General features: G+C 36.3%; 2 protein-coding genes across 2 annotated transcripts; one reads left to right on the top strand and one right to left on the bottom strand.

Moving 5' to 3' along the window:
- Positions 1–33,060: 33,060 nt before the first annotated feature.
- Positions 33,061–63,112, top strand: LOC124363211 (G1/S-specific cyclin-D2-like). Its single transcript, XM_046818372.1, has 5 exons — positions 33,061–33,436; positions 46,963–47,178; positions 54,467–54,632; positions 60,375–60,520; positions 61,754–63,112. The coding sequence occupies exons 1-5, from the start codon at positions 33,242–33,244 to the stop codon at positions 61,940–61,942; spliced, it is 912 nt and encodes a 303-aa protein (XP_046674328.1). The 5' UTR covers positions 33,061–33,241; the 3' UTR covers positions 61,943–63,112.
- Positions 63,113–78,906: 15,794 nt separating this feature from the next.
- On the bottom strand, positions 78,907–124,286 carry LOC124363210 (protein lava lamp-like). Its single transcript, XM_046818371.1, is given in 15 exon segments — positions 78,907–79,726; positions 82,451–82,505; positions 88,338–88,441; positions 93,259–93,434; positions 95,874–95,903; positions 95,906–99,028; positions 99,030–102,055; positions 104,350–104,478; positions 113,041–113,149; positions 114,542–114,803; positions 115,678–115,895; positions 118,055–118,156; positions 120,638–120,724; positions 121,231–121,301; positions 124,148–124,286. Coding segments are annotated over 14 exon segments (7,488 nt in total). The 5' UTR covers positions 121,273–121,301; positions 124,148–124,286; the 3' UTR covers positions 78,907–79,701.
- Between the last annotated feature and the right edge of the window lie 19,893 nt (positions 124,287–144,179).

The raw sequence follows: 144,179 nt of genomic DNA, 5'->3' as shown, positions 1-144,179 counted from the left end.
ATGTATAGAATTGGTAAATCATAAGTTTACTGAGCTGTACTTAATATTGTAGACCAACATGATATAATAAATTAAATAAAAATACGTTTTGCTCCAAGCATTCAAGTCTACGTTGCCCATTATTTGATCTAATAAGCCTGCACTTCAATTGTGGATCCCGCATGTGATTTAGTTCCGCCACCAGTTGCCGGTACAATCAATCGTTGTGTCGATTGTCTAGGATTACACGATTGTCTAGGACATTACTGTCGTGTAATTGATCGTGTGGAACGATTTGCGTAGTTAAGTTACGGCAATACACGATGAGTTGTTGATGAAATAGGCACGCTGAAGTCACGTGACATTTATAGCCGATTTGAAAAGGTTAGTGCCGTTTAATATAGTGATTTCTAGAGGTGTCCGCTCGAAAGTAGTCCAGTGGTGGTTCATAAGAATACCTGCGCCCAACAGTGTTTCCAGTTTTACGCGAATGGAAAATTACTCATCCGTCTCAACATATGTTGCTACAAAAACGTGAACAAATATAAGCTACGTGCGTTTGATTTCATTCATGTTTTCCAGACGACACGTTAATGAAGTAAACAGTCATTGCTACGCCATAGCGGAAATAGCTTGTGGCCGGTAACGAAATGGCAACACTGCCTATGACGTCATTGGACTATTTCGGTGCGGGATGCTCTAGCCGTTATAATAAAAATAAACTGTGGAGGAAAATCGGTATAATTAAATGTTCACTTCATCCCAAGCAGTTAAGGTTGAAGCCAAGGATGAGTAGATATTTCATAATGAATAAAGTGAACCATAGATAGACAACAATAATTATTATTGTTAATTACTGTTATAAAATACTTCACAAGTAAATAATGTATTTTTCGTTTGATTCAAAGTTAACACATAGTAGGTAATGCAAACCTCGAATTTGTATATTATGCGTAAAGGACAGTGATATATCATCCAGTATTTCAGGCTATTTCTTTTTATATTTATTTCAGGATGTATATTTCAGTAAAATATCAAAATTTTACTTACTAGGTATAGTAAATAGTAGTTATATAATTTTTATTGATTTTACAAAACGTCATGGACTCTTGTGCGACCAAATAAATAGATTTATTTGATAAAGTTTACACCCAATGAACAATACCACTTATATATCACATACTACTAATATCTGAATCACATAATAGGTTGAACAAAAGACAAAGATTTTGTAATTTTTTAACACAGCTGTTTAAAATTGTTCCATGCCAGCCATTTTCTTATACGTATTCTAGACAGACCAGTGTGTTATTGGCTGAGAGTCAGCGAAGCCTCTCCCGAGAGTTGCTGACGATGAAATCCAATGGCTGTCTGTACGCACAATACTGTTGAAAGAGTAAACACTGAGGGTTGAAATGTTGTGTAAAACACCATAGTAAACACTGAGGGTTGAAATGTTGTGTAAAACACCATAGTAAACACTGAGGGTTGAAATCTTGTGTAAAACACCATAGTAAACATAGAGGGTTGAAATGTTGTGTAAAACACCATAGTAAACATAGAGGGTTGAAATGTTGTGTAAAACACCATAGTAAACACTGAGGGTTGAAATGTTGTGTAAAACACCATAGTAAACATAGAGGGTTGAAATGTTGTGTAAAACACCATAGTAAACACTGAGGGTTGAAATCTTGTGTAAAACACCATAGTAAACATAGAGGGTTGAAATGTTGTGTAAAACACCATAGTAAACATAGAGGGTTGAAATGTTGTGTAAAACACCATAGTAAACACTGAGGGTTGAAATCTTGTGTAAAACACCATAGTAAACATAGAGGGTTGAAATGTTGTGTAAAACACCATAGTAAACACTGAGGGTTGAAATGTTGTGTAAAACACCATAGTAAACACTGAGGGTTGAAATGTTGTGTAAAAACACCATAGTAAACATAGAGGGTTGAAATGTTGTGTAAAACACCATAGTAAACACTGAGGGTTGAAAATGTTGTGTAAAACACCATAGTAAACACTGAGGGTTGAAATCTTGTGTAAAACACCATAGTAAACACTGAGGGTTGAAATGTTGTGTAAAACACCATAGTAAACACTGAGGGTTGAAATGTTGTGTAAAACACCATAGTAAACCACTGAGGGTTGAAATGTTGTGTAAAACACCATAGTAAACACTGAGGGTTGAAATGTTGTGTAAAACACCATAGTAAACATGAGGGTTGAAAATGTTGTGTAAAACACCATAGTAAACACTGAGGGTTGAAATGTTGTGTAAAACACCATAGTAAACACTGAGGGTTGAAATGTTGTGTAAAACACCATAGTAAACACTGAGGGTTGAAATGTTGTGTAAAACACCATAGTTAAACATAGAGGGTTGAAATGTTGTGTAAAACACCATAGTAAACACTGAGGGTTGAAATGTTGTGTGTAAAACACCATAGTAAACATAGAGGGTTGAAATGTTGTGTAAAACACCATAGTAAACACTGAGGGTTGAAATGTTGTGTAAAAACACCATAGTAAACACTGAGGGTTGAAATGTTGTGTAAAAACACCATAGTAAACACTGAGGGTTGAAATCTGTGTAAAACACCATAGTAAACATAGAGGGTTGAAATGTTGTGTAAAACACCATAGTAAACATAGAGGGTTGAAATGTTGTGTAAAACACCATAGTAAACATAGAGGGTTGAAATGTTGTGTAAAACACCATAGTAAACATAGAGGGTTGAAATCTTGTGTAAAACACCATAGTAAACATAGAGGGTTGAAATGTTGTGTAAAACACCATAGTAAAACACTGAGGGTTGAAATGTTGTGTAAAACACCATAGTAAACACTGAGGGTTGAAATGTTGTGTAAAACACCATAGTAAACACTGAGGGTTGAAATGTTGTGTAAACACACCATAGTAAACATAGAGGGTTGAAATCTTGTGTAAAACACCATAGTAAAACATAGAGGGTTGAAATGTTGTGTTAAAACACCATAGTAAACATAGAGGGTTGAAATGTTGTGTAAAACACCATAGTAAACACTGAGGGTTGAAATGTTGTGTAAAACACCATAGTAAACACTGAGGGTTGAAATGTTGTGTAAAACACCATAGTAAACACTGAGGGTTGAAATGTTGTGTAAAACACCATAGTAAACACTGAGGGTTGAAATGTTGTGTAAAACACCATAGTAAAACACTGAGGGTTGAAATGTTGTGTAAAAACACCATAGTAAACACTGAGGGTTGAAATCTTGTGTAAAACACCATAGTAAACACTGAGGGTTGAAATGTTGTGTAAAACACCATAGTAAACATAGAGGGTTGAAATGTTGTGTAAAACACCATAGTAAACACTGAGGGTTGAAATGTTGTGTAAAACACCATAGTAAACATAGAGGGTTGAAATGTTGTGTGTAAAACACCATAGTAAACACTGAGGGTTGAAATGTTGTGTAAACACCATAGTAAACACTGAGGGTTGAAATGTTGTGTAAAACACCATAGTAAACACTGAGGGTTGAAATCTTGTGTAAAACACCATAGTAAACATAGAGGGTTGAAATGTTGTGTAAAAACACCATAGTAAACATAGAGGGTTGAAATGTTGTGTAAAACACCATAGTAAACATAGAGGGTTGAAATGTTGTGTAAAACACCATAGTAAACATAGAGGGTTGAAATCTTGTGTAAAACACCATAGTAAACATAGAGGGTTGAAATGTTGTGTAAAACACCATAGTAAACACTGAGGGTTGAAATGTTGTGTAAAACACCATAGTAAACACTGAGGGTTGAAATGTTGTGTAAAACACCATAGTAAACACTGAGGGTTGAAATGTTGTGTAAAACACCATAGTAAACATAGAGGGTTGAAATCTTGTGTAAAACACCATAGTAAACATAGAGGGTTGAAATGTTGTGTAAAACACCATAGTAAACATAGAGGGTTGAAATCTTGTGTAAAACACCATCTCTCCAACTCTAAATTAGTATTGCAAAAGGTACACATTGGTCCATTCGGAATCTCAATTCCTGTTGGTTAGAAAGATATTCTGGTTACATTGGTTGTATGGACAGCCATCCTCGAGGAAAGAAAAATAAAAACTAAACTAAAAAAAAAGATAGCTCATCAACACGTGCGATAAGATTACTCTCTATGATCGGTTGGTTTCATGCAAAGCTTCAACAATTAGCTTGACTCGCAATGCCATTTTAATAACAAACGATAAAAGGCCATTTACAGTGTTATGTTGGCTGGAATTGCTGGTGAACAATGGGGTTTACGGAGCATGGATCCTATGTAGTTCAAAATTATGGAGTTTAATATTAAGTCACTTCCTTAAAACAACAAATTTTGTGAAAACCTAGTGTTTTCAAATTTGAAACGTAGCTCAGAATTGGAAAACAGTCATATAACATTAAATACTAATTTAAATCATTCATACTCGTATATAAGAATATTTGAATATTCCTAGCACAGTGCTCTTAAAACAGAATGAATTCCATCTGGCACTTCAAACTCAATAGGTGATTTGTCACTGGATTTATAGGCTCGAGTAAACTCGGTTTGTGTCTACTTGTACAGAACATGTAAAAGGAAACTTTAAAACAAATTTATTGATTGTGCTCTCAAAACCATATATTAGCATTTACAAAGTTTAACTTGCTGAGTGTTTAGCAAAGTCTCTCCCACTAGTTAATGAAAACTTTCGAATGAATAAACTTAGTGGGTGAAATTCGAGTGAAACACCACCCTCTAATAATTCTACTTCGAAATTAACACATCATTCCATTGGAATATGCTTTCAGCTGCTAGGTGTTATCCCCTTTGAGGTAAATGCGAAGCCTTGCATGCTGAGTCAATGTACAGCGTGCTTATCAACTCTGGCTTTAGACATAAACTATAAAAAAATCTCTTCGGCAAACACTGACTATGTCAAGTTTTGCAAGGAGCCCTTTCTTTAAAAAATCTCTCAGAAAAGTGTTATCAGCATTTTCACTCTAAGAATATACCTCTCTAATCTCCAAGAAGAATCAGTATCAATCCTAGGTTAACACACAAGTCATCCAAGCCAATTTGTTGATATGTTCTGTCCATTATTAAGAGCACCAGACTAGTCATTTAATCTACACCTGATTCCATCCTAAGGTTCACAAAGTCTGGTCATATTTTATTGAAATCTTTTCATTCCCTTGACCTCAACCCATAAAGTGTTATGGCAACGTCGTTACATTATAATTTAAAGTATGGCCAATATCCGATCTGGAATAAAAGGATGTTTTGGGAAATGGACGGATTTCCAACGCTGACAAAATGTAATGCATATACCGCACCTTAAGAAAACCTACAGTAAAGTAAATTTATATCTTGTAGCATATCTGATTATGACAACAAGAATACTTTAAATTTTACAATGTGCCCTCCGGTGTAGCCACAGTTGCACAAAGAAATACAAAGTTTTAAAAATGTGCATAATTTTAAACTTTTAGGTAGTTTTTTGCGTATCGGTATAGCTAATTTTGCTACATCCTCCCAATTGGTCACCTCGTACTTGCGTTGATATTTTCGTTTTTTATAGCAGATTGAAACTTTACATTCGTACTTCGTCTTTCAACATCGTGTGTGTTTGTTCCCTCGAATTCTTCCCAAGAAGAGATCCATCTCTTTGAAGATTTATAATTATCTTTACTGGAGTGGCTAAACCTAGTCTATCCTAAAAGCTTTGCCCCTCTCTAGTAGTAATTGACTGAAGTCGGTCCCTGACTTTGGAATTTCACCATAATACGTTTTGTTAAGGACCCTTTACTAACACAGCAACTGTTGCCTCTGCCAAATCTCTACATCTTGCAAACAATTCTGTTCTGTAAGTCAAGATGTGCCCTGACAAGGAGCCGAGACATACATTAGTATGAGACAAGACGCAGAGATAGCTACCGAACTGAGACACAGAACAGTTGCTTATGAGCACTTGCCTTCACAGGCTGGTGTTCATTTAATCAACAGATTACAAGATTACATAAACATTGCTCCAACACCCAAATTCACGCTTTTTAGTGTCAAAGGCATTTTATAATGTCGGCGAATTTATGGCACACCGATCATTTACAAGAGTGACTTTGACATTGGAAGTGCGTAGAATTGGCGTATGAATGAATGCAAACTTTATGTCACTATGAATGCAGACTGTATGTGTGGATGTGTATTGTGATGTACATGACAAAATTATTTTAAATTTTTATTCCTAGACGTTTTCTATACATTTCAACATGTTTTCAAATTAAACTATATGATTTTAAGTTTGGTTTTGATGGCAATCACTAGTATTTGCCATGTTTGGTTTCCCTTATGTATTTTATGTGTTTATAAGTTTTTGTAAAGCTTTGTTTATAAGCTTCATGCCCAAGGTTGAAAGGTCTCAGTATTACTACGCAGCGGCGCAGAGCAACAGACCTGCGCACTTCTCACGGCCAGTTGCGCAGTATCGGCCGCGACCTGTTAGGCTGTACCCACAGAGACTACACCGCGCCGCGCAGCACTGCGCAGAGCAACAGACCTGCGCACTTTTCACGGCCAGTTGCGCAGTATCGGCCGCGAGCTGTCAGTATGTACCTACAGAGACTGCGCAGAGCAACAGACCTGCGCACTTTTCACGGCCAGTTGCGCAGTATTGGCCGCGAGATGTCAGGTTGTACCTACAGAGACTGCGCAGAGCAACAGACCTGCACACTTTTCACGGCCAGTTGCGCAGTATCAGCTGCGATCTATTAGGCTGTACCCACAGAGACTGCGCAGAGCAACAGACCTGCGCACTTTTCACGGCCAGTTGCGCAGTATTGGCCGCGAGATGTCAGGTTGTACCTACAGAGACTGCGCAGAGCAACAGACCTGCGCACTTTTCACGGCCAGTTGCGCAGTATCAGCTGCGATCTATTAGGCTGTACCCACAGAGACTGCGCAGAGCAACAGACCTGCGCACTTTTCACGGCCAGTTGCGCAGTATCGGCCGCGAGCTGTCAGGATGTACCTACAGAGACTGCGCAGAGCAACAGACCTGCGCACTTTTCACGGCCAGTTGCGCAGTATTGGCCGCGAGATGTCAGGTTGTACCTACAGAGACTGCGCAGAGCAACAGACCTGCGCACTTTTCACGGCCAGTTGCGCAGTATCAGCTACGATCTATTAGGCTGTACCCACAGAGACTACACCGCGCCGCGCAGCACTGCGCAGAGCAACAGACCTGCGCACTTCTCACGGCCAGTTGCGCAGTATCGGCCGCGAGCTGTCAGGATGGACCTACAGAGACTGCGCCGCGCCGCGCAGCACTGCGCAGAGCAGAGAGAGAGGTTGCAAATTAAACTAATTGTAAAAGGCTGGACTCGCGGTTACCTCTGCCTCTGCCGGTATCACCGAGATGGAGGGGGCCAGGGTCGTCTGAAGGCTGCCGCCGGGTCGATGGCAGATCTCTACCACTCATGGCCATACCTTCTAATTATACTCGGGGTCTCGCCGGATTGGATGTATGGAACTCACGTAAGACAAGTATCTCTCCTTGTCTTCCCCCCTACCCCCTCCCATCGTAACGCGCCGCGCCACCAGCTCGCTTCGCTCTGACAGGTTGCACTCTCAAACTGTCAGATTGTTTGGATATTAATTATGAAACAGCTTCGGTGTCTCAATGAATTAAGTGTGTTTTGCTTGTATAAGTAGACTTAAACATTGAATAGGTTTTTTGCGTTCGAAATTTAAGTCACATTTTTTACGTGCCGGACAGATTCTATTTACATCGCTAAATTCGTTTTGAACTCATATTATTACGTTTCGTTTTGAGAAAGGTTGAACAAACATGTAGAAAGTTATTTTTATGTATTAGACAGTTAGCCATTGTTTTAATAATTAAGATATATTTTGTTTTTTTTTTTTTATTTACTCCGGAACGTTGAGAACCAGAGTTCTTATAAATTTGAAGAAGACAAACTATGGCTAACATACAGTATAAAAAATGCTCCACCTTTTTTCTCCTCTTGAAAAGAGGTATATGACGTCCTACCAAACTGATGACGAGGATGATAGTCTTATTAAACCGATAAAAATAACTTAATAGGTCCATTCTACCATTCAAGTGGGACATTTTCATCGAAGGTTGGTCCAGTAATTTAAATTTAAATGATAAAAAAACGTGCTCTAGTGGTATTTAATGTAAATCGAAGTGAGTCGAAAATTGTGCAAAAAAGTTAACCTCCTTTAAGAATGGTTGATATGATACTGAATGAAAATTATGATTTCATAACACCATGTCAACTTTAGAAACTCAATAAATATTGACACAGATAGTGGAACTTGATCCATTTGATGCCAATGCTTCAGATAAAACACTCCTGACAACGCGCGCTTAAGATAAAGATAACTGCCTGGTAATCACACTCAGATCAAGCCAAGATGGGCCTTCCAGCTATAGAGAGCAGATAATAAGGCAGGCTGATATAGTTCTGCCAGATAAGCTCGCGATAATCTGGCCGACAGCATTGTAACATTGGCCGCGACAGTCCCCTTCGACAACGATCGTCATCAGCATTGTAGGCCTAAGTGTACTTGTTGCACATCCCAACCCCTCCCTTTATACCACATAGGTGATTAGATCATTGAAGAGGCTTCCAGTGGGATTACAAAGGATCTGATGATCCCTTCAGGACTCCTCCGCATCCATCTCGTCCAGGAAGGTGGGGAGTGGGGATTTAACTCGTCCAGTTGGCCTTATATCAAGGTGTAAACGAGAAGCTGCATCCTTGCATTTGTGACCTTGGCCTTTGCAGATCTAGGTTGCAGTCTGAAATGATTACCTTAAGTACTGCCCATCTCGGTTGTCATGCGGGTTGTACCTGCTAATCAAATCTCTTCTTTACTTTACGACTTTTACGGTATGTGGCCATCGTTAATTCCAACGACTGTTCAACCACTTTCCTCTCTTCTCTCGTATGGAACAAATCTTATTCCATATTCCTTCTTTTGGTATTTGTTTGACTTGCAGCATTGCGCAACAAGTACCTGACTACTTGGTGAACATCGTGGGGAGTCTGCTGCTGGCCCAGTGGATTACTGAAGTAATTGCCAAGTTATTCCAAGACCACCATGATAAATCTTCTTAGGCCACTAAGTGAAGATGTCGAACTAATTGTGATGACAACGAGAAGCTTGAGAATCACCAAATTGTTTCTTATAGACTGGAATTCCTGTCAGGTTCTTAGAAGATGCATTTGCCCAGAACTACTCCGTACTCGATATTTGCATTACATTTTGGGCTCGGCATGAGAGACTGGAAGCTGTCGGAAAATACTTCTACTTTTGCTGTTATTATTGTCGATACTCGACTAGAAGCACATGAGCCAGCTTAATTCCACCTCATGTGGTTCCGAAGTTGACCATTCTAGACCAACTTCATCATAGACAGGACCTTGAGGTATACTTTCAGCACAATATCGGCATTATTACGACGTTACTTTGTAAAATTTACTAACTATCCGGATAGTACTAAGGGTAGTATAATTCATCTAAAGTATATTGCCAAGTTGTAGGCCTGTAAATAATTACAATGTTTGACATTATTAAAGAATTTCTTTGAACTTACTTAAGAACGCTTCAGAGTCATTTAATTTGCTGCATTTCGAAGGATCTTTGAGTGATTTTCATCACTACACACCAATTTTATACACAAGTGTTGTATTGGGACTTCACAGACTTTATCTATATAACAATCAAAATGCTTATAGTATAAGAAATCATGCAAATCTGCTTTACACCTCATACTACTGAGAATTCCCAAATAAAACTGACGACTGCCTTTTCAGGAACACATTCCTCTAAGGGGCTTTTTGGACAACTGTCTATGACAATATATCTATCTCAGAAAAGAGCGCTATGCAGGGATAAGCAAGTTATTCCTGAACATTTTCAGGAATAACTAGTCACTAGTTGGATTCTTTATATTCCTTTTGTGCTATTCAAGTTATTTTAATATTTTTCGTGATAGTGTTTCGGGCTTAAAAGAATTGCTCACCGTGGAAGGAGTCTTCAGTCATCTTCGCTGATTAGCCACAGTAGTAGTTGACGGAATCAGAATGAAATCAGTAAGAAAGAATCTATATAAAGGACTAAGCTGATTATACAGTCATGCTACACTCCAGAGTATGTGTCAGTATTTCAGTAACATATTTTAGTACTGTCTTAGATGCACTGGAGATACTTCCAGATATACAAGGAGCAATACCTTAACGTAATAACGAGACCATGCTAGAAAATACTGGCACATATTCATAATCGACAATTTATATACAATATACATTTATAGATAAATAAAAACCAATTAACGATGACCTTCCTAACTCTATTAACTGTTATGCTGATATGACACACTTTTATTATTAATCATATTTATTTCTTTGATTTATGTTCACATTATCATATTTATATGTATACACAACATTTGTGATCTTGGGAACTATCAATTTGGCACTGACTTTGTAATTGGGAACATTTTTTTTTGTTTCAAATGTGCATTTCAAAATTTTTGTAAGGGCGTGCCATTTTCTAATAAGGCGGTCAATTTGGTTTTTTCCAATGGAACTCTTTATTTTATCATTATACTCCTAAATATCTTTATATTCTTGGCGCCTTTTTATATTTCCCTTCATAACGGAGATATAAGGGTGGAAATTATTGGGATTCCTTATAGAGTTAGTTTATCATCAAAAAAACACCTTTTAAGACAGGCGTCTATCTAAATATTCTATATTGTAAATATAACACCTAAAATTTTGGGATTTTTCTGTTATTTTTAAAACATTTGTAAATATAAAAGTTCAATTTTTTTATACAACCATTTAGTAGAAAGGTTTAAATGCTTCAAATTCTTAAAAAAGCTTAAATTGGTCAAAGCGTCATACAGACTCTTCGAACGTACGAAAATTCTCTTAACATTGACAAACCGTCTTTCCAGTTTACATATTTGTAAACACAATATAAACAGAGGAAAGATTTAGATATTTTATATATACTGGGAATGTGATACCACTCGTAAAATACCGAAGCATCAGGTAGTCTGGTGTAGAGATAATTCCCCAGACAATTAATTGGCACGTCTGGACTTGGTGTAGTTCACCGCAGGAGTCTGAGAGCTTCTTTCAAAGTATAATTCACTGCCCTATCTTCTGCATAGAAATCTGCTTCATTTCTCCTACTGTGCTTCATTGCGACTAAGGTCAAGCTAGCAGAAAAAAGCATATCGTAAACTTCAATTATAGTCAGGTAGAGGTCTGCGAGTTCTTCACTCCACCTGTATCACGTAAGAAAATACTGGAACTGTCGTTAAAATGTGTCAACAATTCTATTACTCACTAAGTCCAGAGGCACCCTTGTAGCTGTAATAGGACTAACCAAACAGAAATAAGAATTATTAATGGAAATTCCTAGTATATTTTGAGAACGCAAGAAATATATTTCTCATTGTATCCTTCTTCACTGTGAAGGAAAGGAACACCTGAAATTTATAGCTCCAAAGAATAATATACATGTAAAAAAAGAGCTAATATTGTTTCACTTTTGGAATAATATATCTTTTAGAAGATCCCTGATACTTTAGACATTTCACTGTTTCAAAATAATCAGTGAAAAAACAGGGAGATGGCCGAACAAAACCGATGCCGGAATTCTGCAAAGACTCCGGCACATTCCTTGCTGTTCCAGCTGATCGGTCTAAGCTGATGCACACCGAGGGCATGTCAGTGGGGCAATAAGCTCAGAGATGACCAGACTAATATCGGTGTAGGAGGAGACCACCGCCAGGTGTCGACCTTGCAGGATGCATCGACTCCGGCACATTCCTTGCTGTTCCAGCTGATTGGTCTAAGCTGATGCACACAGAGGGCATGTCAGTGGGGCAATAAGCTCGGAGATGACCAGACTAATATCGGCGTAGGAGGAGACCACCGCCAGGTGTCGACCTAGCAGGATGCACCGACTCCGGTACATTCCTTGCTGTTCCAGCTGATTGGTCTAAGCTGATGCACACCGAGGGAATGTCAGTGGGGCAATAAGCTCGGAGATGACCAGACTAATATCGGTGTAGGAGGAGAGCACCGCCAGGTGTCGACCTAGCAGGATGCACCGACTCCGGTACATTCCTTGCTGTTCCAGCTGATTGGTCTAAGCTGATGCACACCGAGGGCATGTCAGTGGGGCAATAAGCTCAGAGATGACCAGACTAATATCGGTGTAGGAGGAGAGCACCGCCAGGTGTCGACCTAGCAGGATGCACCGACTCCGGTACATTCCTTGCTGTTCCAGCTGATTGGTCTAAGCTGATGCACACCGAGGGCATGTCAGTGGGGCAATAAGCTCGGAGATGACCAGACTAATATCGGTGTAGGAGGAGAGCACCGCTCGGTGTCGACCTTGCAGGATGCACCGATTCCGGCACATTCCTTGCTGTTCCAGCTGATTGGTTTAAGCTGGTGCACACCGAGGGCATGTCAGTGGGGCAATAAGCTCAGAGATGACCAGACTAATATCGGTGTAGGAGGAGACCACCGCCAGGTGTCGACCTTGCAGGATGCACCGATTCCGGCACATTCCTTGCTGTTCCAGCTGATTGGTTTAAGCTGGTGCACACCGAGGGCATGTCAGTGGGGCAATAAGCTCGGAGATGACCAGACTAATATCGGTGTAGGAGGAGAGCACCGCTCGGTGTCGACCTTGCAGGATGCACCGACTCCGGCACATTCCTTGCTGTTCCAGCTGATTGGTCTAAGCTGATGCACACAGAGGGCATGTCAGTGGGGCAATAAGCTCGGAGATGACCAGACTAATATCGGTGTAGGAGGAGAGCACCGCTCGGTGTCGACCTTGCAGGATGCACCGACTCCGGCACATTCCTTGCTGTTCCAGCTGATTGGTCTAAGCTGAAGCACACAGAGGGCATGTCAGTGGGGCAATAAGCTCGGAGATGACCAGACTAATATCGGCGTAGGAGGAGACCACCGCCAGGTGTCGACCTAGCAGGATGCACCGACTCCGGTACATTCCTTGCTGTTCCAGCTGATTGATCTAAGCTGATGCACACCGAGGGAATGTCAGTGGGGCAATAAGCTCGGAGATGACCAGACTAATATCGGTGTAGGAGGAGAGCACCGCTCGGTGTCGACCTTGCAGGATGCACCGACTCCGGCACATTCCTTGCTGTTCCAGCTGATTGGTCTAAGCCGAAAGCTCGGAGATGACCAGACTAATATCGGTGTAGGAGGAGAGCACCGCTCGGTGTCGACCTTGCAGGATGCACCGACTCCGGCACATTCCCCACTGCACCAGACGATCGCGGCTACATAAAGATCGTTTTAAAAAACCTAACGTCCTCCTCGTAAACAGGTCTGTGCCATAGAAGGCGCGTGACAACTTTTTTTGCATTCCCAACCTTCCATTGTTGATCTACTTAAGGACACGGCGCTTTTTGTTTTCTGCCTTCTCTTTTCTCGTGTTTTAGTAGATTTTCTCACGGTTCCGGCCGACATAGCTCGTTTCCAAAACGACCTCTTCTAAACAATTATGAGTGCCCATACTCGGACTTCTCGGAGGATTCGATTTCCTCGAAGAGTGTGTTTGACCCATTATTATGTGACGGCCTTGCCTTGTGGGGCAACTACACCTAATCCTTTCTTAATTATCGTATATCAGTATATCAGGGTATTAAAACAAAGTTACAGTTCTAAATTTTCATGAGTATAATTTTGATTTAAAGTGTGTTACTCCAAATCCATTGATTATATAGACTGGCTTATTATTGTACTGATAATCTAAATTTATACTTCCATAGTTATTGTCACAATATATGGACTTCAAATTGAGCTATACATGTAAAATTGGAAGGATAAGTGTACCTTAATCCAAGACGATTTCAAAAATTTTTTTAAATTGTACATCCTTAATATATGTTTTTCGTCGAAAATGTGTCTTCGCGAACAGCATATAATCGTATAGAATGGAATTTTCACATGTACTAAACATAAATTATCATCCATTTATTCGGGATTCTTAATTAAGCACTGCATACTGTTGGTTTTCAAAAATTATAAATTGTGTGGAACTTGTGTTTTAAGTTAAATAAAATTTGTATTGTCATAAACATATTATTGTTGTTTTGTCAAGCTCTATCTTTTAAAAATAGTAGTTATTTATTTATTTAAATACCGTAGTTATTTTGATTATATATAAACGTGATGCTTGAGGTAACTGTTCTACGATCCTCTAAGATAAATCCACATGTAAAGTGGGAGGATGATCTCATACTGTACTACCAAAGCCATGTTATATGTCTCTTTCTTGGGATGTTTACCTTTCTCTTATGTCTTCTTCAGATTTTTCGGTTATTTCAATGTTAATTGTACCATAAGTATTGAACACATTTAACTTGCAGGAATTATCTTTAATATTTTTATACGTACGTCAGCCTACAGTAGTTCTGTTTGCTCTTACATTTACTTTCCACAAACATTTGGGAAATCTGTAAAACTCTCTTTAATGATGATGTGAGTCCCAGCCTTTAGTAATAATCACAGTATTCCTCCCCTTGAGCAAGGGAACCTTGCACATGTAAAATTAATAGAGCGCATTTTATTCTGTGCTTTCTACTTTTACTTCACGATTTTACGCTCTATCAGTATATTTAGTTTTATTTTAATTTTTAAAATTATAAGAGCCTGTTATAAGTTAATTTATTTGGTTGACTAGAGTTGTAGGTTACAAGTTGTTTTTTTTTTTTTTTTTTTTTTTTTTTTTTTTTTTTTATTAAATATAAGAAAGGGCCACATGGCCCTAATTTTACCTCTCTTATGTACAAATAAAGAAATTACTCGTTTATTCATTCAAAAGAAAACAGAGAGGAACACAATTAAAATGAGACAATTGTAGGAAGATCTCTGGTTCTCATGAAACCAGTCTATTTTGACGTGTGAGATTAATGGGCAAAGTACTTGACTAAGCGTAAACTATAAAGCTGTACTTATAATCTTACCCAAACTTCTAGAGTACATATTGCTGCAAAGACAATTGTACTAGTTTCAATACTACTACTAATCAGCCAATATATACGCCCAAATCCTTTAAAGCCCGAGGCAACTTGATCGGTCTTCAACTATCGACCTGGTAGACGGTCGATCAGGTTACACAAATATTGATCCCGTCCGTATGGGTCTTTCAGATTGAAACTATTTCGAGGTTGCTTTAGTTTCCCTGTTTCCACTGGAAATCTCTTGGTGGTCGAGCGACTACTAGATCGCCAGCGACGATTCTCGAGTGCGGTCGGCCTGGCGACTAAGTTGAACAACCTCAGACGATTCGCGCATGCGCACTACTCCTTACAGGCCACCGTCGCCGTCTAAACGTTTTCAGTGTTTCATTGTTTTCTGATTAGTTAGTGTTACTACGATCATAAGACTTTAGCTTATGTCTATAACACTAAGTGTATTCCAATTCCGAAGCCTGTTTTTGGTCAAGAAATGCTTAGTCTACCACAGGGGCAGCAACCACCTCGTCCATTTTTTTACCACTAACCACAATAGAGCAATAACCACAACATTTGAGCATGCCCATTTCATGTTCCCCACCATCAATTGTTTTGGATTCCTTAAGGCACGTTCAATCGGCAACCTCGTTGCCGATTGGTGAGCGATCAAGTTGCCCCAGTTTACACCGTTTAAGAGGCAACCATCCCACGCTAAGCAACAGTACATGGTGTGCAGCGAGAGGAATTTAAAGGCCGATTCTAATGACCTTGAGTTTTCCCCTTAGAAAAGTATCAAACCTCGTGCTCTTTACGCTATTTCGTTTTATTCTTGCGTTATGGAAGATGCCTCTTTTGCCTTTTTTACATTTTTTCTTGTTAATTATATAGTTAACTGATGAATTTCAAACAATTTTGCTGAATAAGCATTCAAAATATCTAAAAACTAAAAAACCGTTTATGTATTATTGTTTTTATCATATGCCATAATTCGACGACTAGAATTAAGGGCACAAAAGTGTGTAAGGTTTAATATTGTTCTTGTTGGGTTAAAAACAAGATGGTCGCCATTACAGCCGCTGCTGGCGCAAGCAGATGGGTAACCAAGTCTGAGGGATGAGTAAGGGTTTCCTAGGAGCCCTCTTCAGCAGTTTTCAAATAACTTTTTTTAATTTTTTCAGGTGTGAAATAAACCAATAATTGTGTTTAGCTCTCAAACTCTAAACCGATGAAAATAGTTTTCGTATCTACTAAAGAGTAAGGTAGGAGGCTCATGTGAATGTTGTCTGTAACTCGTTGGCTTCTTCAATATTTTTGCTCTCGCAGTATGCAAAATATAGGAATCAATATCTGATGAAACACATCTACCACGCCCTGATCGAGTCTCGGACGAGAGAAGGTCTGATAGTCTGGGGCTCAGCGTCTCAGACGCTGTTGATAAGAGTGTTTGTGTTGCAGAAACGTACGGTTCGGTTGATAGCTGCACTCAGGAGAAGTTCATGTAGAAACGTATTTTCGGATTTAAGTATAATGACATTTCCTGCTTTGTACACTTATAAAACCATTGTTTTTTCCAAATTCAAAAGCAAAACTACGTGAACAGGTAATGAAATTCTTGAGCACAACACTAGAGCTGGCATTAATTTACGTCAGATTCCTCATCGTTCAGCTTTAGCTGGCAATTTACCGCACAATGCTGGAGCGAGGTTCTTCTCTTTTTTGTCCCGAAATATAAAAAACGAACCCATAGAAACCATATTTAAAAGTCAACTGAAAGAGTTCTTGATCATGGGGGAGTTTTACTCGGTTGGGGAGTTCTTTGACACTAGTTTAGAGTTTTACGTGTTTTGCTGTTGTCTGGATTATTTTGTTGCTTATTTCATCCTGTTTTAACTGGTCTGTAACTTTGTTGTTATATTTGAGTTAAAAATTTTTTCAAATCTGTTTATTTTAAAATGTTTTATATGTTTTAAGAGTTTTAAAATTTGTTAAGTTTAAGTTTTGTTTTAGTACAATATTAATTGTATTGTAAACGTTTTTGTTGTATGGATTCTTTTGTTGCATTATTTCATCCTGTTTTAACTGGTCTGTAACTTTGTTGTTATATTGAGTTAAAATATTTCAAATCTGTTTATTTTAAAATGTTCGAGATGTTTTAAGAATTTTAAAATTTGTTATGTTTAAGTTTTGTTTTAGTACAATATTGTTGTATGTAAAATAGATTAGTTTATAGATATTTGTACAATTGACTTTGTCATACACAATAATTATGTATCAGTACGACATTAAAATAAAAAAAAGTATTCAATAAACCCCACCACTCAAAATTGCTTTTTCCAAACTTTTGCTATTCTACGCTAACCGCATCACCGCGCATTGTAACACTGGAACATTGTGTTACAGTTGTGTTGCCACCGCTCAGTTGTGACACGTGACCGTGTGCTCTGTGTCTGTCTGCCCAGGGACCGTATCACTATCGCCTGGAGTGCAGAACACTGAGGATACCGCAGATGCTCCCCGGAGTCCCATTTGACCAACCGCCCTCTACTTCGGGTTTTTGCGCGGGTAGACATGTGTTCTCAGATGTTGGAAGGAAAAAGTTCGACACGTACATGATATCGCCAAGCTCTCAGACGTGTTACAGATCAAAGTCGCCATGGCCGTTAATTTGTGTATGCGTGCGTGTCATAGACCAAAGGAAGAAAAAAGTGGACACTCTCCTGAGAGCCATAAAGAAGTCAAGCTGACCCACGCCCCTTGTTTGTGCCGTTATTGCAATCATTTTCTTTACCGGCACTCAGATTTAATTCGCCGTATACAAGAAATTGTACGTTATTTATTTGTATTTTATATAATACATATTTTCGCAACTCTGTTACTCGTTACTGGTTAATATAAGTTACATCCGATGTTCTTGGAACTAAATTCTTGGCGGGTTAATAACCTAATTGGCACGCGTGTTATTTTTTCTCTCGTGAACTTGGTAGCCATGTGAACATCTCGCGAGCCATGTCCGCGAGTTCAACCGAGTCTTTGAATCTGTTTCAACTTCAATTTTCAGACTTCTAGTTTACTAATCTTCACTTTTCCGACTACAGCTGCAAGCCAAGATGCTGACGCCCGCGCTGGTCCCGCGCTGGTGAGTTGACATCAACGTGAATGAAAGTCAATTTTAAAGTTTTGAGTAATTATTAAGTTCGTATGCAAAATTCCCATAGAACATTGAAACCATTAGGCCCACACCCATGATGTCATTTAGTTCATTATCACTCTATTTGGCAGCAACGTGGAAATACATTATTTTATTTTTAACGTCTAGAAGTGGTGCTTTGATGTTTATTTGCCACAATTGGTAGTAAAAGTAGTAAACTTTGAAAATCGACTATTCATTATTACGATCTCAACGGTATCCAACCCTATGTGTTTTGGCAATTCGGTACAAACTGCACAGGGTTGAAATAAATTTGAAATGTTGCACTGGGTGCATATTGCCATGATGGTAACACACTAAACACCCCATCCCAGTCAATGATGGCATGCACAAGATGATGTCGGACTATGGATCTGTAAATCTAGTCTACACCATTGTGCCGAACTGATAAAGCAGTAAGTCATAGTCGCTTTAGTACTTCTCCTTTAACAAATCCCAGAGAACTTCTAGAAAGCCACCTAAGAAAAGAATCTTCTCTGTACATCATCGGTAGCTTTAACCACACTAAATTTGTCCCCATCTCAGTCAACGATGGCATGCACAAGATGGTTACGGACCATGGATTTGTAAATCTAGTCTACACCATTGTGACGAACTGATAGAACAGTAAGTCATAGTCGCTTTAGTACTTCTCCTTTAACAAATCCCAGAGAACTTCTAGAAAGCCACCTAAGAAAAGAATCTTATCATCTCTTCGTTGTTAAAAATCGGGTGATCCACAACACCAGTTCCAAGTTCCTATACGTTGGCAAAACGGACTGTCAACGATTTGTGGCATATCAAGAATCACTCTACCATTAGACTTAACTAGTGTTTTCTTTTTCTTATCTGTCACTCTACCATTAGACTTAACTAGTGTTTCTCCTTCTTGTCTGTCACTCTACCATTAGACTTAACTAGTGTTTCTCCTTCTTCTCTGTCACTCTACCATTAGACTTAACTAGTGTTTCTCCTTCTTCTCTGTCACTCTACCATTAGACTTAACTAGTGTATCTCCTTCTTGTCTGTCACTCTACCATTAGACTTAACTAGTGTTTCTTTTTCTTATCTGTCACTCTACCATTAGACTTAAATAGTGTTTCTTTTTCTTATCTGTCACTCTACCATTAGACTTAACTAGTGTTTCTCCGTCTTGTCTGTCACTCTACCTTTAGGCTTAACTAGTGTTTCTCCTTCTTCTCTGTCACTCTACCATTAGACTTAACTAGTGTTTCTCCTTCTTGTCTGTCACTCTACCATTAGACTTAACTAGTGTTTCTTTTTCTTATCTGTCACTCTACCATTAGACTTAAATAGTGTTTCTTTTTCTTATCTGTCACTCTACCATTAGACTTAACTAGTGTTTCTCCGTCTTGTCTGTCACTCTACCTTTAGGCTTAACTAGTGTTTCTCCTTCTTCTCTGTCACTCTACCATTAGACTTAACTAGTGTTTCTCCTTCTTGTCTGTCACTCTACCATTAGACTTAACTAGTGTTTCTTTTTCTTATCTGTCACTCTACCATTAGACTTAAATAGTGTTTCTTTTTCTTATCTGTCACTCTACCATTAGACTTAACTAGTGTTTCTCCGTCTTGTCTGTCACTCTACCTTTAGGCTTAACTAGTGTTTCTCCTTCTTCTCTGTCACTCTACCATTAGACTTAACTAGTGTTTCTCCTTCTTGTCTGTCACTCTACCATTAGACTTAACTAGTGTTTCTCCTTCTTGTCTGTCACTCTACCATTAGGCTTAACTAGTGTTTCTCCTTCTTGTCTGTCACTCTACCATTAGGCTTAACTAGTGTTTCTCCTTCTTGTCTGTCACTCTACCATTAGACTTAACTAGTGTTCCTTTTTCTTATCTGTCACTCTACCATTAGACTTAACTAGTGTTTCTCCTTCTTGTCTGTCACTCTACCATTAGACTTAACTAGTGTTTCTCCTTCTTCTCTGTCACTCTACCATTAGACTTAACTAGTGTTTCTCCTTCTTCTCTGTCACTCTACCATTAGACTTAACTAGTGTTTCTTTTTCTTATCTGTCACTCTACCATTAGACTTAACTAGTGTTTCTCCTTCTTCTCTGTCACTCTACCATTAGACTTAACTAGTGTTTCTCCTTCTTGTCTGTCACTCTACCATTAGACTTAACTAGTGTTTCTCCTTCTTGTCTGTCACTCTACCATTAGACTTAACTAGTGTTTCTCCTTCTTGTCTGTCACTCTACCATTAGACTTAACTAGTGTTTCTCCTTCTTGTCTGTCACTCTACCATTAGACTTAACTAGTGTTTCTCCTTCTTGTCTGTCACTCTACCATTAGACTTAACTAGTGTTTCTCCTTCTTGTCTGTCACTCTACCATTAGGCTTAACTAGTGTTTCTCCTTCTTGTCTGTCACTCTACCATTAGACTTAACTAGTGTTTCTCCTTTCTATCTGTCACTCTACCATTAGACTTAACTAGTGTTTCTCCTTCTTGTCTGTCACTCTACCATTAGACTTAACTAGTGTTTCTCCTTCTTGTCTGTCACTCTACCATTAGACTTAACTAGTGTTTCTCCTTCTTGTCTGTCACTCTACCATTAGACTTAACTAGTGTTTCTCCTTCTTGTCTGTCACTCTACTCTACCATTAGACTTAACTAGTGTTTCTCCTTCTTGTCTGTCACTCTACCATTAGACTTAACTAGTGTTTCTCCTTCTTGTCTGTCACTCTACCATTAGGCTTAACTAGTGTTTCTCCTTTTTATCTGCTACACTACCATTTCCATTTTGGAGACGTTTTGTCTGTTCATTTGTTGCCTTTTTTTTAATTTGTTACCGGGAGGTTCTACAATTTTCGAGTTTTCTTACCATTGTGGTACATGAAGGAAGTTCACAACCTGATTTCTGGTCCAAATGATTCAGCGAACTTTCTGGTGGTAACGTGTTTTACGGGCAATATTACTGATTACGTGTATCATCTTAAGTCCTAAGCCGGGACACCTTCACGTAACTATCTGAAATTAAAATTCATCTATCCACTATATCAAACCATTTTTAGCCGATTGTATTTGGGCCTGATAAAGAAAGAAAATTAAATTTCATTCTTTACATGCCTTTAATTTCCTGTTGAGTAAAATAAATTCTAATTCTTCGAAAAGGCATCTATTGCAATACTTTACAGTAAACTCTCTAAAAATTTGTAATTCTAAAAAAGTTTAACCATTATTATTTTCACATTTACTGCTTTTATTATATAATTTTTAACAACAGATTGACAGTTATATACTAATGTTAAAATGTTAGTTATATTTATTATGTAGCTTCCCGCAAGGAGGTTTAAATCCTCGGAAGAATGAAAAAGGGCTTTCCCTTTAAAACTACCAAACGTACTACAAATAACAACAAGAAATCCTAAATGCTATAGTGCCAAGGCAACTGTAAAATACATTCCACCACGACTTGACGGCCAGGGGGTTAGTAGCCCCAGGAGTGCCGAACTAGTCAGGACCGAAGTACAAATAATGTTTTGCCCCGACAAGTATTTTTTCGACGCTATGGAAACAATGCAAAAAGATGATGGGTGGTGGGGGCGGTACGTCGGCGCCACAGATGTAAATAAGACGGTCTATGCAGGGGGGACATATGTGGAACACATGGGCCGTTCATTCATCCTCAACTCATCCAGCTCTCCTCCCATTCATACCCAAGCCTCGCTCTTCTGTCTGGCTGTTATCAGCGTCCGATTGTCGCCTACCGGTGCCACAGGTAGAGGCTTCTTTCTTTATTGGGTGGTTTATCAATTCTTCTTCCGTTCATTCATCCTCACCTCGTCCAGCTCTCCTCCAATTCATACCCAAGCCTCGCTCTTCTGTCTGGCTGTTATCAGCGGCTGATTGTCGCCTACCGGTGCCACAGGTAGAGGCTTCTCATTTATTGGGTAGTTTATCAATTTTCCTTCTGTTCATTCATCCTCAACTCATCCAGCTCTCCTCCCATTCATACCCAAGCCTCGCTCTTCTGTCTGGCTGTTAACAGCGACTGATTGTCGCCTACCGGTGCCACAGGTAGAGGCTTCTCATTTATTGGGTAGTTTATCAATTTTCCTTCTGTTCATTCATCCTCAACCTCATCCAGCTCTCCTCCCATTCATACCCAAGCCTCGCTCTTCTGTCTGGCTGTTATCAGCGGCTGATTGTCGCCTACCGGTGCCACAGGTAGAGGCTTCTCATTTACTGGGTAGTTTATCAATGTTCCTTCTGTTCATTCATCCTCATCTCATCCAGCTCTCCTCCCATTCATACCCAGGCCTCGCTCTTCTGTCTGGCTGTTATCAGCGGCTGATTGTCGCCTACCGGTGCCACAGGTAGAGGCTTCTCACTTTACTGGGTGGTTTATCAATTTTCCTTCTGTTCATTCATCCTCATCTCATCCAGCTCTCCTCCCATTCATACCCAAGCCTCGCTCTTCTGTCTGGTTTTCATCAGTGACTGAGTGCTATATACTGGTGCTACTGTTTAAACTAAACCTCAACCTCCTGGTCTGCCAACTCCTTGGTAAAATACACCCCATTGCCACATAATTCTCTCCCAATGTCATCCACGAATCAGATTTATCCTGCCTGATTCAGTTAACCCTCCATTCACTAACGTGGTAAATATGGGTTTTCGTACTATTTATCCCATTCTGATTATTTTGCAACATACCCCACTATTCTGGCAAACATCTCACCTGACAGTGAATGTGAAGCCCCTTCATTGGTACATGTAATTAAATTATAAAACTCTGTGTTAAATATTATTAAATTTTTAGATTTCTTTATCATTATTATCTTTATTAATGAATTGTTTTAATTTATCTGGGATATAATATATGTCGTATGAACTTTTTTATGCAATATTACTTTGACGGCTTTCCCTTGGCATTCGTGTATGCAGATAATTTCCATGACATAGCAAACGTAGCCCTTCTGCGTATCCTTTCCTGTTGGTAGGAAACCGATAGAAACATCGCGATTTCAAAATCATGATACAGAATTTCACAACAACTTGAGTTCAGCCGAACTGTTGTGACTAACATTTACACTTTTCTTGAGTTCAAAACACCAAAAAATGTAATGTGCTCTTATAGCCCAATGGCGTAGTGTAGCTTGTACAACGGTAATCACAAGATAACCGGATCAAGCAACGTCGAGCGTGGCTGCTGCTTGGATGAGTGACCGCTGAGCGATCCTGTCCTTGCAAGCAGCCCGCCTGCCCGGCCATTGGTGATGGTTGGAAAGTCACCTTTAAACCATTGGTCCCCAGGTTAAGTGTTAGAGAGGGCTTCTTAGCCCTAACTTCGCCTGGTAAAATAAAACATCTTTAATTTACTTTATTGTTTTCTTTGCAGTAATAAATGTACAATGTCCATCGGTTCTATTGGAGTATCATACCGAAACAAGCGATTCTCTTTGCAATTCGCTTGAAACAGGAGATAAATCTTCATTTAAACGTTATCGTTGACGATGGATGATTTGAAAAAAATAACATGATGCAGAGTGTTTACTATCGTATAGGTTACAAGAATATAACACAACGTTTCGAATATTTTGGTCCACCCTCTTCTTCAGTTGGCCAAAAAAGCGTTAAGTCTTGCTTTTGAATCGTTCATGGATGCCTATGGACTATCTAAAGTAACTAAGTTTACAAAAGAACATGTAAAAACGTATGGTATTGAAGAATATTACTGAAGTTCACTGATGTGAGAACACAAACCACAAGACACTACATATGACATACTCTACGCACCAGAGACGGTGAGAGAACGACCAGGTAATTGTTGAACGTGCAGCTAGTTCCGTTGTCATTTTTTGGATTTTGGCCTTTCTAACCTTACGGCAAGGGTCCAATATCATATTATCCTTTCATCCTACGTTAAACAGGCAAAGTTTTGAGACTCTTCCAACGATTGAGTGCTAAACCCTCATCATTAACCCGACGCCATTAGTTTGTATACACGCAGTTCAGTCGGTGGCCTTTCACCAAGGAGGTACAACGTATCGAAGTATGTGCGTGTGAGACCACTGCAGCTTCGACCACATGTGTTACCAAGATCTGATCGTGCGCAATATGTATTCCAGTGTTCAGTTCTGGCTATAAATTCCTAGAAGCGGCTAATTTACACAACTGGAGCACTGGAATGCCGTAAATACTCACACAAAGGTTAAAAACAAAGAGATGCTGTTTTATGGAGAGAGACGTGTGCAGACCTTAAACGTTGGCGAGACCTTGGCGTCTCACGGAGCGAGAGCGAGAACCTCTCCCTCCCCCCCCCCCGGCCATCTAGCCCCAACTCCCCCCTCACACTTTCTCTCTCAAAGTTTATTGGACGGATTTAGATCATTCCGAAGAAGCGAGGGGCAACAAAGAAGAAGCGCCGTCCAAGATCGTATCGGCCAAGAGCCCAAGCCCGGGATCATATGGAGATGGAAGAGATTGGTGTATCAGCTGAGAAATACGAATTGAGAACAAACCTGTCCCATTAACAGATCGGAATTCGTTAAATGGCCGAACCGAGCGGTGGCTTTCAACGTTTCGACCCGGTGGAAGTATTCACCTATTCGTTACATGCAAGTCATTGAGTTGTTAGCGTTTAACTACTTTTTGCTTAAAACATACAGTACGAGTTTGCCAATAGCGTTCTAAAAGTAGTTCACCATTAGTTCCGTTTTATGATTGCTTTGACTTTCTTTTTTGAGGAGTTCTGTAGGCGCCAATGGCATTTTTAATTGAGTATACCAAACGAAAAAACGTTTTTAAGGGTCAAAATCCACTTAAAAATTGTTGTTAATCTTCTGAGAATTGAACCCACTAGGCTTCAGTTGAGGTCTTCATATGCAAACATTAACAGTTATGACGTTCGTTTGTTGGCTTCTAGAAAATTGTATCAAATAATGACTTGGAAATCGATACCTACATGGAAATTCATTCAATTCTTTGTCGAAAACCCCCTACAATCAAAAAACAAACTATTCATTTCATCTTGCAACAACAAGAATATGAAATTTACCAGTAGTCAAAGTGAACGATTCTCTTATAGAGAAAGCCGATTCTGCTGCATTCCTAAGAATGCACCTCTGTAGATGGCTGAGTTGGAGTGATCACATCGATGTGCAATGTTCCAGAGTTGCCAATGGTCTTTGCTCTGTGAAACCTAGCAAACTTTTGTTCTGAAAAGGTTATGAAAATGGCCTTTATGGGCTAGTATACTTATATTAATCTTAAGGAATAAAATTGTTGAATGGCTGTTCAAAACACAACTTTTAAAGAGCCTTTCGGCTCCAAAAGAAGGCAATCAGAATCATTGGAAATTTAAAATTTAGAGTTGTGCAGAGATGCCTTCAGGAATTTGGGATTGTTGACTTTGCCTCGCCTCTATATCCTGGAAGTGCTTCTGTATTTTGGTTACAAATGTGATTGGACACAGGGCAGTGACGTCCACGGATATAATACGAGGGGAAGGGACAATTTAACAATTCGGTCTCACAGAACGATGGCTTATGAACAACTTCCATCTCAGGAACAAAACAAGACTCAGAGTATCAAAAGATTGGCAACGAAGACACTTTGCAAAGCACGACTGATAGATCTTTTAATGTCGAAAGCGTTTTACTCCTTTTGGGAGTTCATGACGAATCACTGGGGTCAATAAAACTTTTTTGCTAACTCTATTGCCGAAATTTATGAAATTGTAATACCGACGATTATAAAAAAACAGCTTAGTGTAACATGAGTCGAAATGGATGTTTTATACTAAATGCAAATGTGTATAATTGTATTAATATAAGTTATAAGTCTGACACTTGCAATACAATTGTAAAAATCTGTCAACTGCAATAAAGAAAATTTGAGTTTGAAATTTAAAAACTCCATCTTACCATTGCAATGCCAAATCGTTGATAATTACAGTAACAACTGCAATTATTTTCAAACCCGTTTCTCTGTGTCTATATTGACGAAACTCCAATTAAAGCACGCCAAGCCTGTAAAGACGGTGTAAACCTTGAAACATGTAATTCGCTAAGTACACCGTAATATAAGCGCACATTTCAAACTGGTTTGCTTTCTAACAGTGCAAATGCACAATGAAAATTTCGAAATTTTCATAAAACCTTATAGACATTTAAGTTGTTAAAAAATACACTTTCTACCAAAGTGTGAATTAAGCACTGTGGCGTATAGTGAAGTCTATAAAAACATACAAATTTCAGCTGCATTCTATCGTTCCAGATCGTTTAATGGAGAAATTCTGAGAATTATGTTTTTATCACGTACGTACGTGGAATAGACTCTTCATTCATCTTAAAGGCCGAATGAGTTAGAAGATTTTAATGTTTCTTACTAGATGTGTACGTGGCATTTAATTCATATTAAGATGATATTTTTGTATTATACATTTCACAAAACACTTGTAGATACTTTTGCTACAATTTTATTACCGATCATCTCAAAAATGTCGAATCTTTGGTCGGTTCCAGGGGTTTTTTGGTATTTTTAAAAAATAGGTGGCCTTTTTTAATATTCATTGCACGATTATGCTTGGCCGAATGAAAATACGTGTAGTAATAGGTTCTTGAGGCCTACTACATGTTCTATGGGTCTGTGAGAAATTTGTACTTAGGAATCATTTTTGGACAATTTATTAAACAACTAACCATGTTGGAAACAAGAAATTCGCAGAATAAACAAACTAAGAAAATTTATATGACATTTTAACATATGACGTAGTAGCAGGTGTAACCTAATGAAAAGCGCTATAGACTTGACATTTTGCATACTACCTTAGTGAAGCCTGTTACACTATCGTTTATGACGTAACCTCCTCATCCTTTTAATAAATGTGGATTACACCTCTTTGCTTGATCATAACACTTTCAAATAGTAAAGAACAAATATCTGCTCAGTACTATATCTGTTCAATGAAATATCTGCTCAGTAAAATATCGGTTCAATCAAATATCTGTTCAAACAATAATATCTGTTTAATAAAATATCTGCTCAATAAAATATCGGTCCAATCAAATATCTGTTCAAACAAATATATGTTTAATAAAATATCTGCTCAATAAAATATCAGTTCAATCAAATATCTACTCAATCGAATATCCGTTCAGTCAGATATCTACTCAATCAAATATCTGTTCAACCAAATATCTGCTCAGCCAAATATTGTTAGTTAATTGCTTTCACTTGGTTGTAAAATTAGCTGTACCGTTTGTACATTCAAACTATAAAATAACTAAGTAAAATTGCGATAAATTGGTAGACATATTGCTAAATTAATTGGACACACACCTAAAATTTCTTCGGTTTTATTATTTAAAAGAGACTAGTCGATTTATTTACATTCACAAAACCGATTCTATCAGTGAATGTCCTGGACCACTGAGCACAACTGTATGAAATTATTGTAAATAATAAGTAATAATTTATATAATATATGCAGGGGAACACAATAGGAGAGCGATAATTTTATACATTTAAATAATAAATAGTATAAATAAATAAATTTATTTCTCACAAATTAGTACTTTTTTGTTGTAAGAGAAAACGTGTAACGCTAGACCAGACCTTACGACATAAAATGGAATCCTTACAAGAGCAAACATATCAAAACGTTTTCTATTTATACTATTTCGAAAAATAATTATGCAAAAAAACATTGAATATCCAAGGCAAACAAAGCCTAAATTTGGAGATTTGTTACATAAACACTTATTGGCTAATATTGGTACCTAGTTACATAAAAATAGTTTTAAAAAATAGTTTCATGACATTTCCTAGATAAAAAAAATAATCTCAAGAACACATTTACACTTTTAAGATATAATGAAACAAACAACTAAAAAGTGCTACTAATTATAAAAACTTTTTTAAATTAAATTACAATTTAAATACATACACAATGTCACTTACAAATCCCACTAGCACACATACATTCAGAAATTTATGTCGAGAAATTCAAATTCATACATACATAAAACTATACAAATACGTAACTAACTTAACTGAAATAAATGTTTTATCATTTTTCGAGAAGGTTCAAACATAAATATTGAAGGTAAGTATATGACTTTGTACAGCGAGACATGAAATACTGGAGGAATGCCATTTATAATAATAAAAATTATATTAAAAAGCATGTAATTTTTAAGAAATATTTAATTTCAAAACTATTGTTTTCTCATAAACTATACAAAAAAATTAAAATCACTCCCTGAAGGCCATCTATATACTCTGATCAATTCAAATTTTTAATCTTCACCGAGTTGAAAATCACATAAATTTTCTACCACACTTATTTCCTGGCGGAGTAATAGAAAATATTCGTTCCACTTTATATATAAAAAAACATCCCAACCAAACATGTGGACCTTCGTATCTGGATTTTGGGTTTAGAAAATATGTTTGTTAAATTTATAACTCAATAAGCTAACTTACCTAAAAATATTAAAACTAAAATTGTTGTTCACTCCACGTTTTTGTAGCATGTAGATTAGTTATAGGTTCAGTTAGTGACTGACACTTTTTATTTGAAATCAATTTTAATTTAGTTAAAAAACATTTTACAAACACGGGGTGATCAAAACACGTTATCTAATTCTTCTGTATCATAGAAGTTGTCTTAAAGAGCTATGAAATTTAAACGTTAAAATAATTTTAAAACTCAAAATCGACTGCATTGCTTTAACAGAAGCTTGAGTTTATTTTGTAAAGTCTGCTATTTATTTTATTAAAAGCTGCAAATTTTACCCAAAGATAGGAACGCCGTAAGGAATTTTATTTGTGTCTGGAAAGTTCAAATGCCGACCTTTATTCGGATATTTTTATAACGAGGGGCAATCTTTTCTCCGATTAGTTGTAAAAACGTGTTTGATTATACACCGAGGTCCGCTTTTACATCTAGACTTGGTCGCGACCGTGTAGGAGAACCATTAGATTGCAGTGTAATAACATAGCGGTTACTTTGGTGGCAAAAACACTATACATATTGAACACTGCTACAGGAAACATGTGACTGACGAGGATATAGTGAAAGATGAAATTGGTGTACCTCAAGGACGAAGAGGTCCTCTTGACTTTGTGCCAAGCCAAACCTTGTCCTCGCCCTTGCCGGTCGGGGCAATAACCTACGGTTACTTTGGTGGCAAAATCACTATAAACATTGTACATTCCTGCAGGAATCATGTGACTGAGGAGGATGTAGTCAAGATGAAATCGGTGTACCTCAAGGACGAAGAGGTCCTCTTGACTTTGTGCCAAGCCAAACCTTGTCCTCGCCCTTGTCCGGTCGGGGCAATAAACCTACGGTTACTTTGGTGGCAAAAACACTATAAACATTGTACACTTCCTGTAGGAAATCATGTGACTGAGGAGGATGTAGTGAAGATGAAATTGGTGTACCTCAAGGACGAAGAGGTCCTCTTGACTTTGTGCCAAGCCAAACCCTTTGCCGGTCGGGGCAATAAACCTACGGTTACTTTGGTGGCAAAAACACTATAAACATTGTACACTTCTGCAGGAAACATGTGGCTGGCGAGGATGTAGTGAAGATGAAATTGGTGTACCTCAAGGACGAAGAGGTCCTCTTGACTTTGTGCCAAGCCAAACCCTTGTCCTCGCCCTTGTCGGGGCAATAAACCTACGGTTACTTTGGTGGTGGCAAAATCACTATAAACATTGTACACTTCCTGCAGGAATCATGTGACTGAGGAGGATGTAGTGAAGATGAAATTGGTGTACCTCAAGGACGAAGAGGTCCTCTTGACTTTGTGCCAAGCCAAACCTTGTCCTCGCCCTTGTCGGTCGGGGCAATAAACCTACGGTTACTTTGGTGGCAAAATCACTATAAACATTGTACATTCCTGCAGGAATCATGTGACTGAGGAGGATGTAGTGAAGATGAAATTGGTGTACCTCAAGGACGAAGAAATCCTCTTGACTTTGTGCCAAGCCAAACCCTTGCCGGTCGGGGCAATAAACCTACGGTTACTTTGGTGGCAAAAACACTATAAACATTGTACACTCCTGCAGGAAACATGTGACTGACGAGGATGTAGTGAAGATGAAATTGGTGTACCTAAAGGACGAAGAGGTCCTCTTGACTTTGTGCCAAGCCAAACCCTTGCCGGTCGGGGCAATAAACCTACGGTTACTATGGTGGCAAAAACACTATAAACATTGCACACTTCTGCAGGAAACATGTGACTGACGAGGATGTAGTGAAGATGAAATTGGTGTACCTCAAGGACGAAGAGGTCCTCTTGACTTTGTGCCAAGCCAAACCTTGTCCTTGCCCTGGCCGGTCTTGCAATAAACCGACCAACTATTCTGCCGTTCAATTTAACTTTGTCAATACGGATTCAATTTAACTTTGTCAATACGGATTATATAAAAAAAAGCAACATGTCTTCTGCCAAACAAAATATTTTTAGTTTGGATAAAAAATTTATTTATCAAAACCAAAATGTTCTTTAACGGAATGATCAAGTGAATCACCATCATTGAAACGAAGTACACACCAAATATGTGGTGCAGTAATACCATGGTCCCTCTTGCGAAGAAGGTTTTACCTGAATTTGACTACTTGGACTTTTTGTAACTGACGTCTCTAAAATTTTGCAAGTATCCTAGTTGAAATTAAGTTTAAGATTTGCATATACATTACATGATTTTCTTAAATTGAGGAAATATTTGATTAATTAACAACTGCCATAATTGTATTCTTTATTAAAATAATTTCTAATAAAACACACATTTTATGAATCCTAATTCAGAAAATTATCTAATTTGATCGCCTTTAGAATAAGGTATTGTCTTATATTGTAAAATGGATACAAATCAGATAAATCTCTAAATTTTAATTAGTTTGATAATTTTCCATGAAGTTTTCATCGTCCAAATTTGTAACATTTATTTGGAAAACAATTCTAAATTGATTCCAACTTTTTTCAAAATGTCAAGAACCGAAATTTATAATTTAAATCCTAAGTACTCAGATCTTCTTGAGTACTACATTTTTGTAAGTCTTTCTGAAATAAATTATTAAATAAGTTCTCAAGAGAATGCAAAGTTTTAACGCACACAAAAGCTTATTGGATGGTCAATATTTAGAAGATTTGTTAAATATGAAAGTACACAGCCTAGCCTTTTATTTTTGGGTGCGGTTGGTCAAGATAATTTATACATTTTATATGACAGGATAATAAATATTGCTTTATAGTAATACAGATTTCTAAAGGCAAAACTTAAAATCATTGCAATTGATTCATGAATTATGTCTGCTTCGACATTACTTGAAATTCAAAGTAATACGTACAGTCAGTTAACTTTAAAATGTGCAATGCACAAAATTCTCAGAAATTGAAACGGATTTATTAGGAATCGAAACAGTAAATTTTGGATTATTGCTACATTCTTGATAGGCTCATTTGGATCAAATGAATGATTGGATCACTACTTCAGCACCTTTTGAACATTATCTGCGACTAATAATACCAAGATAAACTTTGTTTAGCTTCTTTTTATTGTGAAACCCCTATCACAGAATACGTACGGAAAAAAAAGAAAAATTTGACCAAATTGTTATCTTTGCTGGGGGCCTGGGTAGTAAAAATGTTAATTTTAATTGTTAAATCCTTTTTCGGCCTTATTTTTTATTACAGAATTACAGAAGGTCATTTTAAAGATGTTAATATGATATTTTGATATAATGTAGATTACCCAAATAAGGCCACATTAACATTTACCAATGTTTTTAAAAGGAGGATTTTGATTGAAAAATATAAAAATAGCTTAAAATGATAGCTATCTTATTGTCAATCAATAAACCCTTCAATTTTACTAATATGTTGTTAAACTGATTTTTAGTGATTTTTTAAACTTTTGTTGCAAATTGGCCTTATTAAGGCCAGGGGTTCTAAATAAGGCCAAATAAAATAATGTAGATTTAGTGTTTCTTTAAGTTAAAAAATAAATAAAACTGACTGCAAATAAAAGTTCAATTTATTTTACATGTATTTTGGAATTCAAACAATATAAATTGAAATAATTTAATACGAAAAACATTTGAAAACTTTGTAACCTTAATAACCTCTTAACTTTGTTGTTTTTATTGATTATTCTAAATTAATTTAAAACTTTATGGACCCTTATTTGGTTCAAAATTATGTTTTAAACCTGTATGGGGAAAAAACTAAAAAAATCGCCTGGATGCATATTTGTCATGCTTTAAAATTAGACCCATATTTCTAGGAATTAACAAAAAAATTGCGTGAAGGCGTTTAGAGGTTTATTGGGGTAAAGTTGCTTCACTAAGGAGTAATGTAATTTTACCTTAGTAACATTAATTACTACGGGGGTTTTATCTTGTTTATAAAATAAAGAAAACACCGGCTCATAGGAGCCGGACAAAAAGGCTCCTATTAGGCTTTTGTTTTGTATAGACAAAAGGGTTGTGAAAATCCGTAACTCAAATTGTACCGTTGGAAATTGTGACTTCAATAAGCAGTGTAAGAATGGAAAATGAAATTTTCTCAGACGACAAGTGTGGAACTACGCCCATCGGACTTGGCGTGTCGGAGCGTAGCCGAACGTAGAGGCCCTCTTGAGAGCGCGTCTCGGCCTTCTTTGTTCCGCCAGGCTCGCTTACGGAGAGCCAACAAAACGAGATCGAGAGCGGCGACGGCAGCGCTGCTGGCGGCCGATATGCGAAGCGCGCCTGCAATGTCTTTCATTCTCGACGGCTCGTGGAGGGGGAGTCTATGGGAAAATATCAGGTGGAGGGGGGCGGCCAGTCGAAGGAATCCACCAGTGTTTAATTTTTACCATTCTTGCCTGGGGAGCCTCCAGGTCAGTGTCGGGCTCCGTGTAGAGTCGTCTCCCGTAACCAAAACACCAAACGTAAAGTTCCTTCCGACCCAGAGTGACGCGGTACTCAGACAGTGTGACGGTACTTTGACACAGGAGTGCGCACCCAACCTTATTTATTTCTAAATATGGATTTACTATGTTGCGAAAGCGAGTGTGAACGTCGCGCATACGGCGATCCGGCGATCCTGGACGATGACCGGGTACTCAGGAACCTGCTGAACGAAGAGGACAGGTTCGCGGCCAACATTTCGTACTTCGAGCGTGTCCAGAGTGAACTCTCCCCGGATATGCGACGCATCGTGGCTGACTGGATGATGGAGGTTCGTCGCAAATATCCATAGACTAGTCTAGAGTAGTGAGTGCACTAAACTTATTGGTCGATAGTTCACAACACCCAGCCTACAACCTACCACAAACTCTTACAGTTAAATTTTAAAATAAACATGTAAATTTGGTGATCCACAAGCATACAACAGTTGTGAATATACCCTTCCAGTACAATCAAAAGAATTTTGACAGCACCATTGACAAATCAGTTTTGAAGAAATAGAACAAAATATACCCTTATTTCCTTCATTTAGTTAAATAATATAGTCTTATTTTTGAACATCCCATCTTATAGCGATATATAAGCGAGGATTGTAAATAAGAAAGTGTTGACTTTGCAATATTTCTGCAGGAATGACATTATTCTGCAACATTCAAGGCCAATTAAAACATCTTGCTGTCATATTTTGCTGTACTGCAGAGAGAATAATATCCTGAGTCGGAAAACCGAGCATGAACGAAATAGTCTTTTTATGTTTAGTTGCATACTTTTGCAAACAGTTTTTTATGTTTAATTTCATACTTAATTCTTTAAGTTCTATTTAACCTAGTTTATATTTTACGCAAATGTACAGTAAAATTAGATTTTATTGAATGCCACGGTGAACGAAAGTTTTATAAGCGTATTTACCTAGAAAAATGTCATTCCTTATAGTATCTTGTGTATAGTTATTTATGTATGTAAAAAATAGTCATATTCTGGTAATAGCGCGTTTAAGAAAAACTAGAGCTAGATTGATTATTACTCTTTGCATATTGTAGATAAATTAACCAAACAGTCCTTGGAGTTTGTATTGGAGTATTAGGCCGAACTGCAAACAGCAGTGAAGGGTTGAAAGAAATTGTTTACCTTTCCGTCTCGTGCGGAGGATTATTGTTACGAGGGCTTTGTAAGGGCAAAGGGCGAGGAAGGGAGGGTGGGGAACAAAGGTCAGATAAGCTGTTTATCTCCAGCGGCCGAAGGAGGCAACGGTCACACCAAGGCGAGGCGCTGGGGTATGTAATCGCCAATATAAACTGTAACAACGGCCGATCATTGGTCGGTGGAATCACGTGATCGGCTCCGACCAATCAGCGTTCACTTGTTATCAGCCCGCGTTTATGTACAAGTGGAGCTGATAAGATTTTTCCAAATGGCGAGAACTTTTCGCTTCCACTTTGGAGTTTTCCGGGTAGCAAAGCTCTCAACAAAATGTTCAGATTCGGCCCTGGAAAAGTAGAAATGACGTAGATGTTTTTTACTTTGTTTCTGGTGTTTTCTCTTCAGATAAGCTAAACTATTTACACGGTTTCTTCTCTTACTTCATAATTTTAAAAAAAAACTACACTGAGTTGAATGGTAAATGAATGACAACGCAGTTTCTTAGGAAATCTCGCGATTTAAAAGAATTATGTTGTCGACGACAGTTTGAAAGTATATAATACTCATATATGATATCTCGAATAAAGTAGACAAATTATAACTTCTAAGTTTATATTATCAGTAAAAGCCGTGATTTATTTAACGAATAAAAATACATTCTCGCCAAATGCATCGCATCACATCGATTAATTTGAGTTGTAAACAAAGTCACGCTCCTAAAATCGATTAATAAATACATTCTCACTAAAAGCATCGCATTACATCGATTAATTTGAGTTGTGAGCAAAGTCACGCTCCTAAAATCGATTAATAAATACATTCTCACTAAAAGCATCGCATTACATCGATTAATTTGAGTTGTGAACAAAGTCACGCTCCTAAAATCGATTAATAAATACATTCTCACTAAAAGCATCGCATTACATCGATTAATTTGAGTTGTGAACAAAGTCACGCTCCTAAAATCGATTAATAAATACATTCTCACTAAAAGCATCGCATTACATCGATTAATTTGAGTTGTGAACAAAGTCACGCTCCTAAAATCGATCAATGAATACATTCTCACCAAAAACATCGCATTATATTTTCAAACGCTTCTTTATATTAACAACAATTAAAAACGTATTAAATTGCTGAAACAATTTAACAAAGAAACAAAGACGTATTTTACTGTCTATTAACCAATGAGGCGTGAACATTAGATCGGCATTTTGAGGTTAGGTTACACATTATCTCTTTGCCGCCATTTTAGAATCATTTGAGGTTAAGTACAAGTTTTGTCTTAAACGTGTTGTATAAAAGTTCTCTTCTTAGTAACTCACAAGTTTAGAATAAATATCAGTGATTAAACAATTGAGTACGTTTAAAGAAACTGGTTTATTCCTAAATTCCAATTCTACAGCAGTTTTATCTTATTTACTGAATCGTTAACTAAAAAAGGCGTGTCGTTGGATTAACACGATTAAGGACGAAATTGAATTTATTGAATTAAAAATTGTTCGTCTATATTCGAACCAGTCCACGCACCAGATCTTTTTTAAATATCTCGAAAATCTAAAAAAAAATGATTTTCATGAAAAAATTATTTTCTAAATTATTACGCGTTCATTAATATTTTCGTAGCAGTTGCAAGGCTTTTTAGTATATATTTTTTATTAAATCGCAACCTAAGTATTTGGTTTCATTATTTTATTCAATATTTTTCATTCTATATTTCAATATTTTATTTAAGATATTGAAATTTCTACGAAATTGAAGAAAGAGGCGGATTAAAAATTACAGAAATATATTTTTGGTTTATTAATCTCCTATTTACTGAATAGGCGCGTAAATCTTGAGTTAAAAATGTAATTTTATGACCTTTTTAGATGACGCTAACCTCAAACCTTTATGAACAAGAATAATTCGTTATTTTAACGACATTTTTACATTTATAAACATGCTTTATTCTATAATTTTAAACTTTTTATGACAAAAAAATATTACTTTCTATAAATGCTCGTTAACTGTTATATAAAATCTCCTGTTACGTATAGTTATGTTCATTAAAGATCCAGTTGTTTCTACCTTTCTACTAATAACCACGCTATTAAAGTCACCGATGTTCTCACATTGCAGAAGTGTGCTTTCTATAGTTCTCTTTGGATTTATGTTGGATGACAAACTGTGAAAGATAAATAAATTTGATTTACATCTATTTAAAAGAATAAATTATTTACATAAATAATTAGTGTCAGTGTATTTCTGAAAGTCTGTGTGAAATTTTAAAAGATTAATCGCGTACATTTTAATAATTAGAACTTGATATTTATTTCATTTAAATTTTTCTCACAGTGTTGTAGTTTTTATTAAATGGGAACATAACTAATTTAATGGTAAATTAAATACTTTATTATTACCATAAAACTGTTGACTACGTTTTAGAAATTTGGTACTAAGTGCATCAGTCTGGGAGCTGAAAATCGATTTATCTTTTATAAGCTCACAAAATTGGTTTGGCTTGGAAATCGGTATAGAAGTTTCCCCGCATAGATTGGTGGAGGTCGGAAAGGGAGGTATCGAAAGGGTTAAAAATATAAACCATAATTATTTTCTTAATCATATTTTTCCTGGAATGACACACAAAACCGATAGCTTGCCGTCAGACAGTTAGACAAAGAGAACGTAAGTTGCCACTTTAACGTCTGTATATGGTTATTTTACGCCGATATAACATTTATTTACATTTCTTACAATTAGTTTTAAATATGTAAACTAGAAAAACTTTTATATGATAACAAAATTATTTTTTTCGCTTGTTAACCCTTTTAAACCGTTCCATTTTGACCACCCACAACAAGTGCGGCTGACAATCTATTTTCGATTAGAAGCAATTCCTCTGTGGATTTCGAGAATAATCTGATTATCTGCTTATTGGATCTCGGCTACTAGACGAAGAATGCTAGAATCTATCAAGCCGAAGAATATGTTACATCTGAATATAAACAGTTATTACTCCAATCCAATTTCATTTACTAAAATCTTAATTAAGTAAACACATAAAAACACTCAAAACGTCAAAACAGTAAGCTGGTTTTGGATGTAAAGTCGCTTATGGAACAGTTACATTGACAATATCCATCGATTTTATTATAAATATCTGTGCTTAAAATCTGCCACCCTGTTACATAAAAAATGTTTTAAACGGTCCATTTGTGATCTTCTTTTTTTACATATTACGGCCCAATGATGCCACAATTACCGCAAAATCAGTATATGCGGGATTTGCGTTCGTGTGAATAAATTACATAAAATTACACAAAGTAGCTGTAAGAATAATTTCAACATTTAAGTATTAAAGAACATACAGAGACGCTTTGGGTTTATTAAAAATGGATAACTAAGGATGTGTTCACAATTTTGTGAAACTTTAAGATTAGAACAAATTGGTCTGAAATAAAAAAATACGAAAACAATATGAATTTAAAAGGTTTGTCAAGGAAATAAAATATTAGGAAATGCACGTTCGATAAATTTAAGAAAAGTAATTGTTACTTTAAATTAAAAGCGGCAACAAATATTTGGGCAACCAAAAAACGATTCATTTTGTAATATAAACAGTTTAAAGCAAGTTTCGCTGTAAGTTAGCGGTAAATAAATGTATTTTGTGTGGCGACAAAATTATTATATCATCCTCTACCTTTTGATTGAAGATAGAAAAGGTTACGAAGCTAATAGGAGGAAAACTTATCACGATTTTACATTGAAGTAAGGTGATTAACAGACAGAGACCTTTATGGTGTTTAGTAAGGCTTCCTGGTATAATTAACATAAATGAATACGATTTCCGGTTAAATCCTCAAGTGACTTCAACGTCAAGCTATTCTCCAACGGTTTGATAAAATTGTCTTTTACTTTGAAATGTTCAATTAGTGTTATTAATACGTGGATTACCAATTCGCACACATTGATCCTTTATTGGAACATAATTAGTTTTAGAGACAACGGATTCGTTTAAATTAAATTACATTTTGAAAGTGTCATGCAATAGATCATTTCGAAAATTCTTCTTACAGAAATAAAAACGAACGCTTTAAATACAGAAATCTTGTGTGATTTACAAAACTACTAGGTGGTATGCTCCACTACCTAATAAGAACTACGTGGCGTAAGAACTGTTTACACGATTCTAAAACGTAATATTTATAATTTTAATTGTTTTTTTTTTTTTATTTAGATACGAATTAAGGCATGGTGGTTTTGAGTTTATTACAAAATGTTGGGCTATATTTGCGTAATTTTGTTTTTCTCAACGTTTCTTATTTTTAGGTGCATAATATAAGAAATATGGTTTATTAAGTAAGAAACATAAATTTTAAATAGTTTTAAATGGGGTTTACATTCAAAATTATTATTATTATTACTTCAGTAGATATTTCGTAAAATTAATCTGTAACACTTTTTTGTCGCATACAAAATGTCGGGTTTAATTTAAGAGCGCTTATAGGGAGGGAGCTTTTGTGTTGAAATGTTTGTATATATTTCATTTACAGTGAACTTTAATTGAAAATATTGCATATTTTATGTCCTTTTGCAATTTATCGCCAATTTTACGACGAGTTTTGAGATAAATTCGTGACGGGCAAAAAAACCAACGACATCAATTAGCGAATTCCAGATAACCTATCGATTTTTGTTTTATAATTCTAAGAAAATCTTAATTATGGAGAGCAATTAAAAACGATTTATTAAATTAAATTTTTAGAAGATAAATTTTGTTGGTACAAGATAAAAGCCCCTTTTAGTGCCTACTTTATTAAAAATTGCAGTAATTTACATTTTGTATAGAATTTGAAGTCGAGGATTAAAACTGATGCCAATTTAAGTAAGGTGGTTAGAAACAATCATTCTTGATGTGTTTAATCATTTATTTTCGGTAGGGTATCATTTACATTCTCGTTTTCCTCAAGTAATCTTTTTCTTGTTTATTTGTCTGTGTTTGGTTTTTATTCGGAAAATAATATCACAAACTTTTTAAGATAATGTTACTTAAAATTCACGTGGTTGATGGCATTTGTTTTATCCCAGCAAGAGCTTTAGATTTACGCGTCACTCGATGTATGTTCCAGTTATAAGATTTTGATTTGGCCTACTTTTCCGTCACTTCAAAATCAGGGAGATATCACATTGACATTACAAAATCAAGAACGATTATAATATCTCGCGACCGAATTGAAAATTAAAATTTGTCCGAAGGTAAAGATCCTTCCGCTCTTTAAGCGACTCAAAACCCTTACAAATTTCAAAAGCTTGTAGTAACAAACATGCAGAAATTGTAAACGAATTGTTTTAAAAAGATGTATATGTAGTTCTTCCACATACATTTCTTAAATATTTGCACCAATTATCATCGTATTTTCATTTCAATTGGAATCGGTTTTTGAAAGCAATCAAGAATCTATTTATAGTCATAATTTCTACTTAGTTCATACTATATCAGCAGCTCGAATTGTACTAAATTCTTCTTTTTTAATAATACGCATGGATAAACTTTAATTTTGTCATTGTTAAAGTTGACGTTGTAAGTTAAAATTCTAAATAGGATTTTAGGACCATCATGCAGTTTTATGTTATACGTATATCATTAGATTGCGGGACGTAGCGTAAAGAAAACACACACATGAGAAGGTAGTAGGTGTCTGTATACCCCACCAAAGTAAGGAAGGCTGTTGGAGTATTAGGAGTTCATGCGAGTTCCAGTTAAATCTATTCTTAATAGGAGATCATGGCAGTTCCAATAAGATCTATTCTTATTAGGAGATCATGGTAGTTCCAATAAGATCTATTCTTATTAGGAGATCATGGCAGTTCCAATAAGATCTATTCTTATTAGGAGATCATGGCAGTTCCAATAAGATCTATTCTTATTAGGAGATCATGGTAGTTCCAATAAGATTTATTCTTATTAGGAGATCGTGGGAGTTCCAATAAGATCTATTCCCTCTTGGTTGCTTTCGTTGCGTGTGCGACTTCTCGCAGGGGCGTAACTAGTTTTGAATTTGGGGGGACGAATCTAACTAATCTTGGGGGGTTAAAAATCTGATAAATTTATAAATAAACTAGATTTGCCTATTTCAAAGTAAAAACCTGAACATTTGCTAATATTAGAACTTTGGAGAAAAGTCTGCCCCCCTTATCGCCCCCTATAGTTACGCCCCTGGTTTCTCGCTAAGTACATTTCTCCTTCATTGCCAAGTCCGCGTGATCTCGGCTGATGTACCTCGTTGCTCCGTGTATAGTTTGTAGTCTTCCAGCCGTTTAAAGTCCAGCAGCCATCGATCACCGTCGTTGTCGTTGTCGTTATCGGCTTCCGGTTGCTCCAGGGTAGATCACGGGGAGTCTCGGATAACTGTACCCACCCCGCCCTTACATGACTCTATCAGTACCACATCCTCTACTAGAGATTGTTCCTTTCTATCAGTTCATTCAAACTGTTGCCAGTCTATCTGAGGGCCAACAATCGATTATTTGTTGGCCTCATGGTATCTTATCAGGCGTGCCAGCTGTAGCTCGGCGCCCACGGGCAAACACCGGGCCCAGGATATAGGAGACTCGTGCCGGGAACCCCCCGGTGCCGCCAAATCCAATCAATCCAATTATATTCAGTTTTGAAATGAATAAGGAACTTGTACATAAAAATGCAACCTAAACATTCATTTATTATCGATTATCCATATTCACTTCGATTTCACTCGTATATCGTCGGAGGTGCAAAATTTCACATAAATTACTACAAGGCAAGTAGTTTTCTGGAAAACAATACAATTAAAAAACATTAGTCAACAAGTAACAGGATTTTGCGGACATTTAAGCATATGTTAAAGCACAGAAAATTATAACAAACGTATAAAAGGTGGGCCGTTGTTTTACTAAATTACTATTATTAAAAACTATTATTACAAATTACTATATATCTGAAATTACTATTGCAGATCTCGAAACATAGTGTTACCGATTTTTTGTATCACTAGTGAACGATGGCAAAGTCAGGAAAATCCCGTTTCTTTCATATTCCTCCCATCGTCAAAAACAAACTCCAAACAAAGAATTACAAGAAATTCAATTAGTTTTCCAACAAAACAACATAAGATATTTTAATCTTATTTTATATGTAAAAATTCCCCTTTGATCGTTGAAAACTATTCAGTATCATGAAATTGATTTGCTTGAGCACAAACAAAAATGAATATGAGATCCTATCAAATTATTTCAAATTTTTAATTTTTTGTTTTCTAGGGTGCAATACGTGTAAGAGATATTACACTTATCGTATCAACAATACATACGCCATTAAAGACTAAGACAGTGCGTTTGTTAAAAAAAAACATACATAGTACCACGACTACTGTTCGAATTATTTATTCGAATTATAAATATTCTCGTCCGATATATCGGACCTAAGCGTGAAAAGAGTGTAAAATTAATATGATCGTCTACTTTTAGAGCCTTATAGGATTATCTTAAAAATTTCGTTCTTAAAAAACACAGGTTATGAATTTATTTATTTGTTATAAACACTAGGCGGTTGGATAACTTCAGGAGAATGGTGTTGTTTTCCCGTTATCGTTTTCTCCGAAAAGTAACTAAGACGTGTTTTCTGAGAAGGGTTTATGTTAAACCGACTTGTGTTTTTAAAGCACACCGATCTTCAAGATTTTTTTAGTAAAACGTATCAATACTTTGTTTGAACTGTAAAACAAAGCCGCATTGCTTATGTGTTTGTTATGTTTTTCTGTACTTTTAACATTTAATTTTACGTTCATTAAGTATTGTTTAGATTTCAGACGAAGAGATATTGAAGACGCCTTAACTTCTCAATGTAATGAGATATTTAATAATCCCAAGAGTGCCTTACGTAAAGCGCCACAGTCGTCGCGGCACTTTCATATTAATAGCTATGCATTTTTGACCTTTGCGGTTTTGCTTGGTAATCGTTTTTCTAATTGAAACACATCAATGCACATTTCTGGGTGACTGAACGCTAAAATTTTATATAGATAAGCGGTGATTGCTTATTACAAAGTTCGTTTCTGGGAGGCGAATCGCTTACGTGGCAACTGTATCTTGTTGCAGATTTATTAACGGTGACATAATTATATGAAATCTTTGTCAGATTTCACGGTATTTTAGTGAAATGGTGAATCAGAGATTATATCGTTAAAGATTGATAGATTTAAACGTGATTTCGTGGAAAGAACGGACGGTAAATCAAAATTTCAAACTAACCAATCGTTTTCAAATATAGCTTCTTTTGCACGGATAAAAAGGTATATTCTAGAATTTAATGTAGAGCAGTGATATTTTCGTAAAATGGTGAAAAAAAATGTGTTAAGTATTAATAGATTTAAACGTGATTTTTAGAAAGATCAGACGTCAAATATATCTATCAATCTAACAAACCATTATCGAATAATAACTCATTTTTACTGATCAAATGTATATTCTAGAATTTAATGCACCTGATATTTTCGTGAAATGTTGAATCAGAAATAATTGTGTTAAGTATTGGTACATTTAATCGTGATTTTTTAAAGAAATAACATACGTTAAATATATTTAACATTACCGAATAAAAGTTCATTTTTTACGAATCAAAAATGTATATTCTAGAATTCAATGTAGAGTAGTGAATAGCACTTGATATCTTCACGAAATAGCGAATCAGGAATAATTTTGTTAAGTAATTATAGATTATATCGTGATTTTTTAAATAAATAACAGTTGTCAAATATAGCTATCAATCTATGTAAAATTATCGAATAATAGTTACTTTTTTTACGAATCAAAAATGTATATTCTAGAATTCAATAGTAGTGAATAGCACGTGATTTTTTCGTGAAATAGCGAATCAGAAATAATTTTGTTCAGTATTACTAGGTTTAAGACTTTTTTTAGAAAGAACAGACGTAAAATATAGAAATCTAACAAACCATTATCGAATAAGCTTATCCTACGGATGAAAAATGTACATTCTAGAATTAAATGTTGAGCAGTGCTTTCTTTGTAAATTATAACTGTATTAATATTTTTACATGTTTAGCAAATAGATGATAACAAGTCAGATAATGAGCCAAGTTAGCCTGTTTTTTTCTTTTCGTCACACGTAACTTATAAATTTGACAGTGTTGTCATTATAGCTTTGGGATCTGAAACGTGTGGAGTAGGCTGAATAGAGTACAATATTAATAGTATTGTTTCAATTGGGAAATTATTACTGGAAGGCAGTTTAGTTCAAGTGTTACAGCTCGTCTTCTTCCGGAAATGGAACGTTTTCAACGCAATATTACAACAACATAATATGTGGATAAGAGATAGTAGCGGCTGTATACGAGCTTACACATATTATACACTGTCGTATTGTAAACGATGACAACCCAGGGGACCCCCGGCGCCGCCCCTCACCAGGGCCCCGCCGTCTGCTCTAGGCCGTCCTTGCCCTTGCCCTCCCCCAGCACTCTTCTCTTACGATGGCACCGACACGTCCGCACCGTACTTGGAGGCAGACCATCGTCTGACCTGACCTGACGATGCGGAGATTACTTGCACATTCCATCTACCTCCAAGAGGTTACGGACATTCCGCTGACTGTCGCTGTAAACTCCCGGACGACGACCATGACCCCACCGGAGTTACGACGTACGACACACAGGAAGCACCGGCAAGTCGTATACTTAGCCTACAATGTAGGAGTTGTAAACAGCACGGGTAGCGACGTGTTACCACGTTTACGATCCGCAGGAACAATGACCTCTAGCTGATCTGCAAGAACAGCAAATCACAACGATGGCGGGAAAAGGTTGGTGATCAATAAAGCCACTTCAATGTGACTTTTACGAAGCCATCAAGGCACGGGCTCCGCCTTTGCGAGCAATCCAGCTACGTATTGCTCGTACTTTGTAGCCACTGTAGCTGCCGGTATTTTCTATTGCGAGTATATCAAATATAGCCAGCGCCGGGATCTTCGCCATTCGAAAATGAATCGGTACAGGTGGTCTTGCCACATTTGACAATTTGTATACGATTTAGAACGGAGATGAAGTCCCTGAATTGCCACCCCAGGATGCTCTTGGTAAAATCGTGTATCCAATACCTTTGTAATTTTGAAAGAACGTATCTTAGGAATCCAATGCGGCATATGGCACTGCACGCATGCATCCATCAGCAGCGCAAATCGTGTATCCAATACCTTTGTAATTTTGAAAGAACGTATCTTAGGAATCCAATGCGGCATATGGCACTGCACGCATGCATCCATCAGCAGCGCAAATCGTGTATCCAATACCTTTGCCATTTTGAAAGAACGTATCTTAGGAATCCAATGCGGCATATGGCACTGCACGCATGCATCCATCAGCAGCGCAAATCGTGTATCCAATACCTTTGCCATTTTGAAAGAACGTATCTTAGGAATCCAATGCGGCATATGGCACTGCACGCATGCATCCATCAGCAGCGCAAATCGTGTATCCAATACCTTTGCAATTTTGAAAGAACGTATCTAGGAATCTAGTGAGGCATATAGCACTGCACGCATGCATCCATCAGCAGCGCAAATCGACATTACTGTCAATGCAGAACGCTAGGAATCTAGTGAGGCATATGGCCGTCGCGATGCATCCATCAACAGCGCAAATCGTGTATCCAAGCAATTTTGAAAGAACGTATCTAGGAATGCAGTGAGGCATATGGTCACTGCACGCATGCATCCATCAGGACAGGACAGTCGTGTACCGGTTATTTGCAATTTTGTCAAGAACGTATCTAGCCCGGAGTTAGTGAGGTCATATGGCACTGCATGCGTGCATCCATCAGCAGCGCGACATTACTGTCAATGCAGCGCAGTAGGAGACCGTCGCGATGTTGCCGTGCGAGACAAGGAGTGAGAGTGAGATGCAGTAACAGGTCACCACGAGATCGAGTGGACAGGACAGTCGGTACCGGTTATTGATGTGTGTCAAGTGACCGCCAGCCCGGAGTTAGCAAGTCATATGGCACTGCATGCATGCATCCATCAGCAGCGCGACATTACTGCCAATGCAGCGCAGTAGGAGACCGTCGCGATGTTGCCGTGCGAGACAAGGAGTGAGAGTGAGATGCAGTAACAGGTCACCACGAGATCGAGTGGACAAGGCAGTCGGTACCGGTTATTGATGTGTGTCAAGTGACCGCCAGTCCGGAGTTAGCAAGTCATATGGCACTGCATGCGTGCATCCATCAGCAGCGCGACATTACTGTCAATGCAGCGCAGTAGGAGACCGTCGCGATGTTGCCGTGCGAGACAAGGAGTGAGAGTGAGATGCAGTAACAGGTCACCACGAGATCGAGTGGACAGGACAGTCGGTACCGGTTATTGATGTGTGTCAAGTGACCGCCAGTCCGGAGTTAGCAAGTCATATGGCACTGCATGCGTGCATCCATCAGCAGCGCGACATTACTGTCAATGCTGTAGTGCACACTGCGCAGCTGGAAGCCGTCACGTTATGGACGTGTTCTTATTGAACTACGAGATAATTCTTGAGACGTGCCTTTTAATGTGGTGTCCATGCGTTGTTTGCCACTTTTACTTTCAACATTATATGCGATACTGTCTAGCAAATCCTTCATATGGGTATCCATGTACCTAAGTTCCTAGTCGTAACATTGTTGTATTAGTATTTGCTGGAAATTATTATTTAGCTCATTTAAGGGAAGATTACTTTATTACCTATCTTCGTGAATTAGTAAATATGCGTAACATTCACTTGTAGAATTTACAAATTATTAACTGCCCTTCGTGTTTATGCTCAATGCATTCCGTCACATGTGTGTGTAAAGCTCATTTCAGGTGATTGAAATGAAAGTAAAATTGGATTATAATCGGATACAATTTTACGAAATATATGACATTTTAATCGTTATTGATGTTTTCCAATGCATAATTTGCAGATTATTAAGTTCTTAAATTTGACTTATAGCTGATTGTTCTTGGTTCGCTTATTAATATTTATGCTTAACCTTATTTCTCAAGTTTTAACACCTGAAAAAGGGCACAGATTGCAGTTCTCGAAACGTAGTGTCCTATTTCTGTATCATATAACCACAGCTAATAAATATCCAAGACCCTATTATTTTCTTAATAATCCATCTTAATAACTTTAAACAAAGGAAAAACAACTCATGGTGTTGATGTTTTTTATACATTTTCGCGTTTTCTTTTTCTGCTTCTTATTATATAACACATATTTTCGACCATTAAATTAATAAAATAATAGCACTAGTACTACTTTATCGGTTTAAAATTTACTTTACAAAAAGAAAAATCGGAACACATGGCTAAACCATGACTAAACTTTTAATTAAAATACGTTATTTTCTTAATATTTTTAATTAAAAAATAACGAGTGCATTTAACAAATTTATATTTACTTTAAAATAACGAATGGGTAAAATCTCATTTGAGTAATTAAAATAAATTCCTTGAACCGTTAAAATTTAGGATCGTAAAATATTTTGCTTAAAGAGACTGGGGTTTAAGTGTTGTTTCGACCAGTGAACTGAATTTGCAGTACAATCGGTGTAGATTCTTCACCAAATTCTTAACTCTTCTTTGGTGACTAACCTTAGTTCTTGTTACAGGTCTGTGAAGAACAAAAGTGCCAAGACGACATCTTCCCTCTGTCAATGAACTACCTGGACAGGTTCCTAAGTATTTGTCCCATCAAGAAGTCCCAGCTTCAACTTCTGGGAACTGCTTGTCTTCTAGTCGCATCCAAACTGCGAGAGCCCAGGCCCGTGAGCGCAGAAACGCTTGTCTTCTACACAGACAACAGCATCACACTACAAGATCTATGGGTAAGTCTACTTTTTACTTTCGCCTGTTTTTTTTAATCAGTTCTTTGAGAGTTGATAACAATTAAATATACAGTTTTTGAGTTTCCACATGCATGTATGTTTAAAACGAAAGCACTCGCCTTAATCCAACATATTACATAGTGTATTTTTGACAATTGATTCAACCTCCCGTTAATCCGAACCTCGTTAATCCGGAAATACTGTTAATCCGACACCTTTTTCATGCGGGAGGTACAAAAAAAACGGTAGAATATCGGTAACTCAAATAAAGATTCCTTTTTTATTCAAGTTGTACAATTCAATCACAAATGTACAAACACAACAGTTTGGAATACTCGTATTTGTTTCAACTCTTTTACATTATTCAGCTATTATCTGATAAATAATGCCTCCCAATGTCCAAAAAATATTAAAAACTATATGTATTATTCTTAAAAAAAAAAAATAATAAATAAAGATCGTCATCTTCTACAGGTTCAGTTCAGTAGGGAGCCAATATTGCTGTAACATTAAGAAAAATATGTTATATTTTTTTAAGAATTATATAATGCTTTATCTCTAGGAATGAGATAGTAACAAGGATTTGAAAGTTGATTAGACGGTCGTCTCAACAAAAGGGGAACTATTATTTTCGATCTCTTATCTTATACTTTCCCGGAATACCATTCTTGAAACATCAGAATTCTTGGTTCCGAGAATGCAATAATACTGATAAGGTTTAGTTGAATCTGTTTGAATTAGGAACGAGTCAAAAATAACACGGTTTTGACTGTAATACAAACATAGAAATTATTTTCTGGACACTACCACAGTAAAGCTCTGATTTTGAATTCCCACGAGCGTTTTTTTCCCAGTGCCACAGTTTTGGCATGAAATATCATTATATAAGTTTATTTGAAACCTGGATGTTTCACTTGGATTCTCTCCAATGAACTTCGGTGTGTGGCCAGAAACTCGGATGGATTTTCGATCTCAGAGTCTCATATTAAAATCAGACACACCATCTGTAGCTGACTGGCAATTGGATCATTAACTTGAAGTGCTCTGTAAACATTTAGATGAGTAGCACTCAAAAGCTGCTCGTCAAACAGTGTAGTCGTAGTCATGTATTCGATCAGCCGGCGTAGCAGTCTAATCTCTCTCTCTCGCGTAGGCAGCTCAGCTGATGTGTTATCTGGTCTTGAGGCATTTTCGTGGTTTGGTTTCCCCTTCTGACACTTCCTTTTCACATACGATTACAGTTCATTTCCTCCAGAATTAGAAAATGGAATATCAATGAAGGCCTCATTCAATGAAGAGTTCATTTGCTCTACAAACCATTTCCTGGTTCTAATTATTGGAGTTTACCCCCTCCAGTATTTGAAGTTCAAAGTATAAATGGACTGAAAATATAATAACACATTAAGTAAAAATATTAATTAAAATAAAATAATTCAACTTACATACATTATTGTACCAGGCGGTTCGTTTTCATCACTGTACACCATGTTATACTGTAACCTTAACCTATTTTTAACTTTGATGAAACCTATGTGTTCTATAGTGCACTGTTCTATGATTATACATCATGATCGAGATCTTGATTGATTACAAGAAATTAAATGGCCATTAAACCTTACAAATTAAAACATAATGGATGTAGATCATCTATCTATAGGTGATAATGGGTCTCGGATATTGCCATAGTTAATTTTACAAAAATTGAGCACTACGTTTCGAGTGTTGAAATCTACTCTCTACCTCAGGTGTCAAAGCCTCTATGACAGTACACCAGTATTCCACCTTCACTGGTGCGTGCGACACGTGTTTTGTAGTGCTCTTGGTTCTGTGCAGTGATACGGTTTGGATTAATTCTCATCACTTCGGATTTTACGGTGTTGTTGCACCAGTCGTGCTCGATGTTTAGACAATAACACATCGTGTTGTCAAATTTAACGAGATTGGCAAGTTCTTCGCCACGCGTTTTAGTTTAAAGTGTTTGACACTTGACGAAGTGGGTATATTTCATTTCTCGAAACGTAGTGTTCCATTTTTGTAACACATAATGATGGCAATATCTAATTTAAGGTTGGTACCTGAAGCACCTGACACCTCATTTTCACACTCTGGAAGAACATCGGTTCTGACGGTTAGGTGCAAATGTCCAACTCCGGGGTGCCTGAGGGTCTGCTATTGTCCCATTCTCCTACTAGGAACTAGATGCAATCTCACCATCAGGACCCCTAGGTGTTCGCATTTGTTAGTGACCGTCCCCTAGAAGTGCGATTAATGAGAGCAGAATTGTGGCAGGCCCACCCAGCGTCGTCACCACGTCTTCCCACACTAGTTTTGGCAAGGCCTGAGGTCAATGTGACCGGAGCCGAGACCTTGAGGTCTCCATTCATTCCGTGCATATCGTTAGTGCCAGTGCCAGAGCCGGCTGGGCCACACGCCTCCGCCTGCCGAGCCTTCAGTCGCTGTAAATCATCCACTTCTCACAAAGACCCCCTCCAGTTGAAGCCATTTAGGAGGACGGCTAGTACTGTTTGTCGGCTCCCAACTCGAGTATCTCTCCAAATAACTTGCCAGAAGGACGCCTCTTCCAGGAACAAAACTGGTCGATACCTCGCCGACCTTTGTCCAAGCCGAAGTTCTTCTGGCTGGACTTGGCCTACTTCAGGGCATGTCTTCTGTTTCCTTCTCTAATTCTTAGATTCTCACGGGTGGTAATATTTAGTTCTAGGGTGATTCTTCGTGTTCTGGAAGAGAATATTAGTTTTTGAAGCATCCGTTCTTCTTGAACCACTATGATCTTTGTCCAATTACGTTCTACTAAGCTGAAGTTCTGGCTGGGCTTGGCCTACTTCAGAGTATGTCTTCTGTTTCATCTACTTCTTAGATTCTCACGGGTGGTCATTTTTAGTTCTAGTGTGATTCTTCGTCTTCTGTTTCATCCTCTACTTCTTATATTCTCACGGGTGGTCATTTTTAGTTCTAGGATGATTCTTCGTATTCTGGAAGAGAATATTAGTTTTTCAAAGCATCCATTCTCCTTCAACCACTATTTGAAAGATTGCCTTGTTGTTTCCAAAAGTACACGGGCATGATCAGTACATATTGCTTTGTAGGGTTTTAATTATGGATTTGTGGGATTTTTATCGATGGAATCGGCTTTACTTGTCACATATTTAAGAATTATCCGAGTATTCCTTCCGCAACCAAAACCACGCGCACCACTTACTTCCGCAAGAATTCCGCGAAACACCATTCATTAACCGAGTAATTGAATGTATGAACGAAACAAAGGAATGTGTGGCGGCCAATCGCGGCCGGTGGGATGATCGTTACCCGAATAACTCGCATCCCTCGCCGACAAAAAACGTAACAAGAAGCGGCAGCCCGGGGTGGAGTCTCGGTTAATAAGACATTATAGATTTCACGGCGGGTCGGTTGATTATTCTACATTCCTGCCGATAGTGCAGACCCTGGCCGGGCAGGACCATCACTCTCGCCCTCAACGGGCTACACTAATCGTCGTCAACTTTTTCTTTTCTGTTTAGATTTCGCTGTCCAGAGCGAGCCGCACCCATTTCACACTTTGGGTTTTCTACGCCCGCATTTATATCTGGGCCCTTGTGAATATTCTGCGAAAGACTTATGGGGGACGCTGATGAGATCGGACTTTTTGGTAGCATTTTTTTTAGAAATGCCGTCTTACAATTTTGTATTTTTAACGAAGATTTATTCAAGATAGTTAAAAATTGAAAAACATGAAATATTACTCAAATGTTTTACTTTATTTACAAAATCAGCCTATTGCGATTGTTCTCATGGCAGCATTTCCAGAACATTTCTGTATAACTTCATCGAGAGTGATGCCCTGGATCCAAAACTACTCCTAGATAAAAAGTTTATCTATGTTTTATAACGCGGCTTCTTTTAGAAACGATAACTGTCCCAAGAAAAGCCCGAGAAACAAAGATTTATCTTGTAAATATCTCAGCAACAATCATTGGCCAACGTGGTACACCACATAGTTTCAGTATTGCAAACCTTCAAACTTTAAATGCTCGTAATTTCGTCATTTACGAAGCTATACAAAATTTTCGAAGTGTCCTGGAATGCTTACAATATTTTCTAAACTTTTTGTTATAAACAGTTTTTTGTACCTTGGACGGTTTTCGAGGCAACTCAAAATTGTCCATGAAAGTAAATGATAATATTTCAATTGTCTAAATCTACCTACTTCTCCTGAGCGGGAATGACTGTTTTCAACTTGTATTTTTTATACTGTTTTGTGTTTTATCAACTTCTTCTAACTACCTGCAGCCAAATCGAGACTTCTCTTGAATCCAGCCGTGTTAGCTGTCTTGTGACAAATCACCTCGAAGAAACCTTACGCAATCCAGTTCCAAATGGAAATCGTCTTGTTACCGGTCCAAATGAAAACATGAATATATTCGTAGGTGTTTAACGCCTAGGGTGGCCGCCCCAGCGCAAACAGATATTCCTCTACCTCCTATTTGTCCAAGTAGTTTCCCACAAGACGTCGGAATGCGTGGCGATAAGACGGTATTATGTAGTCACAGATGACAGCTTTGTTGTTTCCTTCCTCTTGTTTATCTTTACAGCCCCTGGACTCACCGTGACACCCCGAGCGTATGTGTACCCCAGTTACTGATAGCGGGTAGCGGAACCCGCTGTGAGGAATGCCAGCTATTTCCTGCCCCTAACGGATCACCCTCCGTGTTGTGCTTGGGGATTAGTGGCCAGTTTGTGTCTCTCACTATCTCCCTTTGTCTGTTTGGGTTGGAACAGCGGCTTTATAAATCCTACTAATTTTAGTCTAATCTTCTAGCGGTCGTAATTCAAAAATGATATTTGTTCAGCCGATTACAAGGGGTATACCGCCTTATTACCCGCCCAGGCCGGGGGGGGGGAGGGGCTCGGCTAACTTGGACTCATTTCGTCATTAACTTAACAAAACGAAAACCAGTTTTTTCATTACACCGAAGGTCGGTTCGGTCCCGGATGAAAGTGTGGACGTCGGATGACCGATGGCCGCTCGGAGAGTGCCCTCGTTTTTGTTAGGAGCGTGCCTGTTCTGTCCCGTTTTCATTACCTGAAACACCCTTTTCATCCACCACAATGGTGTTAACAAACAACCTTTTAGTGTTAACACGGCGAGGAAACTATAAAATAAGCCACCTAAGTGCTTTAGTGGGTGGTTTATTCTCTTGCACTTCGTGGCATTCATAAACATTCAAAATAGGGAATATACTACATATTTTATATTTATTATATATAATAAATTCAAATAGGATTCACCCAAATAATTGTCCACCAGATGGCGTTAATTCCAGACACTTTGATCAAGCAGAATTTTACTAATTGGGATTTCATTAACACCTATGATTCCAACCATCATAATTTTTGTTGAAAATCTTCTTTCCCCTTTATCATTAACCGATTATTCAAACAATTGGATATCCACAGAATATAAACCTACAGTAAATGCTAAGTCCCCAATCGTTAAATCAAAACAATCCAATCTCTACTTGATTGGGTCTAGTATGAGCTTCATAACTACAACAGACGTGCATTTAGCAATTTATTATGCAATTAATTCGATTAAATTATGCACTAATTGCATTTTACGCAAGATATTGAGTCTAAATTTTAGAAATTTCTTATAGTCTATACGAATAAAAACTAAACTTCACTCGTGACTTCACTTTGCGGATGTGCAAGACAGAGAAAATATGCATTGTAAATCTTGATGCACTTTTCAGAGACTTTAATGCTTGGTAGGACGAGTGGTTTTGAGGGTGTTAAAATGCATAGCGTAAGAGGTTACCGAACTTATTGCTTTCAGTTCTGACTCGAGTTGCACATGTTTTGACGAATATTACACGCATTTTAACGTTTAATATAATTAATAAGCATACATTTATTTTATTTTGTACTTACATAGACTCCTGCACTGTACTAATTCTTTTGAGTGCAGCACCAACTTAATAAAGATTAAGTTACAAATGAAGTAGTCTGATCTTTTCGATTTTGTGTGATTTCTTCCTCAACACACACCAACAACTAAAAATGTATTAAAAAATATCTTATTCAAATAAAAAAAAAAAACAAAATCTGCCTTGTTGTTTTGGCATTTTTGAACATTGCCTCATAGGATAATTACTAAAGAAAATATCTGGTGTATAACATAGTTTATACAGTTTAACATCAAATTTAAATAAAAAATAGTTTTTCTTTTCAAGAATTATCGGCCGCCGACTCACACATTTTCCCGAATTTTGACGGCCTGCACTTAAAACAAGGGTGACGCCGCCGGGTAGTGACATTAATGTCGCTATGTTTTATTCTACTGTGGCATATAACCAATGAGCCTATTTACCATACCAATGAGCTAATATATATTTCATTACATCACAAGATTTCCAGGAAATCTTTCCAGTTGCCATTATTATGACATCATGTCTTAATGTAGTAGGAGTAAATCACGTGCTTGATTATTGTTCCACAAATGTTAGCAATGTCAAGGACATTTCTGTCACCACATCAAAAGATTTTTGTGTCACATACTGTATAAGATTCCTCCAGTTTCCACTCCAGCAGTGTCGCAAATTTGTGTATACCACCAAGCGCCATGTTCAGTTCCAGGAATTGGCCAAACTCCAGAACACCTTTTATCATGTTCAGTTCCAGGAATTGGAATTGGAGTAATAGTACTGGCCAAACTCCAGATCACCTCTTTTATCATGTTCATTTCCAGGAATTGGAATTGGAGTGATAGTACTGGCCAAACTCCAGATCACCTCTTTTATCGTGTTCATTTCCAGGAATTCGAATTGGAGTAATAGTACTGGCCAAACTCCAGATCACCTCTTTTATCATGTTCATTTCCAGGAATTGGAATTGGAGTGATAGTACTGCCCAAACTCCAGATCACCTCTTTTATCGTGTTCATTTCCAGGAATTGGAATTGTAGTAATAGTACTGGCCAAACTCCAGAACACCCCTTTTATCATACAATATTCCTGCGCCACATGCCCCCAGAGACCACCCGACCTCCAATCCAGTGACATCGCATCTCATTATGGTGTGTAAAGGGTGTGTCTTATTGTTGTTCCAGAAATGGGAAGTGCTAGTGCTGATCAAACTCAAGTGGCAGATCTCTGCCGACATTCCTCCAGAGTTCCTATGCCACATCCTACCATAATCCCTCTGGACCTCCATTCCTGCCCTACCACATCTGTTTATGGTGTGTAAAGTAGGTTTATGGTTGGTGTTCCAGAGGTGGGAAGTACTGGTGCTGGCCAAACTCAAGTGGGAGATCTCCGCTGTGACTCCGCAAGACTTCTTGTGCCACATCCTCTCCAGGATTCCTCTCGACCTTCACTCCTGTGAATGCCACATGGTCCGCAGGCACGCCCAAACCTTCATAGCTTTATGTGCAAGAGGTAGGTTCCTTATTCAACTTTTACTTGACACAAGTAATAACCTAATATACTGATTTTCTTCTTATAGTTCCACATATTTTTAGTTAAAAATTAAACTGTTGGTTTATACTAAACGCTAAACAATGGAAATTTATGTTTATTCCAAACAGCTAGCAGATTAATAATATTTTTAAGTTATTTAAAATTAAAAGTACCAGTTTTTATTTATTTCTCTAAAATGTTACACATTTACAGTATATTTTATTATACTTGTCGTTTTCTTTTTACAGACGACGCGACTCATAAATTTTAGAAATGCAATTACCGAAACAATATTATTTAACATTTGAACTTTCAACTACTACAATCAATTCAAAAGTAACATTTGGGCAAAAAGTTCTTATCTTTTATTTGAACTTATTGCTTAACGAACATTACATCACGTTTTACAATAAATTACCCAAGGACATCTCATACAAGATTTTTTATAACGTAGTTGAAAATATACGAGTTGTAGGTTAATGAACTCTAGCCACAAATAGCTCATGAATGAAAAAAGACGGAAGTTGAATATTTAAATTTTCTTCCATCCTTTGTGTAGGCCTATGATAATTAGAACAACATTGTCGCCGGTTTTGGGAGACCGGAAGTGCTAATTAAACTGGTACTAGAATTACTAATGACTGGCAATGACCATCTGACCGTGTGGAGCAAGCAACTCATTCATGGATAAGATAACAGTCTAAAAACAGCTGATTGGGCTAGGCTTCTGTGCGTCAACAGCTGATATACAATTGAGCCATACACTTTTGTTGCACCATGTAGCCTAGCTACTGAATGTATTGTTCGTTTATTCATTCAACTCCTCGTTTAAATTGTATTATTTTGGTACACTCTGTAATGTTAATGTATTGGAGTGATTAATTTATTATTATCGTAAAAGCCGGTTTAAAGACGTCTACTTTTAAATGTGTTTCATTCTTTAACGTGTAATGTCTTTTTCGCCCGGTTTATTAAGCAAACAATACATTAAACATTTTCCTAGTACATATGTGATTAATATTATGTATGGACACCTATGAAATGTCAGTCGGAAATCACATATTTACGAAGTTCCCACAATTTCCAATTCAATACTGAAGTCCAGACATACAGAAGTAGTAATTTATCAAAAGTATTTTTCTGTTGGTCGCACCGTTTTGTTGATGTTTATTTACCGTATTTCTCCCCCCGATAAAGGTTAGTTATCTTATCGTGCTGCCGCTTAAACTACAGATAGAATCGGAGCTCTGAATAGACGATAAATTGACGAGGCGCAGACGTGGGAGAATGAATTTCCTAGTTCGGTTATAAAGTCTAATGACGATACAATCCCAAGGAAAACAAGGTCTGCGTTGAAGTTAGTATGTATGATATGGATCTGGTCGAACATTAATTTCGGCCTCCAGTGAGTGTGACCCTAGGCTTACATTAATGTTTTATTGTTTGGGCCGCTAGTGCTCGAGCCTCAGCCCAAATTGTATACGGTCAGTATATCATAGTTATCTAGTGTGGGGGAGGAGAGACCGGAAACCCCCCCCCCACACCCCACGCCGCCGCCGCCGGCGTTTAGTGAAAGATCAATGTGACCTTGAAATAAGCGTCATAGCAACATCCTATCTCAAAGAATGCTACGTCCATACCCGACTAGTAGCAGTCTTTTCAAAAACATCGGTTCATTCATTCCCCGATTACTACCCATTTGACGAACATCGGCTGAATTATATAATGTGTGTGTTTTGTTTGTTCTTGATTTGAAAAGACTATAAAAGTATTTTATTCGGTTTGTGATTTTTCTAATCGCAAAAACGCAGCCTTAGCAACACATTCGCGCCGACCTCACATCTCTTCGTGTTACGTAGAAGAGATAATTGCTGAACAAGTCTTCATTGCAATCCTCAATTGAATGTTCAGAGTCTATTTAACAAAACGAAATATTGTAAATTATATTTTATTCGCTTATTGGCCTTGTAGTGGTATCCTTACTAATTTAGGTTTTATACATCCGAAACGTGTAGATATGAATTGCAGTTAAAACGTTGTGTGAATACATAATATGTTATTTACTATTGTATTGGAAACGAGAACAAAATGCCCAAACCATGTAGACGGATATAACGAGGAAGTTCTTTTAGATATGTGTAATTCAAACGAAAACAGCCCATTTTTGCGAAATCGAGCATCAGCAAGCGGCATCAGTAATAACGACATGCGATAGCATATCTTCTGAACGTTTCCTTACGATTGTCGTAAATCTATGACCTGATTCACTCGTGCTCCCAGGTTCGGTGAGTCAGCTCTGAACACAGCGTAGTGTGAAGGCGAGGAAATATTTCCGAGCCATCTCCGCTCGGTAGGCGCATGTCGCATACTCCATTTCCAGAACAAACACGGCAATGAGGACTCTGCCACGTGGCAGAGGCAAGGTATTCGTGCCACCGACCAGGCCGGAGCCAGACGCTGCGCTGTCTGTCAATGTCATACTTCCCGGTACACTTGCACTCTGCACCTCGCTGCACATTTCCTCTGTACTCGGCTCAGCTTGTGGCTTTGTCGAATCATTACATCACCCCTTGTCAGTTCCATCATCGGGAGAATTCTGCTGACCGTGGGCATTCGAGTTCGAGACAATCGAGTTGTTTACATCGATCATAACGATGGACTCGATTTAAATTTGGTGTCACAAAGAATTGTTTGGACCCTCGCGCAGATTTAACGATACTAAATCGGCTAAGGGCTTAGTCAGGGGGTCAATTAGGGTGTTCAAACCCCGCTTCCCCGAAATGCAACTATAATGTTGGGGTTCCATGAAACCAAGCCTCTATCCTCCCAGTTTTTGCGGCTACGGCCTTCCATCGCTTACACCTTTGCTGAAATAATCATTCAATCGTAAAAGTTCTACAAAGTATCGAAGCAACCAACAACCGTTGGAGAACCGTGAAGGGCACACCCCGTAAAGAGCGCAGTATCACATCAAATAAACCGTGATAACAGTGTTGAAGTAACAGGTACAGGTAACGGCGTTTTGGCCTCGAGCAAAGTGCATCGCTTGAAGCGACCGATGGCGTATCGGCCGCTACTTATCCCATTGCGTAACAGGGATGGGGATCCACTCGAGACCCGCCTAGGAAGCGAGCAAACACGGGCGATAAAGGTGTGCAAAATGGCGATGGTGTGGCAGAGTGTGGTGTGCTAGAGTGCAATGAAATCAACATATCGCGCCTGGGTGATAAAGCGAGCGTCTAGCGTCTAGCCTATAGTCAGACGTCGGGGGCCACATATGGGGGGCACTACATTGTAGTCTGCAGTACAGCTTCTCTCGACTCTCCCTGTCCCCACGTATCCACGCACTTCCATCTCTCACTACTCATGGTTACTGCCCTAAAAACGCACAAAAACACAAAAATATCCCCATTAATGCACATTAAATACTTTAAAATCCACCCATCGTTTGGACTTCAAACACTGAACGTGTTTCAATGCACGAGCATATTTTATGGGACCGATTTAAAAATCAACCATCGCTTTAAAAATTTTTTAAGCCACGGTCATACTTGAACCTTTGCATTTTATGACTCAATATCACACCTTCTAGATTCCCCAATGGAATTGGAGTATACATTTTAAATATCATTGTAAGAGAAATTCATACAGACCCTCCCTGTGCTGCTATAACCTCAAACCCCCGTTGTTGCTATGTGCTTGTGGAGTGCGGCAGATTGATAAGTTGCGAGCCAGTCCACGTCACATGCTAAGGCTGGCGCCGGCAAGACGACACTGTTCAATTTGTTTGCTCATTGATTAATAACTCCAAGACTTGTTCAAAGTTAACATTCTATCTAAAGAGCCGGCATAAGTTAATTCGTTGCTTCGACAAATGCGGCTTTTGTACACTCTCTCAACGTGGATGGTCAAGAAAAATTACGATTTCAAGTATTGATTTAAATTTTTCTGCCTAAAATGTTACACCCCTAAGGTGTTACTGATTGTTTTTGCACTGAACAATGGCAAATGTCCGGAAAAAATCCTGTTTCCTTCATAATCCTTCCCATCGTCAAAAATTAACTTCAAACAAAGAATAAAACGTTACTATATTCATAAATGGAGATAGTGTATTTTAAATTGTTACGGTCAATTTGAAGGACAAGATGCTATAATTTGCTAGCACATTTGTTTGGAAATAAAGCTTGGCTTAAATTTTGCATTTACAGTGTCAAATGATCGAATTCAGGTTCAACCCTCAGTTTTTCCCTTCATGCTTGCGTTTTTCTCTTCATTCCAAATTCCCTAGTAATAAAACGCCTTTGTTCTGTCTTTTTCAAGATAAACTTAAGAGTAAACCAAATTTTATCCACATGTGCAAAACATTTCCACCTCCAAAAGAAGCTTCAATCGTCCCGTCATCCTTCAACTACTCCTCTTCCGTATACCCGGATTCCGCACAGCGCCCAGCCCCGCCTTCCTTCCAGCCAGCAACCTGTCGTGATTCCTGTCAAAGTATCGACCAAGGACCTTAGTTATCCTTTGTGTCCCGAGGTACGTTCTTTCGGTGGACGAACTATATTTACTTGTTTGAAAAGAGGCCGAGAGGTCTGAGTTGGGTCTGCGTTTCTCACGGTGGGTCCGGACACACGGCGCACCGCACCGCACCAAGGACACCCGCTCGTTCCCCTCCCACAGCGCCCGGCCGCCCGCTTAGACATCGACCGCACACACATTCCCCCGATCCCGGCCCGTTGTCTAATTACGCAGCCCCCTTCAATTAGACCCTCTTCACTTAACATTCTAACTAACTCATTACACTTGTCTTATATCACTTTTTTCGTCCCCCGTTCGCTTTCCAGTATAAATCGTAATGGAAGGTGAGAAAGAATTCGGCCTCGGAATTAATTACAAAGGGGATGATGATTTCTCCTCTCCGTCCTTTAACACAGTGAGATTCCATTGAGGATTCTTCACTCGAGCACGAGAAGTTGCGTGAAAATTTATGAGCGAACGGAGCCCGTTTATAAACATACGACACCGACTTGTAAAACCCTCTACGTAAATGGAAAAATATACCACGTAAATCTATTACTATTAAAGAAATAATAAAAATTGTGTATTCCATGAAATATACATTATGGTGTGTAATAAAAAACACTTTTATTTGGTTTAAAAATATTCTGAACAGTTTTTCCTGTTCTCCTGAATTTTCTTCTGTTTCAGTTATGTTTTAATTTATATAAGCAATCATAGCTTGTACTTCACCGAATTTAAATTTTTTGCTCTAGTAATTGAAATATGAATATTATGAATCCTTTTTGGGATTTCGAAATCACTGGAGTTAATACGATAGGTCTGTAATTGACAGTATCTGTCTGTTGGCACTTCACAATTTATAAACATACTACAACGATTTGTAAAACGCTCTACGTAATTCGAAAAATATACCACATAAAGTATTACAAAATAATAAAAATTATGTATTTCATGAAAAATTGCATTATAGTGTGTAAACAAAATTCGTATTTTAAAATAATAGTAGTTTTTCTACTCTCCTGATTTTTTTCTATTTAAATTAGGCTTAGTTTATGTAAGTAATCACAGCCAACTTGTACTTCAAATTAAAACCTTGTTGCTCTAGTAATTGAAATATTAACATTACGAATGTTTTTTTGGAATTTCGAAATCACTGGAGGGAACACGATAGGTCTGTAATTGACGGTATCTGTCTGTTTGCAGACTACAAGTTCTCGATGTACACTCCCAGTATGATATCGGCAGCGAGTGTGGCAGCGGCGCTTCACGGACTCGCCTGGACCTCCAAGAACAACGTGCCTCTACCAGAACTGCTCGACAGGCTGCAGAGGATACTGTCCATAGAGATGGTGAGTCTGCCGGCTGGCCGGCCTTCAGTTAACCCGAATCAAAGTACTATGCTCGCCGCCACAAAAGAACCCATCACGCCCATTCACTGGCACGGCTCCACATAAAAGAAACTCATTATACTGTTTTCCCCTTCGTGATTCTTGTTACATGATCGCTTTAAATAAATATGCGCTTTGATGATATCACAATTAATTATATTTCTAGCTTTAGATGCGATAAGCCTTTAAAACTCATTGTGTATAAATCAGTTCCTAAATACTCAGACCAACACTTAGTCTCTGAATATGCCAGTTATTTTCAAACATCAAGCATTTATTTTTATGCAACCTAAACATTTCTAGTCTCTTTAATTAGTCATAATAACTTTTAATTCCTCGTCAAAATTATTTGATATTGTGTACAACTTGTTATTAAAACGTATTTAACACATGACAGCCTTCCCATAAACTGATAATTTTAAAATTCCTTTGAGACAAATATTGTTCATCCATTGCAATTGTAAATGTTGTAAAATGTAAATGTTGTACTGTAAATGCAGACATTTGTGGATTTTGCAAATCTCCTATCTCACATTCTTGGGAAATTGATTTGTGGAATGGATCCGGATATCTGATGACATGGTTATGCCCTGATACCATTACCCTATACTAATGATTTTGCCATAGGGTAGCCTCTTTCTGACAGTATATAAATACATTATGTAACCCTATTAAATGGTAATTTTGAAGAAGAAACTAAATTAGTTACCAGTGACTTTAGTTCACAAGAAAAAGTATAACCATAGCAAGGTGCAATTTTTTGTGTTCTTTTAGGACAAGAAGCTTATGAAATGGCATAAATGACAGGATATTCTGGATAGGATAAGTTGGAGTCATGTTCCCTTGGAAGAAGGAAAATTCAGCTCAAAACCAGCCTCTCCAGTCAAAGCACGCAGGGGTTTGCATACCCTTATGTCTAGGCTAGCCCTTTGCATCTTAGGGAATGCCACCAACTCCAACAGTCTCCAACAATCTCCTGCAACTAGACCTATCGAATTACCCTTGCACCCCAAAATCTCGACATTTGTGGTTAGTGATGTGCCACTGCTGAACATCCATAAGGATGCCCCGAATTAAGTGACACATCATTTGTACTTGTACCCAGTCTTCGTTTGACCGGAAGGTTCATTGATATCTTGAACTCTTAAAATAATTTGCTTCAAATGAAATAGTCAGCAATGTTTGCTGTTTCAGGACTATCTGCAGAGCTGCCTGACCCAGATCGAGGAGCTAGTAACTGCTACAATGAGCGGAAACTCGAGGGCGCCCAGCGAGCCCTCTGCGGACCGGACCGTCTCCGTGGATCAGACGGAGAAGCTGATGGAGCAGGGGCAGCACAGCAAGGTCGGCACGCCCACGGATGTGCGGGATATTCACTTCTGACGCCACCAGCCGTAGTTATTGGCAGTCCAAATTGTGATAAATATTAAAGACTAGAACTCTCGGAGGTAAGACTGGTTGAATTTAAGACATTTCCTGTGGTTGTGTGTTAGTGACGGCGCGTTTGTTTGTTGAGCGGGCGTGGATGTGCCCTCTCCGGGGAAGGCAATGAAATACGCTTTGTTACTCTAGTACTCGGAGTTCTTAATACCGTTAAGTTGTAAATTTCGATAAGAGTTGTAGAATTTAACGAATCAATAGCGTAATTTAGTCATTTCAAGTCATATCTGTACATAGAGTAAGTTAGGTTATACATCCTATAAGTAAAACTTAGGTTCCTAGCAGTCCGGGGTCCGCCCCACTAGCAATGCCTTAAATGCATCCCTGTAAGTGGGCTAGTTCATTGTTTCTGTACAGTAGAATGAGTTTACATACGTTTAGTCCGACTCATACTTTTTCGAACCGTTTTGCTCAATCTGTGTTTGTTTGTACTTAACCGGTTCCACGTAATTCGTAATTCGGCGGTGCTTTTGAGACCAAGTACCTCCCTCAGTATACATACCATAGTGCAATAGTCAAGTAATGTGCCATCTACACCCAGTTTTAACTTTACGTTTTAGTCATTATTTTGTACATACAACGAATATTACTTAACAAGCTTTGTACATAGAAATGTAGATAAAACTGTGCTTCTTATGTTATATATAGAGCTTATTATGGTTTATAGTGTTTTATATATTATATATTATTATACATATCAAGAGAAATTGAAAAGCAATTTATTAGATCGTTAAATTAAATTGCATATGTTGTATTTTTAAAGAAATATTTTTTGAGAGTTGGCAGATTTTATTGAAATTTTTAAGTTTTATGGAAATATTTACATATATAGATTTTTAAATGTGTTGTATATCGAGTGTTACAATGACTCCCATATTTATAACGTACCATAGTTAACTTACCATACACTTATTTGTTCGAATCAACTAAACAGCTAAGTCAGATTAAGACATCCTGTAATAGTTACTCGTAGGCAAGATTATACAATTAATGACACATCGGAACAAGTCTACCTGTATCGTAGTGTACTGTAATCGTAGAACAGATATACCTCACACAACAATGCTACTGCTGTACCTTTTCACTTCCAATAAATATACATTTCCATAAAAACTGTCTTATTCTTGTCCTTCCTTTATAGGCTAAGTTATCTTTAAGAACCTTTTTCAACTTTTCAATTCCAATCTTATGAACCTGCACAAAGTTTCCAAATCCAGGTGGGTATCTTTAAGAAAAGTGTGAAAGATTTTCAACTTCTTTTCCCCGGATTGTCAATATCAAATATATATAATGCTGTATTTTTACATGTATTTTGCAATAATTCACATTATGAATAAACGTTCTTTCTTTTAAACACATTTTATACTGCAGAAACGCAGCAAATCAATCTTAAACAATGACAACAACCGAAACCAAAATGGCCGGACATCAATTTTCAAACACAAAATTTATTATTTTTATTTTTTAGTTATTTTCATAAAAATTTGCAGGTATATTGAAAATAAAATGTTCTTGGTTTTAATGAGCATGGGATTTTTTGAGCACTTTCTTCTGGACTATGAAAATTTCCAAACAAGAACCAAGAATACATTTTTATTTTTTGTCATTTTTATCATATGCATTATATATATATATATATATATATATATATATTTGCATAAAACGAGGTAAATCATACAAATTAACAATAAATAACAAAGTTATGATGTTTTCAATCGGTGTGTGCTAATCTCAAAAACAATCACAGTAGTTTTGGATAAAACCTTGAAATTTCCTGTGCACTTCGGACTAGAATATCAAAAAAGGTGGTCTGGCACTGAGAGAGTTAAAAGATTACAACCTCAATGTCATTGATGGTGTGATAATTTGAAATCCTGTGTCAAATAATTTTTATGTAACAAGACATTCCAAACACATGTCATTGAGATGGTTCTGTCAAGCCAATGACGCTGTCTTTTCTTGTGCATAATCAATTTGCATAAGATTTCGTCGCTTCAGACAGTTCTTAATGCTATCTACCAGGGTGTTCCTTTTCTTCCTAACATGGAGACATCAAAAACCCACAATTGGGATATTTCGTGCCCATAGGGTGTTTTATTAACCACTGAGAGATTCAGCTGAAGTACCCAGTGCTACCAAATTGCAGAAACAATATGGTTAACTGATGTTGATTTACGTGTCTAACGATTCATTTTTGTTTGTCAACACTCAAAAGGATATGAACCTGCACTATCGCTAAGTCTGATACCTTAGACTCTGGGGTCACCAACTCCTCAACTTACACGTGTACTAAAAGCATTATTTCTTTATAAATAATATTTGATCCAATATTCAAAATGTCTACATACTTATGTATGCATTTGGAAATTAATGTTAATGAAGGATGAGAATGAAGAAGCAAGTGATAGAGCTTTGTTACTAGCTGACATTGGCTGTTTATTAATCAAATACAATTAAGAACCCAAAGACCAAAATATGTTACATGAGGATAAAATGGTTAATTAATATAATTAGTGAAGGAGTCCTACAATTTTACTTGGAGGCTGAGGCCCAAGCATTGCTGCCTTAACTGTGTTCGCTGATAGCTGTAATAGAATTTCCAAAGTTGCATTCCAACACTTGCATCATCCAAGGGAGATTTGATATGCTTTACAAAGGTATATGTCATCCAGGGGGTTAATGCAGGTGAAGACAGATTCCAAAATAAACTCAGCCCCAAAGTTTGCTTTGGTATAGATGTAAAGAGTAGAGTAAATATTTATTTTCATGGATAGCTGCAGTCAAGGATGATAGGCCTGAAATAGTCTTGAATTGCCACCTTCTTCACTCTGGGGCGGGATAAATATTACAGGGAATGGATTGTCAAATGCTTAATCAAACTTTCATCAATCATTCTGTGGAATTTCAAAATTGTGACCATGGAGAGACTTCAAAAGCTGTATGCAATTTGATCATCCAATGAGTTGGAGTAAACTGCAAGATGAGCAAAGCGTTCTCTCACCAATCATCTCAAAAAGTTTTATCATTTGTCTTCAGTAGAGAAGATGCACCTCTTTGGTAGTGGGTCTAATTACAGAATTATGTGGTCAGCTGTATAAAAACTTCCAACAAGGTAAGTACTGTTAAAGAAACTTTTATCTCCAGAAGGAAAAAACTTCAAAGCACTTGTATATTTACTGCACAGTTCTGGAAATAATTATTTTGGCATCTTAGTAGTATGAAGAAGGAATACAAAATTACTCAGGTGGCCTTCTGCAGTTACTAGCAATTTTTGTGACAGCTAAAATGATCTATCACATAAGTTTCCTACTCTTAACTTAGCTCTATAATCACCAAGCGAAGAGATTACTCACAGAGTAAGGAAGTATGAAAAATAACTGAGGAAGGTGTAAAAAATAAACAATACAAGGGATTAAAATGTGACATTTGAATCACAATAGAATTGTAGATGTAAAATTTTAGTATTTCCCCATTGAAACTAAAATAATCTTGAGTCAAAACTAAAATTATACCTGGAAAACAATAATCAAATTTCAAGAAAATCACTTCAAAAATATAGATTTTAAATTGATTGCAGTGTGATAATATATAAACAAGGAAATACACTTTATCTGACTTAAGTCAGATTGCGAAACTTTTGCATTTGTCTCATAGACTACAGATTTCTGTATGGTACTCATATTCGAGGTTACTCTAAGTGCTGTACAATGTTATAATTAACAAAGATCAAAGCTTGTCTCCACAAAGCCAGTCAATATAATTATTGTTTACAGTTGGGGGGAACTGTCTGCTTTTTCTGTTCTTTCTTACCCATTACTATTACATCCTTTTTATAGTCCTTCTGGTGCAGTCAGGGTCGTACTCAGCTTTGGCGGACCATGGAAAAAATATTCAGGCGGACCCTCATGTCCCACCACCACAACCCTGTCACAACGCTTTGCCACCCCACCGTTATCCCACATATTATTTTGTAAATGATAGTAAGAATTACAGTTATTAGATTGAGCTATCTAGTCCTTCGACACAGTCCCTTCACATAGACGTGTGGCTGGGCATCGTTAAAATTGTCTGAAAAATACGCTCTGAGTATGGACTTGGGCACTGTGCCGAAATAGTGTGATGGTACTTAACCAGTCTGGTACACACTCTTCCTCATGAGTCTATCTGCACATTAACATGAAAGTGAGCTTCTCACTCAACAGTAATTAGTCCAAATGACCTCTATAAGTATGAAATTATTCACCCCAGTTCTATTAAACCCCTGGTCAAATTTAAGCCCCAGGTGGCGATGTATTTTGACACCACCTCATTTACTGGACTGTAATGTAAACATTGCGTGAATTCAAAAAAATTAATTTTGAACATTTAACATAAAATGAAATTCGTGAAGATCTTTAACATGTCTCAAAAACATGGTTGACTTACTTCCAGTTTGTTTGCTAGGGACAATTTTATTTTAAAATAACAAATATAATATACAGGATGTTTCATACTGCCCCTCTATAATGTCTTGAAACCCATAATATAGTTTATTTGCCGCAGTTTTGTAATGGGTAGAGAGAAAAGAACTTTAAATGTGAAAGTTAATCTATTTCGTATGGCCTTTAATTTAACGTAGCGGAAGTTTCCCTTACCACTTAAAATTTTGTATTATGGGCATTTCTATATTTTAAAAAAGTTCACTGTTAATTAAGTTTTTAAAATGCAGCTGTGCATCGTATTATTTGAAAGCTTGTGTCATTGCAAATCGAAAACATTTTTTATTTTGGTGTGTGTGGGTTTATATCACAGGAATCTCAATAAAAAACAAAAACTGTTTTCTGTACACTTTAGACCGTGATTTTATACAAATAAAGATCCTTACATTTTTTCTTCGCTAAAGTGTTTAAGATGCAAAGACATTTAAAATGATGTACAACATGAGTGTCTTTGTATTTGAGGGTTTTGAGATTAGAACATGTGACTCTTTGTTTGTGGAACACACTATATTTTGACAGAGTTGAAATTACTTAAAACAAATTCTGTAGGGTCGATTTAATGGAGAATTCGCCAAACTAAATTTCTGTTCTAAGGTGGAAGTTTGACCACTATATATGTGACACAGATGGTCTAAAACACTTGTACATCCAAAACGCAATGATTTTTTTTGGCCCATGAATTTTGTTCTTTGCTATAAACTAGTTGTAATTACTTGTAGAAGCTAAGCAGAGTTAAGTGAAGCCTTTACTTTAGGGTGAGAATTTCCAGATTCAAAAGTGATACCAAACTTATTGAAAGTAACAAAATTCAGTAGCAAAGTGGTTGTTATTCAAACATTCACAGTACTTAAAGACTTAAGGTGGTTAGTGTGTTAATGATTATTTAAACTTCCTTCCTCTATGAACAAGGAAGTTAGTTCCTCCTTGGATGTTTGGTTTTAACTCACCCTTTCTATTGAATAGATACAGATAAGGATATTATCAAAGTCTGGGAGGAATAAGACCATATCACCCATTTGCACTAATTGTAGATAAGATATTAGATTGTGATATGAACATGAATGTTCAAAATAAGGCAAAAGTACTAATTAAAGCCTGGAAGGAATGTGGTCAAAATAATTGCAGACAAGAATAAATTTTAATAGCCTGGAATGAATACGAACCTCAGTAAAAGTTTGAACTTACACTCAATGTTAAAATTCAAAATTGTGATAAGAATGTAAACATTCTGAACAATGACAAATTGTAATTAAAGTCTGGAAAGAGTGAATTACAAAGTACGTGAGTATGTTTTCAGGTGTAAATAAATCTTACTTTTTAAGGCAGTTATGGAGTAAGATTCTTTTAAAACAATGTAAGTTGGAAAGAACCGTTACAAGCCTTTGCCAATAAAACTCATTGAATTTATTTCTATTATTTTATAATAGTCGTACAAATTCTCCATGCTGCGTTTGGAAATTACTGAAATTTTCATTCCATACTCATACCCTCCTATAAGTCTTGGCCCTTTGTACTCCTAGATTGGTCTCCTAGAGACACAAACGTTGGGCCTCTCACACTCTAACCCTAATTCCCAAAACGACTCGAAAACACAGTGTGTTTTCAAGTATAATTATACTCAAAGACTTAATGAAGATTGTAGCTCTGATTAGTTCAGCCTTGCTCACTCTATATACCTGCTGAAAAGTGTAGTTTGACTGACTTCCTTGTACCTCCCTGAACAAAACACTTTTTTTGGGTGTGGCTTAACCACTGCGTCGCTGAATATTGCAAATCAAAATTCTAAACTTTACTAACTGGTTCTGCTTATAATACTGTTATGCATTAAAATGTGAATGATGTCAAATCTTGATTTTTTTTAAAGTGAATCAACTGCTTTATCCCTTCTACATAATTAACAATGTTGTTACAGCACTTTTCATTGTAGGCTAAGAACTGAGAGACAATTTGTATTTTCTAAATGCACAACTTAGTTTTTTGAAATCAAGAGAGGAATTTCTGCTGAGAAATAAATCGATCATCAGCCATGCTAGTTTTGGTAGAGGTCAAATATAAGGGTATCAAAAGGGTTAAAAATATTAAACAGTAACCGTTTTCTGAATTTATGTATTTTTAGCTTGACAGAATCAAAAACAACTATCAGATATGTAAATAGCGAGAAAAAGAGGCTGAAAGTTGCCGTTTTCAGCCAAATAGTCAATCTTCATATAGTTCGCTGACTCTTTTAAATTTTTGATGGAAGGTTTTAGTTACGTTTGTCAAAATAAAAATATATAACCCTATACAAAAAATATTGTTTTTATTCTGTCCCATTTTGCCCATCACCAAAACTAAAGTTGCTAAATTACTGACGTCATTCAAATTTTAGCTCATCCAAACAGTTGTCGACTTTCTTCATGAACTATGCATAAAGTGGCTGATGACTGAATTTTTAAGGAGAAATTCTTTTATCAATTTTCATGGAAAACTAGGTGTGCTTATTATGCAAAGAAAATTGGCTCTCCGCTCCTGGACCATACATTTCTCAGTTATACTAATCTTGCTGCCTATGACTGAAGCATTGATATGTTATTGCTTGCTTCAACGCTTCATTACTTCGAATTTCTCCCACAAACATTTTCTGTTCTCTCTCGACACCAGGTTGAGATTGTGTGGGGAATGGTCAGCAGTGTTCTACTTGTTTGACCGTCTGCATGGATATTTGTCTTCCTTCATTGAATATTATCTATCATTTTGTAACAGAAAACGTTTTTTACTGCATGGTTATTAGATTCATCTAAAAATTTTGATTTACTTAATGGCTGAGCATTAGTGAAGCCTACCACTCGGCTCGGGCTGGTAAAATTTTCATTTGTGGCGAAAGAATTCCATGCAATTATATAACAATCCCCAAAAATCTTTAAGGGATATTTTTGTGGAGAGGAAGGTTGTTTTTGGGAAATTTGTAATTGTAAAGGTGGGGTGTATGTGGTACCAAACAAACTTTTGTGAAGTGAACTTTCTTAGTTGTTTTTAGGGGAAGGGTAGGTCCTCAACTAATGTTGTGTAACATTTGGAGTTTTATTGGTTTAATAAAGTAACAATAAAAACCTGTTAAAGCTGTTTTAAAATTTTTTAACTCAGTAAATTTACAGCAGTATAAAGAAAAACCATTTTTTTAATGAACTTTGTCAAGAGATCTTTCAAATAAGGTACCTTATGCCCCACCTTTATATTTAAAACTTTTGTAAAACAATCCCCCATCCTCCTAAAATATCCCTAGCAGATTTTTGGGGGTTCAAAATAATTTTATCCAATTCATTGGCCTGAAAATAGGGAGGGTACAGTTAGAACGGAGAACCTATCTTCACTCATTATACCGCTACAACCAGTGGCCTCGTATAGACTTGAAATTTTCCATGCACCCTCGCAGACCGTGTTACACAACACATGTAACTTCACCAGTGGCATATTATGGTTGATAGGGTCAAATACCTGAGAGTAGTCAAGCATAACCACTGTGCTACACAGGCCCTTGTCTCTTGCACAATCAAATCACAGATTTCTGATTTTACCGAAAGTATTAACCAGAGTAGTACTTATGCTAGGATTTTGTCTGAACCTTGATTGAAGTTTTGGCCAAATTCGTTTGGTACCCATGTAATTAATCATCTAAGGTAAGATTGATATGGGCCGAGGTTGGTTGGATTTTGTTTTTTTTTGGTAATGGGTGGACTATAATCATTTTAAAGTTGGTGGACATTTTCGCATTTAAAGGTTTCATTTAATAAATGAGTTGAAGCTCTGATAGTATATGGACTTACTGATTTGATCTAGTCAATAGAATCTCAGAGATAGATCATGTACCCTTAGAATCTCTCAATATAGAATTTTAAGAGGACTTCACACTGGCCATCTTGGTATTATACATATCAATGTATTAGCAAGAAACCACTACACTTGGGAATCCATGGATTAAATAGAAGAAATAGAAAAACAGTAGAGACACTGTCACATTAAAAAACCAAGCCATCCATGTTAATCACCCTTTCGTTCATGAGAAGGAATACAAATTTAGTTTGCTGACCTCAAAATGGACAATACTTTTTTATTAAATTGACGCTTTTACAAAATTTTCCAGAGACCAAACCAACTAGGCATTTTCAAAAAAACAAATCAGGCATTTTCACAAATTTTCAGTTTTGTGATTATCTACTCACTGTTTTTGAAATAAAAAAGATCTATGAAATAGTAAAATCTACCAATCTCCATCTTCTATATCTTTTATACTTTTTTATATAGATGAATACTGTTGGTCCAAAACAGATTTATCAGTTATTTTCTGAATCAGACTGAACCAACTCCATCACTTAAAATGCCAAAATGGACCAATCAATACTTAATAATATTATGTATCACAAATTGGGTATATTATAAAGTGTCAAATAGATTAATCTGTAATTTTTTTGTTTCTTAGTTGTTTTCTGTTAGGAGAGCTTTGCTGAACCAACCTACAAACCAAAAGTGCAAAGTGGGCCAATTTTATTACTAAAACGGACCAACTCATGTTTTCAAAATGCAAAAACGATTTTTCCTAAATTTGGATGCAATGTTTGCAGTAAAAACTGAAATAACAAAATTTTATCCACGTATATGGTTTCTAAAAGAAGTAATGACTTTTTAACTTTGGCTTTTACTGGTCCACTTTGCATTTCACCTTTCAATATTCTACTGAAGTTTGCTTTGAGAAATTGAGATTTATGATCGCTAATTTTGGGCTTCCCCTGTTAATAGTGTCCATTTATGGTTGTCAATTTAAATCAAATAAATTTAAATGCTTTCTAATGTCTAATAGTCTAGCTGTATCATTCCTTATCAAATTGATAAGTGGGGAGATTTGTGCAGATGATAAGTCTGTTAGAGCAGTGGAAGATGAGTCAGACTTGTTGCAACTTCAATAATTTAAGCTGCAGATGCAATTGAGTGTGACACAAACAAGTGCACACCATACAATGTTTGGGAGATCTGTCGGGTGACACTTGTTTATACTCTGAACATTGAATATCAAAGAACCGAAGCAATTAAGCGGTGAACAAAGAGTGTTCAAGGTCGATGAAAGGAGACACGTGAAATGAATTTGTTTCGAAGTGCAAGTGGAGTTTTGACACAATTGGAAGAGTAAATGAATTAATTTCCGTACTAAAGGGTCAATGGGATCATTTAACACAGACACATAGGTCAAGTGGTCAAAGGTCAAGTTTTACTTCCTGCAATGTGTAGAGAAGTAATAACTCACGAACATACGATTTAATTAATATTAATCAATTTGTATTCTACTGAATCATATTTGAAAATATACTTAGTTTTTTACTTGTGTTTAATATCAAGTAATACAATAAATATTTTATTAGATCAAGTACCTAAAATTGTACAAAGAATCGATAAAAATATAAAGTCTGAGGTTTTATAGCTAAAACCATTTTACCACCTATAGTTATTTTGCACAAAGGGTTGAATCCATTTAAAAAATCAGACTTCACCCATAATTTAGATTTTAAGTGTACATGTAACATTTACAGGTTAGAAGAATTTTTTGGTTTTTGGTTATAGCAGCCAACATGTTTTGTAAATTTATATTTTTTAACAGTAAGTTTTTTACTGAACAGAATCAGTTATTTTACTTGCTTCATAAGGCAAAAAAACTCGTTTACTGGTAATATTTATGCTTAAATGTGTAACGCTTATTGTTCGATAATTCAAAACTTTAAAACATCTTTAAAAAAACCCCTATTTGTAGACATATTAAAACTGTGTTTTAAAATTTTTCAATTGGTCACACGATTTTACTAAACCAATAACAACCAAGTTGTTGCATTTCGTCAAAACCAAATGACTAACACGATTATAATTTAACGTTTCATAACAGTAATTAATTAAACTATATTTTATCACTGGTAATTTGACATGTACTACAATATATATAACAACTTTATCTCTACTGCCCTTGTGCAATTTAACATATCATTCGCATTAGAAATGTTGCATTTTTATTCAGAATTTTGTATAAGCCTTTTTGTATAGACTATAGAACAATGTTCTGTGTTATATTATTTAAGGTTGATTATTTATTTATTAAATTTTAAAATGGTGTAAAATCCGATTACGAAACAACGTTGAGGTATGTACCAATTTTACATGAGCGGATAAAACATATTAGCACCTAAAAAATTATTAAAATTAATTATCGCCTTACTACTTAGCCAATGGCTTCATAAAAAATTCGAAGTCTACAGATGAAATCTTTCGTTGATCTTTTTACATGATACATTCACTTTTTTGTTCATTGAGTTACATTTAATGGAAATGTTTAAAAATAAAAGTTCCAGTGAGGTATGAAGAGTGCTACGACACAGGAGTGCCCTGAAATCATATCTTGTCACAGACCTTTAAAACTGATTTTCCACTCTATTATTTTGATTTTACTGAATGAATAAGATACACGATTTGATATGTCCCACGTTAAGTTCTCATATGATTGCACTCAGCATGTTTACAAATTTATTTATTCCACTATTTTCTCATTGTCATCATAGTTAACCAATGTATAACTGTTAGCTGACAATCATCCAAATGTCATGGAGTGACATACACCATCATTTCATTTTCGATATAATGTGGGTAGAGAGAGACAGACTGAAATGACATTTTTCCACCCCCTCGAGTGAAAGGTTTTGCTAACGCTCAGCCAATTATAAAGATACAATCTTGCCCGTTTCGGGGGCTAATCCCAGTCTTTAAGCTTGCTCATTTTTCACTTCCATTACAAAGCTTTGGCATACTTAGTGACTAGTAGACAATATGTATTTCAAGTGCCAACATGCAAAAGAAAATTACATTTCCATTTATTAATTTCATTTCTCAATTTGTGATAAACTAAAAAAATTCTAAATTCGTCTATATGTCAGTTAGCATCTGAAAAAATCTATATATATATATATATATATATATATATATATATAGATAATAGCCAAACACTATTTGAAGGCACTATGTTTTGATGTATATTTGTCTTTAAAAAAAATGTCTGGTTGAACTTAAAGCTTGAGAGTTAGACCACTTTATATAAAAGTACATGTACGTGTACAATGGCTATAAACTTACACTTTTGAAAGATTTTCTTGATCATGGTAACAAAATAAACTACATCGGCAAATATAATTCTCTTAACCAGAAGTGCTCATACACGGGCAAAGAAAAGTGTGTGAAGGTGTGGGAAACAACTAGTTCTTAATATAATATTGTTATCTGTCCATCTGTGCACTTTTGTTATAAAGGTTTTGGAGATTTTCCAACTTTGTACATAGGTTCCTCCTGTTACCAAGGAAGAATTCCATTAATTTTGGGGTTAAAAGATAAAAAATATAGACAAAAATCTAACATTTTTGCATTGATCTTATGGGTAACCATTATAGCAATAGGAAACTTTGTGGACAAACTAATTACACCATAGATATATTTCAGTGACTTACAAACAAGTGATGAAGTTATTTTGTTGGATTGGTTGATAAGATCCAACCTCCAACATCGCTTTAGTTGGATGTGTTTTTTAGGTCTTACCCACCTGAGGAAGAGATCAGATTGCAGATTTCAAAACTACTATTTCCGATTTCTTATATCACTGATCAATAGCAAATATCAGGCAAATCCTGTTTCCTTCACAATCTTTCCATCATCAAAACAAACTTAAACCAACAAATTCTTTGAAAATGTTCTGAATTTTAGTCATGCAGTTGTTTTCATTAGACAATATTATGAGCCTTCACGTTGTCAGTATATTTACATCTAGACTAGTTTGTCTAGTTCAGTAAAAAATACTAAGTTCAGTAAAATATTTTTTATGAGATTAAATTTCTGTCATAGAATTTCTTAAGGAATCAGGATTCACTGTTGTGCTATGTACATTTTTAATGGTATAATATCTAAAAAATACAAAGTTTTTATTAAAAACGTTAACATGTAAGTTCTCAGCCCATGATCAATTCTAACCCAACTATTATTCCCTTAATGATAGTGCGTCTGCCAATGAAGAAGAGAGAGTGGTCAAGGACTAGAGACCTGCGGCGGAGGGTTAAAGCATTTTTATATGGCCAAAACTCTACCTTCTTCTCAAGGATTAGATCATCTGCCCCACAAACGCAAAGATACCTCCAATGAAGCCTTAGAGACAAACGTCAGAAATTGGTTTACCTTCTTGCTTTCTAATCCCAAATCTTTCAGAGAAAAAATCATGTGTTTTACTGGAAGACATCTTCTTTCCCAGCACAACTTGTGTTGTTTCAAATCACTTTGTCGAACATTTGAACAGAGAGACTCATACTTATTCAGCTTGGACTGTGTTAACTGCTAAGATGAGTGAGAACATATACAATTCTCCTGCACAGACTATCCAATCCCCTGCAGCAGACTTAACGAAATAAAAGTAAAATTAGTTTTAGCGTAAGAAATTATACACTCTTAAGAGCAAATATTTCTTTGTTGTTTATACATGCATTTGTACGCAATTGAATGTCTTTCCATAACTAGAAAAATTTCTTATGTGAAAAGACATCCATAAATGTATGGAGTCCCTATATATATATATCGTATGGGGGACAAAGGCAGCTATCCATAAATAAATAAATTAAAAATTACAATTATTAAAAAGTACGTAAGAACAAAGTTCTTGAGTCATAAATTAAAAATAATATTAAGATCTCCCGTCACAAAGCTAAATCCAAATTACTGAGCCAGTTTAGAGACCCATCCTCTAAACCACTCAGACCAGCCAGACCACCAGAAAACAATCGCAAAGAGCAGTCGTTTACAATGTGCTCCATTATCTGAGAGTTTGCGCCACAATCACACGTCTGGTCGTCAGTAATACTCCACTTAAATTTCCAGTGATTGCTTCTCCCAACCCCAGTTCGAAAACGATTCAATAAAACCCATTCCTTTCGAGGAATTTCCAAGCCACTCGCTGCTTTCGTAGGATCGGATATCAAGAACTTGTTCCGTCCATTGAATAATTCCCAGGATGATGCCCAGTTAGCATTAGGCGTAAAGTTCTCCTCTATCAACTGGGATGCTGTTCGTAGTGATGGCTTGCGTGATTTGAGCCGTGATTTCTATTAACTCCTATTTCATCTATTAACTCAAGAACTAGTGGCTGCCAAAATGTTGCCAATGTCATATTTGCAACAGTTAGTTTCTTGTTCTGTCGGACCCTAAAAGTCTATAATGAAAAATATGTATAGTCATCCAGTCACCATAAAGATAAAAAGAAAATACTTTCATCTGTTATCTAGCTTTAATTTCCATGATTCTTCAAGTGTTTTGATAACGTTTATTAGGATCTTCTCCAACTGCAATAGTTGTCTGGAAATAATTTTTATACGAATGATAATTAAACATATAATTTATTAATAACAAAACAGAATTCAAAATTAATCCCTCTTTCCTTTTTCATACATAGTGCATTACACAATGTACTCAAAAGCAAGTGCTGACTTCTACATTTGACTACCCTGTTGTTGGAATAAATTGTAAACTTTTCTGAAGTGAAGTGTTCTGTTTCTTCTCCAAGACCACACATGGGTGAGCCACCAGATAGCAAAAAAAGATTTCTTCATTATTAATTCAATCTTAACCCTTTCAACCCATCATATATTCACCAGTGTCATAAAACTGTCAAAGTATTTTTTTTATAATACCAAGTAATTTTTACTCAAAATTTTCAGTTTTTAAAAACTGTTGGTAATTACGTAGAGAAAAGAAAATTAAAATAATTAAAACTGCATTTTTAATACCAATTAGTTTTCAATTTTAAAATTGGTTCTAGCAAGAACAGAAAAATAAATTTACTTCATTTTGGTCCTGCTCCATGGTGGCTTAGTTTGGTACTACTCTCGGCACACTTCACCTTAAAAATAATTTTTTTAAACAAACACTTATTTTTACCTATAAAACAATTTATAAAAAATGATACACATATAAAAAATATGTAATTATTAAAACACATAACCAAATAACTTAATTTTTTTATGATTTGCATAACGTACCCATGTAAAACCAAAATGGTCTGCCAATAGAGATAATCTAATTGTCAGTTTTTAGTTAAATTTATATACAAAAACATCAACTTTTATCTAGCTCCTACAAATCAAAGTTTGCTATTGTGATAAACAGATTAAATTGTGAACAATTATTACGTTATATTTTTCTCGTAATCAGTCGATAGTTTGACCTATAGTCGAAACAAGAATGAAATAGCTATATCCCTAGGTTTATTATTTTAACAAAGTTATCACAAATTTATGTTTTTGTTCTAAAGGTATATTTAGTCATAATTATTATTAAGTAGTATTATGATAAAATTAGTTACATCATACTTAAGAATATACAGATAGGCTTGATGAGGTTTTGGAAATCCTCTCCACAGTACTTGAGACAACAAAGGCTAATGATACTCACGGACAGTCATAATTGGTGATATAAATATTAACAACCGCAAATCGGGAAGACCAGAAAGCTCATGGAAACATTTTCTAGACAAAATATGGAAAGATAAAATGTATGCCACCTGTAAAGAAGAAACTACGAAAGGGAAAGAAAAAGAGAAAAAGACTCTTGTGATGAGCAAACAGACAGAAATTTGAGTATCTTAAAAGCCTACATAAGTACCAGGCATCTGGAAATACTCACGATAAGATGGAGACTAAAATAATTTTTTTTTTAACATGACGAAAGACCGAAAATAAATCAAAGGTAGTGTGGCCGGAAAACGAACAATGAAAAGAAAAATTTATCATATGACAAAGCACAAATAAAACTTGAAATAAATGGGACGCAAAACTGACAACCCATTGGAAATTACCAAACATCTAAACCAATTCTTCACCAGTATTGCTGGTAGAACACTCCTCCAACACAACAGTCATCCTAAAAGAACTGCAACTTTCACAAGAGATATCAAATCCTGCACTTCTCAATTTTGTGTATAGAGATGAAAAGAAAATTGGAGACATAATAATAAATCTAAAGTCCATAAAATCTGCAGGAATTGATGACAAATCAACTCACCTTTTAAGGCATTGCAGTGATTCACTTACAGCCCCTTAACCGGTATCACTAAGTCCCTACAAACTGGACTGTTTCCATCACCCCTTAAAGCCAAAGTCTATCTGAAATTCAGAAGTGGCTACATAACAACCAACCTTCTCTGCGGTAATTAAGAGAGTAATGCTTAAAAGGCTGATAGACTATTGTTAACCAAATATCCTACCGACAGATAGACAACTTGGATTCCTAAAAGGGTAATTAACGGCTACTGCAATGTTAGAACTAGCTGGATATATCATTGACAACCTTGAAAAAGACAAAACTTGTGACTAACATATTGCTTAATTTCAGTAAAGCATTTGATTCCTTGAAATACAACTGTATCCTCAATAAACTAAAACACCTTGGGACAGGAGACATTGCTTACAAGTAGTTTGAGAGCTATTTATTAACTGGAAGGAGTCAACTAGTAGAAATATCTCATGTAGAAGCTGGTATAGCACTAACCATTAGATCCAGCCTCCTGCCAGTAGAAAATGGAGTACATCAAGGATCTGTTCTAGGACCTGTGCTATTCATAAATGACATGCCAGAATATCTTGACCAGTACTGTTCAATTTTAATGTATGCAGACGACACAACACTCCTTCTATCAGATAGCTCATCTGACAACCTAGCCATTAAATCATTTATAACAATGAACATGGTCTATCAATACTACCATGAAAATGACTTAGTTCTCAATATTTCAGAAAAAAAACCAACTGGATTTTTGGAAAAGGAAAAATGAAATTCCCAGTCTACCTCATTTTGAAATGACACATGAAGCAAATTTTTTTGGAAACTCTCCAAAGAATCTTGACTATACAAAAAAAGCTATAAGAATGCTTGGACACCTTGGCATTAAACTTAAAAAACTGAGAATCCTAACAATTGTATCACTATAAATCCGAGAAATTGTCCTATATGCTGATAGTAAAGAATTGCCTCGCCATGTTTTGCACAGCTATAACATCCGGCAAAGATCTCAATACACACTTCCTGCACACTACACTTTGCTGTAGGAAAAGAAGCCATCCTACATAATTTTAAATCATTTACCAGCTGAAATAAGAAACCCCACAGAGAAGATGCTCAAGAGAAAGGTTGACGACTGTCTGTCATGGAGACCTTTCTACTCAATGCAATAGAATCTACATCATGAAGATAACTAAAATGGACATGACTTCAATATAAATATTGTTATGTATTATGACCCCATCAGAACTATTGATGTTTCATGAAGAAAGAATACTTTAAACTTGTTTTAAATAACTTTAGGCATGTACAAAAAGGTTTTAGAACGAGACAAAATATTTTAAACAATTTTATTGATCAAAAATACACAGTTTCATACAATATAGTTAATACTTCTACATCTATACAATGTATATTTTATATTTATATATATTTTGGTAAACTTTTAAATTATGTATATATATTTTTTACTTTTTCTAGAAATTTTACGTTGAGTTTCTGCACAAGACAAAGTTGAGAGAGGCTGAGGTTCAGCCAAATAATTACAACAAACAGTCCTTTATAAAAAAAACTATTATAAAGCCGAATACAAACATCACGTACTTTGTAAAAACCTGCTACATCCAATTGAGACATAGATTTAAAACCGTGACTGAACAGTCACGTCCAATAAATTAGACAACAATAACAACAAAAGTGTATTTAGTCCGAAAGCACCCTATTTTATTGCACTATAAGTTGTGTTTACATTAAATATTACAAACTGTACAATCGTGTGTTGTTGACACCGGTTTTGTTATCATGTATAGGCTAATACACTGATATGCTACTATCATAGTCATAATATTATTGTGAGATTATTTTAGAGTTTCTAATGACCACACCTCCACAGCAGGAATGTATAAGAACAAAATACTGTACCTCTGACAATGGAACCCACTCTGCTATACATGCAGTGGAGTGCATTAGATTTTAAAATTAGGAAGTTACCAGTGAACTACATTTCCTTCTGAAGAATAACAATAAAACAAATCAACAATCTCACACAAAACGTTAATTCCAAAAACTATAAAACTATATATCTGACGGCAAATTCACCGTTTATGTGTTGATGCTTCTAGGCATGTGCATTTAGACATCTTGTGAACCAGATGAACTGAAACAAAGAAACACATTGGGTAAAATAAAACTTATATCTGAGATCTAAAACATTGATATACACTTTTTGATTCTCTCAAAGGCGAATTATCCCTGACGAGTGCAGTAGAAGTCCGATTAACCGAGCTAAATGGGGCCGTGATTACCTCGGATACTGAACTCAGCAAATGTGGAGATTGCACTAAAATATCATAATTTACAAAAACTCAGTATTGATTATCAAGCCTTTGAGTGCCGCAAAATTGCTTATTTTGACTCTAAAAAACGTGCTAGCATCACCAATTTTCACATTTAGATTTTGATAATCCATATATATATATATATACAGATATAAATGAATGTTTGTCTATATGTCCTTTATAGACTCGTAAACTAGTTGACCGATCATTATGAAAATTTGTATGTATATGTATTTTACCACGGAAAAGGTTTATTTGTCATGGCCATTGATGTAACTTACCACCAGGTGGCGCTGCAAAAGATAAAAGTTTTCAAAGCACCTGCACATTATAAACTGCAATTACAAGACAGTTATGTATATTACGTAGCCAAACATTTGAAGGCGCTAAGTTATGATATATATGACTTTAAAATAAACACCAGTTTGAACTTAAAGTTTGAGTGTTACACCACCTTGTAATAAAGTACATGTACATGTACAATGGCAATAAACATACACTTTTAACAAATTTTTTCTTGATTGTGGCAACAAAGCAAACTCTACATCGGCGTTGGAAATATAATTCACTTGAACCAGAAACCCTTATACACGGGCAAAGCTTATGAAAAGCGTGTGAAGCCACGGGAAACAGCTAGTATTTTATATACGACAACGTTATTTGAGGCATCTATCTGAATAGCAGTATTCAATCAGTTCCAATCTAATGATAAATATAAGTTGTGTAATTTTTCTTTCTCCTTGGTCTGTAAACAGTCTTAATTACAATGGACTTGTTCTCTGCCAGCTGATGTAGTGGTTGAACAAAGCATAGTCCATGCTGTCTTTGTTCGTTTCTTTACCCAGGATATTGTTTATTTTGGTAAAATATAGTACCAACAACAGTTTACTCTTATTGATGTTATTCTATTTGTTCGTTACAATACTGTAGCTTAGTTTTACGATGATAAAATAGTGTTGTTAATCAGTCTAACTGTTTCCAAGTAACTAACCGTGAAAACGAATGTTTGTTAGAACATTATGTACTGCAATGTTCTTCTAAATAGTTGTTTCTACAACGTTGGAACGATAAATATGAAAATAGATAAAATAGTTATTTTACAATAACTTTTACCTTGAACTCATACAATTTCAAGAAAAATTTACTTCAGCTTACACAACATAAATGTTCACTTTCCGTGCAAATAGCAATACTATGAAGCTTGCTCAAAAATATATAAAAAATACTTATATAGCACACAATTTTTGTAAAACTTAAAATTTTAAAAACGTAAAAAACATTAGCTCTGTTTTTATTTATTTTTCAAATAAACATAAAAGGTTATGTATTAATATGTTGCTAATTCTATCATAATAAAACACACAAAAAACCATAAATCGGTTAGATACATTTTTCTTCTCCCAAAAGTTTGCAAATGTACAAATAGGTTTTATGCATTTAGTCGTGTAACAAAAGAAATGGTCAGGTCACTTAAAGGGCTAAAACGGTTTATTGATGCAATAAATTACGTAACTTACTACCCAGATGTAACCAATAAGCGTGTTCGGACACTGTACCGTTTTTGCTCTGACTATTGTCATTATCCGACTATCCAACAGTGTACCGCGCCATCATAGTGTTCCACACTCCCGCACATACAACACAGATCTGGTGTTTTCAGTGTAATTGTGTCCATGCTTCCTACAAGGTTATTAATTTTAATAAAGAACTCAATTAACCCGGTGGCTCGGATATTGAACTTCTATGATATTATAAAATTATTAAAAGTAACTTAGTGACTTTCATCTTATATTTTAAAATTAAATTTAAACTTGAACTTTTCTTTAATTTATATTAAAGCCAGAGTATTGTTAGCTCTTGATAAAAACATATGGCTCGCTATAAATAAATTTCAAAAAGCCACAGAAAATTATCATTATTATTTGAAATTATTATTCATAAAATAATATTATAAACTCACTTAAAGATGAAGTACTTTTATAACTGGTTTATGACAACTCTTGCTAGGAAAAAATATTTTGAATTAAAGAAAAGGTCCAAAAATAAAAATGTAGTTACTTTAGTTATGTTAGTTAAATGTTATAATTTTAATAACAAGACAGTTATTATTTAATGGTTAAATTTAGAGATAATGACTGCAGAAAATGTGTTTATGATTTCGATTTGAACAAGTGTCTGGTTTTGACTGATTGAATTGCTTGAAAACAAACCGCTGCAAAGATGTTAAATGCATTTTAACCAAATATTTTTAAGAACAGAAGTAATTAAAAAGTTGTGATATTATAACTTATGTTATAATAATATAATAATTTACATACATAGTAATTATTTTAATTTATAAAAGGATAAGGAAATATTTAGATGACAACAAAATGAATTGTGTAGTATTTTTCATTCAAAAATTGGCTGATAAAATAAAAAAGTTTTATTTGTTTATAAAATACAAATCAATTAAAATTTAGTCACACTTAAGTTACTTATATATGTATATATCCTTTCTAGGAGCTACAATGTAATAAATAAAATGACAAAATAAAGCTTACCTTGAACCAAAAATCCAATTGAAAAACCCTGATGAATGCTGAGACTCATCTTGTGCTGGAAAATGGACACACATAAAATTAACGCATGTATTTATATACCTATATATTTATACTGTATATATATACATTACAAACCAACTGATAAGGGTCTCTTTGAGACCAAAATGTACATGATGGAGCCTGTAGGTAATTTACCCGTGAATCATTAAAGCTTAGTTTCTAAACATTTCTTTTACAACAATTATCTCATCTCAAAATAACCATAACCATTACGCGTTATTATAACGTTTTTATTGCTTAAATATAGATTAGACATTTACATCTACAGAAAAAATTTAAAATGAAAACTTACTAGACATAGTGTACAGTCAAAAGAGCTAAGGAATGAGTTGAACAATCTGACCTTTCACTATAAGGCAATGTGACCAAATTAATTTTGAATAGAATTTTACAGTACTCATCAGCTGTTCCATTGATAACCATGTGCTACTCTGACATTGGCTATTGCTAATGGTCTTCTTTAGTGCCACTTGATATAGAGTGTAACAGCCTCAATTTTTAATAAGGGCCTGTCATATTCATCAGTTGTACAAATCACTGAATATGTTTAGGATTAAGTTTTTTTTATAAATGTTAATTAATTATTGCTATTGTTTTTCTTGAGAAATTTTGGTATGTTAATTTGAAATTTGTATTTATTATTTTTTATATTGTAACTGCATTATTGGTGAGGTGTTTACTCTTGAAATAAAACTGCATGGACTTGACCACAAATTAATTTAAAGCATAAAATTAGTAATTAGTATATTTAGTGAAATGCAGACAAACCAAATAGGGTTTTTGCATTTATCAATAAAATGATTTGTAATTGTTGTCATTTCAAAGAACAAATAAAAACAAATGTTTACTCTGAACTATCATTGTCCAGGGAATGATGTATTTTTGAAACCATGCAGAAGTAACTAATGCTCATCCAAATCTTCATGAAGAATATAATATTTATATAATACTGTGAATACCTCATTTCAATATATCTATGATTATATTAACCACTTTTGATCAACATATTTTATACCTTTAATGACTAAAAGTTCCTTGTTTTCATTATCGTTACACAAGTTTGGTTGTTGAGCAAAGTGAAGATATTGAAAATTTATATTTAGCTCTTCAATAAAAACATTTTCTTCCTACTTAATAAATGTAAGTTTTTTTAACTGAAAAATTTTCTAATTAATACGAATTATTTTAATGGTATACAGTAATTTCATATTTTTGCAATTAAATTTGTTTGTATTTTTATACTGTTATTGTAAAACTTGGGCTTATTACTAAGTTTTTAATTAGGAAGCTGACGATCACTTCCACCCAATTGCAAGATTCTTTTTCTTTTTGGGTCGATATATGTATATTTCTCTATAAGCTGTATATTGTTGCATACTGTGTCTGCATGTATTTGAATGAGGAAAATAAACACATTTATTTATTTACACTCCGAAAGGCAATCCGTACATGGGATGGTATAAAGTAAAATTCTTTCAGGAACCATCAGAAAACGATTTTAACAGAGGAGTAAAATTTTATGATGAGGTGTGTGCAGGAAACAAATATTTTAGCAAATTTTACGTTCTCAGACAACCAAATCTGCCAACAGCCAAGAGCCATCTCCTGATAAGTTATCACCTGATATGGTGTTACTGGTTTTTACCACAGGATGGGGGTGCTATCAAGAGATAATAAAACTAGGACAGCATTTCAAACACTTATCATAATAAATTGTAAATACCTAACTTCAATACAATATTTAATGTCGTCTGCTACTAATTACTAATACAGATAGGCTATAGCTATCTATCTATGAGTTAATAGATCACAGTGGATACCCTGCCTTAGTCTAAATAGGAATGCTCAAATGGACTTAATGATTTTATGGCCCTTAAAATTTATTGTTTACTTTAAAAATTTTGGAGATTACTAGTGTTAAATACAATACTTTTGGGAAAAACTGCATTTTCAATGTTTTATTAAGTGCAATGATTTTTACCAAAAGCGTTGTAAAAGCTTAAGACTTGCAAATGAACCATGTAGAGAAGAATTTAATTCTGACCAAATATGATAAATGTCCGAAAAACCCATTCAACTACTTATAAACAAAATTAAAGTCTATTGTGGTAAAGAAAGAATGACACGGTTTAACACAGCAAATTAGTTGATAGTTATAAAATTTTTACTATCATGTCTTACAAGTTGGCACCACTGATTAATATCCCATTGTTGTTTTACACAATACTGTACTTATACGTCCTTAGCCAAGAGATAATGTTATGTGACTGCTATAGCGTGAGTGTCTGAGGGCCAAACTCTTTATACTCTCAGAAATACTGTTAACAGACAAAGCCACTTTTATCCCTAGCGGTATGACCGCTATGATGAATGGGGAATTCAAATCCTGTCTGTGACTGTCGCACTTTTTATCAGTACCTACAACCTTGTACTGTATCGACTCCCCCCTTATTCTGTTTGATAAAACCCTCGCACAGGCCAGTCGCCCAAGAGGACAGGCAGAATAAGGCTTAAAACAGAATCGGCCACTCCTTTTGAAAAAAAAATTTCTCGTTATTGCTGGGAAGAGAATTTCTGTGCCACCATGGATGCTAATTTTCTCTGTAGATTTAAAGTTGATGTTTTGCGCCGTGTGATAGATAACCAGTTAATAAGCCTTGTCATGTTACACTGTCATCTTACAGCCTTGGGCCTTTTGCACAACAATCCCGTTACTAGATGAAGGTCAACTGCATACATTTTTCAGTATGACAGCTTCTACACACTGAATCCATGCAGTATCTGCATCTTTAAACGAACAGTGAGATTTAAATACACGGGATGAGCTAGAGAGTTGAATTTTAATTTCTGCTAATCTCACAAAAATATATAAATATTTCATACGATAAGCAACACAAGATATTAACAGACACGTTAAAAAGATCAATAGAGTAGTTTACATGTCTGATAAAAGTCACACACTATTGTTTTTTTAAATATATTTTTATTTTTACAATTATGTTTGTACCTGAGAAATCCGTCAATTTAGTTTGTAGAACGATTAATTTTATGTCGACATTACAAATTATGTATGATTTTATTTCTGTTTCACACTGTATTTATGAGATCCCATTAACCACAATCTGGTTTTAATAATCGTTTAACTCTAAACTGGTTTCTGGTTCATGTTGACTTATTTTAGACAACTTTGTTCAGAATTCAATTCTCTCCATGGCATATTCACGTTTTGCTGATTTTAAAGAAAGTGACTGCACTAAAAACATTGTTTCTAACACACACTTTGAGTGTTAGGTTAGTTATCTCACAAATAAACAAAATTTGGCATATTTTAATTTTAAAAAATGTTTCAGCTAGGAAACGATAATTTATTGCAAATTTATTCCAAAATATTTCCTATTGTATATTTCTATTTAGATTCATTTTAATATTGAAGCAAAGCTTTCTCTACCTGTAACTGCAGTATGGAGAGCCTTTTTACACATATGTTTATTTAATTTTCTTATTCTTGGTGTGAACACGTTCGCTATCAACATGTGAAGAAATTCGTATACCCATAGACCAGCTGGCTCAAATATGAGCCGCACGGTTTCTACCCATGCACCAGCGTCCCAAATATGCACCGCCCGGGGCACCTCAAATAGACTGACGTCCCATATTTGCGCCGCCGTTTGCATGCCACTATTATTGCCTTGAAAATTCACTGGTCTATTTTAGAGGCTTGATACTTTTGTATTGGTCTATGGGGATGTCTGGCTCACATGTGGGATGCTTGGTCTCTGGATATCTTAAAAATTACGTCCCGCAAAGTTGATAAACTTGTTCATTGCAGCCTACACTGTTCTTGTTGTAAACCTCACACCACGGGCTTCTTTCTTCTGAACTAGGGTTGAGGTTAAGTTTTGTTAATTTTTTTCCACCTGCTAGACGTCTCCCTTTCGAACGGTGTCTACATTTTCTCAAGGCTTGCCACCAAAACAACCTACCTGAAGTTCAGGGACATCGTAATAAAAAATTACATTCAGATAGAGCCCATGCCAAGGAATCCTCGCTCCAGCCACTCTTCACAGTCTGCCCATACTCCCGTGAAGCTGTACAAGCGTCTGAGATGCCATGTTTGCAGAGAGAGAAACCAGAAGAGGAAGCAAACATTTTATACATGCTCCGTCTGCAGAGACTCAAATAACAAACCGTTTGGCCTATGCATGGCAACTTGTTATAACCAGTGGCACAATAATTAGAATATGAATGTGTGAGCACTTAAATATAATGTAACGTGGTACATTCTGAATATTTTTGTGTAAATTTAATAACTTATATAATTGTTCACATATTTTGTAAGATAGTTATAAGATATGGGTTAACAGTCGGGTATTATGTCTTGTAGAGTAAAAAGAATCCCATTTGTGTTTTGGTACCACAAAATAAAATAAACTTTATTTCTACTTTATTTTCTTATATTCTACTTTTTTTATTTCAAAAATTAAAATTCTTGTAGGCCTATAGCCGAATAAGATATGTATAATAATACATTAAATGAACCTATATTTATATGACTCTGTTGTTTGAGCTTTTGTACCATGAAATAAAATACTCTCATAATAAGATATGCATCTTTGATTGAAACTTACCCTAAAACCTACAGTAACTGAGCAAATAAATAGTGGCTCATATATGGGACGCTTGGTCTATGTTAAGATTTTGATGCTATACACCGAGCGTCCCACATATGCACCGCCGTAAAAATTACGCAAATCAGCAATATATCAAATAAGAACAGTACAGACGTACATTTTAGGTTATTTTGTTGAATTATAGCTCAATTCATCAATATTTTATCCTTGGTCTGTGGTTAGTCTCATACCAATTATTCTCGGTCTGTGTAGAACAACCACATTTTGTAACGTTGGTCTGTTACGGTGACCCGAGCGGCGCAAATATGCGCCACCTGGTAGCGAACGTGTTAAAAAACCATAACATTTTCTGATTGAACATCATATGTATATATATTTTTTATTATTAAATTTGTACTATCATGACTATATTAGATTTGTGTTATACAAATTTAATAATAAAAATGTAAACAAGTCATTTGACTGGTATTATTTGGTCTTCCGATCATATGTTAGTTTGGTTATTTAAATGCATATGTGACAGGTACGGCCAAATTCAATATAATTGAATCGTAAAAAGTAAGGGCTTTGTGGTGTAATGGTAGCACATTCACCTGGCAAGTGAGAGATCCGGGTTCGAGTCCCGGCGGAGCAAGTACTTTTTGTGATTCAATATTTATTGAAATTATATATATATATATATATATATATATATATATATATATATATATATATATATATATATATACATACACATATATACACATATTAATAACATAACAATTTTGGAACGTAAAACATATGTTCAAACTGTGGTTGTAAAGATGTGATGAGTGAACAGATGATTTAAATAAATTATAGAAGATTGAACCCATAAGGAAATTTAGATTTTGTGACAATTTGAAATGCTTGTTCTAAATTTCCTAATTTTGATGTATTTGAATTGTTATTGATTGGTCGTATTGGTTTTACTTTATATACATTTTCAAAAGATTCTTTGTGTATTTTGCTTTTTGCTATGAATGACTAATGGTTTTGTTTCATCATTATGCTTTAAGTCATAATGGTGAACTGTCATTCATATTGTTAGATTATTGGTTGTAGAGTCAATATAGTCTTTAGGGCATTTTTTACACTGGATTTGATAAACTACGTTTTTTGCATCACATGTCAAATTGCCAATATAAATATATAGGTTGCAATAATATAAAACTAACTTGATTGTTGGGTGAAGAGATGCATCTGCTCGTGATGTCTCTTCTGCTGATCCTGCTGCATTCCTGGGTCCCTGCGGTAGCCTACATTGTGCAACTGATCCAATCTATCACAGACATCACACATGTATATGAGACATGTACACTGAACATCAACCAAAAGGACAATAAATAATCTGTTTATTTTTTATGTGTTGGTAAGTTTTGGCCATATGATTCATGGTGATTGGCATGAAACATACATCAATTGATGTAAATAGTTAGATTTTTCAATATTACTTTTGTTTGAAAAATGGACATCATAATTTTCATAACTTGAAATGTGGTTGTTCCCCATTTTCTAATGTATAAAGTTAATATAATAAAACTTAATGTATATCAAATATCAACATGTTATACTGAGTGTTGATACTAATGTAAATTAAATACTGATACTTTTTCCGTTCTACAACGATTTGACTTGTGTAAGGATTATTTTTAATATAATTATATGGATAGCACTTATAGCAATTATATGGAAGTACACAAAATAATATCCCAGACTGACATCACAACAGCGTTGGAAAAACATTAAAATCTAAAAAAACACACTGATTTTCTAAGATATTGTTAGCAACGTTTACAATTTATAGTAGTGGTAGATTTCAAAGTGATAAAGCAAAGTCTCAGATATATTCCTTGATTTACACCACTATAGAGACACTTCAGGCAAATTTCAGACCATCATCTGTTTTGTATTGAAGAGAATATAAACTAATCCACAACAGAGTATCCAAGGACCCGATAGAACATAAAGTCATTACCGAACTGACCTTTTTACTCCAAAATCATAAGAATTCTTCATTGGACAAATAGAAATCTATGTACTAAATTTCACGTTTCCAGGAACTATCTATCAAGAGTTATCTATCACACAGATGGAATGACAGAAGCAGAACAAAACATTTTTAAGAATACTCCGTCAGGTTCTTGGTCAAATGTTTATTCAAGTACAAAGTACTTTCACAAGTAAAGGTGGCAACAAGCGATACAGTAGAGTCCCGATAGTTCGAGTCTCGATAGTCCGAGGTTCCGTTAAATTCGAGCCAACACTTGTAGAAAAATAAAATGTAATATTGAAATATTTGTACAACACACTCGAGCGCATGTCTGTAAACTGAGTGCTAGGCTACTTGGAGAAGCCGACAGCCTGACTCATCAGTGCCACTTCATTTGCACCGCCCCACCCCCACTCTATTGTCAAGGCCACGGAACATCGCGCCCCGTATTGTCTAAAAATAAATCAATCCATTGCTCATCACGTTCGACTGCGGTACGGTTGTTCTAGATTACGATCGCAGTGCACTTACCTGTCTGTTATTTACAACGTACAGTACTTGTTGTCTAAATATTAAGTTTTAGTAAAAAAGTATTTTCTGAAGTGTTTATGTGTTCATTGTACAGTGAAATATGAGTTCAAAAAGTAAAAGAAAGTTTGTACCGATAAAAAACAAAACTAGAAGCTCTTAAAAGACTTGATAAAGGTGAAACGTTAAAAAAATTAGCTGCCGAGTACGGAGTTGGTGAAGTGACAGTTGGTGACTGGCGAAGGAATCGCGATAAAATTGAAAAGTTTGCATCAGAAAAGTGCTCGGAAAAGTATACTAATGAGCGGAAGTTTATGAAGAAAGCAGAGTATGAAAAAACTAGCAAGGCCCTATTTTTATGGTTTTGTCAACAAAGAAACAAAGGTTGTCCTATTTCCGGACCTATTTTACAGGAAAAGGCATTGTACTTTCGCAATGAAATCAATGAAGGTGAGGAAGATTTTACGGCAAGTGTAGGATGGCTTGACCATTGGAAAAAACGTTATGGCGTGAGGCAGTTAGAAATTTGTGGGGAGAAACTCTCAGTGGATTCCGAGGCAGTTGTTCAGTTCTGTGAAAAGTTAAAAAATCTTATTAAAAGTGAAAATTTAACACCTGATCAGATTTACAACTGTGATGAAACTGGTTTGAATTTTAAAACTTTGCCATCAAAAACTCTAGCTTCACGGGAGGAAAAAGCTGCTCCGGGTCACAAAAAAAGCAAAGAGAGACTGACTGTGCTAGCCGTTACAAACGCGTCGGGAAGCCGTAAATTAAAACTAACTGTCATTGGCAAGTCTGCTAAGCCTCATGCGTTTAAAAACATGTCTATTTCAACGCTTCCAGCAACTTATACAAACCAAAACAAAACGCATGGATGGACAAACAAATTTTTAAAAACTGGTTTTTTAGTGAATTTGTTCCTGAAACCAAAAAGTTTTTGAAGAAAAGCAACCTACCCTCTAAAGCCATCTTAACACTTGATAACGCAGGATCACACCCAGATGAAGGGGAACTGCAATGCGATGGCATACGCACGATGTTTTTGCCACCGAACGTGACCAGCCTCATTCAGCCTATGGACCAAGGCGTACTTGAAACTTTGAAAAAAAAGTACAGACGCAGTTTGTTGCAATCAATGTTTCAAACAATTGAAGGAGAGGCAACCATAAAAGATTTCCTGAAAAAAGTCATAATCAAGGATGTGATTTATTGGATTGCTGAAGCTTGGAGCGAAATTAAACCAGAAACAATCCAGAAATCATGGAATAAAATCGGAGTGTGTAAAATTGAAAATGATGATGAAGATGACGATCTACCGTTAATAAATTTAATAAACAGACTTCCTGGTTGCAATGGGACAAATCAAACTGATATTGGAGAGTGGATGAGTAGGGGCGAACAGTTAGAGACAACAGACGACACCATAGTTGAGATGGTCACAGACATGACAGCTGACGGGAGTGAGGAAGAAGAAAGTGTGCAGGAGACAGACCCGGCAATGACTCACAGCGATGGCTACGCGGCACTGGATGCGGCCCTGCGCTACGTAGAGCAGCAAGCAGAGGCGACAGCGGCAGATACGTTATTGCTTCGGCGGTGGAGAGACATGGCTACCCGCAAACGCTGCAGTGTGGTGAAACAAAAAACTCTAGACAGTTTTTGCAAGTAAACATTGCATCTTTGGACCTCTGTAAGTAATTTCTTAATGCTGGTATTTGTAATAAAAGCATATTTCTTTTGTTTGCCTTCAGTTCTAATTATAACCCAATTTTTCTCAAAGTGTTCCGTATAATTTGAGTTCTTCACAATTCGAGGTACATTCTGGTCCCATTCACCTCGGATTACCGGGACTCTACTGTATTGCTTTTTAGTCTGTTCTGTTTTTCTGGTTGACACCGATCTCTTATTTCCTTTCTTTGTGTAAAGTCTCTTACTGATGATGGAAGGTTTGAAAGGACAATAGGATTTTGGACATTTGTCTTCATTATATGTTACAAAATGTATAACACTTTTCAGACTAGCAATGTTGAGCAATTTTAGATTTTTTTGCATTTTCTTTGTTCTTTCATTCTCAAATTTAGTGGTCTTTTCATCTCACCTATGTATTTCCTATTACAAGAACATGTTATACTGTAAACACAGATATTTGAGTCCTGCGTGCCATTTTTTGGTTTGGTTTTTACGAGAATTTGTCTAAGACTGTTTTGTGTTCTAAAAGGAGTTCTGATATTATATTTTCTGTCTACTATTCTAATTTTCTCCAATAATCTTGGTTTATAAGGAATTGAGATGTATGTAAATGTTTTTGTTTTCATTTTCTGACTCATGGTTCATTCTATTGCTTCTTTTGCACGTATTTATGACAGACTGAGGGTACCCGTTTTTTGAAAAATCTGATTTGACAATTCTGATTTCTTCATTTAGCCCATCTTTGTCTGAACACAAGCTCTTTGCTATGTCAAACAAATAGTATGTACGTCTACTCCTTCTTTGAGTGTTATTCCTTTTGTAACTTATAACCATGGTAAATGTCCTAAAACCTATTTTCCTTTCTTATTTCCTACTGCACTATTATTCCAACTGCCCATGTAAACACTTTTGGGCATTCGTTTGCCTTGGGCAGAAAACAATATCTTGTAATCTCCAGAATATAATTAAACAAGTTGTAATAAAAAGAAATATTTACATCAGAAGACGTACTAGCCCTTTAAAACCAATAATTCTTTAACCCTTCTCACGCCACTAATAAATCCATTAATTTTTTATAACATCAAGACAATTACAAATTTTTCTTTCAATTCCAAGCTAATTTTTTTATATATAAATTATAAAAGATAAAACAGGGAATTTTAAATAAAATTAGTGTATTTTTGATAAAAATTTTAAAAATAGATTTATTTACAAAAATGTTTATTTGAAATAAATTTACATTAAATTAAATACGCCTTGTCGTAATACACTATAAAACAAGATAATATTTCAAAATTATCACAACACTACCACACGATGAAGAATAATAACGAAGTAGACGCGCATTCGTGCCAACTGAGAAAGCAGTAATACAAGTCAAGAATATTTTTGGTTTTGGCTCTATAGGAGGTGCAGAACTGACGAGCAGGTGGTCGGAGTTAGACAAAGGGCGCTCCCTTCCCCCTGTTACAGAGTGCAGGTTGTTTATAAATACTCCCATGGCAACCGCGATAAGCACGGAGCATGCACCGGGGATTTCGAAAGTCTTTTGTGAACTAAAAACTCTCCAAAAGACATAATCTATAATATCGGATTTAACAGTATTTGGCGATTTAGTCAAAGTCTACCATTCTAATATGTCCGTCTACGGTATGGGAAGGGTTAATCAATAATTTAAGTAAGCATATTTATCAGATTAACAAGATGGTGGTTTTGAGTCATGCTCACTTTCAGATAACATGCTGCTTCAGAATTTTTGTATTCCCTAAATTCATTAAGTATTTTAATTATTGCAACAGTCCTTTTTTAATTTGGAAAACAAATTAATTAATTATTCAAAGGGTATAATAATATAAATTTTTCCTTTACTTATAAGATTATCTTACTTTTGTTTTAGTTGATCGTTCTTCCCACCATCATCTTCGACAGTGAGACGAGGGCCAGTGTCTCCTTCAATTTGAACAGCTGCCTCATCATGCAATTTCGACTTTTTCCTCAGCTCTTCATTGAATCGAATAGCTGTTGAAAGTCTCAATTGTAACGAATCCCTTTCTTCCAGTAGCTGATCAAACAGAAACAATTACAGCATAGGGGGAAGACAAGATCAGGTGTTGTAAAACTATCTAAAATTACTTTTTCACATATTTAAACTACGTAACTATACCAATCCTAATAATATTATAAATGTAAGAGTGAATTTGTTTTTTTTCCTTTAACAAGTAAACTATTCAACCAATTGTATTGGAAGTTTACATGGACATTCTTAGAGTCTCTGGTTAACATATATGATTTTATTTCGAAAATCTCTCTGGGCTATGCCCCACTGCCCAAAGTGCCCCTAAAGTAGCAAAAATCCCAACTTTTACAGATTAAATAAAGAGCGTAGAACATGTAATCAACTCTTCTGTGTAAATATTTTTTATTATTTTCAATGTGTTTACATTTATAGTGTATAAATTGTCTAAAGAGTAACCATAAGTTTTCAAGCTGGTTTAGATTTCAGCGATTAGGTAAGTACTAATCTGCTTTAGAAAATATCCTAAAACGTAACAAGGTCAAAATTTGACTCAGAAGATTATTTTTGAAGTAGTTTACAAAAACTATGCTAGGATGAAATTTTGCTGGACTGTTTTATTGAACTAATGTACAATCTCCAGCTCTAAATGTTCTAAATAAAAAAACATTTACTATAAATTTAAAGACTGATTATAAAACCCATCTTAGTTCTCTTTTGACAGAAGTAAGCTCCTCTGATCTGTGATATATACTTTATTGATCAGGAAACAAATCAAAATCAACTATGGAATAATACATTCTGCCATATTCACCTCTGATGAGCAAAACATACATTGCTCATATTAACATTGAGTTCCGCAGGTCAGTGAGGAGCATCAAATATTTTTTTTGTTCTCTTAGGACAAGAAGCTTATAAATTGTACTTCGTCCTGTAAGAACCTTTGCGCTGCTTCCAGAGTGACAGGATGGGTAAGGTTAGGGAGTAGGGGGCCGCCTCCTATCGATATCCATGAGGAAGAATAAGGGTACTACGTCTCAAAGTCATGTCTCCCCGGAAGAAGGGGAAGCCAGCTCTGAACCAGCCTCTCCAGTCAAAGCAAAGACATGCCATGGTTTTTCAGGCGGAGGTCATGGCAATAGACTCATGTTCCAGAAGGAACATACAAATGAGGACAAAAGGATTAACAGACCTAATACTTTCTGATAGTCAGGCTGCACTGAAGGCACTTGATACCTGTTCGTTTGATTCAAAAGCGGTCTGGGAATGTAAGAATGCTCTAGCAGAGCTGGCAATAAATGACAGAGTAACACTCGGTTGGGTACCGGGTCATGAAGGTATTCATGGGAATGAAAAAGCAGAAAGGGAGTGGAATCCACAATGGTGGGGCCTGAGCCAGGTTGTGGGATAGCCTTCTCCAACATTAAAGCTCTGGTCAAAAATTGGGAAAAGAGGACAAGACACAATAATTGCAGTAGAGCCTCAGGATTAAGACTATCCAAATTGTTTATCTCTCCTTACGTTAAAGGGTGGACAGCTCTCCTAGACCAAAATAAGGAGGATATAAGACTGATATTAGGAATGTTGACAGGACATGGCCCTCTAAGGAAGCACCTTATGAAGGTAGGCCTTAGCCAGAGTAACGAATGTAGACTCTGTGGAGAGGAGGAGGAGTCAGCAGAGCACATTTGGTTAGATTGTCCTGCCATCGTAGAAACTCGGAAAAGATACCTGGGAGCATATCTCCTCAGCCCCAAGGACATTAGAGAACAGGAGCCCTTAAATCTGATTGGTTTTTGCAAAAGCCTCGGATTTTGAGGGCACAAAATTAAAGGGAGGCGCAAAGATTCTTTTAGGACTAAGTACGGGGACAAACTGTCCTTTTCCCTCAGGAAGGAAAAAAAAAACTCCAACAGTTATCTCCCACAGTAGAAACCTATCGAATTGCCCATGAACCCCAGAATCTCGACATTTGCGGTTAGTGATGTACTCCTCCTGGACATCCATAAGGTGTTTTTGCTGTGCCCAGTGGTGGGTTCAACATACAGGTACATTGCTCATATTCTGCAGTTCAATGAAGAGCATAAAATATATTTGCAAGTATGTGAATAAAAGGAGTGATATGATTGAATTTCGAGTTGAAAATACCGACGGGAATGTTCTTCCAGTGAATAATAACGATGAAAAAACAATCTACCAAATTGGCTGGTACATCAGCTCCAAATAAGCTGTCGGCGTATATTTGGTTTCCTAATTCATGAACGGGATCCAACAGTTACTCATTTAGCTGTCCATCTTGAAAACGGTCAGCACGTATATTTCACGAACGAGACAGCAACTGATCATGGTAAAAGTCCACCACGAATTACATATTATATTAGAAAATCATAGTATATAGAAATAAAAAGATAAATACATTTCTAAAAACAAGAATTTAATAAAATATGTGTGGAAAATTTAATAAATTTACTTAAAAATTTTGGTTACCTGCATCAGTTCCAGAGCCAACTCATCACACACCGTACATCCCTTAAGTGAAGTGTGTACAATGCCTCATCCAATCGGCTCCTCAGATTCTCTTCCTCCGAGTTTAAGAACCTCATTTCCCCCCTTATCAAATTCTCCTGTGCTTCATTGAGTGCTATTGACATTCGTGTGATCTCTGAATCTTTCATGGAGAGCACTTGCTTAAGTGATTGTATCTCCTTCATTAAGACCATCTGTCCTTGGATAGTCTCCATGTGTTTTGAACTGCTATCATCATCACTGGAGCTTTGTTCGGTTGATATTCTGAACGGTTCACTGGCAAAAGTTTTCATCTGAACTGGAGTCAAAGGTTGATCACTTACCACTTTCTCATTGAAACTACAACTGTTTTCTAATTCTTTTACTTTTTCTTTTAAATCAAAAAGCTCTTTATCTTTCTCTTCAATTTTGGACTTAGCTTCTTCAAACTTCAATTTCATATCCACCAAATCGTCTTTCAGTTTTTTAACCTTCTCCGCTAAATTCATTTCTATTTCACAACCAACGTCCTGCGTCAGTAATTGAATGGAATTTTGGACATCTCTTAGGTCATTCAACTCTCTCTGGAGATGGTCATTTTGTGAGTTGCAAGTTTTTAAGTGATTTTCTAAATCATCTAGCTTTGATTGTAAATCTTGACACACACTGTTTGTATTATGTAAATCATTCATAACATTCATAAGTTGTTGATTTTTCAAAGATAACTCATCTTTGACCTGTTTTTCAATATCTTTTACTATCATTTCTTTAAAATTTTCCAGTTCAAACTCCATCTCTTGACTTTTAGATGTATCGTTGTTAGCTTTGTATATTTCACTTTCCTTTTTCCATTCATCAAGTAAATTTTCTTTCTCAAGAGTCAACTCTTCAAGTTGCTGCTTGAGTACCTCAACTTCAGATTCTTTTTCTTGTAATAATTTAGTCAATTCTGAAACTTCCGAGCACAAAGTTCTTACCTCTTCAATATTTTCAGGCTGTTCATGTGTTAAAGGTAGCAATGTCTGTTTGCGCAACTGTGGGATGGAATAAGAACTATTGGCTGCTTCCATTTCACATAGCTTTAGAGATAATTCATCCTGCAAATTTTCTCTAGCCACTTTTGTTTGATCTATCTGTTGGTTCATGATTTCCAGTTCTGTTTCTTTATCTTCTAATAACTGGTGTAGCAAGGTATTTTGATCTGTAAGTTGTTGTTTGTCCGCATTAGAATGATCTGAAGACTGTACATTATATTCCTTAGCTAATGCATAATACATTTCCTTGTATTTCTTCTTTTTATCAATTAAGGTTTCAATTTCACATTCTTTGTCACCAACAGTTTTAATAAGTTGGGTGATTTGTTCGACATAGCTATTTATTTGCCTTTCCTGCGCACTCTCACCTTGTGATAAAAGACCATGGAAACTTTCATCTGCTGTAGAACTTAGCACATCATGATTTTTATTGGTACCAGAAAAATCATTAGATTGGTCACCAAAGTTATCATTTATATTCACTGCAGCTTCTGTTTCATTCAGTTTTGTACTATTGATATCTACTTCTACACCCCACTGAAAGCTGTCTGGAACATATTCTGTAGAAAACATACTAGAAGGACCCCAAGTTAAAGGTTTTTTAACAGTTTGCTTTTCAATTTGCAGCCTTAGGTTATTATTTTCATCTTGTAATCTGAATAAACTATCTTTTAGAGAATTCAACTCGCATTCTTTTTCACCTAATAACATTTCAAACCTCTTGATTTCTGTAAGGTATTTACCTACATCTGACTCTAGTACATGACCCTCTCCAAATATTTCAGTGGTATGTACAGGCATGCTTAATGATTGAGCCTGACTACCTTCTAATGTAACTGATTCCGGTTTAACAATAATTGTGTCAAAGAAATCCACCTGATTTTTCCTTGATTCAGACACAGGCTTATTACAATCCAAAACAGAGACATCTCCACTTTCTTTCGGCCCAAACAGGGGGTTGGTAAATGTATTACTTATATCTTCAAAAACACTGTCTGTAGTGGAAGTAAATCCTCTAAATACCGAAGGACTTTCATCAGAACTTTGTACTTGAACAACATTCTCTATTGTTTCTTTATTTTTAGTTAGTTTGGAATTTTCACCTTCCATTTTCAATCGCTCTATGACTACTACATAATCATTAATCTGAGACAAAGCAGCATCATATTTGATCTGCAGTTCAGCAATGTTGTCATTTAGTCTAGATATGATCGAATTTAAAGAGTCATTTTCTGATTTCAACAGGTTGCATCTTTCATTTAAGGACTGAATGTTTTCTAGACCTGTCTGAACATTCAAACTTCCAATTGTTGTATCAAGAATGTCATTCTCTTTCAGTAAACCAACTTGGTGAGAGGGTTCAATCAGATCATCATCAATTTTTTTTCTGTCACTGTTCAGTTTTTCTTCCAATGCCAAAATTTGAATCCTCAATCTATCATTTTCTTGCTTTAGTTGTAAATAATTATCTGCAGTAGAGTGTTGTTGATTGAAACTATCAATGAATGTAGGAGTTACACTTGTATGAGATGAAGCCTTCTCTCTATCTTTCAAATCGGCAATCAATGACTGTAAATAATCATTCTCAGCTGCCAGTGCGTTAAGTTTTTCCTCCATTTCCAAAGCATTAGAAAGAAATTGTTGCTTTTCTTCATTTGAAAACACACTGTTTCCTTCAAATTCTTTTAATTCTGTCTGTTCATCATGTAACTCTGCTATTGTCCACTCCAATCCCTGAACTTTATTTTGAAGCTCATTGCTTCTTCTTTGCCACATTTCAACTTCAATATCTTGTCTCTCTTTCATTTCCACTAGTCTTTCATTTCCTGAGGTTAATGTATCAATTCTTTTTAAAAACCCTTCTCTTTCTTGTTGCAATGTATTTAAGTTTGTACTGTATTCTTTCAAGCTTTTCTCCAGTTTTTCAATTTGAGATTTCAATTCTTCTTGCATTGTGATGTCAAGATCATCAAAACCAACACTTTTTTCACGAGAATTTCTTTCAAGACTATCACTTTTAATTTTGAACTCTTTAACTTTTTTCAACAGTTTAGAACATTTAGATTGTGATGCTTTGAGCTCTTCAGTAATTCTACTGTTTTCCTTCTTCCAAATCACATAGTTTTCTTTCAAGCTCAGCTACCTTTCCTTCTAAATCAGAGTTAAGTTTTTGCTTCTGAATGTGTTCATGTTCTAACATGGCATCCTTGCTTCCCCAACCCCAACCATCATCTTCATCTTTACTTACAGCAGCCCAGTCTTCATTATCCATTAAACCACCACTGTTTTCAGGAGGATTTTGAGCACAACTTTCAAGCTTTTGTAACCTCAATTTAAGACTGCTATTTTCGGCTGTTAAACTTAATAGTTTATTTTCAAGTTCACTTATTTTATTAACCGGATCTTCTTGATTTTTATTAAACAATAATGGATCTGAACTACTTCCTGCAGCATTTGAATCAAGTTCAAAGAAAAATGATGCTTTACTTTCAGGTTCATTTCCCGATGGACTAGTCATTGTAAAATATGTTTCTTCTGCTTTAGTTATAACACTGTCTACATGGTTAGTTGCTTTTTCTCTCAGAAGTTCATAATGAAGTGCCTCTTTTTCTTTTATTTCCCTGTCAAGTTGTGCCTTTAACTGTACAAGTTCTTCATTGTTTGAAATTGTAGGAGACTCTGTTGAGTTCCTTGTTAATAATAGCAGTTGTGTCTCTAACTCTTGAATCCTTTGAATATGTGATTGCCTTTTTTCTAACTCTATATTTAGTTGTTCAGCTAAACTCTTTTGATTTATTTTTAATTGTTCCAACTCCTCCTTAGTCACATCACTGATAGTTTGGTGTAAATTAGCTATTTCTTCCTCTAGGATTTGTTTTTCAACAAGTAATGAATTATATTTTTCGACAGTCTCTTGTCTTTCTCCTTCTATGACAGAAATTCTATCCAGTAACCTTCGAACTTCACTCTCCATGCTTTGATCTGATTCCTTTAAACGATTTTCCATGTATTTTATTTTGTTATCGTGTGATTCTTGAGTTTCTTTCAGCTGTATTTTCAAAGTTTCGAAATCCTCACCTATCTTTTCATAATTTACTAAACTCAATTGCAGTTCTTGAATTTCCCTTCTCAAAACCTGTACTTTGTTTTGTTCACTATCAAGTTCCTTTGATAGCTGTGTATTACTTTCAGTGGACTCATTGAATAACTTTGAAATTTCAGAGTTTTCTTCTTGAAGTTTTTGTATAATATTACCTAACATTTCTTCAGTATTAAGCAAGTGAGAAATCTTCTGTTCGAGTTCATCCTCATGCTTTTCCAACTGTTCGTTGTTTCTTTCTACTTGACACAAGCGTGCCCCCAACACTTCTGCTTTTTCTTCCAAGGACCGCCTCCGTTCTTCAACAGTGTTTTCAATCTGAAGCAATCTTGACTTTGCCTTTTCTAACTGTTGTTCTAAATCTTCAATGTAAACTTCTTTTTCTTGCAGTTTTGCCCAAGTCTGTTCATACTTACTGGTAACTTCCATCAACTGATTTCCTAATTCTAAAATATCCTTTTTATTTCCCAACATTTCATGTTCAAAACCGCTCAAAACTGATTCATTTTTAAGAGTATCCTGCTTGTAAGTTTCTTGCATTTGTTCCAACTCAGATAATAGAGATTTATTTAATACATTAAGTTCCCTCATGTCGTCTTCCATTTTTCTTAACTGGTCAGATTTTGTCTCTGATACATCACTAAGTTTCTTATTTTGGTTTTCCAATTCTTTTATTTGAAGAAGAGTCTCGTGCCTTCCACCAGAGGTATTAGTCAAACACTCCAACTCATCTGTTGTTGATTTTAAGTTTTCTTTCAAGGAACTATTTTCAATTTCTAAATTTTTACATTTTTCTTCTAAATTGATTGAATCTGCAGGAAGTGCGACTCCATATTGTGAGTTTTCAGCCAATTGTTTCTGAAGATTCAATTTTTCACTTTCCAAGTTGTTAATAATAGTATCTTTTTGTTGAAAAGTATTTTCTAACTCTCCTATTTTGGCTTCAAGATCTTTCACTAGTTTTGTTTTGAGCTTTACACTGGCAGCTAACTTTTTCATTTTGAGTGATTGCTCCTGCATTTTTTTGTCATCTGAGTCTGATCCTTTGATACCATGTTCTTTGATATTCTGAATTTCTATCCTTAAATCTTCTTCATTTTTTCGAGCTACGTTTAACGCAGTTTCTAATTCAGCGACTTTCTGTTGAGATGAAGTAGTTACATTCTCCAATTCTTGTGATATTCTTATTACGTCTTCACTTTTGAGTCTATGGAATTTTTTGTATTCAGATAATTTTCGAGTTCGAACTTCCAATTCGCTCGTTGCTTGTTCTAATTCTTTATCTTTACCGTCCAAAGTAACACTCAACTCTTCAACTCTCTGTCGAGTACGTGTCAGTTCTTCCAATTGTTGTGATAAAATATGCAATTCTTCTGTCGTTGACTGAAGAGCGTGTCTTAGATTATCTACTTCAGACTCCAATGTCCTATTGTGCTCAGTGACATTGGAAATATCGACTTCCTTTTGTGCTAGAGTTTGTTTAAGTAATTCGGTATCAACGTCTGATGTGCCAATTTGTTTTTGTAGAATGTCATTCGCCACCTTTAAGTTTTCACATTCATTTAATAATCTCTCATTTTCAATGTCAACAACTTTTTTCTTGTTTTCTAGCTCTTCACAGTAAGCTAATGTTGTGTTTAATTTACCTTCCAAAAGAGAGTATCGTTCCTGCCATTCTCTCAAGCTAGATGACACTTCCTGCAAATTCTTTGTTTCATTCATTCCTATTCCTTCAAATTCGCATAGTTCATCTCCACTGCCACCCAACATGTTTTCTTTACTTTGTAGTTTCATATTTAGCTCATTAATTGTAGCTTGGTAATCAAGAAGTGCTTGCTTTGCTTTTTCCAATTCAGAATTTAAGACTGTAACATTACTCTCTGTTTTCATATAGCTATCCAATTTTTCTTCTAATTCAAGGCATTTCATTTCTGCTGTTATCTTACTTTCTTCAATTTGCGTTATTTGTGACTGAAGTAATTTTATCAAATTTTCTTTTTCATCCAGAAGAATTTTGTTTTTATTTCCAACTGAAACAGAAATTGTTATCATTATTTAACGATACATACAGTTTGTAAGGATAACATCTACACTCCAATTATTAAATAGGTTTCAAAGAAGCAATTTCATTTTACTGTTTCTCTTTTTGGTAGACAAATATATTCTAACTGAAAAATAACTGTTAATTATATGATAGTTATATTTCGCTATCAGTAATTTTTCAACAACTATATAAATAAATTAGATTTAGCTAGAAAAATATTTGTTATAATGTTTAATATCGTGTAATACGAGGGGTATCCAAAAAGTAAGTTTCCCTGTTCTGTAAAAAGACGCGTACGTAACACAGCGTGCAGCTGTGGGCGGGGATATGTAGTGCGGTTCGGTTGGCAACAGGTGCGCCGGTCACTGGCCCATTGTCACGCTTCTCAGTCAGTTGCTGCCCAAACACCATGGAGACTCCACTGCGTTCTGCCGCCAGTTGCGAAGTCCGTAATGTTATTCGTTTCTTGACCGCCAAAAACGAAACTGCCGTTGAAATTCATCGTCAGTTGTGTCAAGTGTATGGTGAACATGTTATGTCCGTTCAGATGGTCCGTCGTTGGCGTGCAATGTTTTTGGAAGGAAGAGAAAATGTTCATGACGATGAGCGTAGTGGCCGACCGGCCAATTCTCAGCAACCTGACGTCATTAATGCTGTACGAGCAGTTATTGACAATGATAAGCGAGTGACTCTCGATGAAATTATGGATAAACTGCCGTCAAGTGTTGAAGTTAGCCGGTCATCTGTGCACAATATCATGACAGAAGATCTTCAGCTTGCAAAAGTGTGTGCAAGATGGGTGCCTCGCTTATTGAGCAATGCCCATAAACAACAACGAATGGCTGCTGCCCAGTCTTTCTTGCGATTGTTTGACGATGAAGATGAAAACCTTTTCAGTAGAATAGTCACTGGTGATGAAACATGGATTCACCACTCAACTCCAGAGACCAAACGCCAGAGTATGGTGTGGCAAAAAAAAAGGAGAGGCAGCTCCTTAAAAAGCCAAAGTTTTTGAGTCGGCAGGAAAGGTAACGGCTACAGTTTTTTTGGGACTGCCGTGGAGTGTTATTGATTGACTATCTTCCTCGTGGCGAAACCATAAATGCAGAAAGGTATTGTGAAGTTCTCACCAGACTTTGGCGGGCAATACAGAATAAACGGCGCGGACTTTTGTCGCGCACGGTTCTGCTTATTCAAGAAAACGCCCGACCACACGCTGCTCGTGCAACAATGGAACTTTTGAGGAAATTTAAGTGGGATGTTTTTGGTCATCCTCCATACTCACCAGATCTTGCGCCTAGCGATTTTCATCTGTTTCCGGAGCTGAAAAGACACCTTGGCGGTCGGCGATTTGCCAACAGCGATGACCTTCAAAATGAGGTGGATACTTGGCTTAAAAATTTGGCAGGTGAATTTTGTGATGCTGGAATAAAAAAAACTACTTCCTAGATACCAAGAGTGCTTAGAAAGGGATGGTAACTATGTAGAAAAATAAGGTATGATGTAAAAAGTTGAATAAATGTGTTTCAGTTATTTTTTGAGTCTTTTTAACTTTTTCATAGTTAATGGAAACTTACTTTTTGGATACCCCTCGTATATCCCTCTTCGCGGTAATTATAAAATACAGACATTGAAAATAAACATTTTTTGGTCGTGAATGGGGAACTGAGTAGTATATACAAGGTAAATGAAAAGTCAGGACCTTTCCTCTGTTTTTTCTTAAGTTTATACAAGGCAAGTCAAATCAAACGTTCAAATTAAATGCCTCCTATTATTTGGCAGTCAGACAAGCATAGGGTGAGGGTGACCATAGGGATGTAAATGTAGACATCATTAAAATTGTGACGACCAATTATTTTAGATGGGAAAGAGATAACAATCTCTGGTTTTCACCACTCTTTAAGTTTGTTTATGTTCTTCAAAATGTGGGGTTACTTGAGAGCGGTTTACATTTGAAATTTTTGAGTTGCCCCCAAAATCCCGCATTTATTAGGAACACAAACAATTTTTGAAATCATGAAATAAAACTTCCTTTCCATTCCACATTGCACCCCTACCTAAAAGATATCTCCTTATAAAAACTTTAGAGAAAAATAGAGGAGGGGGGTCTTGAATAGAATACAAGATAGAATGTTGTCTCACAACAAAATTTAATTGGTAAGATAAGCCTCAAATACAATTTTACCTGTAATCTGAGAGAATTTATATAATTACATCTAAAATATTAATTATAACATACATAATATAATACTTTAAGAAAATTCAGTGCTGTAAACATACCTTCAATTAAATCTAGTTTCTCTGCTTCCAGCAATGTTATAGCCTTTATATGATTGTCCAGATCACACTCTTGCCTATGCAGTTTTTCCTCCATCTCTGTTATTCTCTCTTTTAATATATGTCCAGCCTCTGAAGAAGTGCAATTGAAACACGCTTAGTGGGTTAAATAATTAGTAATTCTTATAAATTACATTACATCAATTTCTTGTATTTATAATTATTATATAAAACACATCTTGCAACAAATATATTTTATGATAAGGTTTTATGACAGGAGCAATAGAACTGATATTAAAAATAAGATAATGAAAGTTTTATGATGAAAAATACATTAATGATTTTGTGAAAAGCATATTTTTATTGAACCTAATACAAAAATAAAAAAGAAGACGGAAAATATATATACTCAATAAGAATGAAGTAATTATGTATTTTTTCCAAGTAAGAGCATTTTTACAACATAACGAGTATGAAAGTCACAGTCTCTTTGGCACCCGTCATGCATAAAGATGCACCAGTTGGACAGTTGGAGGTCTGTAAGGTCCGTTCCATCCATGGTTTTAAGATACTGAAGAGTATTTAAATGCCTGTCATGTATTAGAATCAGACATTAATTTTGTTTTCTAATTGCAAGATCGATCATGTTGGCTATAGATATCATCAGAAAAGTAATGATTCAAAATGGGTTCAAATACAAGAGTAAAAACATTCATAAGATAAGATAAGATAAGAATCTCTTTATTCATAGTTGTATACATTTTATACATGAATAGTGTCAGCATTGTATATACAATATAGTTGACTAATCTTTACATTAACAAATTAGAATTCTGGGTATATTTTCCAATTTAAAATAGCCATACATAATATATAATGGTTAATCTATAAACATTATATTTCTGCAAGTTCATATTATAAATTAAAGAGAACTTTAAATTCTTAAAAATAAGCTTCAAATTAATGAACTAACTAATGGGCCATCTGATTCATAAAATTCCTCTATTGAGTAAAGTGCCTTTGCTGTCAGGTAACTTGTTAATTTTTTCATGACAAAGCTTGATCAAGCTTACCATCTTCAATTGTATAATGGCTGTGTAGATATGTAAATTCATGTGGACAAAAGATTTGTTTTTGCCTTTTCACGAAATTAATTTATCAAATGTAATTACAAAATACGTACATTACAAGATCGTCTAAACTTTAAGAAATTGTGCTCTCTTGGATCGTCAAATATTCTTTACAGAGAACCAGTAAAAAAATAATATAGACTTTTCTCCTCCGAGTAAAAGACCTGAATTGGAGTATTTTAGCCTGGAAGTTTTAAAGTAGCTGTCATGCATCTCAGATTTCTATCTTTTTTGGCACCTCAAAAGTCATTTTGGTGGGAAGTATGGAATGATGAAGAAGTAAACGTGGCCATATATACAGGTTATGTTAACTGTCTGGGAACACCTAAATATTTTTAAACTTATGCGGATAAAATTTTTAAATTTACATAATTTTATACGGCTATCGTAACTACTTTTTTTTGTAATAGCGACCACACACCCACATTGGGGACACAGCTTTGGGGAATGTCATAGAAATCTTAAATGCAAACCTAGGTCAATATGCATATTATTTTAAAGATATTTATAATGAAAAATAATGCCACAAACCACACTTCATAAGCTTTATTCAATTTGACACCATCAAGAGTTATATTTAACTTGTAGTTCGCCAGTCTGTTATTTAGGTGGAAACATGATACTTCAGTTTTATTAGGATTTGGATTTAGCTTCCAGGCTCTAAAATAATCTGCGAGGACTGAAAGATCATCAGTGAGTGCCTGTTCTGTTTTCTTTATGTCATTATGTTGGTAGGCTAAGGCAATATCATCCGCATAAATAAACTTTCTGGATAACGTTGTTGGGATGTCGGCAGAGTACACGTTGAACAACAAAGGAGCAAGTACTGAGCCCTGTGGAAGGCCGTTTTTAAGTTGCCTGAAAGAACTTTCCTCACGGCCAAGGCATACTTTTATAAGCCTGTCGCTAATCATTGAATTAAGAAGCCGCAGAAGGAAAGGGCAAGGAATTAGATTATAGAGCTTTACTAAAAGGCCTTTTCTCCAGTACAGCATCTTGCTGGATCAACTTGGGGAGCCAACGCTAAAGTACTGCGTACCACTTCTTTGTCCCTTGTGTACTCTGCTGCTGAATATTGTGCTCCTGTGTGGCTTAATAGTGCACATGTGCGAGAGGTCGATGTCGTTCTTAATAGGGCCATGAGGACAATTACTGGAACTCTCATGGCAACACCAACACCTTGGCTCCCAGTGCTGAGCAATATAGCACCACCTGAGATTAGACGCAAAGAGGCTCTTCTGAGAGAGTTCAATAAGATCGTGTCCAATCCCGAATTGCCCATTACGCGCGACCTTCCTCAGCAAGATAGCCGGCTCAAATCACGCAAGCCATCACTACGAACAGCATCCCAGTTGATAGAGGAGAACTTTACGCCTAATGCTAACTGGGCGTCATCCTGGGAATCATTCGATGGACGGAACAAGTTCTTGATATCCGATCCTACGAAAGCAGCGGGTGGCTTGGAAATTCCTCGAAAGGAATGGGTTTTATTGAATCGTTTTCGAACTGGGGTTGGGAGAAGCAATCACTGGAAATTCAAGTGGGGTATTACTGATGACCAGACGTGTGATTGTGGCGCAAACTCTCAGACAATTGAGCACATTGTAAACGACTGCCCTTTGCGATTGTTTTCTGGTGGTCTGGCTGGTCTGAGTGGTTTAGAGGATGGGTCTCTAAACTGGCTCAGTAATTTGGATTTAGCTTTGTGACGGGAGATTTTAATATTATTTTTAATTTATGACTCAAGAATTATGAATTTATGACTTTGTTCTTACGTACTTTTTAATAATTGTAATTTTTAATTTATTTATTTATGGATAGCTGCCTTTGTCCCCCATACGATATATATATATATATATATATATATATATATAAGCTTTATTCATAACAAAATGGTGGCTGTTAAAATATATCAATATTGATCCTTTAAACAGCCGCCATTCAGTGTATAATGAAATTTTCAGGAATCACTCTATCATAAAATAGAGCTCTTTGAGTGAAGAAAGTATTAAATTTCGTAAAAGTGTTGAAATTTTAGGTATTCAATTTTTGTTAGTAACAAGAATATTTTAGTGTATCCAGACATTTTACATGCCCTGTATATGTATACTCATGGTTATTGCAATAGGTGGGGGGTTTTTGAAAAAGGTTTTCAGAACTTAATTTAAAAAAAAACTTCATTGTTACGTCCTGCTAAACGTAAACATTATTTTTTCAACATTAAAGATAAGTAGTCAATTGTTTAATAAAACAATATAATAGCCTCACCAACTATTTATATACAGTACAGACACAAAACACTACAATTTTATTTTAAAAAACTCAGGAGGCGGATGATTTAACACTTTCTTTCCAAAATACACATAATATTGAGTATTGGTTTGTGTAGCATAGTCAGCTATTGCAAGCATATGTGTTAATTTGGAATAATTAATGTTCCATTCTAAATTATTTATAATATAACATAGATTTTAAATTTAATATAGTACTTCAACCATTACAATCTTTAGACTCAATTTTAGATTGCTATATAGCGATAAAACAAATCTTATCAAGAAAATGAAATAAAAGTTGTAGAGAATTAAATTTAAATGTCTACCAACACCATTTAAAACAAGAAATATTTACAGAAGCAATACTGTACACAAACTTTTAAGTACTAGTTTCCAACTTACGCACTCACAACCAAACTGGTAGCAGAGTATATGTATATTTTTATGTTATATAACATTATGAAGTGGTGACTATGTTGTATTATACACATATAATTGTAAGAATTGGTTAATTTATTTCTATGTTTTTAAAAATAGTATGCAGTAAATTGTCTATCTTGTTTATTTACTAATCCTAAATGCATCTTGAATACAAGATTTTCCAGTCCTTATTTATTATTACATTATTCCAAACAATTAAGAAGAGTTAACTATACCCTGATTTGTACTGCAATCATCAATTCTGATTATATACAAGGCACGTTTTTAAAGGAAGTACCGTTTCATAAAAAAATACGTAAACTTTTTGAAACAATTTTATTTTTCACAAAAAGCCGTCTCTTTGCTCTCTTTTTTATACAATTGCCACCAATATAAAGGTACTTATCACATCAAACAACCTTTTTTATATAGATGTCATAGAAGTTTGCCACCTGATATAACACCAACTGCAATACAATCATTTCGATACTACCCTCATCATGGTAGCACTGACCTCCAACAGTTTGAATCATCTTATCCTACAGTCATCAAAACATATGGTAGTCACTGGGTGTTAGAACCGGGCTGTAAGAGGATGACAAAACTGCTTACAGCCAACTGATATCTTGATCTGATATCTTGTTCGTTTTGTAGCATATGAAAGGGCATTGTCACGCTTCAAAACAATTTTTTGACTAGTAGAAATGTCACAGAGGGCACTAATTCTTGAAAATTTAGGGAGCTCTTTACGAATAACAAAAAAATCTTGATGTGTCAAATCATTTTCACTCTCTTTCTACATCAAATCCAAGTGATCACTGAATCCACTCTGTTCTTTATTTAAGGCACCAACCGAAGTAATGCAGTGATGGAGTCTATGGCATGCAAAAGATAGATGTAGGTACAGAGCGCACATGAACAAGGCACCAACCGAAGTATTGTTTGAGTTTGTGGCTTGCAACAGATATATGTAGGTGCACAGAGAACGTGGGCAAGGCACAAATCCAAATATTGCAAAAGGTGAGTTTTTTGGCTTGTAAAAGATAGATGTAGGTACAGAGCGCACATGAACAAGGCACCAACCGAAGTATTATTTGAGTTTGTGGCTTGTAACAGATAGATGTAGGTACACAGAGCAAATGAGTAAGGCACCAACAGAAGTATTGCAGAGGTGGAGTTTGTGGCTTGTAACAGATAGATGTAGGTACACAGAACAAATGAGCAAGGCACGAACCCAAGTATTGCAGAGGTGGAGTTTGTGGCTTGTAACAGATAGATGTAGGTACACAGAGCAAATGAGTAAGGCACCAACTGAAGTATTGCAGAGGTGGAGTTTGTGGCTTGTAACAGATAGATGTAGGTACACAGAGCAAATGAGCAAGGCACAAACCCAAGTATTGCAGAGGTGGAGTTTGTGACTTGTAACAGATAGATGTAGGTACACAGAGCAAATGAGTAAGGCACCAACTGAAGTATTGCAGAGGTGGAGTTTGTGGCTTGTAACAGATAGATGTAGGTACACAGAACAAATGAGCAAGGCACGAACCCAAGTATTGCAGAGGTGGAGTTTGTGGCTTGTAACAGATAGATGTAGGTACACAGAACAAATGAGCAAGGCACGAACCCAAGTATTGCAGAGGTGGAGTTTGTGGCTTGTAACAGATAGATGTAGGTACACAGAGCAAATGAGCAAGGCACGAACCCAAGTATTGCAGAGGTGGAGTTTGTGGCTTGTAACAGATAGATGTAGGTACACAGAGCAATTGAGTAAGGCACGAACCTAAGTATTGCAGAGGTGGAGTTTGTGGCTTGTAACAGATAGATGTAGGTACACAGAGCAATTGAGTAAGGCACAAACCCAAGTATTGCAGTGGTGGAGTTTGTGGCTTGTAACAGATAGATGTAGGTACACAGAGCAAATGAGCAAGGCACGAACCCAAGTATTGCAGAGGTGGAGTTTGTGGCTTGTAAAAGATAGATGTAGGTACACAGAGCAATTGAGTAAGGCACCAACTGAAGTATTGCAGAGGTGGAGTTTGTGGCTTGTAACAGATAGATGTAGGTACACAGAACAAATGAGCAAGGCACGAACCCAAGTATTGCAGAGGTGGAGTTTGTGGCTTGTAACAGATAGATGTAGGTACACAGAACAAATGAGCAAGGCACGAACCCAAGTATTGCAGAGGTGGAGTTTGTGGCTTGTAACAGATAGATGTAGGTACACAGAGCAAATGAGCAAGGCACGAACCCAAGTATTGCAGAGGTGGAGTTTGTGACTTGTAACAGATAGATGAAGGTACACAGAGCAATTGAGCAAGGCACGAACCCAAGTATTGCAGAGGTGGAGTTTGTGACTTGTAACAGATAGATGTAGGTACACAGAGTAAATGAGCAAGGCACAAACCCAAGTATTGCAGAGGTGGAGTTTGTGACTTGTAACAGATAGATGTAGGTACACAGAGCAAATGAGCAAGGCACGAACCCAAGTATTGCAGTGGTGGTGTTTGTGGCTTGTAAAAGATAGATGTAGGTACACAGGGCAAATGAGTAAGTCACCAACTGAAGTATTGCAGAGGTAGAGTTTGTGGCTTGTAACTGATAGATGTAGGTACACAGAACAAATGAGCAAGGCACGAACCCAAGTATTGCAGAGGTGGAGTTTGTGGCTTGTAACAGATAGATGTAGGTACACAGAACAAATGAGCAAGGCACGAACCCAAGTATTGCAGAGGTGGAGTTTGTGGCTTGTAACAGATAGATGTAGGTACACAGAGCAAATGAGCAAGGCACGAACCCAAGTATTGCAGAGGTGGAGTTTGTGACTTGTAACAGATAGATGTAGGTACACAGAGCAATTGAGTAAGGCACGAACCTAAGTATTGCAGAGGTGGAGTTTGTGACTTGTAACAGATAGATGTAGGTACACAGAGTAAATGAGCAAGGCACAAACCCAAGTATTGCAGAGGTGGAGTTTGTGACTTGTAACAGATAGATGTAGGTACACAGAACAAATGAGCAAGGCACGAACCCAAGTATTGCAGAGGTGGAGTTTGTGGCTTGTAAAAGATAGATGTAGGTACACAGAGCAATTGAGTAAGGCACCAACTGAAGTATTGCAGAGGTGGAGTTTGTGACTTGTAACAGATAGATGTAGGTACACAGAGCAAATGAGCAAGGCACGAACCCAAGTATTGCAGAGGTGGAGTTTGTGGCTTGTAAAAGATAGATGTAGGTACACAGAGCAATTGAGTAAGGCACCAACTGAAGTATTGCAGAGGTGGAGTTTGTGACTTGTAACAGATAGATGTAGGTACACAGAGCAAATGAGCAAGGCACGAACCCAAGTATTGCAGAGGTGGAGTTTGTGGCTTGTAACAGATAGATGTAGGTACACAGAGCAAATGAGCAAGGCACGAACCCAAGTATTGCAGAGGTGGAGTTTGTGGCTTGTAACAGATAGATGTAGGTACACAGAGCAAATGAGCAAGGCACCAACTGAAGTATTGCAGAGGTGGAGTTTGTGGCTTGTAACAGATAGATGTAGGTACACAGAGCAATTGAGTAAGGCACCAACTGAAGTATTGCAGAGGTGGAGTTTGTGGCTTGTAACAGATAGATGTAGGTACACAGAGCAAATGAGCAAGGCACGAACCAAGTATTGCAGAGGTGGAGTTTGTGGCTTGTAACAGATAGATGTAGGTACACAGAACAAATGAGCAAGGCACGAACCCAAGTATTGCAGAGGTGGAGTTTGTGGCTTGTAACAGATAGATGTAGGTACACAGAGCAATTGAGTAAGGCACCAACTGAAGTATTGCAGAGGTGGAGTTTGTGGCTTGTAACAGATAGATGTAGGTACACAGAGCAATTGAGCAAGGCCCCAACTGAAGTATTGCAGAGGTGGAGTTTGTGGCTTGTAACAGATAGATGTAGGTACACAGAACAAATGAGCAAGGCACGAACCCAAGTATTGCAGAGGTGGAGTTTGTGGCTTGTAACAGATAGATGTAGGTACACAGAGCAATTGAGTAAGGCACCAACTGAAGTATTGCAGAGGTGGAGTTTGTGGCTTGTAACAGATAGATGTAGGTACACAGAGCAATTGAGTAAGGCCCCAACTGAAGTATTGCAGAGGTGGAGTTTGTGGCTTGTAAAAGATAGATGTAGGTACACAGAGCAATTGAGCAAGGCATGACCGGAAGTATTGCAGAGGTGGAGTTTGTGGCTTGTAACAGATAGATGTAAGGTACACAGAGCAAATTGAGCAAGGCACCAACCCAAGTATTGCAGAGGTGGAGTTTGTGGCTTGTAAAAGATAGATGTAGGTACACAGAACAATTGAGTAAGGCACTAACACTGAAGTATTGCAGAGGTGGAGTTATGTGCTTGTAACAGATAGATGTAGGTACACAGAGCAATTGAGTAAGGCACTAACTGAAGTATTGCAGAGGTGGAGTTTGTGGCTTGTAATAGATAAAGATATAGGTCACATAGCACACGAACAAGGCACGAATCTGAAGTATTGCAGTGGTGATTTCAAACTGTACTGACTTAAAAAAACTTGCTATTTATATACATATTTATCCGCAGATATCCTTTCATGGGGGAACTACTTTGACAAATCGTGTCACAAAGCTAAAGTTAATCCCTTCTATTTTAATAATATTTATCCAGCTCTTTTTGAATGTATACCGAGTGTGTGTGTTTGTGTGCACGCATGTGCGTATTTGTTATACATATGTAAGATCAGCTATGTCCACCTTGGTAGCTCAACAATGATAGAGCTTGTCAAAGTATGAGACCCGTTGCCACACCACCAAGCCACCATTGTGTTAATGAGGACAGTTTACAATCAATCTCATTACGCCTACCTTGGATTTCATCAAAGTCTACGAGATGCAACTGAAGGTTACCTTTCTCATCCTCCAAGTCAGCGATACGCTCACGCAATCGGTTCAATTCTTCGTTCGTTCTTTCTTCCTACAAAAATAACAAAGTTAACCGTTAAAAACTATTTGCTAAATCATTTTTATTTACTTGCTATATTTAACATCATTTTTATTTACTTGCTATATTTAACAAAAACTCAAAAATATATGACTTACTGATTAATAAACTAACGATCAAGCCAGAAATTAAAAGAGCTATCAATATTTAAGACACATCTAAAATCTGCTTTAATTTATGTGACCAAGTGTTAACTTAGTTTATTGTACCTGAACTATATTACTATGAGTTTTAACTCGTTGGAGTCTGACCTATTATAAATTGAAATATTGGTCAAAACTGCACAATTCTAATTTTTTTAAATATATTCATTGAAAATATTATTTTAAATTTAAGTCCCTTCCTTTCCTCTTGAAAATTATGTGAGATAAAAAATGCCTTTTTGTTACTACTACGTTTAAAAGATTTTTTTAATTGCCGTTATTGAAAGAAAAAAGTTCTCCCTCATTGTATATTTATTTCATTCCCGTGAAACTATATAAAATCCGTAAAACTTGATAATTCTTTAATGTTTTGATAATAGGCCATGCATTTAATTTTCCGGATAGTTACATAAACTTATAACCCAATTCACTGTACATATATCATTATTACTAAAGCAGGGTCATTGAAAAATCTAAATATAAATAGCTAACCTTCTAAGAAAAAATGTAGACTTACTACAACTCTATGAGTAAAATCACTAAACATTACATCAAAGTCCATTTTTACGTTTTTAAAAGATTATATACAGTCTTTATCCACAAAGTTCCAACACAAAAACATATTCCTACAAACTTCAAAATTAGATAAAAAGTACCTTGAAAAATTATGTAAAGAGCAAAATCATTTATAAAATAATAAAAGTCAAATATTATTTTTTTATAAATAAAGTATTATGTTTTTATTCTACTTGGCAATGCACAGTCCATCTTGAAAAGTATCCTAATTTCCCAAAACATATTTTCAAAACAAACAATTAAAAACAGATAACAACAAAAAGTAACCTCCAAACATCAGAATTTTCACAGCTCATAACATAATTTTTTTTTAAGTAATCATAGGTCTTCTATATTATAAAAATCATACAGCATTTGAAAACCACTCAAGATAATCAAGAAACAGATCGCTAAAGCTGATCTTGTCATGCTTCAAAACGCTGAAAGCCTAATAGAACGACAGTGCTTGAAATGATTTGAGCATAGTTTTGAACATGTTAAAGTTTTAAAACATGTTACAAATTCTCGAAAAGTGACAATGATTAGTTAGTTTTAGGATGACTTACTTCTAAAACTAACTCATAAATTTACATTATTGTATGTTGCAATTTTATCTATGTAAATGATATAAAAGTACAAAATATTGAAACTTTTCTATTGAATTTACCTTCCTAAGCATATCTCTTTCTTCTTCAACTGCTCTCAATTTTGCTTTAAATTGAGCTTTCATTTTTATCATTTGTTTATTACTATTTTCCAAAGCTTCATTTAACTCCTTCGATTTACTACTGAATTCAGCAACCTCTTCTTCTAAAGCTATGTTTTTGGTTTGCAGCGAAACCACTTTCTCTTGTAGTTCAGCAACTCTTGTTGAGAGATCGAACCTTGCCGATTCTGCAGCACGGTAATTCTTCTCAAGCTGTTGCAATCTGTAAAAGCAGTAGTTGTGTATGAGTTAAATTTATTTTTATTTATTAATTGCAAATATTAGGAGTAAAGATCAGATGATTTACTCTCACCAAAGATATTTCTCAACAAATTTGCTGCGGTAGGTTGCTTGCCGTACAGCTGCGCCTATTATGAAAGCAGACTATTACCAACCTATGCTTCACCCTGACTAATAGCCTCAGGTAAGCCCAACAGGCATGGAAGGTTGTGTTTGTAATCGTACAAAAACCGTTCTTGGATTGCCATCTTGGTTTATTTTCCCCGGTGTGTGTTTTATTTGTTGTTGAGTTTATTGTAGTGACGTGTATATGAAACTGAAGTCCAATGGAGGAGCGTATTGAACTCATTAAACACCTGTTTTTTGTATAATCTGATTCAAGTTCAGACATTTCTGATGACGAGAGTTTTTAATATTGTGTGGGAATGGATATTGTTGTAGGTGACCGGGGGAGGGGGAGGTGGCGGGGAGGAGAAACTGTAAATTGATTTGTTTAATAAATACTTTTTTAAAATTAATTTTTGGGTGCCAGTGTAGGTGGGGGGCTGAAAAACAAGCAAAGTATTGAGCACGGACTGGACAAGGACCGGCATCAGTGGTAGCTGCTCTTCCAGCCCTAGAAATGACGTCATCAAGGGTTCCTCGATACCTTGAATAGACTTTTTGGACATCCAGACTAATTTTTGAGTGATTATCACAATTACAAATTTTTAGCATTTTGCAGTCACAATTCATGTGCGAAACATTTCATTTCCCACAGCAAACATGAGACATCACTGTGAGGTAAAAAATGCATTAATACTGAATTCATCTATTTGTTTTAATTATTCCTATCAATGTAACATGGCAAAACGCACTTGACTTTCTTGGCGTCCAATTCCTCTCTCAGGCGAGACCTCTCCTCATTCATCCTAACTTCCAGTGCCACAAAGTTGGCTTGCATGGTCTTCATCTGCGTCCGGGTCTCCTCTAGTGTGTCCAGAGTGTTCTTGCCCTTGCGCGCCATATCCTCCGACAGCAACGTGATCGCCTGGGTCCTCGCCGATATTACGCTGTCTTTTTCCCGAAGATTTTCCTAATAAATCCAAAAATTGTTGTTACAAACATATTATATTACACTGAGCTATGAATATTTATGTTTGATTATTTTCTAAAATAATACCTGGAGACCTTGGATAACTTAATTTAAGAAAATCATTAATAGACCAACTAATTTCACATAAAGTTGTGTTATGTGTACACTCCATTTAGAATTTTACATAAAAACTTTTTATGTTATGTAACAAATTAGTGTTTTGGTCCGTGAGTTTTGAATTTTTAATGATAAAACATGAAGTTTTAGTGTCAATACAAGTCCACTGTATACACAAGTATGCTGTACTTTTCTAATTATGTTATTTAACATTCTTGTACAAATATACTTTAAAATAAACTAAAAAGAACCTGAGTACATGATATTAAATTGCAAAATAATAAAAATCAATTAAAATTTGCAAACAACATATAAAGAAAAAATCCTAAATGGTTATTACAATAGAGAGTAAAAGTACAGTAAATGTATATATTTGATTAATATACCCCCAAATCACTTATACTAATAAAATTCATAATTAGGACCCATTATGTCTATAAAATCTGAAACAGACCATATCACAAATCCCTTCTGAAGAATTATTTGATACAAGTCACTCAAAAGTAATCTTGGATCCGGATTTCAAGTGTTATACGTGAAGTGTGCCAAATTAACTGTAAATTTGCGTATGGATTTACCTCGGAATTTAATGTAGTGATAATGATCTCTTGTAATTATTACAATCTCCAACGTAAAATACTGTAAAATATATTTTATAAAAAAATATTACTTTTTTGTTTCTTTTTTCTCAAACTCTCTTTTTTTTTTTTTTTTTTTTGACCTCTTAGGACAAGAAGAAGAACCCCACCAACTCCAACAGCCATCCTCCACAGTAGGCTAGACCTATCGAATTGCCCATGAATCCCAGAATCTCAACATTTGCGGTTAGTGATGTGCTGCTACTGGACATCCATAAGGTTGCCCAGATTGAAGTGGCACTGCTGGGTGGTCTTCTCAAACTCTTAGGAGCAGAAGCTAAGAAATATCTCATTGCGCTCGGTCCTAAAAGGACCTTTGTGCTTGCTTCCAAATGGGTAAGTTTGGGGATAGGAGTTCCCACTGCCTTCTGTCGAGATCTATGCGGAGGGACAGCAGGTATTACACTTTCAATCATGTCACCTTGGAAACAGGGGAGCACAGCTCTGCTTCAGCCTCTCCAGTCAAAGCGGGCAGGGGTAGCACACTCTTGTGTCTAGACTAGCAACTGCCTTTAACACTTAGGGAGTCCCACTAACTTAACAATCACCCGCCGTGCAGCAGACTTAGACCTATTGATGTACCCCAGAATTAAATAACAAAATGGTTTTGCAGTACCCAGTGTAGGTTCAACTGGAAGGTATAAACCAGTCAGAAGTGAAACCTCCTAGAATAAAATTTATTTTGTACCATCTTGTTTTTAGGATAAAAATTGTAAAATCACATGAGACAATGAGGTAAATCCCTTAATTCATATGTGCCAATTACTCCAATCATGGGTAGGCAGGAACAACCCAAATGGAGCTTATATTTTAAAATTCCCCAGTTTTTAGGTATAAAGGGAAGCAGAATAAAGTTTTTTAGAAATGTAATCACAATGAAGACGAGTGTTTTGAAGTATTTTTCTTGGGTCTTTGGTAAAGAAACTTTGCTACCGGTAGAAATTCATTGTGAATTGTTTTCTGTGTATGGAGAAGACATTATGAGCTACATTGCAGTTAAAAATTCTTATTGAATACCATGAAGGTGAAAAAAATAGTTTTAAATACTGTAAACCATTTAGTTGCTGGTATGACACGTAGGTTTTGTTTATATCAATATCGAAAAAACAGACAACCAATGGGGTGGGGTCACATCTCGTTGCCGCGAAAACTGACGTGATTGATTACATGTGTGTATAGGCAGCAGAATTTTATTTGATCGATATTCAAAAGCTTGTACCCAGATAGATAAGTGCTTAAATGTAAATTCTATACATATAAATAAATAGTTCGAGCTGTTCCACCAAAATTATATATTGAAAAAGCCTTAAAAGTTACGTGTAATGTTATATTTGTTAAAGCAACTTACTTTACGTACGACCCTCATATTTTATGATGATAAATCTGTCATCAGCGATAACTCACCTGAAGGTCTAGTATCTTCATTTCAAGATCTGCTATCTTCAGTTCCTGGTCTGCTATCTTCTGCTTCACTTCCGGTGGGATATCAAGCTCTGCAGGCGTCACCTGAAAATGATTTTGAATTCTAAAACCACAAAATAATAATTGAGAATACCATACATTTTGGTACTTTTGACAATTCTTTATCCACTACTCCCGTCAAAGACTTGGATTGTGGTGCGTAAAACCCCAATTTTTGGAAATCTGTGCTAACAGAAACGGCTTGAGAAGTAGTGAGAACAGTTTTATTAGCCTCAAATCGAGGAGCTACAGAAAGAAAAAATAATTTAGGCAAGTAGCAACCCTAATATTGTATTGACAGCACTCAAAATATTTATTGAGGAGGCTTTCAATGGAGGATGACAAATCAACAAACTCATCACCGGCCAATGTTCACAAAAAGACCAGTAAAAATCTTTCCTCTGCAATACCGTCCGAGCTTTCACGAGTTGTGCACCCAGTCATACTGTACCGTCGGTAGATGAGACACCATCATTCCATCCTTACATGCCTCCCCCACACTGCCACTACCTCCCCTTCCACATCTTATCAGAGCCGCACTCACTGACCCTGCTGGCAGTGACAAAACCTAGTTTCCCCATTATCACTCAGTGCTGTCTTGCAGTTCTACTCTTTGTTCAGTGTCCTTTATTTTTCTCAAGACCAAATATGTTTATATTCAGTTCATTGTAAATGCTCTGTAAAATATTACTCCTTGTTCAGTACATATTATAAAGTAATACAGTAATGTCACAATGTGAGTATACCTATGTAGATTTCCGGGAAGTTCTTTGTATTAATTATCATAACTTCGTATTATCAAGAATTTTGTTGCCCAAAATATGTGCAAAAATCTCCGATAATCGAGGTTTGACTGTAATTTTTATTTTTATTTCAAAGCGATTTAGGAATTCAACACCAGGACTTCAGGGAGGACTTGGAAAAAACTGAGAAGTGACTAATACTACAGTATATGTCGTTATCAGCCATTTATGACGTCTTAGAATAGTACGAGATATTGTATATTCTATGTACAGAGAATACTTAAAGAAACTCTTAACTGCACCCTCACAATTAACTTAATGTATATTTCTTTACAAATAGTTTTCTATGAGTTTGCCATCTGATTTGACCAAACATTTTGGACTATAATGTGTATCTTATTTTTTCATTCAAAGTGTTTATTTCATTTATTTCCAAACAAAATTATTTATAATCTTAACATTTTTATAAGCATTGATTGGTTACCTTATGGTCACTGCCATAAAAACTTGAGTGTGTTGATTTTATTCATAACAATTCCATATTATAAATTGTGATTATCAAACAATTTTGTTAACCTCTTGACGAGTGCGCACAGCATTTGCCGTGCCGCTATGACGGTCCATACTGAGTGCCTCATTGACCAGTGACAGACTTTTAGGGAGTAAAATAAAAAAAAACTTTTAAATGTAAAAAAAACTTGTTTATTATAGTTTAAATGTATATAACAATATATTGTAGATTGTTAAAAGCAATAATATCGTTTTAAAGCTTTGCTAGTGTGTGATACTGTTCAAAACAAGGATATATACAAAGAGCGACCTCGCATGTTGAACATTCATAGCTGGTTTCTTTTCTTCTTTGTCCAGTTCTAGTGGTGTGTTTGCACACATAGCACTGCCTGAGTAGTTTACGCTTCTTTGTGTCATTCTGGGGGAGTGGCCTTATAAAATGGCGACCTTGGAGGCGTAGCGGATCTTGTGTCCCGCCTTCGTAAAATAGTTTTAAAAGTTATCACCAGGTGCCATCACGATACAGGACTAGCAACACTGTACAGAGACACTATTAGGAACAACTGAAAAGTTCCAAAAATCTCCGCTAGACGTCACAATAAGTCAGTGAGAACGAACTGACAGTCATTAGTCTGCAAAGGAAAATGCTGTGCTCCCTCATATGGGACCAAACGGCAAATGCCGTGCGCACTCATTTGGGTGTGTTTTGCGGCACTCGTCAACAGGTTAAAACATGGAAATCTGTTTCTTTAGTATTTCATGCAACCACTAAGCTTAGTTACTCTAAACAACTGAAATACCTTCCTGGCAATGAACACTGTTTAATAAAATAATACTGATTTGTAACAAATAATCTGATGTGTTCACTTTACATTTATAAATTCATTTTTTACGTTTTCATGTTCATGTTTTTTATTTTTACGGCACAATAATACCACAAAGTTGTAGTCCCATAACTAAAACATGATTTTGGGCAGTTGAACGAAGTATGCTCAGCTTCCATCGTGGTCTTCTCAACCATAACAGTCATTATGAAGCTTCATCAACCATGACGGTACAAATTTGGCCTACTACTAATCAAAAACATACCCAAACTTGATGATATCAAATGGAGGAAGAACACATTATATTCTCAAAAAAAGACGATATTGTGGGGCCGGACCTCTACTATATTACAACTACTTAATCTACTTCATACACTGTTCACTTCTGTTCCTTATGCTCATTTCTACTAAAAGCCCATCGCTAACCTGACACAACATAGAGCACTTGCCTCTTGCTCAGGAGGTGGGACTCTCGTGGAAGCAGCAAAGTTGCTGTGCATCTGTTGGATGGTCTTGTCCTGATCTTCCAGCTGCACCTTAATATGTTAAACGATCTGGCAATATAGAGCACATACCTCTGGCACAGGTGGTGGGACTCTCGTGGAAGCAGCAAAGTTGCTGTGCATCTGTTGGATGGTCTTATCCTGATCTTCCAGCTGTACCTTAAGATGTTAAATGATCTGGCAATATAGAGCACATACCTCTTGCACAGGTGGTGGGACTCTCGTGGAAGCAGCAAAGTTGCTGTGCATCTGTTGGATGGTCTTGTCCTGATCTTCCAGCTGCACCTTTAATATATTAAACGATCTGGCAAATATAGAGCACATACCTCTTGCACAGGTGGTGGGACTCTCGTGGAAGCAGCAAAGTTACTGTGCATCTGTTGGATGGTCTTGTCCTGATCTTCCAGCTGTACCTTAAGATGTTAAACGATCTGGCAATATAGAGCACATACCTCTTGCACAGGTGGTGGGACTCTCGTGGAAGCAGCAAAGTTACTGTGCATCTGTTGGATGGTCTTGTCCTGATCTTCCAGCTGCACCTTGATATGTTCAACGAATCTGGCTAACCTGACACAAATCATCTTGTTCCCTCTTACTTTTAAACTTGGCTCTGTAACATAACAGTTAATGCGGTAAATAAAATTTACAACAAATTGAAACAAAGAACTTTAATCTTATAATTTAAAGTACTGAATTAATCTTTTAAACGATTTATAACTAAGAGGGTTATCCAGAAAGTAGACTACATTTTGATGTAAACAAAATAAAGTACAAGAGAAAAATTGTATTATATACATTTGAAAGTGACACTTAAATATTACTTTTCAACATAGTCATCATACAAATTTAGGCACTTATCATAGCGGTGAATCTAGTTTTGATATTCGAGCATTATACAATTCTGCTACCTGAGACTTCAACCAGGTAATCATACCTTCCTGCAGTTCCATGTAGCCATCATAACGCTGTGTCCCAAGCCAAGTCTTGATTGCAGGAAACTGGTGGTAGTCGCTGGGTACAAGGTTCAGACTGTACGATAGATGTGGAAACACCTCTCACTTAAAAGCATCCAGAACTTCTCAAGTCCGATTTGCTGTGTGTGGTCAGGTTGTCGTACCCATCTTGCACACAATTTACGGTAACCTAACTTCTGCGTAACAATTTCCTTGAGATTTGAGGAAAACTAAGTGAGAGTTCTGTTATTGTGAATCGGCAGTCTTCTTTAATCTTCTCATCGACTTTAGAGACAATTTCATTCGTCATAATGCTTGGCCATCCACTTCGTTCGTCATCAAGCACATTAGTTCTACCACTTCTAAACCTAATTTACCACTGACGCACGCCACCTTCAGTAATCACATCGTTCCCATAAACTTCAAGACTTGGCAATAAATTTCAATTGGTTTATTGTGCTTAGCTTACAAAACCGTATTACCGTTTTTTTCTGTTTTTTTTTTTTTTTTTTTTTTTTTTTTTATTACTGACTGCATTTCACACCTTGCGTGATTTTTAATTGCGACAGTTACCTCTAACTAGCATGACTGGATAGCCACTGAATGAGAAACACCCTGACATCAAAATGATCACAATAGTCCTGTCCCTGGCGGCTACAGAGCGAAACGTAATCTACTTTCTGTACCCAGCGGGATCACTTCTGGCTGGTTTATACCTTCCAGTTGAATCCACCACTGAGCACAGCAAAAACCGATGTGTCACTTAAATCTGGGTAACCTTATGGATGTCCAGGAGCGGCACATCACTAACCGCAAATGTCGAGATTCTGGGGTTCATAGGCAATTCAATAGGTCTAGTCTACTGTGGGAGATGACTGTTGGAGTTGGTGGGGTTTGTTCCCTAACCTCAGAGGTTCTTGCTAGCCTCAACAAGGGTGTGCCACCCCCTGCCTACTTTGACTAGAGAGGCTGGTTCAGAGCTGGCCTCCCCTTCTTCCAGGAAGACATGACTTTGAGATTTAGTGCCCTAATTCTTCCTCATGGATCTCAATAGGAGGCAGCCCCTACTCCCTAACCTTACCCATCCTGAATATCCTGTCACTGCTGAAGCAGCGCAAAGGTTCTTACAGGACTAAGTGCAATTCAAGCTTCTTGTCATAAGAGAACAAAGAACATCTACTTTCTGGATAGCCCTCATTTTTTTAAATAACTGTATATACATGAATTAATATTGTAAAAGGAATCTCCATATATATTTTAATTCTGCATGTACAACATTTAACCCTTTGACAGTGTACTGTCAGTAAGTTATTAGAAAAGTCTATTACAGTTGTAGTAGTAAAATAGTATGACACACCTCATCAATAATATTTTAATATCAACCCTAATGATGCCAAACAAAATGTAGTAAGCCAGTCTGTGATCTGTCCAGGGCTAAAGACATTTGCCAAAAGCTCATAAATCAATTACTCATGCAACAAATAACGATTAATAACTGTTTACAAACAAAGAACCATCACAGTCTGTTACTAAAATTCCAAATCTAAAATGATAACTAGAGAAAAAATTCAAAAAATATATTAACAAACTCGATAATGTCACTAATTGCTAAGTAACCTCTCCTTTGGATATGACTGTACTGGCAGCAAAATGGAATCGAGAAGATGGGAATGCTTATCACTCACAGAAATGTTCTGCTCATATTTTACTCACCATTTATGACCAATGAGTGAAGTGAAACTGACATTAAATATTAACTTTTGGAATGCAGAGGAAGATTATTTTACCCCAGATGATCATTTGTATGTATTTAACTCAAAAGAAACTACATTGTATCTATGTATAACTTACTTTCTGTTGGCTTTACCAACGAAATATGCTGAAAGCATGATGATTTAAACCCACCGGCCACCACCTTGACTTATCATGGTTCCAACAGGTGTTTTGCTTAACAGTAACCGTACCATGGTCTCAATGTTTGTTTTATTTTGTACTTCTCCCATTGTTTGTTTTGAGGTCACCTCACAGAACCTCATCTGAGTGGACAGATCTCATTCCTTCCGATGGATCAACTTCACAATATTTACACATTTTTTTATTTCGTTTTAATGTTCTGATTAGGAAATGATCCTTACCTCAGGGTCAGGAAATGTCCATGATGAGACAATGAGCTTATTCGCACAAAATGATCCAAAAGAACGTTGACTTCAAAAAAAGAACCACACGGAAAAACTTCAGAACTAGATGTTGAAAGTTGGGAAAATAAAAAAAAATATGTTTGCAATGCTTTCTCACAAACAAAGAGTAAAACATTCAAATCTAGATAATTAAGCTAAAGATATTTGAAAACAATTGTTCAGTTTTTAGAAAATAAGTTTAGAAAAATGTAAAATAGTTCAGTTTTATTACAACCAGTAGTACCTCACTCCATTTATCCTCTCCTTCCTCTAGCTAATTTAATGCATAAAGAGACAAGCCCTAAGAGATTTTAAATAAATTGTACCTGTCTTCTTCAAGCTTCTTCTTCAGTAAATTAGTTCTTTCTTTCAAGGCATTAGAGGAATTAGTCCCACTTCTTTTAGCTGGTTGAGGAGAAATAGAATCATCAATCTTCTTATCTCCAGCAGTTTTTGGTGACCGTCTCGTTGCTTTCTCCTTGGCTTTGATTCGAGACAGTGTACTCACCAGTTGCTGCAAAAAAAATATATAATTAATTATTTCTTCCACCAGCTGGTATAGTTCTGTATGATTTATACAACATTTCTATTGTTACTCACAAACTTTGTATTGTTACTTTCTCTCAACCATTGTATGTTTTGGTGAAAATATGAGATGGAAGATTATTATCACAATTTTTATGCCAGCCTCTATTTGTGAGTGAAACACTGACTGAGTTTCTTCTAAGCAAAAACACATTATTCATTAGTCAAATGAAGAACAAACGTTTAAAAAAATGCTATTTACATTCTTTTTAGTGCATTTATTAGTGTTTTAGTGAACTTTAATTTGGAGTAATAATTATAGAAATGAATATAGAAAGATTTCAAATGATAACTGTAAACTTTTACAAATTTATATCAGACGTAAGTATTAAATCTTTCATTAACAGCAGGTCAAACAGTAAGATTAGTAGGTGATTCTTATTTATATTAATGTGCCATGTTTGTTTTTACTGTAGGAACTTTATCATTTAGGTTTACATGTTCTCTCATATGGTTATACCTACATAAAAATCTTAAAAAAATATTTTATGTAACAAAACTTAGTTAATATTTTATGAACATATTTTAAATAAAATTTTGCTTTTGATTAATTAGTAAATGAAATTTATTTACCACTAGCTGAAACCCGCAACTTTGTATGCAATTTCGAAAATTGAAATGAAATTCTGTAGCCTTCTTAGTAAAACCACTTTAAATGTAATACAATGGAGCTTTATATTTTTCAAACTTAAGCAGGTACGCATACATATTATCTCATTGTTCATGACCAAGAGGATCAGAGGGTAAGTGAAACTGCTACTGAAGTAAAAAATTAACATTTCTTTGTAAACAAGTTTGTTTACTTCGTAAGAAGGAGACCATTACCTGGGATAGAGTGGGTTGTAAATTATTCTAATGTACTTGAATTTAACCTAATCCTATATTACCTTGTTTTTACTTGCTAACTTTGTACGGTACTGAAAGGACTTAAAAAGTTGTTGTTATAGAAATATTGCTATGGTGTATGAATCTATGGATGAGGATTACAAGGTATATTATTTTTTCAGTACTTAACCATACACTGCAAGCTTACCACCACGTTTTAAATGACAAATAATAAATTATTAAAATGTGTAAATACAGTGTCTAAGATTTTTGTATAGTTGATCAAAAATTTACATTAAGCCCACTCCTAACATTAATTTACATTGCTTTAGAGCAATAAAGACGATTGGCCTATGTACTAATAATACATTTAATTATTGCTTTTATCATGAGTAATATATTAAGCTACATTAAAATGTCTGCATGTTAAAAAATTTTTGTTAGTGTTGAACTTAACCTTTTAATCTTTATTAACTAAAATTATTACTTGTTTCATTAGGCTTTAGTTTGATTACAATTTCCCATTGCATAATACAGATTTTGTATTTTAAAAACATTTTTACACGGTGAAGCACAAAAAATTCTATGAATTTTATTTTTTATATGATTTTATCCTTTTTTTGATATTACATTACAAAAAAACTTATAGTTTTTAGTATTTTTTTTAATAGGAACCAGTATTTTTTAATAGGAACCAGTATACGTTTTCCAAATTCTGTGCAATCAACGCTTAAATCCAACCCTAAACGTTACAATGCCACAGCTGATTTTCTCTTGTTGATCTGATCAAACAATATATATACCTATGTAGGTCTCAGAAACCTATTTCGGACAAAAAGCGTCTATTTCAGGCCCTTTCTACTTCTGACCTGAGATATTCCCTGTATCATACATGATTTTGCCTTGTTGTCCTTGATAAAATTTTTTTACATTCATAGGATTGAGAAGCCCATTTGTTAAAAAGCGTTTACTTCCAGCCATTTAAATAAAAAGTTTGTCTTATTCTCCCAATCTAGATAATATACACAAATGTAGGTCTCTGAAATCTAATTTGGCCATATATATATATATATGTGTGTGTGTGTGTGTGTGTGTGTGTGTGTATGTAATAATCGTTTATATTAATTTTTTCATTATAGAAGTCTTGTTGGTTTTGAACTACAGTCTGGGAAAGAATGACTCGTTCAGGCATGTTATTGTTTATTCCTCTAGTTTTCCGTAAGCCACTGTAAAAATGTCACATTACAATGTCAAGGAAGCCAGTCAGTTTTAAGCGGGTAAGTTTGAGGGTTCATTCAATTACAGTTTTCTTTAATGATTTGTCACTGGTGTAATCTGTAGGAAAAGTAAAATAAAAACTTTGCGTTGGATATTTGCATTGTAGTACTGATCGAGCACTTAATATTCTTAACATTTAAATGTAAACAAATTTGTCACTGTCTTTGGCAAACATCAGCCGGTGTCAACAGCTGTTTAGAGTCACTATTAACTTTGTATTGTTTCATATATACTATCATTATTTAAAAAAATTCAAAATAGCCTATTCTTGGAAACTTTCAACACCTTTTCTTTCCATCAAAACCTTCTTCAGACCTTAATGAACATTAGGAAAAAGAATCAGTGAAATTGGTCCAGCCATTCTCAAGTTTAACGCTTAGCAACACATTTAGCGATTCATTTGTATTTATAGACCTTTATGATCTTCCACACAGTAAATCCAACTAAATTTTAAAAAAACTTTTACATAAAGGGTTTTAAGAGCAACTATAAAATTTGAATTTCAATGTACCTTAACTGTTTGGTATATAATAAGCCCACAATACCAATAAATTTATATTTTTGTGTAACACCTTCCTAAATCAAAAATTTCATCTCATATGACTTTACCAGAATGTAGGCTTATAATACCAATACAAACACAATAGGAAATTGGAAATTTCTGGAAAGCCTTTTATATGCTCTCTCCTCTGTACAGCAATGCCCAACCACTTCTATAAAGAGATAAAATACATTCTCACTAAAATAATCTCCAACATTCCTTCATTTGCAACAGCTAAACATGACATATTTGCTCCTCCCACATTACATTTTTCCCGTGACAATTTTATATGGCTTACTGGGATTTTTGGTAGCAATTCACTAGTATCAAGCCAGAAGAAACATAATATCACCTTTAACAGCTTTAACAAAAACTAACTGTTAAAAATTAACTGTTTATCATCAATTGATAATATATAGGTTTAATTAAGGGTACACTTTAATAAGCGGCCTACACTCGTTACTTGGTTGTTTTTATCGAATGGTTATATGTTTTTATCCAAAGGAATAATTCGATATTACAATTTATTTAACTTTGCATGATTTAAAGGTACTTTGGGATTATACCGACCACACCCAGACATGAATCGTTATTTGACATTTTGCTTCTACTGATTACTAGATTAGCGTAGAGCAATATTTCGTCAAAATAAAACAGGAATTGTCTTATCGCAAACCCCTCCCCATCCTCAGACAGAGGTCAAAGTCGAGCGGTCTACTAGATAACGTGATTGCAGAGTCTCGCCGCCCGTTCAGCTGGTGCGTCGCTTTGTTGTACTTCCGTGTTTTACCCCTACATTTCTCCAACACAAACATTTAACAAAAACAAACATTACCAAACAAAAACTAAACTCTTTATTGAAAAACACACACAAAACTTGTTTTTATTCTTCATCACACTCCGCCACCCAAAATGCGAGTGCTTCCGGCCATCAGCGCGGGCTTCGGCTGCCCCGCGCTGATGTCAACAAAAGAAAAACATCCCTCGAGATAGTACCTATCAGTAAAATATCAAATTCTAGAGGGGCTGATCAGAAATATAAATTGAATTGTAATGGAAAGGCAATTATGTACCATGCAAAAAACTTAAATAATCATGTGATGCCGTGCGGCCTGCCGTAATCGGGATTCTCGAGAAAGATAAGATAACAGCGACAACAATACCGATCACAATACCTGGAAATGCTTGTTGATTGATGGAATGTTAGTTCTGTTACTCAACTACATCGTTTTATAACGTTCCAAGTTCATTGAAAAAAGTTAAAGCGTTGGGGGCATATAACGGAATCTGACCCCATTAACAATTGATAATTGTTGTAAGTTTGTAATTTTGTAATTAAAGAGTTGTTTTTTTGTTCTATATTATGTTTGTTTCTATAAATTTATATTTTTGTGTTCTTCATACTGGTGTGGTCGGTATAATCCCAAAGTACTGATTTAAATTTATTAGTTATAGTAATTTTAATTTAAACAATAAACAGCAAGAAGTAACTAACATTTTGAGACTTTGAAAATGGCGATGAATATGAGGAAAATATATGAGATATTTCTCACAAGTAACTAGATTTGTTTAAGTGGCTTCAACATGTAGGTTTGGCTCCTAGTAACCCATGAGGAGAATTTTTTCCCTCCATTTCCTAAAAGCGGTTACTCATTGATATCAGCTGGGTAAGTTATAAATATTGTAAGATTTCTTTGATATCTAAGTCTAGGCCATAGTTGGTTTTGTTGTTTTCGGGTAGGGTACGATAAGCGGACCCGGTTTTTATATCGGAATTGGCAAACGATATTACTTAATCATAACCATCGATATAATCAATCGACACTGATTAATTATTTTGAACTATTAACTTAAATAATCTATATCAACAGGTGTAAACACTTTCAAATAATACACGTAAGGTAATATTTCAATTTTACATAAGTAATTTTAATTATTAAAAATGGCAGTCAATTTTAGAAAACAATACCATACGACATTGCTTTGAAAGATAAGACATGTTTTTCGTGGCTTCAACATGTTGGACTCGTACTGAAAAACCCATTATGTGAAATTTGTGGGTAAGAAACAACTAACTGTGAGAGGAGCAAATATGGTCGTCTTCACTTTTCCTAATTTTGGTTATAATAATTTGTTTGATCACTGTAAGTTAAATTGTAAATGTAAATATTAAATTCATATTTTAATTTAAAACATATGATTGTTATTGAGGACTATAGATAAACCTACTTTTATATCGATTGATAGTCTAGGATATTTGAGATGCGAATATTAGGTATTGATGACTACATTCTTCTATATAAAAAACCGGGTCCGCTCATCGTACCCTACCCTTGTTTTTTACTATTAGTGTAAAATTGATGTCTTAAAAAATTGTAATGTATGAGATTCTTTTTGTTACGGTAATTTATTATAACTCTTATTGTGTACGATTTTTACATATCGAATTGATCGATAAAAATAACCGAATAACGAGTATAGGCCGGTCATTAAAGTCTCCCCTTGATTAAAAATCATTATTTGATAACACTACCGGAGCCTGCATAGGACCTATTGTACTCCATCCCTAATGTGTTGGCCAAGCTAAATTTAAATAGTTATATAAAAGTAGGCTATAAGGAGTAATTATATTCAAAGATATGCCTGGAACCAATGACCTCGTAATGTTTATATAGCTCTTACCTCAGCTTTAAGTTTATTTGCTTTCTGTTGCTCTATGCGATCTTTGAGTGCTTCTATCTCGGACAAGCTTACATTAACTCCTGTTCCGGGAGGTTGATCACTCGGATTGACATTCTGTTCCTGGTTTTGGGGATTGTCTTCCATGATTATTTGACTGTATTACCTTAACTACCTATGCAAACTAAACATGAAATGTTTGAAACAACATCTAGGCAAACAATATGGGTTAATCTTTACATATAAATAATGCATGTTCCTTGTCAATGTACGTATTGAAGACCAAATGGGTTTGTAATAACAACATTTACAACAATTACTAAAGAATTTTAACTATAAAATTGGATTTCTCAATAAAAATACAATAGACCAAATACCAAGCCCCACATCAAACGTCACTCACGTACGTACGGAAAATAAACAAGAACAAAATATGATTCAAGTTTTAACACACAAAGTACTTGAAACAAAAATTAATTTTTACATGCAAAACACAATTAGTAACTATAATATTATTGAACGTCTCACTGCACAAGGACACTTTAATAAGAAAACTTAACAAATCTGAGAATTTGGATGCTTAGGTTAGGAAGGGGAATCACTCATTCCTAAACCAATCCCTTCATTATCAGCTGGAATCAAAGACTTTAGAAAATTAAAACGTTGGTTAATCTAGAATGACAACACCAACATATACTAACCGGAAGTTGCTGTCAATTCAGTTGCGGTTTCAAAGCGGATGTGAGCCAGCATCTATTTTTTGTGCCATTGTTCTTTGCTAGAAGCATTTTACATTACATTTGTCGGTATCATAAGGAATAAATGAAAAAATGCGATGGTAATAAGAAAAATCTCAAACCAAACATTTTTGTAGTGGTAATTAATACGTTAAAATAAAAGTTAAATTAAACTTGTAAACGCATATATTTATATATGATTTATTGAGCATTTTTAATAAAAAACGTAAAGTTATGTTGTTTTTTAAAAAATGTTCAATAAATCAGATACATTTCACAAATTGTAAAGTGTTTAAAGTTTACACATTAAACGTTTTAAAAGGCATAAAAACGCACTATTCAAACGTTTTGAATAATAATATTATATAAATTAGGTACTTCTAATTAATTTTATGAACAATGATAAGAACATGTATAACATTTTCAGCAGATACGCATATTTTTTATTTGTTTTCTAAATGTAAGAAACATTATTGTCTACATACGGGAAGAAGGGTCCTTTTAAATGTTACATATTACATTTAAACTTTTCATATTTATTCATTCCTGATGAAAGCTCAAGAATTTTTATATATTACCTATCGTGAGGGATTTTTGTCGTTATAACCATGGGTATATTTGATATTGTCAAACAAAACTTAAACGGATAATAATTATTCTTCCTGTACTTGGACAATCATTATTTTCAAATCTAGACAGTAAGAAGCAGTAAATAATGTTTTATAAAAAAAACATCTCAATTTCCCGATAGTGCGTTGAAATAGACTCTTTGCAAAACTTTTAAACTGGACTTTTCACTCAATTACTTTTTTTCTTTTACTTCAAGGTTTAGACAGGACCTTATAGTAGATTGGATTTCAGCACACTCAAGCGTTAAGGCACTCACGCTAGCTTCGTACCTGACCGCACCGTATCTTGCGGACGAAAGCAGCGTAATTATCCGCCAGAGTACCGTAGCTCTCCATTGGAAGGCGTTCAGTTATTGCAGCGGTCCCAACGGTCAGAAACCGAAACTCCGCAGTACCAGTTTCCTGGTTGGGCTAGAGCCCACATTCTTTAAATAATGTCGTCTTCTGCAAGACTAACGTTCTTGAAGTTGTCCAACAAGAGAGATTGTACGTGACGAAAAAGTACATAACATGTTATTTAAACTAAAGAGTGTTTCCTTTCAAAATAATAAAAAGAATTTTTACTTATTTTGGCCCTCATTAGAATAATATCACCTTCTACCCACTTTGTAACTACCGTATTCTAACTAAAAACTAAATTTGACTCAAAGAGGTTACTGAGCCTTTCCTAAGTTGAACAAAACATTTAGTTTGGAAGATAAACCACTGCTTCCTGGAGGCTTCTGTGTCCTCATTTTGGTTCCACGTTTTCCGCGTTAGTTCAGTATCATGTACCGTCAGGACTATAAAAAGTTTTATAATTTGTGTGTGCCTTAGGTGTTTTGTCTTCCGTATGCGCGGAGTGCTCGTATTTTCGGTCCGCAGAAACGACGAATGACATTTAGTTGCACCGGAAATTTTATGCCCAGCGTTAGTGCCAAGCGGTCGTCGACGCAATTATGCGGTTCAGAGCGTCATAAATCTTGAGGGTGCTGACGTTCGGGTCTCTGGCGTGCTTCTGCGACCCTCATCTTACTTCACATCACAATCCTAAATAGCTGTATCGGGGAAGGGAGAGAGAGAGAGAGAGAATGGCGATGCCTGATCTTTAGTAGGGGCATTGACTTCCGGCATCACAGCAGTCTCCTCCCGTTCCTCTCCTTTGCTAGTCTCCATCTTCAAATATGGAAAACCAAAATCTCTCTTCCCACCTTCCTCCTATTCCTTAGTTTGCGGGAACCCCAAGGATGTATGAAACCAAATCTTCGATCAGTTACCATCCGGTCTCATGCCCCTCCGTAGGCACAATATCCTTTGGAATACTTTTCTTCTCCTTAGCACCGGAGCTACATTTTTCGTACCTTCAAAGGATTTATGGTTTTTCCCGAAGATGTGTCTCCTGCTGATAAAAGTTAAGCATAGCCCCAATCAAACACTCCACAACCCGTCACATCTTGTTGTCTAGGGCAGTCGTTTCGGGTGTCACATAGCACCCAGATTTCCCTGTCAAATTGTAATTTGTTTTATGCTGCGTCCCTTTCCACAAAAATGTGAGGATCATTCGCATCTCTTCCGTCCGGGGATGTCTCAGTTAGTCAAGTGTTCTAATGAGATTTGAAGTGATCTAATGACACTCGTCTTACAACTCGACGATATTTGGAACTGCAAAGCAAATTATTTCAAACGGGCCTAAAAAACGAGACGTGAGCTTTGATGCATACGCGTCAGGGACAGAATATATCTTTTGTCTGATGTGCAAGTTATGGTCTTGTCGTCTAAGATCGTAATATCGAGACTGCCTCTGGAAAGCACGGGCTAAGTTGCGGTGACAGCTTTGATAAACGCCATCCATTGTTTGTGTTTTCTTTCCGCTAAGTCGTTTCCTGGTCACCGAAGTAGTCAGATGTTGGTCCACTTACCGCTTTAGGTAGTTTCAGCTTCCATCCAAAGTTCCGCATGGCTGGTGTAAAGTTTGTTGATTCATGATTCGCTGTATTCAAAGTATATCTAAGCTTGCTTATACCTTTATGACTTTCACTAATATATTTTTGGATGAATTAATAAAACTAGTTTAGCATCCCAAGATCAGTAGCCTTCGCCATCTAACTTTGATTTTAAGGTCTTGATCATACAGATCGAGCGTTCTACTGGTTTACTTTGGGGGCTATAACGGGCCTTGAATTGACAATCAACGTTCCACTCCTTACAAAGGTTCCGAAATATTTTCGAAACAGATTGGAACCCATTATCGGTTATTAAAACGCTTGGTTACCGCAGTTAAACATAATTTATTTGAAGCTTTTAACCACATTTGCTGCTGTAGCTGATCTAAGCAATTTCCACTTTTCAATCTTGGTAAGGGGCTCACTATGTCTGTTGTAACCGTGTACCATGGACCTTGCAGCTTACTAAAATACACCTTATTAGAGAGTTTGGCTTTGTCAACTTTATATAGTTGATAAGTCAGACAATTTTATTGTAGGACTTTTACTTTTCGGAACCAGCCCGGCTAGTAGTAACACTTGGAGAACTTTAAGGCCCGTATCTTGAGCCGGGGCTCAGTTTTGGACAATTTATTTTTGTCTATTATTTTTCCCACCTCGGCCACTCTTGTCAGTCGGTGGGGGAGTCACTCCGTCAAGTATTGATTTTCGTCAATATGAAATTCGTCTGACTGACACTCAGCCAGTACGCTCCCACCCATACAAGTTGGCTCCTCCAAAGATGGAGGTTATGCGTGGTATCATCAAGGATCTCTTGGATCAAGGAGTTATTGAGCCCTCAAACTCATCGTATGCCAGTCCAGCGTTCTTGGTTCCAAAGCCGAATGGAAAAAAATCGTATGGTGGGTCGACCTAAGAAAAACTTAATGCCAAGATTGAAATAGACTCAGTGCCTCTCCCGATCTCCATTCTGCTTTTGATTGGTTCGGAAAGGCCAAATTTTTTACTATATTTGATTTGAACCAAGGCCTATCATCAGATTCCGTTGAAGAAGGAATCACGTCCTCTGACGGCCTTCTGTGTTCCGTGGAATTTGTATCAGTACCGATCTGTGCCTATGGGGGCTAGCTGTGGGGGCCCAAACGTTAACTAGGTTACTTGACTCCATCTTCCACGATGTGAAGTTCAAGTATGTCTTTAATTATCTGATGACCTTCTGGTCTACAGTGAGTCTTTCACGGAACACGTTAAACATCTTGAGGAGGTCTTGGTTAGGTTGGGTAAGGGCTGGCCTTACAGTCAATCCGGAGAAGGTGTCTTACGCCAAGTCTGGAAATATCGTTTCTCGGTCACCTCGTGTTCGTCTAGGGGTGTATCTATAGACCCTGCCAGGACCCAAGGCATTCGGGATTTCCCTCCTCCGAAGGATGCCAAGGGTGTTGCCAGATTCATAGGCATGGTTAATTTCTACCGTAGGGTTTATTCCTGACTTTTGCGAGGTGGCCGCCCCTCTGAACGCCTTAAGAAGGAAAGGACGCAAAGTTCGTTTGGGGTGAAGATCAAGAACGTGCTTTTCAACTGCTTAAGGAGGCAATTATCCAACCTCCTGTGCTGCGAATACCGGACTTTAGTAGGCCCTTCATCTTGCAGACTGACTCCTCATCCTGTGCTGTTGGAGCTGTGCTTTCTCAAGAATTCGACGGCGCTCGGCAACCTATAGCTTTTGCATCTAGGACTTTGACCTTCAGGAAAAGAAATCTTCTATTTATGAGCTGGAGTGTCTGGCGGTCGTTTTCGGCATGGATAAGTTTCGGAGGTTCCTAGAGCATTCCGAATTTTCTGCTGGAAAACTGACAATCAGGCTCTTTCCTGGCTATTGGCCCATCCTCGACAACTCGGGAAGATTGGTCGCTGGGTTGTCAAAATTGCGCCTTTAAATTCAGGGTGCAGCACATTCGCGGCACCCCCAAAACGTCGTCGCCGATGCTCTTTCTAGAATGTATCATCTACCCAGCGATCCTGTGATTCTTCAAGCACCGTTGTGTGGGACTGTGATGTTGGATTTCCCTGCTGCCTTTGAGAGTTTTGGCTCTCACCAACTTCAAGACCCCGAGTTGTCAAACATCATTGGTGAGCTCCAGGAGGGAGAAGCCCACTCTCCTTACTTCTTGTCCAAGGGTGTCCTCTGCTGTCGTGCCCGACGCGGAGGTGGTCCCAAGATTGTTCTGCCGAGTGCCCTCATACCGATGGTCCTTTTCCTATTTTCATGTTTCTCCCGTGGGCGGTCATTTAGGGATCCACAAGACCATCGCTAAAATCAGAGGATAAGTTTTATCTGGAAGAGTATGGACAGAGACATTGCTGGGTAGAGTACGAGCTTGTCATCTTTGCTCGGTCAGTAAACCAGCACAAAATACCAAATTAAGGACTTCTTTCCTCCGAGGTGGCGGAGCGGCCTCTTGAAAAAGTGTTCATTGACTATGTGGGGCCCTTTCCCCGTAGCAAGTCAGGGAACACCTCCCTGCTTGTCGCTGTGGATGCTTTCTCTCTAAGTTTTGCTGGTTGATTCCTCTTAGGAGTGCCACGGCGTTCGCTCACCGTCAAGGCACTCAAGTCCCGCCTTCTACAGAATTTTGGAGTGCCCGCCACCTTCGTCTCAGACAACGGCACACAATTCGTGTCGAGGGAGTTTCATCGCTTCTGTTTTGGGCATGGAATCAAACATGTTACGACATCTCCTTACTACCCCCAGCCTTCTCATGCTGAGCGGTTCAACCGCAATCTCAGAGCCGCCCTCATCGCTTATCACGCTGAGAAACAAACTACCTGGGACGAAAATCTGAGCTGGCTTCAGTTAGCCTTCAATTCTGCTCTTTCACGAGAAGTCATGATTCCACGCCTTTTCAGGTCCCCCAGGTCATGTTTAGTCGTCGTCCTTCTGATCTCTTGTCTAATCTCTGGAGTCTGGATAGTCTTCTACCAGTACCTGGTACTCCCAATGTGAGTGACACTTGGGAAGCAGTCAGGGTTAAGCTCCTACCAGTCTAGGGAAAGGGTGAGGAGGGAAAATTCAATAAGGGACGTATTGCTAACCCCTTCCAGGTGGGGGGATCTTGTCTTTTGTAAGGCCCATCCGGTCAGTTCGGCCGTGGATAAACGGGCAGCCAAACTTTGCTATCGGTGGACAGGTCCTCACCGGATTCTTCGTTTTCTCTCCCCAGTTACTGCTGAGTTGGTTGATCCCGTATCGGGGAGGTTGTGGCGGAAGGCCCACGTTTCTCATCTGAAGGCCTTCCGTGGTGATACCTCTGGTCATGCTTCTGGATACTGGTGCGGCTGCGGGGGTGTCCGGGGACTGATCACCCCTGGTTTTTCTCTGTAGTGTCGTTTTACTCTCTTTCTCTTTCTTCTTTCTCCAAGAGAGGCGCCTCTCAAAATTTTCAGGAGGATCGTGTTTTTGTCTGCCTCCTGCTCAGGACTTCGTTTCCTGTTAGGGTTCTCGACTTCCCGTATCCTGTGCCAGAGCTTGTTGGTTCTTCTTTCAGTGGGGGAGAGGTTTTGTTTGGGGTTGCACCCTTTTTAGTGGGGAGAGGTTGAGCGGGGGCTCAGTTTGGGACAATTTATTTTTGTCTTTTATTTTTCCACCTCGGCCACTCTTGTCAGTCGGTGGGGGAGTCACTCCGTCAAGTATTGATTTTTCTGCCTGGTTGGACTGTTTGGTTGAGGTCAGCTGGTTGACCTTGACTAGTTTACCGACCAGCTGTTCACCGGCACCGGCACCGGCACCGGCAACCACCGGCACCGGCTACTGTTCGGAGCGCGGTCAGACACGTTCGGAGAGGCTACTGTGTTTCTGGCTGTTCTCTGCTCTTCCCGTTTCCCCATGGCTGGCTAACTCCACTACTTTCGGCAGGGTCCCCGTGAGTGCCGTCAACGGAATGGTGCGGCGAGTCTGCCCAATGGTAACAACTGAAAAATTGAATGCCCTCGCCCTGCCAGCGCTTCTGTACCGGCATCCAACCGGAGTGTATGTGCTCCTATTCATTTCATCTGGAACAAGGTTGGATCAAAAATGTGTTTTTTTCTTAGTACACTTGAGAGGATAGGCTTGTATGGAGCGCTGCCAGATGTTAGATCTGGAGGAGGGCCAGTATATTAGCCAGTATTATTTAGTTTAGTTACATGAACTGAAGGGGAGGATTTCATCTTTAATTCGGATTCGTGGAGGCAAACTAAGCCCCGCCTCCTTCGAAAATTGGCTTTAAATATTTTTTTTTTTTAATTTTCGGCTACAAACTTGAAAACCAAATTACTTTTTTAAAATTAGTGGGCCTAGAAATTCTACAACCTTTTTCCCTCCCCTCAGTTCATAAAAAAATTACTGTTAAAAATTTTATATTTACTACCGCCGTACCTATAATTGTTATTTATATATCAAATTTCTATATTATATTATATTATTTATTTATTATGTTATTTATTTCTATTTATTATGTTATTGTCTATATTGGAATTTTATCTGTTGTTATTTAGTTCTTAAAGTTACACGGTGCACCGTGGTGCTGAAGTAATTGTATTTTGCATGGAAATGTTTGCCACCTATTAATTATATATCATTTACTCGAAATCTTGTCTCTTTGTCTCTCTTCCCACTAGTGGCATGTGGATTGTTTTTTATGATTTGCTCCGAGTTTGGGAGGGGCGCGCTTCCGAGACCTCCTGTCTTTTTTCGCTAACTCGGAACAAAATGGTAGCAGAGCGTGGTTACGTGTTTTTACCCTCTGGCGGCCCGGGGGTTTTTGTTTGCCACTGGTGGTGAGAGGCACGAGTTGAAGTTGTTAGTTGACTTCCTCCGCCTGTGCCGTCTCGCTGTGCTATTTTCCGCCGATCGACAGGAAGTTGTGTGAACTTGTTTATTTATTTTCTGATTATTGTTACTTGTGTGTTTTTGTTATACTTTGTCATCGTTGTTTTTTTTCTGGTTTTGTTCTGGTACGGCGTAGTGTTTTGTTGTGGTATTTTGGATTCGCTGCCGTGTTTCGTGGACGGCAGGAATTCTGGGGGACCCTGCTGAGAGTGTTGTTTCACTGCGTTATTTACTTGTCGCCTTAGTTGTTTGCTTTGTTAGTCGTTTGACTTCGAGTCAGTGTGTGTTACTTGTTAGTCTGTGTCATTTATTTATTTATCATGCCTGTCTCTCTGGTGCCTGAATACTTGTTGAAGGAGGATCTCCATTTTGAGTTGTTGGCTCGTGGGCTTACTCCGGGTTCCGACTGCGAGTCCATGCGGAAGCAACTGCGTGATAATATGGAACTGGGACACGACCTGGCCTAGAGATTTGACGTTCCAGAAGCAGAGGCCTATTTTGGAGGCTAAGTTGGAGGACGTTTGAGAATAGTCAGGAGGGACTGGTTGGAGTCGCCGCCTACTGGCCGAGAGAGGGCTAGGTATTTGTCCCGGCTTACCCATATGAGGCTGTCGCTACTTAGAGCCAAGCTTACCAGTTCTGGTGATAAGGAGTGGTTGGAGGAACGCGTCACCTTGGTTGACGGCCTGCTGACTGTACTCGAGAAGGGACGAGGGGGGCAAAGGCTCCTGAAAAAACTTTGTCTGCGATTGACTCTGCTGCGGCTGTTAAGGGTGAATGCCGGTCACCTGGGTCAGTTGTTGCTGATTTTGATGTGGGCGTGGCGTCGAGGGTGTCTGGTGTGGACGGGGCCCGGGGCCTGTGACCCAAATGCCTGCTGGATCTGGAGGGACTGGGGACTGTGGTGACGGGATCTTTTGTTCAGTATCACAAGCTTCCGAACCCACTTACCACCTTACACCCTTGCTGCAGCGACTACCAACGGTGGATGGTCTAGATACTGAAGCCTTGCTGCGGTTTCTTTCTGAGATCCTGCGACTGCATGACTTGCCTGGTCTTCAGGGAGCGAGCTTCCTGCATGTCATCTCTCCGTTTTGTAGGCCACCTTTGGGTGACTGTCTGGTTCGAGTTCTCCAAGAGGGTGGTACCCTGGATGATTTTCATAGGGAGGCATTGGATTTTCTTTGTTCCTGGTCAGTTGAGGGAACGTCTCCGTGTGGAGAAAATTCTTTAGGCCTCAGGGCAACGGAGAGAGTTTGGCAAAGTTTGTGGCCGAGGTGAGGGACACTGATAGGGTGTTAAGGCTCAACATCCCCGAAAGTACTGTGGTCACCACCATCCTTGAGGGTCTCAATCCTGAAGAGAGGTCCCGTCTAGTTTTTGCTGGTCGCCCTTCCACCTTTTCTGAACTGGACCGTCTGTGCATTGCTCCTAACCTAGCCCATCGCCCGAGGCGTCTATTCTTACAGCAAACATATGCCTAAATACAGAGCAGCCTAGGATTCGTGTATTGGTTAATTCTTCCTTCAAAGACTGGAATGAACGCTCCTGTTCTTCCGTCCATTGCCATCAGGCATCTTCTTCAACAGTTTTGTGAGGGATGGTTTCTACACAGTCCAAATGTATCTAAATGGATACACACTATGTAAAGGAATTATTTGTTATAGCTCGAATCAATATGTGGTTTTTGTGGTTCATATGGAATGCTATATTTTGTACTGTGTTTTAAGTTAAACTTAATTGACAATTACTTTTTAGAAACAATAACAAGATCGTAAAGATATTCAATGGTAAATAACTAATGCCGCACTTAAAAGTGAATATACTTCATATGATTTAGAAACCGAGAGCCAGTTTGTATTGTATTTTTAAGCACAAAACCCGATTGTTCTTGAAATTGATAAAGAAATTTTCCCTACGAAAAAATAGATTGACAGCCAAGGTAGTTTAGGTAGAGGTAGAAATAGGAGGGCATCAACAAGTTTGAAAATATGAAATGATACTTTTCTGAGACCATATTTTTATTAGCTTAACACACTTAAAACAAACCGTCAGATACGGAAATAAACCATCAGCTAACCATTTATAGACCCATAAAGTTACAACTTTCAGTCACTTTATCTAGTTGTCTGACGGTGATATAAATATTATTTGTGGATCTAATGGTTGGTTTTATGTGGATCAAGCTAAAAATAATTTCAGAAAAAAATAACGGTTTAGTATTTTTAACGCTTTGATACCTTCTCATTTTGACCACCAAAATTAGTGTGGCTGACAAACAATTTCCGTCAGAAAAGATTCCTCCGTCGGTTTTAAGAAAGAAATAGTGATTGTACAATGTAAATTGGCTCACAACTCCTAGAATATCAATGTTGGGGAAATTTTTGTAACAATTACACTTTTACATTGTATAAATTTTAATAGTCACAAGATTACACAAATTTTAATCAATTATGTAAAGACAACAACATTCAGACAAGCTTGGATTCAATGTAAACTAATTTGTACTTGACTAGTTTTGTGGATATTGGTAGAAAATATGGCATAAAAATTACTTATAAAAATAGGATAATTTGTAACTAACTGTACCCTTAACTATGTAGCACAACCAAAGTGCAGACTTACTTTAATATTAACTTAATGAAGAAACATCTTCACTACATGTGCAAAAATCTAATTTGGTATTGGTACAGAAGTGTTAGCTAAAACAGCAACGCATTCTTTGAATGAATTACTCTTTTACGTCACAGGTATTATACAATTTGGTAAAAATCATAATAAAAGCAGGTATAAAACATGTCTTTAATAATTACGTGATTCTCACAAGACAGGATAAGCATCCACTTAGAATCGCAAATTGAAAATAAAAATGTGTTTTGTTTTTAATACAAAACATATTGAATTAAAATGAGAAACATTCCATTTCGAGCTCATTATATTACAGAATTACTTAACAATTACATTGAGTCTTGAATGAGATGTAGGATATATTGCTTGATATTGCAATGTTTAACCAAACGGCAGCGTACATAATAACATAGAGTATATCTATTTTTGTTATCCAGCGTTTCAACAAAATCTTGGACCAGCTCAATTTCTTGTATACCAAATGCATTGCAAAAATCAGAAACTTTACCTATACATAATTACCAAGCACAATTACCTATTTCAAGGGTATTCAGTGGTAAACATGGAGTGGAAATGGTGTCAAGAGAATCTTTATCTTGATTTGTAGACCATCTTATTTTAGATCTACTTTACTGAGAAGAGTGCTGTAGACTAGATTAATTCAGATGGTTGTAGTTGTTTACATAAAAGATTTATAAGTAATTCAAGACTGATACAAGTTTAATTGTAAGGTTAACTATATTTGCTCATAGTAAGCGTTCAAAGATTTTCTGTAGGTCACTTTATCACATGCAACTGCCAAGCAGTTATAGATGCCTGTTATTGTTATTGAGAATATTTTTTAAAGCTATTTATTTAATACACAAGACCAACAAATTTTGGAGCTGAAGTTGATAAACATTAACTTGTTTTTTAGACATCTCCAATAAAAGAAATATAACACAAATAAGTTTAGGAACAAGGAGGCTGTATGTACAACCTTAGAATATCCTGAGTAAACGGCTAAAGTCATAATTTATTATTCATTTTTTCCCGCCATGATTACGGGCAAATTGATATTACAAATTGGTGTTGTTATAAATGGTTTTCTTAACTTTTAAAAGCTATTATTATGGTCATGATTCGATAATAAATGCCTCGTATAGCATAAAATTAACTTTAATCAAGTGGTTTCAATTCTTAATAGTGAGGGATAAATGCAAAACGGATATTTTGTGTCTCGAGCACTATACAAGAAAATCACTGATCTTTTCAACTTCCACCCAAGCCAACCATTGTTAATTTAAGGATGGCATTCCCACCGGCTTTGGCACAGACTAGTGATTTCTATAATTGTACACCAGACCGCAAAAATTCCAGATGCGGGAATCGAACCCGTGACTCCAAGGCTAACTGTCCAAGAGTAGTGTCTTAGATCACACAGCCATCCAGACGATGTCCTGAATGTGCCGATAGCTCACTTACTACAAACGCTGTTGTTGGTTGATTCATCTGGATTGAATACCAGTTAAGTAGTTAACAAAATTGGATTAAAATACTATCTATCAATTCTTTTGGGGTACTAAGTTTTGCTCAGCCATGTACAAACACTTATAACCACTCCACTATTGTATCACTGGTGGGACAGAGGGGGGGTGGAGTGCTGTTTACTGTGAACTGTTGAGAGGCTGGAGTAGATAGAGGGGTTTGAATCATCCTTTCACGTGCCAAAACAGTTAAGTCTCTTGTCCTGAGGGGTAATCAGGTATCCGCACTCCAAATGAAGGTGATTGGCCCCCAAAGGCACCATAAGACGGATCAGGCTGGAGAACTTTCAAACTCCTAATCGAACCACAGGAGGCTCAATAGCCTTTAAAAGCTCTGAGAGCATGAAAGGCACTCCTAAGAGAAGTGGTAGACCAGAGGCCAAACAAAGGAAGTGAACAAATATGGCCTTCTATGTCTGTTGGATAAACTTATAGATATGGCTACTAGACCTGGGCCGCCTTGGAAGGGTTCATGAGGGTCTCTGGCATTGAGGCTGTGAACCTGAAGAATACATACTGTGGCAATCACATTGTACAGACTGCATTCTGGACCAATCAGTCGGTTCTGATGGATGATCACTGCCTAGATGGTCGGCTCTGATAACGTTAAGCCTACTTACCATTTTTAGTATACTACAATACTTCCAAGGTGTCTTGCCATCATGTCAGGATCGGACTACCTATTCAATTTTATGCTTACCAATTTCTGTCATTTATCCTTTTTTTAATATTTTGGTTTAACTGTAAAAACTTCTTTATCTTACAGATACAGTTTGTAAATTGCATGTAATTACTAACATTACTTTACATAGAAACTTAACATGTCTCAGTCCATTTGACAGTATTTTGAGGTATATAATGTAATTTAAATTTAAATATTCAATCAACTTGATGGAAATCCTAGAAAGTTCATTACTGTTGAATTACATTTCATAATATTTATTGTAAATACTGTTTTATAAAATTTGAATTTGAAACTGGAGAATCATTGGTACATGTGAATTATTTGTCCAGAAATATAATCAAGAGTCATTGGTACACGTGAAAAATACAGAAATATAATAATGAAACGTCAACATTACTCTAATCTATCCTGTATAAAGCTGGTCCAGGACCTAGTTGAAACTTTGTAAACAAAAATAAAATAATATAGTTCTAAGTACACTCTACTTTTTAACAATATTAAAATTATTAACAACATGGCATTGTTTTGAGACTAAAATCAGAATATTATTTGTAACATTAAATGTATAAATCTAACTATGCAGTAAAACTATTCATACATTAATAATAAAAATATGGCACACAATGTAAAAAATCACTAAATGATTACACACAAGAAAATTGTACAATATTATTGCTACTATAGGCTACCACTTAATCGTTCAGTAATACAGAAACCAACTACAAATATACTCCTCAGTTTACTCCGTATAAACATAACAAATGCGATTTAAACATTTCCAACAAAAATCAACTGTAACATTAAAATTTCATCTCATAATGTAAGGAAAGTGATCTTTGGTATTATTTTCAACATAACTTAGTTCTTTGTAGATTAACAAAACAAGTCAAAAGGGTAAATACATTTGGGATAGAATTAGCGAATTTCTGATTAAAACTACAATCACATAAGGTGCAATATCTTACAAACTCCTATAAACCTGGTGAACAGTGTTTAATGTTTTCGCTAATAATTTGATTCGCTTAGGAATTAATAAATAATCACACAAAGGATAAACTATATAATGAGCATTGAAAACTATATTTACACACAAAATCACAACGAATGAAGACTTAAATAAACTAGCGTTATCTTACTAGGAATATCTGTAAATATGTACACTATACAGATTTTTTCTTTTCTTTTAATAAATAAAAATTGTTATATAGCTTGTTTTAGAATAGTTGTAACTATTTTGGTACCGTGGTAAAGATAATTATTTATAAATAACTAAAGCAATAATAAAGCTACGTAACAATAGCCACAATGATTGAGAATAACATAAACGAATAACTAAGAATATATAAAAAATCAAATTCGTTATTATTTCATAAAAATAACTATTTTTGTAAAACACATAACTTTTATAAAGCAAACTTCGTTAAAATACTTTCCACTGTAGTAACACTGATTAAAT

This window comes from Homalodisca vitripennis, chromosome 5 (genome assembly GCF_021130785.1).
Source record: "Homalodisca vitripennis isolate AUS2020 chromosome 5, UT_GWSS_2.1, whole genome shotgun sequence".
NCBI classification, from domain to species: Eukaryota; Metazoa; Arthropoda; class Insecta; order Hemiptera; family Cicadellidae; genus Homalodisca; species Homalodisca vitripennis.
The sequence above is the reverse complement of the archived record's forward strand: the minus strand, read 5'-3'. Positions and strand labels throughout refer to the sequence as shown.

Bases quoted from the DNA above. Each gene is read 5' to 3' on its own strand.
- LOC124363211 (XM_046818372.1), top strand. From the start codon at position 33,242: ATGGATTTACTATGTTGCGAAAGCGAGTGTGAACGTCGCGCATACGGC. The intron at 47,179-54,466 runs GTAAGTCTACTT...TTGGTGTTCCAG, and splicing joins TCACACTACAAGATCTATGG to AGGTGGGAAGTACTGGTGCT. The intron at 54,633-60,374 runs GTAGGTTCCTTA...GTCTGTTTGCAG, and splicing joins CATAGCTTTATGTGCAAGAG to ACTACAAGTTCTCGATGTAC.